The following is a 144,179-nucleotide window of genomic DNA, read 5'->3' on the forward strand; positions in this document are numbered from 1 at the left end:
TCCAAAAACAGGTCCAAATATCCACTTGCAGACTTTACAAACAGAGTGTTTACAAACTGCTCTAGGAACAGAAAGGTTAAACGCTGTGAGCTGAATGCACACACCACATAGTAGTGTCTGAGAATGATTCTGTCTAGTTTTTATACCAAGATATTACATTTTCTAACATTGGCCTAAAATCGCTTGAAATCTCCAATTGCAATTTCCACAAAAAGAGAGTTTCACATGTGCTCTGTCCAAAGAAAGGTTCAAATCTGTGAGCTGAATACACACAACACAACGAAGTTACTCAAAATTCTTCTGTCTAGCATTATATGAAGAAATCCCGTTTCCAACGAAGTCCGCAATGAGGTCCAAATATCCACTTGCAGACTTTACAAACAGAGTGTTTCCAAACTGTTCTAGGAACAGAAAGGTTAAACTCTGTGAGCTGAATGCACACACCACATAGTAGTTTCTGAGAATGATTCTGTCTAGTTTTTACACCAAGATATTTCCTTTTCTAACATTGGCCTAAAATCGCTTGAAATCTCCAATTGCAATTTCCACAAAAAGAGAGTATCAAATCTGCTCTGTCCAAAGAAAAGTTCAATTCTGTGAGCTGAATACACACAACACAAAGTAGTTACTGAAAATTCTTCTGTCTAGCATTATATGGAGAAATCCGGTTTCCAAGGAAGGCCTCAAAGAGGTGCAAATATCCACTTGTAGACTTTACAAAGAGAGTGTTTGCAAACTGCTCTATGAACAGAAAGATTAAACTCTGTGAGCTGAACGCACACATCACAAAGTAGTTTCTGAGAAAGATTCTGTCTAGTTTTTATACGAAGATATTTCCTTTTCTACCATTGGCCTCAAATCGCTTGAAATCTCCAATTGCAATTTCCACAAAAAGAGAGTTTCAAATCTGCTCTGTCCAAAGAAAGGTTCAATTCTGTGAGCTGAATACACACAACACAAAGTAGTTACTGAAAATTCTTCTGTCTAGCATTATATGGAGAAATCCGGTTTCCAAGGAAAGCCTCAAAAAGGTGCAAATATCCACTTGTAGACTTTACAAAGAGAGTGTTTGCATACTGCTCTATGAACAGAAAGATTAAACTCTGTGAGCTGAACGCACACATCACAAAGTAGTTTCTGAGAAAGATTCTGTCTAGTTTTTATACGAAGATATTTCCTTTTCTACCATTGGCCTCAAATCGCTTGAAATCTCCAATTGCAATTTCCACAAAAAGAGAGTTTCAAATCTGCTCTGTCCAAAGAAAACTTCAATTCTGTGAGCTGAATACACACAACACAAAGAAGTTACTGAAAATTCTTCTGTCTAGCATTATATGAAGAAATCCCGTTTCCAACGAAGTCCACAAAGAGGTCCAAATATCCACTTGCAGACTTTACAAACAGAGTGTTTCCAAACTGCTCTGTGAACAGAAAGGTGAAACTCTGTGAGCTGAATGCACACATCACATAGTAGTTTCCGAGAATGATTCTGTCTAGTTTTTATACCAAGATATTTCCTTTACTAACATTGGCCTAAAACCGCTTGAAATCTCCAATTGCAATTTCCACAAAAAGAGAGTTTCAAATCTGCTCTGTCCAAAGAAAGTTTCAACTCTGTGAGCTGAATACACACAACACAAAGAAGTTACTGAAAATTCTTCTGTCTAGCATTATATGAAGAAATCCCGTTTCCAACGAAGTCCTCAAAGAGGTCCAAATATCCACTTGCAGTCTTTACAGAGTGTTTCCAAACTGCTCTAAGAACAGAAAGGTTAAACGCTGTGAGCTGAACGCACACATCACAAAGTAGTTTCTGAGAATGATTCTGTCTAGTTTTTATACGAAGATATTTCCTTTTCTACCATTGGCCTCAAATCGCTTGAAATCTCCAATTGCAATTTCCACAAAAAGAGAGTTTCACATGTGCTCTGTCCAAAGAAAGGTTCAACTCTGTGAGCTGAATACACACAACACAAAGAAGTTACTGAAAATTCTTCTGTCTAGCTTTATATGAAGAAATCCCTTTTCCAACGAAGTCCTCAAAGAGGTCCAAACATCCACTTGCAGACTTTACAAACAGAGTGTTTCCAAACTGCTCTAGGAACAGAAAGCTTAAACTCTGTGAGCTGAATGCACACACCACATAGTAGTTTCTGAGAATGATTCTGTCTAGTTTTTATACCAAGATATTTCCTTTTCTAACATTGGCCTAAAATCGCTTGAAATCTCCAATTGCAATTTCCACAAAAAGAGAGTTTCAAATCTGCTCTGTCCAAAGAAAAGTTCAACTCTGTGAGCTGAATACACACAACACAAAGAAGTTACTGAAAATTCTTCTGTCTAGCATTATATGAAGAAATCCCGTTTCCAACGAAGTCCACAAAGAGGTCCAAATATCCACTTGCAGACTTTACAAACAGAGTGTTTCCAAACTGCTCTGTGAACAGAAAGGTGAAACTCTGTGAGCTGAATGCACACATCACATAGTAGTTTCTGAGAATGATTCTGTCTAGTTTTTATACCAAGATATTTCCTTTACTAACATTGGCCTAAAACCGCTTGAAATCTCCAATTGCAATTTCCACAAAAAGAGAGTTTCAAATCTGCTCTGTCCAAAGAAAGTTTCAACTCTGTGAGCTGAATACACACAACACAAAGAAGTTACTGAAAATTCTTCTGTCTAGCATTATATGAAGAAATCCCGTTTCCAACGAAGTCCTCAAAGAGGTCCAAATATCCACTTGCAGACTTTACAGAGTGTTTCCAAACTGCTCTAAGAACAGAAAGGTTAAACGCTGTGAGCTGAACGCACACATCACAAAGTAGTTTCTGAGAATGATTCTGTCTAGTTTTTATACGAAAATATTTCCTTTTCTACCATTGGCCTCAAATCGCTTGAAATCTCCAATTGCAATTTCCACAAAAAGAGAGTTTCACATGTGCTCTGTCCAAAGAAAGGTTCAACTCTGTGAGCTGAAAACACACAACACAAAGAAGTTACTGAAAATTCTTCTGTCTAGCTTTATATGAAGAAATCCCTTTTCCAACGAAGTCCTCAAAGAGGTCCAAACATCCACTTGCAGACATTACAAACAGAGTGTTTCCAAACTGCTCTAGGAACAGAAAGCTTAAACTCTGTGAGCTGAATGCACACACCACATAGTAGTTTCTGAGAATGATTCTGTCTAGTTTTTATACGAAGATATTTCCTTTTCTACCATTGGCCTCAAATCGCTTGAAATCTCCAATTGCAATTTCCACAAAAAGAGAGTTTCAAATCTGCTGTGTCCAAAGAAAACTTCAACTCTGTTAGCTGAATACACACAACACAAAGAAGTTACTGAAAATTCTTCTGTCTAGCATTATATGAAGAAATCCCGTTTCCAAAGACGTCCACAAAGAGGACCAAATATCCACTTGCAGACTCTACAAACAGAGTGCTTCCAAACTGCTCTAGGAACAGAAAGGTGAAACTCTGTGAGCTGAACGCACACATCACAAAGTAGTTTCTGAGAATGATTCTGTCTAGTTTTTATACGAAGATATTTCCTTTTCTACCATTGGCCTCAAATCGCTTGAAATCTCCAATTGCAATTTCCACAAATAGAGAGTTTCAAATCTGCTCTGTCCAAAGAAAACTTCAACTCTGTGAGCTGAATACACACAACACAAAGAAGTTACTGAAAATTCTTCTGTCTAGCATTATATGAAGAAATCCCGATTCCAACGAAGTCCACAAAGAGGTCCAAATATCCACTTGCAGACTTTACAAACAGAGTGTTTCCAAACTGCTCTGTGAACAGAAAGGTGAAACTCTGTGAGCTGAATGCACACATCACATAGTAGTTTCTGAGAATGATTCTGTCTAGTTTTTATAACAAGATATTTCCTTTACTATCATTGGCCTAAAACCGCTTGAAATCTCCAATTGCAATTTCCACAAAAAGAGAGTTTCAAATCTGCTCTGTCCAAAGAAAGGTTCAACTCTGTGAGCTGAATACACACAACACAAAGAAGTTACTGAAAATTCTTCTGTCTAGCATTATATGAAGAAATCCCTTTTCCAACGAAGTCCTCAAAGAGGTCCAAATATCCACTTGCAGACTTTACAAACAGAGTGTTTCCAAACTGCTCTAGGAACAGAAAGCTTAAACTCTGTGAGCTGAATGCACACACCACATAGTAGTTTCTGACAATGATTCTGTCTAGTTTTTATACCAAGATATTTCCTATTCTAACATTGGCCTCAAATCGCTTGAAATCTCCAATTGCAATTTCCACAAAAAGAGAGTTTCAAATCTGCTCTGTCCAAAGAAAACTTCAACTCTGTGAGCTGAATACACACAACACAAAGAAGTTACTGAAAATTCTTCTGTCTAGCATTATATGAAGAAATCCCGTTTCCAACGAAGTCCACAAAGAGGTCCAATTATCCACTTGCAGACTTTACAAACAGAGTGTTTCCAAACTGCTCTGTGAACAGAAAGTTGAAACTCTGTGAGCTGAATGCACACATCACATAGTAGTTTCTGAGAATGATTCTGTCTAGTTTTTATACCAAGATATTTTCTTTACTAACATTGGCCTAAAATCGCATGAAATCTCCAATTGCCATTTCCACAGAAAGAGAATTTCAAATCTGCTCTGTCCAAAGAAATGTTCAACTCTTTGAGCTGAATACACACAACACAAAGTAGTTACAGAAAATTCTTCTGTCTAGCATTATATGAAGAAATCCCGTTTCTAACGAAGTCCTCAAAGAGGTCCAAATATCCACTTGCAGACTTTACAAACAGAGTGTTTCCAAACTGCTCTATGAACAGAAAGGTTAAACTCTGTGAGCTGAATGCACCCATCACATAGTAGTTTCTGAGAATGATTCTGTCTAGTTTTTATACCAAGATATTTCCTTTTCTAACATTGGCTTAAAATCGCTTGAAATCTCCAATTGCAATTTCCACAAAAAGAGAGTTTCAAATGTGCTCTGTCCAAAGAAAGGTTCAACTCTGTGAGCTGAATACACACAACACAAAGAAGTTACTGAGAATTCTTCTGTCTAGCATTATATGAAGAAATCCCTTTCCCAACGAAGTCCACAAAGAGGTCCAAATATACACTTGCCGATTTTACAAACAGAGTGTTTCCAAACTGCTCTATGAACAGAAAGGTTAAACTCTGTGAGCTGAATGCACTCATCACATAGTAGTTTCTGAGAATGATTCTGCCTAGTTTTTTTACCAAGATATTTCCTTTTCTAACATTGGCCTAAAATCGCTTGAAATCTCCAATTGCAATTTCCTCAAAAAGAGAGTTTCAAATGTGCTCTGTCCAAAGAAATGTTCTACTCTGTGAGCAGAATACACACAACACAAAGAAGTTACTGAAAATTCTTCTGTCTAGCATTATATGAAGAAATCCCGTTTCCAACGAAGTCCTCAAAGAGGTCCAAATATCCACTTGCAGACATTACAAACAGAGTGTTTCCAAACTGCTCTATGAACAGAAAGGTGAAACTCTGTGAGCTGAATGCACACATCACATAGTAGTTTCTCAGAATGATTCTGTCTAGTTTTTATACCAAGATATTTCCTTTTCAAACATTGGCCTAAAACCGCATGAAATCTCCAATTGCAATTTCCACAAAAAGAGAGTTTCAAATCTGCTCTGTCCAAAGAAAGGTTCAACTCTGTGAGCTGAATACACACAACACAAAGAAGTTACTGAAAATTCTTCTGTCTAGCATTATATGAAGTAATCCCGTTTCCAACGAAGTCCTCAAAGTGGTCCAAATATCCACTTGCAGACCTTACAAACAGAGTTTTTCCAAACTGCTCTATGAACAGAAAGGTTAAACTCTGTGAGCTGAACGCACACATCACAAAGTACTTTCTGAGAATGATTCTGTCTAGTTTTTATACGAAGATATTTCCTTTTCTACCATTGGCCTAAAATCGCTTGAAATCTCCAATTGCAATTTCCACAAAAAGAGAGTATCAAGTCTGCTCTGCCCAAAGAAAAGTTCAACTCTGTGAGCTGAATACACACAACACAAAGAAGTTACTGAGAATTCTTCTGTCTAGCATTATATGAAGAAATCCCGTTTCCAACGAAATCCTCAAAGAGGTCCAAATATCCACTTGCAGACTTTACAAACAGAGTGTTTCCAAACTGCTCTATGAACAGAAAGGTTAAACTCTGTGAGCTGAATGCACACATCACATAGTAGTTTCTGAGAATGATTCTGTCTAGTTTTTACACCAAGATATTCCCTTTTCTAACATTGGCCTAAAACCGCTTGAAATCTCCAATTGCAAATTCCACAAAAAGAGAGTTTCAAATCTGCTCTGTCCAAAGAAAGGTTCAACTCTGTGAGCTGAATACACACAACACAAAGAAGTCACTGAAAATTCTTCTGTCTAGCATTATATGAAGAAATCCCTTTTCCAAAGAAGTCCTCAAAGAGGTCCAAATATGCACTTGCAGACTTTAAAAACAGAGTGTTTCCGAACTGCTCTATGAAAAGAAAGGTTAAATGCTGTCAGCTGAAGGCACACATCACATAGTAGTTTCTGAGAATGATTCTGTCTAGTTTTTTTACGAAGATGTTTCCTTTTCTACCATTGGCCTAATATCGCTTGCAATCTCCGATAGCAATTTCCACAAAAAGAGAGTTTAAAGTCTGCTCTGTGCAAAGAAAGGTTCAACTCTGTGAGCTGAATACACACAACACAGAGAAGTTACTGAGAATTCTTCTGTCTAGCATTATATGAAGAAAACCCGTTTCCAAGGAAGGCCTCAAAGAGGTGCAAATATCCACTTGTAGACTTTACAAACAGAGTGTTTCCAAACTGCTCTATGAACAGAAAGGTTAAACTCTGTGAGCTGAACGCACACATCACAAAGTAGTTTCTCAGAATGATTCTGTCTAGTTTTTATATGAAGATATTTCCTTTTCTAACATTGGCATCAAATCGCTTGAAATCTCCAACTGCAAATTCCAGTAAAAGAGAGTTTCAAACCTGCTGTGTGTAAGTAAAGGTGCAACTCTGTGAGCTGAATACACACAACACAAAGAAGTTACTGAGAATTCTTCTGTCTAGCATTATAAGGAGAAATCCCGTTTCCAACGAAGGCCTCAAAGAGGTGAAAATATCCACTTGTAGACTTTACAAACAGAGTGTTTCCAAACTGCTCTATGAACAGAAAGGTTAAACTCTGTGAGCTGAATGCACACATCACATAGTAGTTTCTGAGAATGATTCTGTCTAGTTTTTATACCAAGATATTTCCTTTTCTAACATTGGCCTAAAACCGCTTGAAATCTCCAATTGCAATTTCCACAAAAAGAGAGTTTCAAATCTGCTCTGTCCAAAGAAAGGTCCAACTCTGTGAGCTGAATACACACAACACAAAGAAGTTACTGGAAATTCTTCTGTCTAGCATTATATGAAGAAATCCCGTTTCCAACGAAGTCCTCAAAGAGGTCCAAATATCCACTTGCAGACTTTGCAAACAGAGTGTCTCCAAACTGCTCTATGAACAGAAAGGTTAAACTCTGTGAGCTGAATGCACACATCACATAGTAGTTTCTGAGAATGATTCTGTCTAGTTTTTATACCAAGATATTTCCTTTTCTAACATTGGCCTAAAACCGCTTGAAATCTCCAATTGCAATTTCCACAAAAAGAGAGTTTGAAATCTGCTCTGTCCAAAGAAAGGTTCAACTCTGTTAGCTGAATACACACAACACAAAGAAGTTACTGAAAATTCTTCTGTCTAGCATTATATGAAGAAATCCCGTTCCCAACGAAGTCCACAAAGAGGTCCAAATATCCACTTGCCGATTTTATAGAGTGTTTCCAAACTGCTCTATGAACAGAAAGGTTAAACTCTGTGAGCTGAATGCACACATCACATAGTAGTTTCTGAGAATGATTCTGTCTAGTTTTTATACCAAGATATTTCCTTTTCTAACATTGGCCTAAAACCGCATGAAATCTCCAATTGCAATTTCCACAAAAAGAGAGTTTCAAATCTGCTCTGTCCAAAGAAAGGTTCAACTCTGTGAGCTGAATACACACAACACAAAGAAGTTACTGAAAATTATTCTGTCTAGCATTATATGAAGTAATCCCGTTTCCAACGAAGTCCTCAAAGTGGTCCAAATATCCACTTGCAGACCTTACAAACAGAGTGTTTCCAAACTGCTCTATGAACAGAAAGGTTAAACTCTGTGAGCTGAACGCACACATCACAAAGTAGTTTCTGAGAATGATTCTGTCTAGTTTTTATACGAAGATATTTCCTTTTCTACCATTGGCCTCAAATCCCTTGAAATCTCCAATTGCAATTTCCACAGAAAGACAGTTTCAAATCTGCTCTGTCCAAAGAAAGGTTCAACTCTGTGACCTGAATACACACAACACAAAGTAGTTACTGAAAATTATTCTGTCTAGCATTATAAGAAGAAATCCCGTTTCCAACGAAGTCCTCAAAGAGGTCCAAATATCCACTTGCAGACTTTACAAACAGAGTGTTTCCAAACTGCTCTATGAACAGAAAGGTTAAACTCTGTGAGCTGAATGCACACACCACATAGTAGTTTCTGAGAATGATTCTGTCTAGTTATTATACGAAGATATTTCCTTTTCTAACATTGTCCTAAAATCGCTTGAAAGATCCAATTGCAATTTCCACAAAAAGAGACTTTCAAATCTGCTCTGTCCAAAGAAAAGTACAACTCTGTGAGCTGAATACACACAACAGAAAGAAGTTACTGAAAATTATTCTGTCTAGCGTTATATGAAGAAATCCCGTTTCCAACGAAGTCCTCAAAGAGGTCCAAATATCCACTTGCAGACTTTACAAACTGAGTGTTTCCAAACTGCTCTATGAACAGAAAGGTTAAACACTGTGAGCTGAATGCACACATCACATAGTAGTTTCTGAGAATGATTCTCTCTAGTTTTTATACCAAGATATTTCTTTTACTAACATTGGCCTAAAATCGCTTGAAATCTCCAATTGCAATTTCCACAAAAAGAGAGTTTCAAATCTGCTCTGTCCAAAGAAAGGTTCAACTCTGTGAGCTGAATACACACAACACAAAGTAGTTACTGAAAATTCTTCGGTCTAGCATTATATGAAGAAATCCCGTTTCCAACGAAGTCCTCAAAGAGGTCCAAATATCCACTTGCAGACTTTACAAACAGAGTGTTTCCAAACTGCTCTATGAACAGAAAGGTTAAACGCTGTGAGCTGAATGCACACATCACCTAGTAGTTTCTGAGAATGATTCTGTCTAGTTTTTATACCAAGATATTTCCTTTTCTAACATTGGCCTAAAATCGCTTGAAATCTCCAATTGCAATTTCCACAAAAAGAGAGTTTCAAATCTGCTCTGTCCAAAGTAAAGTTCAACTCTGTGAGCTGAATACACACAACACAAAGAAGTTACTGAAAATTCTTCTGTCTAGCATTATATGAAGAAATCCCGTTTCTAAAGAAGGCCTCAAAGAGGTGCAAATATCCACTTGTAGACTTTAAAAACAGAGTGTTTCCAAACTGCTCTATGAACAGAAAGGTTAAACTCTGTGAGCTGAAGGCACACATCACAAGGTAGATTCTGAGAATGATTCTGTCTAGTTTTTATACGAAGATATTTCCTTTTCTAACATTGGCCTCAAATCGCTTGAAATCTCAAATTGCAAATTCCAGACAAAGAAAGTTTCAAACCTGCTGTGTGTACGGAAAGGTTCAACTCTGTGAGCTGAATACACACAACACAAAGAAGGTACTGAAAATTCTTCTGTCTAGCATTATATGAAGAAATCCCGTTTACAACGAAGTCCTCAAAGAGGACCAAATATCCACTTGCAGACTTTAAAAACAGAGTGTTTCCAAGCTGCTCTATCAACAGAAAGGTTAAACTCTGTGAGCTGAATGCACACATCACATGTTAGTTTCTGAGAATGATTCTGTCTAGTTTTTATACCAAGATATTTCCTTTTCTACCATTGGCCTAAAATCGCGTGAAATCTCCAATTGCAATTTTCACAAAAAGAGAGTTTCAAATCTGCTCTGTCCAAAGAAAGGTTCAACTCTGTGAGCTGAATACACACAACACAAAGAAGTTACTGAAAATTCTTCCGTCTAGCATTATATGAAGAAATCCCGTTTCCAACGAAGTCCTCAAAAAGGTCCAAATATCCACTAGCAGACTTTAAATACAGAGTGTTTCCAAACTGCTCTATGAAAAGAAAGGTTAAATGCTGTGAGCTGAACGCACACATCACATAGTAGTTTCTGAGAATGATTCTGTCTAGTTTTTATACCAAGATATTCCCTTTTCTAACATTGGCCTAAAACCGCTTGAAATCTCCAATTGCAAATTCCACAAAAAGAGAGTTTCAAATCTGCTCTGTCCAAAGAAAGGTTCAACTCTGTGAGCAGAATACACACAACACAAAGAAGTTACTGAAAATTCTTCTGTCTAGCATTATATGAAGAAATCCCGTTTCCAACGAAGTCCTCAAAGAGGTCCAAATATCCACTTGCAGACATTACAAACAGAGTGTTTCCAAACTTCTCTATGAACAGAAAGGTGAAACTCTGTGAGCTGAATGCACACATCACATAGTAGTTTCTCAGAATGATTCTGTCTAGTTTTTATACCAAGATATTTCCTTTTCAAACATTGGCCTAAAACCGCATGAAATCTCCAATTGCAATTTCCACAAAAAGAGAGTTTCAAATCTGCTCTGTCCAAAGAAAGGTTCAACTCTGTGAGCTGAATACACACAACACAAAGAAGTTACTGAAAATTCTTCTGTCTAGCATTATATGAAGTAATCCCGTTTCCAACGAAGTCCTCAAAGTGGTCCAAATATCCACTTGCAGACCTTACAAACAGAGTGTTTCCAAACTGCTCTATGAACAGAAAGGTTAAACTCTGTGAGCTGAACGCACACATCACAAAGTACTTTCTGAGAATGATTCTGTCTAGTTTTTATACGAAGATATTTCCTTTTCTACCATTGGCCTAAAATCGCTTGAAATCTCCAATTGCAATTTCCACAAAAAGAGAGTATCAAGTCTGCTCTGCCCAAAGAAAAGTTCAACTCTGTGAGCTGAATACACACAACACAAAGAAGTTACTGAGAATTCTTCTGTCTAGCATTATATGAAGAAATCCCGTTTCCAACGAAATCCTCAAAGAGGTCCAAATATCCACTTGCAGACTTTACAAACAGAGTGTTTCCAAACTGCTCTATGAACAGAAAGGTTAAACTCTGTGAGCTGAATGCACACATCACATAGTAGTTTCTGAGAATGATTCTGTCTAGTTTTTACACCAAGATATTCCCTTTTCTAACATTGGCCTAAAACCGCTTGAAATCTCCAATTGCAAATTCCACAAAAAGAGAGTTTCAAATCTGCTCTGTCCAAAGAAAGGTTCAACTCTGTGAGCTGAATACACACAACACAAAGAAGTCACTGAAAATTCTTCTGTCTAGCATTATATGAAGAAATCCCTTTTCCAAAGAAGTCCTCAAAGAGGTCCAAATATGCACTTGCAGACTTTAAAAACAGAGTGTTTCCGAACTGCTCTATGAAAAGAAAGGTTAAATGCTGTCAGCTGAAGGCACACATCACATATTAGTTTCTGAGAATGATTCTGTCTAGTTTTTTTACGAAGATGTTTCCTTTTCTACCATTGGCCTAATATCGCTTGCAATCTCCGATAGCAATTTCCACAAAAAGAGAGTTTAAAGTCTGCTCTGTGCAAAGAAAGGTTCAACTCTGTGAGCTGAATACACACAACACAGAGAAGTTACTGAGAATTCTTCTGTCTAGCATTATATGAAGAAAACCCGTTTCCAAGGAAGGCCTCAAAGAGGTGCAAATATCCACTTGTAGACTTTACAAACAGAGTGTTTCCAAACTGCTCTATGAACAGAAAGGTTAAACTCTGTGAGCTGAACGCACACATCACAAAGTAGTTTCTCAGAATGATTCTGTCTAGTTTTTATATGAAGATATTTCCTTTTCTAACATTGGCATCAAATCGCTTGAAATCTCCAACTGCAAATTCCAGTAAAAGAGAGTTTCAAACCTGCTGTGTGTAAGTAAAGGTGCAACTCTGTGAGCTGAATACACACAACACAAAGAAGTTACTGAGAATTCTTCTGTCTAGCATTATAAGGAGAAATCCCGTTTCCAACGAAGGCCTCAAAGAGGTGAAAATATCCACTTGTAGACTTTACAAACAGAGTGTTTCCAAACTGCTCTATGAACAGAAAGGTTAAACTCTGTGAGCTGAATGCACACATCACATAGTAGTTTCTGAGAATGATTCTGTCTAGTTTTTATACCAAGATATTTCCTTTTCTAACATTGGCCTAAAACCGCTTGAAATCTCCAATTGCAATTTCCACAAAAAGAGAGTTTCAAATCTGCTCTGTCCAAAGAAAGGTTCAACTCTGTGAGCTGAATACACACAACACAAAGAAGTTACTGGAAATTCTTCTGTCTAGCATTATATGAAGAAATCCCGTTTCCAACGAAGTCCTCAAAGAGGTCCAAATATCCACTTGCAGACTTTGCAAACAGAGTGTCTCCAAACTGCTCTATGAACAGAAAGGTTAAACTCTGTGAGCTGAATGCACACATCACATAGTAGTTTCTGAGAATGATTCTGTCTAGTTTTTATACCAAGATATTTCCTTTTCTAACATTGGCCTAAAACCGCTTGAAATCTCCAATTGCAATTTCCACAAAAAGAGAGTTTGAAATGTGCTCTGTCCAAAGAAAGGTTCAACTCTGTTAGCTGAATACACACAACACAAAGAAGTTACTGAAAATTCTTCTGTCTAGCATTATATGAAGAAATCCCGTTCCCAACGAAGTCCACAAAGAGGTCCAAATATCCACTTGCCGATTTTATAGAGTGTTTCCAAACTGCTCTATGAACAGAAAGGTTAAACTCTGTGAGCTGAATGCACACATCACATAGTAGTTTCTGAGAATGATTCTGTCTAGTTTTTATACCAAGATATTTCCTTTTCTAACATTGGCCTAAAACCGCATGAAATCTCCAATTGCAATTTCCACAAAAAGAGAGTTTCAAATCTGCTCTGTCCAAAGAAAGGTTCAACTCTGTGAGCTGAATACACACAACACAAAGAAGTTACTGAAAATTATTCTGTCTAGCCTTATATGAAGTAATCCCGTTTCCAACGAAGTCCTCAAAGTGGTCCAAATATCCACTTGCAGACCTTACAAACAGAGTGTTTCCAAACTGCTCTATGAACAGAAAGGTTAAACTCTGTGAGCTGAACGCACACATCACAAAGTAGTTTCTGAGAATGATTCTGTCTAGTTTTTATACGAAGATATTTCCTTTTCTACCATTGGCCTCAAATCCCTTGAAATCTCCAATTGCAATTTCCACAGAAAGACAGTTTCAAATCTGCTCTGTCCAAAGAAAGGTTCAACTCTGTGACCTGAATACACACAACACAAAGTAGTTACTGAAAATTATTCTGTCTAGCATTATAAGAAGAAATCCCGTTTCCAACGAAGTCCTCAAAGAGGTCCAAATATCCACTTGCAGACTTTACAAACAGAGTGTTTCCAAACTGCTCTATGAACAGAAAGGTTAAACTCTGTGAGCTGAATGCACACACCACATAGTAGTTTCTGAGAATGATTCTGTCTAGTTATTATACGAAGATATTTCCTTTTCTAACATTGTCCTAAAATCGCTTGAAATCTCCAATTGCAATTTCCACAAAAAGAGACTTTCAAATCTGCTCTGTCCAAAGAAAAGTACAACTCTGTGAGCTGAATACACACAACACAAAGAAGTTACTGAAAATTATTCTGTCTAGCGTTATATGAAGAAATCCCGTTTCCAACGAAGTCCTCAAAGAGGTCCAAATATCCACTTGCAGACTTTACAAACTGAGTGTTTCCAAACTGCTCTATGAACAGAAAGGTTAAACACTGTGAGCTGAATGCACACATCACATAGTAGTTTCTGAGAATGATTCTCTCTAGTTTTTATACCAAGATATTTCTTTTACTAACATTGGCCTAAAATCGCTTGAAATCTCCAATTGCAATTTCCACAAAAAGAGAGTTTCAAATCTGCTCTGTCCAAAGAAAGGTTCAACTCTGTGAGCTGAATACACACAACACAAAGTAGTTACTGAAAATTCTTCGGTCTAGCATTATATGAAGAAATCCCGTTTCCAACGAAGTCCTCAAAGAGGTCCAAATATCCACTTGCAGACTTTACAAACAGAGTGTTTCCAAACTGCTCTATGAACAGAAAGGTTAAACGCTGTGAGCTGAATGCACACATCACCTAGTAGTTTCTGAGAATGATTCTGTCTAGTTTTTATACCAAGATATTTCCTTTTCTAACATTGGCCTAAAATCGCTTGAAATCTCCAATTGCAATTTCCACAAAAAGAGAGTTTCAAATCTGCTCTGTCCAAAGTAAAGTTCAACTCTGTGAGCTGAATACACACAACACAAAGAAGTTACTGAAAATTCTTCTGTCTAGCATTATATGAAGAAATCCCGTTTCTAAAGAAGGCCTCAAAGAGGTGCAAATATCCACTTGTAGACTTTAAAAACAGAGTGTTTCCAAACTGCTCTATGAACAGAAAGGTTAAACTCTGTGAGCTGAAGGCACACATCACAAGGTAGATTCTGAGAATGATTCTGTCTAGTTTTTATACGAAGATATTTCCTTTTCTAACATTGGCCTCAAATCGCTTGAAATCTCAAATTGCAAATTCCAGACAAAGAAAGTTTCAAACCTGCTGTGTGTACGGAAAGGTTCAACTCTGTGAGCTGAATACACACAACACAAAGAAGGTACTGAAAATTCTTCTGTCTAGCATTATATGAAGAAATCCCGTTTACAACGAAGTCCTCAAAGAGGACCAAATATCCACTTGCAGACTTTAAAAACAGAGTGTTTCCAAGCTGCTCTATCAACAGAAAGGTTAAACTCTGTGAGCTGAATGCACACATCACATGTTAGTTTCTGAGAATGATTCTGTCTAGTTTTTATACCAAGATATTTCCTTTTCTACCATTGGCCTAAAATCGCGTGAAATCTCCAATTGCAATTTTCACAAAAAGAGAGTTTCAAATCTGCTCTGTCCAAAGAAAGGTTCAACTCTGTGAGCTGAATACACACAACACAAAGAAGTTACTGAAAATTCTTCCGTCTAGCATTATATGAAGAAATCCCGTTTCCAACGAAGTCCTCAAAAAGGTCCAAATATCCACTAGCAGACTTTAAATACAGAGTGTTTCCAAACTGCTCTATGAAAAGAAAGGTTAAATGCTGTGAGCTGAACGCACACATCACATAGTAGTTTCTGAGAATGATTCTGTCTAGTTTTTATACCAAGATATTCCCTTTTCTAACATTGGCCTAAAACCGCTTGAAATCTCCAATTGCAAATTCCACAAAAAGAGAGTTTCAAATCTGCTCTGTCCAAAGAAAGGTTCAACTCTGTGAGCTGAATACACACAACACAAAGAAGTCACTGAAAATTCTTCTGTCTAGCATTATATGAAGAAATCCCTTTTCCAACGAAGTTCTCAAAGAGGTCCAAATATCCACTTGCAGACTTTAAATACAGAGTGTTTCCGAACTGCTCTATGAAAAGAAAGGTTAAATGCTGTCAGCTGAATGCACACATCACATAGTAGTTTCTGAGAATGATTCTCTCTTGTTTTTTTACGAAGAAGTTTCCTTTTCTACCATTGGCCTAATATCGCTTGCAATCTCCGATTGCAATTTCCACAAAAAGAGAGTTTCAAGTCTGCTCTGTGCAAAGAAAGGTTCAACTCTGTGAGCTGAATACACACAACACAAAGAAGTTACTGAGAATTCTTCTGTCTAGCATTATATGAAGAAAACCCGTTTCAAAGGAAGGCCTCAAAGAGGTGCAAATATCCACTTGTAGAATTTACAAACAGAGTGTTTCCAAACTGCTCTATGAACAGAAAGGTTAAACTCTGTGAGCTGAATGCACCCATCACATAGTAGTTTCTGAGAATGATTCTGTCTAGTTTTTATACCAAGATATTTCCTTTTCTAACATTGGCTTAAAATCGCTTGAAATCTCCAATTGCAATTTCCACAAAAAGAGAGTATCTCATGTGCTCTGTCCAAAGAAAGGTTCAACTCTGTGAGCTGAATACACACAACACAAACTAGTTACTGAAAATTCTTCTGTCTAGCATTATAAGAAGAAATCCCGTTTCCAACGAAGTCCTCAAAGAGGTCCAAATATCCACTTGCACACTTTACAAACAGAGTGTTTCCAAACTGCTCTATGAACAGAAAGGTGAAACTCTGTGAGCTGAAGGCACACATCACAAAGTAGTTTCTGAGAATGATTCTGTCTAGTTTTTATACGAAGATATTTCCTTTTCTACCATTGGCCTCAAATCGCTTGAAATCTCCAATTGCAATTTCCACAAAAAGAGAGTTTCAAATGTGCTCTGTCCAAAGAAAGGTTCAACTCTGTGAGCTGAATACACACAACACAAAGAAGTTACTGAGAATTCTTCTGTCTAGCATTATATGAAGAAATCCCGTTCCCAACGAAGTCCACAAAGAGGTCCATATATCCACTTGCCGATTTTACAAACAGAGTGTTTCCAAACTGCTCTATGAACAGAAAGGTTAAACTCTGTGAGCTGAATGCACTAATCACATAGTAGTTTCTGAGAATGATTCTGTCTAGTTTTTTTACCAAGATATTTCCTTTTCTAACATTGGCCTAAAATCGCTTGAAATCTCCAATTGCAATTTCCTCAAAAAGAGAGTTTCAAATGTGCTCTGTCCAAAGAAATATTCTACTCTGTCAGCAGAATACACACAACACAAAGAAGTTACTGAAAATTCTTCTGTCTAGCATTATATGAAGAAATCCCGTTTCCAACGAAGTCCTCAAAGAGGTCCAAATATCCACTTGCAGACTTTACAAACAGAGTGTTTCCAAACTGCTCTATGAACAGAAAGGTGAAACTCTGTGAGCTGAATGCACACATCACATAGTAGTTTCCGAGAATGATTCTGTCTAGTTTTTATACCAAGATATTTCCTTTTCTAACATTGGCCTAAAACCGCATGAAATCTCCAATTGCAATTTCCACAAAAAGAGAGTTTCAAATCTGCTCTGTCCAAAGAAAGGTTCAACTCTGTGAGCTGAATACACACAACACAAAGAAGTTACTGAAAATTCTTCTGTCTAGCATTATATGAAGTAATCCCGTTTCCAACGAAGTCCTCAAAGTGGTCCAAATATCCACTTGCAGACCTTACAAACAGAGTGTTTCCAAACTGCTCTATGAACAGAAAGGTTAAACTCTGTGAGCTGAACGCACACATCACAAAGTAGTTTCTGAGAATGATTCTGTCTAGTTTTTATACGAAGATATTTCCTTTTCTACCATTGGCCTAAAATCGCTTGAAATCTCCAATTGCAATTTCCACAAAAAGAGAGTATCAAGTCTGCTCTGCCGAAAGAAAAGTTCAACTCTGTGAGCTGAATACACACAACACAAAGAAGTTACTGAGAATTCTTCTGTCTAGCAGTATATGAAGAAATCCCGTTTCCAACGAAGTCCTCAAAGAGGTCCAAATATCCACTTGCAGACTTTACAAACAGAGTGTTTCCAAACTGCTCTATGAACAGAAAGGTTAAACTCTGTGAGCTGAATGCACACATCACATAGTAGTTTCTGAGAATGGTTCTGTCTAGTTTTTTTACCAAGATATTTCCTTTTCTAACATTGGCCTAAAATCGCTTGAAATCTCCAATTGCAATTTCCTCAAAAAGAGAGTTTCAAATGTGCTCTGTCCAAAGAAATGTTCTACTCTGTGAGCAGAATACACACAACACAAAGAAGTTACTGAAAATTCTTCTGTCTAGCATTATATGAAGAAATCCCGTTTCCAACGAAGTCCTCAAAGAGGTCCAAATATCCACTTGCAGACTTTACAAACAGAGTGTTTCCAAACTGCTCTATGAACAGAAAGGTTAAACTCTGTGAGCTGAATGCACACATCACATAGTAGTTTCTGAGAATGATTCTGTCTAGTTTTTATACCAAGATATTTCCTTTTCTAACATTGGCCTAAAACCGCATGAAATCTCCAATTGCAATTTCCACAAAAAGAGAGTTTCAAATCTGCTCTGTCCAAAGAAAGGTTCAACTCTGTGAGCTGAATACACACAACACAAAGAAGTTACTGAAAATTCTTCTGTCTAGCATTATATGAAGAAATCCCTTTTCCAACGAAGTCCTCAAAGAGGTCCAAATATCCACTTGCAGACTTTACAAACAGAGTGTTTCCAAACTGCTCTAGGAACAGAAAGCTTAAACTCTGTGAGCTGAATGCACACACCACATAGTAGTTTCTGACAATGATTCTGTCTAGTTTTTATACCAAGATATTTCCTATTCTAACATTGGCCTCAAATCGCTTGAAATCTCCAATTGCCATTTCCACAAAAAGAGAGTTTCAAATCTGCTCTTTCCAAAGAAAACTTCAACTCTGTGAGCTGAATACACACAACACAAAGAAGTTACTGAAAATTCTTCTGTCTAGCATTATATGAAGAAATCCCGTTTCCAACGAAGTCCACAAAGAGGTCCAATTATCCACTTGCAGACTTTACAAACAGAGTGTTTCCAAACTGCTCTGTGAACAGAAAGTTGAAACTCTGTGAGCTGAATGCACACATCACATACTAGTTTCTGAGAATGATTCTGTCTAGTTTTTATACCAAGATATTTCCTTTTCTAACATTGGCCTAAAATCGCTTGAAATCTCCAATTGCAATTTCCTCAAAAAGAGAGTTTCAAATGTGCTCTGTCCAAAGAAATGTTCTACTCTGTGAGCAGAATACACACAACACAAAGAAGTTACTGAAAATTCTTCTGTCTAGCATTATATGAAGAAATCCCGTTTCCAACGAAGTCCTCAAAGAGGTCCAAATATCCACTTGCAGACATTACAAACAGAGTGTTTCCAAACTGCTCTATGAACAGAAAGGTGAAACTCTGTGAGCTGAATGCACACATCACATAGTAGTTTCTGAGAATGATTCTGTCTAGTTTTTATACCAAGATATTTCCTTTTCTAACATTGGCCTAAAACCGCATGAAATCTCCAATTGCAATTTCCACAAAAAGAGAGTTTCAAATCTGCTCTGTCCAAAGAAAGGTTCAACTCTGTGAGCTGAATACACACAACACAAAGAAGTTACTGAAAATTCTTCTGTCTAGCATTATATGAAGTAATCCCGTTTCCAACGAAGTCCTCAAAGTGGTCCAAATATCCACTTGCAGACCTTACAAACAGAGTGTTTCCAAACTGCTCTATGAACAGAAAGGTTAAACTCTGTGAGCTGAACGCACACATCACAAAGTACTTTCTGAGAATGATTCTGTCTAGTTTTTATACGAAGATATTTCCTTTTCTACCATTGGCCTAAAATCGCTTGAAATCTCCAATTGCAATTTCCACAAAAAGAGAGTATCAAGTCTGCTCTGCCCAAAGAAAAGTTCAACTCTGTGAGCTGAATACACACAACACAAAGAAGTTACTGAGAATTCTTCTGTCTAGCATTATATGAAGAAATCCCGTTTCCAACGAAGTCCTCAAAGAGGTCCAAATATCCACTTGCAGACTTTACAAACAGAGTGTTTCCAAACTGCTCTATGAACAGAAAGGTTAAACTCTGTGAGCTGAATGCACACATCACATAGTAGTTTCTGAGAATGATTCTGTCTAGTTTTTACACCAAGATATTCCCTTTTCTAACATTGGCCTAAAACCGCATGAAATCTCCAATTGCAAATTCCACAAAAAGAGAGTTTCAAATCTGCTCTGTCCAAAGAAAGGTTCAACTCTGTGAGCTGAATACACACAACACAAAGAAGTTACTGAAAATTCTTCTGTCTAGCATTATATGAAGTAATCCCGTTTCCAACGAAGTCCTCAAAGTGGTCCAAATATCCACTTGCAGACCTTACAAAGAGAGTGTTTCCAAACTGCTCTATGAACAGAAAGGTTAAACTCTGTGAGCTGAACGCACACATCACAAAGTACTTTCTGAGAATGATTCTGTCTAGTTTTTATACGAAGATATTTCCTTTTCTACCATTGGCCTAAAATCGCTTGAAATCTCCAATTGCAATTTCCACAAAAAGAGAGTATCAAGTCTGCTCTGCCCAAAGAAAAGTTCAACTCTGTGAGCTGAATACACACAACACAAAGAAGTTACTGAGAATTCTTCTATCTAGCATTATATGAAGAAATCCCGTTTCCAACGAAGTCCTCAAAGAGGTCCAAATATCCACTTGCAGACTTTACAAACAGAGTGTTTCCAAACTGCTCTATGAACAGAAAGGTTAAACTCTGTGAGCTGAATGCACACATCACAAGGTAGTTTCTGAGAATGATTCTGTCTAGTTTTTACACCAAGATATTCCCTTTTCTAACATTGGCCTAAAACCGCTTGAAATCTCCAATTGCAAATTCCACAAAAAGAGAGTTTCAAATCTGCTCTGTCCAAAGAAAGGTTCAAGTCTGTGAGCTGAATACACACAACACAAAGAAGTCACTGAAAATTCTTCTGTCTAGCATTATATTGAGAAATCCCTTTTCCAAAGAAGTCCTCAAAAAGGTCCAAATATGCACTTGCAGACTTTAAAAACAGAGTGTTTCCGAACTGCTCTATGAAAAGAAAGGTTAAATGCTGTCAGCTGAAGGCACACATCACATAGTAGTTTCTGAGAATGATTCTGTCTAGTTTTTTTACGAAGATGTTTCCTTTTCTACCATTGGCCTAATATCGCTTGCAATCTCCGATAGCAATTTCCACAAAAAGAGAGTTTCAAGTCTGCTCTGTGCAAAGAAAGGTTCAACTCTGTGAGCTGAATACACACAACACAGAGAAGTTACTGAGAATTCTTCTGTCTAGCATTATATGAAGAAAACCCGTTTCCAAGGAAGGCCTCAAAGAGGTGCAAATATCCACTTGTAGACTTTACAAACAGAGTGTTTCCAAACTGCTCTATGAACAGAAAGGTTAAACTCTGTGAGCTGAACGCACACATCACAAAGTAGTTTCTCAGAATGATTCTGTCTAGTTTTTATATGAAGATATTTCCTTTTCTAACATTGGCATCAAATCGCTTGAAATCTCCAACTGCAAATTCCAGTAAAAGAGAGTTTCAAACCTGCTGTGTGTAAGTAAAGGTGCAACTCTGTGAGCTGAATAAACACAACACAAAGAAGTTACTGAGAATTCTTCTGTCTAGCATTATAAGGAGAAATCCCGTTTCCAACGAAGGTCTCAAAGAGGTGAAAATATCCACTTGTAGACTTTACAAACAGAGTGTTTCCAAACTGCTCTATGAACAGGAAGGTTAAACTCTGTGAGCTGAATGCACACATCACATAGTAGTTTCTGAGAATGATTCTGTCTAGTTTTTATACCAAGATATTTCCTTTTCTAACATTGGCCTAAAACCGCTTGAAATCTCCAATTGCAATTTCCACAAAAAGAGAGTTTCAAATCTGCTCTGTCCAAAGAAAGGTTCAACTCTGTGAGCTGAATACACACAACACAAAGAAGTTACTGGAAATTCTTCTGTCTAGCATTATATGAAGAAATCCCGTTTCCAACGAAGTCCTCAAAGAGGTCCAAATATCCACTTGCAGACTTTGCAAACAGAGAGTCTCCAAACTGCTCTATGAACAGAAAGGTTAAACTCTGTGAGCTGAATGCACACATCACATAGTAGTTTCTGAGAATGATTCTGTCTAGTTTTTATACCAAGATATTTCCTTTTCTAACATTGGCCTAAAACCGCTTGAAATCTACAATTGCAATTTCCACAAAAAGAGAGTTTCAAATGTGCTCTGTCCAAAGAAAGGTTCAACTCTGTGAGCTGAATACACACAACACAAAGAAGTTACTGAAAATTCTTCTGTCTAGCATTATATGAAGAAATCCCGTTCCCAACGAAGTCCACAAAGAGGTCCAAATATCCACTTGCCGATTTTATAGAGTGTTTCCAAACTGCTCTATGAACAGAAAGGTTAAACTCTGTGAGCTGAACGCACACATCACAAAGTACTTTCTGAGAATGATTCTGTCTAGTTTTTATACGAAGATATTTCCTTTTCTACCATTGGCCTAAAATCGCTTGAAATCTCCAATTGCAATTTCCACAAAAAGAGAGTATCAAGTCTGCTCTGCCCAAAGAAAAGTTCAACTCTGTGAGCTGAATACACACAACACAAAGAAGTTACTGAGAATTCTTCTGTCTAGCATTATATGAAGAAATCCCGTTTCCAACGAAGTCCTCAAAGAGGTCCAAATATCCACTTGCAGACTTTACAAACAGAGTGTTTCCAAACTGCTCTATGAACAGAAAGGTTAAACTCTGTGAGCTGAATGCACACATCACATAGTAGTTTCTGAGAATGATTCTGTCTAGTTTTTACACCAAGATATTCCCTTTTCTAACATTGGCCTAAAACCGCATGAAATCTCCAATTGCAAATTCCACAAAAAGAGAGTTTCAAATCTGCTCTGTCCAAAGAAAGGTTCAACTCTGTGAGCTGAATACACACAACACAAAGAAGTTACTGAAAATTCTTCTGTCTAGCATTATATGAAGTAATCCCGTTTCCAACGAAGTCCTCAAAGTGGTCCAAATATCCACTTGCAGACCTTACAAAGAGAGTGTTTCCAAACTGCTCTATGAACAGAAAGGTTAAACTCTGTGAGCTGAACGCACACATCACAAGGTAGATTCTGAGAATGATTCTGTCTAGTTTTTATACGAAGATATTTCCTTTTCTAACATTGGCCTCAAATCGCTTGAAATCTCAAATTGCAAATTCCAGACAAAGAAAGTTTCAAACCTGCTGTGTGTACGGAAAGGTTCAACTCTGTGAGCTGAATACACACAACACAAAGAAGGTACTGAAAATTCTTCTGTCTAGCATTATATGAAGAAATCCCGTTTACAACGAAGTCCTCAAAGAGGACCAAATATCCACTTGCAGACTTTAAAAACAGAGTGTTTCCAAGCTGCTCTATCAACAGAAAGGTTAAACTCTGTGAGCTGAATGCACACATCACATGTTAGTTTCTGAGAATGATTCTGTCTAGTTTTTATACCAAGATATTTCCTTTTCTACCATTGGCCTAAAATCGCGTGAAATCTCCAATTGCAATTTTCACAAAAAGAGAGTTTCAAATCTGCTCTGTCCAAAGAAAAGTTCAACTCTGTGAGCTGAATACACACAACACAAAGAAGTTACTGAGAATTCTTCTGTCTAGCATTATATGAAGAAATCCCGTTTCCAACGAAGTCCTCAAAGAGGTCCAAATATCCACTTGCAGACTTTACAAACAGAGTGTTTCCAAACTGCTCTATGAACAGAAAGGTTAAACTCTGTGAGCTGAATGCACACATCACATAGTAGTTTCTGAGAATGATTCTGTCTAGTTTTTATACCAAGATATTCCCTTTTCTAACATTGGCCTAAAACCGCTTGAAATCTCCAATTGCAAATTCCACAAAAAGAGAGTTTCAAATCTGCTCTGTCCAAAGAAAGGTTCAACTCTGTGAGCTGAATACACACAACACAAAGAAGTCACTGAAAATTCTTCTGTCTAGCATTATATGAAGAAATCCCTTCTCCAACGAAGTTCTCAAAGAGGTCCAAATATCCACTTGCAGACTTTAAATACAGAGTGTTTCCGAACTGCTCTATGAAAAGAAAGGTTAAATGCTGTCAGCTGAATGCACACATCACATAGTAGTTTCTGAGAATGATTCTGTCTAGTTTTTTTACGAAGAAGTTTCCTTTTCTACCATTGGCCTAATATCGTTTGCAATCTCCGATTGCAATTTCCACAAAAAGAGAGTTTCAAGTCTGCTCTGTGCAAAGAAAGGTTCAACTCTGTGAGCTGAATACACACAACACAAAGAAGTTACTGAGAATTCTTCTGTGTAGCATTATATGAAGAAAACCCGTTTCCAAGGAAGGCCTCAAAGAGGTGCAAATATCCACTTGTAGACTTTAGAAACAGAGTGTTTCCAAACTGCTCTATGAACAGAAAGGTTAAACTCTGTGAGCTGAACGCACACATCACAAAGTAGTTTCTCAGAAAGATTCTGTCTAGTTTTTATATTAAGATATTTCCTTTTCTAACATTGGCATCAAATCGCTTGAAATCTCCAATTGCAAATTCCAGTAAAAGAGAGTTTCAAACCTGCTGTGTGTAAGGAAAGGTTCAACTCTGTGAGCTGAATACACACAACACAAAGAAGTTACTGAGAATTCTTCTGTCTAGCATTATAAGGAGAAATCCCGTTTCCAACGAGGGCCTCAAAGAGGTCCAAATATCCACTTGCAGACTTTGCAAACAGAGTGTTTCCAAACTGCTCTATGAACAGAAAGGTTAAACTCGGTGAGCTGAATGCACACATCAAATAGTAGTTTCTGAGAATGATTCTGTCTAGTTTTTATACCAAGATATTTCCTTTTCTAACATTGGCCTAAAATCGCTTGAAATCTCCAATTGCAATTTCCACAAAAAGAGAGTTTCAAATCTGCTCTGTCCAAAGAAAGGTTCAACTCTGTGAGCTGAATACACACAACACAAAGAAGTTACTGAAAATTCTTCTGTCTAGCATTATATGAAGAAATCCCGTTTCCAACGAAGTCCTCAAAGAGGTCCAAATATCCACTTGCAGACTTTGCAAACAGAGTGTCTCCAAACTGCTCTATGAACAGAAAGGTTAAACTCTGTGAGCTGAATGCACACATCACATAGTAGTTTCTGAGAATGATTCTTTCTAGTTTTTATACCAAGATATTTCCTTTTCTAACATTGGCCTAAAACCGCTTGAAATCTACAATTGCAATTTCCACAAAAAGAGAGTTTCAAATGTGCTCTGTCCAAAGAAAGTTTCAACTCTGTGAGCTGAATACACACAACACAAAGAAGTTACTGAAAATTCTTCTGTCTAGCATTATATGAAGAAATCCCGTTCCCAACGAAGTCCACAAAGAGGTCCAAATATCCACTTGCCGATTTTACAAACAGAGTGTTTGCAAACTGCTCTATGAACAGAAAGGTTAAACTCTGTGAGCTGAATGCACACATCACATAGTAGTTTCTGAGAATGATTCTGTCTAGTTTTTTTACCAAGATATTTCCTTTTCTAATATTGGCCTAAAATCGCTTGAAATCTCCAATTGCAATTTCCTCAAAAAGAGAGTTTCAAATGTTCTCTGTCCAAAGAAATGTTGTACTCTGTGAGCAGAATACACACAACACAAAGAAGTTACTGAAAATTCTTCTGTCTAGCATTATATGAAGAAATCCCGTTTCCAACGAAGTCCTCAAAGAGGTCCAAATATCCACTTGCAGACTTTACAAACAGAGTGTTTCCAAACTGCTCTATGAACAGAAAGGTGAAACTCTGTGAGCTGAATGCACACATCACATAGTAGTTTCTGAGAATGATTCTGTCTAGTTTTTATACCAAGATATTTCCTTTTCTAACATTGGCCTAAAACCGCATGAAATCTCCAATTGCAATTTCCACAAAAAGAGAGTTTCAAATCTCCTCTGTCGAAAGAAAGGTGCAACTCTGTGAGCTGAATACACACAACACAAAAAGTTACTGAAAATTCTTCTGTCTAGCATTATATGAAGTAATCCCTTTTCCAACGAAGTCCTCAAAGTGGTCCAAATATCCCCTTGCAGACCTTACAAACAGAGTGTTTCCAAACTGCTCTATGAACAGAAAGGTTAAACTCTGTGAGCTGAACCCACACATAACAAAGTAGTTTCTGAGAATGATTCTGTCTAGTTTTTATACGAAGATATTTCCTTTTCTACCATTGGCCTAAAATCCCTTGAAATCTCCAATTGCAATTTCCACAAAAAGAGAGTATCAAGTCTGCTCTGCCCAAAGAAAAGTTCAACTCTGTGAGCTGAATACACACAACACAAAGAAGTTACTGAGAATTCTTCTGTCTAGCATTATATGAAGAAATTCCGTTTCCAAAGAAGTCCTCAAAGAGGTCCAAATATCCACTTGCAGACTTTACAAACAGAGTGTTTCCAAACTGCTCTATGAACAGAAAGGTTAAACTCTGTGAGCTGAATGCACACATCACATAGTAGTTTCTGAGAATGATTCTGTCTAGTTTTTATACCAAGATATTCCCTTTTCTAACATTGGCCTAAAACCGCTTGAAATCTCCAATTGCAAATTCCACGAAAAGAGAGTTTCAAATCCGCTCTGTCCAAAGAAAGGTTCAACTCTGTGAGCTGAATACACACAACACAAAGAAGTCACTGAAAATTCTTCTCTCTAGCATTATATGAAGAAATCCCTTTTCCAACGAAGTCCTCAAAGATGTCCAAATATCCACTTGCAGACTTTAAAAACAGATTGTTTCCGAACTGCTCTATGAAAAGAAAGGTTAAATGCCGTCAGCTGAATGCACACATCACATAGTAGTTTCTGAGAATGATTCTGTCTAGTTTTTTTACAAAGATGTTTCCTTTTCTACCATTGGCCTAATATCGCTTGGAATCTCCGATTGCAATTTCCACAAAAAGAGAGTTTCAAGTCTGCTCTGTGCAAAGAAAGGTTCAACTCTGTGAGCTGAATACACACAACACAAAGAAGTTACTGAGAATTCTTCTGTCTAGCATTATATGAAGAAAACCCGTTTCCAAGGAAGGCCTCAAAGAGGTGCAAATATCCACTTGTAGACTTTACAAACAGAGTGTTTCCAAACTGCTCTATGAACAGAAAGGTTAAACTCTGTGAGCTGAACGCACACATCACAAACTAGTTTCTCAGAATGATTCTGTCTAGTTTTTATACGAAGATATTTCCTTTTCTAACATTGGCCTAAAACCGCTTGAAATCTCCAATTGCAATTTCCACAAAAAGAGAGTTTCACATGTGCTCTGTCCAAAGAAAGGTTCAACTCTGTGAGCTGAAAACAAACAACACAAAGAAGTTACTGAAAATTCTTCCGTCTAGCATTATATGAAGAAATCCCGTTTCCAACGAAGTCCTCAAAGCGGTCCCAATATCCACTTGCAGACTTTACAAACAGAGTGTTTCCAAACTGCTCTATGAACAAAAATGTTAAACTCTGTGAGCTGAATGCACACATCACATAGTAGTTTCTGAGAATGATTCTGTCTAGTTTTTCTGCCAAGATATTTCCTTTTCTATCATTGGCTTAAAATCGCTTGAAATCTCCAATTGCAATTTGGAAAAAAAGAGAGTTTCAAATCTGCTCTGTCCAAAGGAAGGTTAAACTCTGTGAGCTGAATACACACAACACAAAGAAGTTACTGAAAATTCTTCTGTCTAGCATTATATGAAGAAATCCCATTTCCAAAGAAGTCCTCAAGAGTTGCAAATATCCACTTGTAGACTTTACAAACAGAGTGTTTAAAAACTGCTCTATGAACAGAAAGGTTAAACTCTGTGAGGTGAAAGCAAATATCACATAGTAGTTTCTGAGAATGATTCTGTCTCGTTTTTATACGAAGATATTTCCTTTTCTAACATTGGCCTCAAATCGCTTGAAATCTCCAATTGCAAATTCCAGAAGACGAGAGTTTCAAACCTGCTGTGTCTAAGGAAAGGTTCAACTCTGTGAGCCGAATACACACAACACAAAGCAGTTACTGAAAATTCTTCTGTCTAGCATTATATGAAGAAATCCCGTTTCCAACGATGTCCTCAAAGAGGTCCAAATAGCCACTTGCAGACTTTACATACAGAGTGTTTCCAAACTGCTCTATGAAGAGAAAGGTTAAACTCTGTGAGGTGAACGCACACATCACAAAGTAGTTTCTGAGAATGATTCTGTCTAGTTTTTATACGAAGATATTTCCTTTTCTAACATTGGCCTCTAATCGCATGAAATCTCAAATTGCAAATTCCAGAAAAAGACAGTTTCAAACATGCAGTGGTAAGGAAAGGTTCAAATCTGTGGGTTGAATACACACAACACAAAGAAGTTACTGAGAATTCTTCTGTCTAGCATTATATGAAGAAATCCCGTTTCCAACGAAAGCCTCAAAGAGGTGCAAATATCCACTTGTAGACTTTACAGAGTGTTTCCTAACTGCTCTATGAACAGAAAGGTTATACTCTGTGAGCAGAATGCCCACATCACATAGTAGTTTCTGAGAATGATTCTGTCTAGTTTTTATACCAAGCTATTTCCTTTTCTAACATTGGCCTAAAATCGCTTGAAATCTACAATTGCAATTTCCAGAAAAAGAGAGTTTCAAATCTGCTCTGTCCAAAGAAAGTTTCAACTCTGTGAGCTGAAAACACACAACACAAAGAAGTTACTGAAAATTCTTCTGTCTAGCATTATATGAAGAAATCCCGTTTCCAACGAAGTCCTCAAAGAGTTCCAAATATCCAGTTGCAGACTTTACAAACAGAGTGTTTCCAAACTGCTCTAGGAACAGAAAGGTTAAACTCTGTGAGCTGAACGCACACATCACATAGTAGTTTCTGAGAATGATTCTGTCTAGTTTTTATACGAAGATATTTCCTTTTCTAACATTGGCCTCAAATCGCATGAAATCTCAAATTGCAAATTCCAGAAAAAGACAGTTTCAAACATGCAGTGGTAAGGAAAGGCTCAAATCTGTGTGTTCAATACACACAACACAAAGAAGTTACTGAGAATTCTTCTGTCTAGCATTATATGAAGAAATCCCGTTTCCAACGAAAGCCTCAAAGAGGTGCAAATATACACTTGTAGACTTTACAGAGTGTTTCCTAACTGCTCTATGAACAGAAAGGTTATACTCTGTGAGCTGAATGCCCACATCACATAGTAGTTTCTGAGAATGATTCTGTCTAGTTTTTATACCAAGCTATTTCCTTTTCTACCATTGGCCTAAAATCGCTTGAAATCTCCAATTGCAATTTCCACAAAAAGAGAGTATCAAGTCTGCTCTGCCCAAAGAAAAGTTCAACTCTGTGAGCTGAATGCACACAACACAAAGAAGTTACTGAGAATTCTTCTGTCTAGCATTATATGAAGAAATTCCGTTTCCAAAGAAGTCCTCAAAGAGGTCCAAATATCCACTTGCAGACTTTACAAACAGAGTGTTTCCAAACTGCTCTATGAACAGAAAGGTTAAACTCTGTGAGCTGAATGCACACATCACATAGTAGTTTCTGAGAATGATTCTGTCTAGTTTTTATACCAAGATATTCCCTTTTCTAACATTGGCCTAAAACCGCTTGAAATCTCCAATTGCAAATTCCACGAAAAGAGAGTTTCACATGTGCTCTGTCCAAAGAAAGGTTCAACTCTGTGAGCTGAAAACAAACAACACAAAGAAGTTACTGAAAATTCTTCCGTCTAGCATTATATGAAGAAATCCCGTTTCCAACGAAGTCCTCAAAGCGGTCCCAATATCCACTTGCAGACTTTACAAACAGAGTGTTTCCAAACTGCTCTATGAACAAAAATGTTAAACTCTGTGAGCTGAATGCACACATCACATAGTAGTTTCTGAGAATGATTCTGTCTAGTTTTTCTGCCAAGATATTTCCTTTTCTATCATTGGCTTAAAATCGCTTGAAATCTCCAATTGCAATTTGGAAAAAAAGAGAGTTTCAAATCTGCTCTGTCCAAAGGAAGGTTAAACTCTGTGAGCTGAATACACACAACACAAAGAAGTTACTGAAAATTCTTCTGTCTAGCATTATATGAAGAAATCCCATTTCCAAAGAAGTCCTCAAGAGTTGCAAATATCCACTTGTAGACTTTACAAACAGAGTGTTTAAAAACTGCTCTATGAACAGAAAGGTTAAACTCTGTGAGGTGAAAGCAAATATCACATAGTAGTTTCTGAGAATGATTCTGTCTCGTTTTTATACGAAGATATTTCCTTTTCTAACATTGGCCTCAAATCGCTTGAAATCTCCAATTGCAAATTCCAGAAGACGAGAGTTTCAAACCTGCTGTGTCTAAGGAAAGGTTCAAATCTGTGAGCCGAATACACACAACACAAAGCAGTTACTGAAAATTCTTCTGTCTAGCATTATATGAAGAAATCCCGTTTCCAACGATGTCCTCAAAGAGGTCCAAATAGCCACTTGCAGACTTTACATACAGAGTGTTTCCAAACTGCTCTATGAAGAGAAAGGTTAAACTCTGTGAGGTGAACGCACACATCACAAAGTAGTTTCTGAGAATGATTCTGTCTAGTTTTTATACGAAGATATTTCCTTTTCTAACATTGGCCTCTAATCGCATGAAATCTCAAATTGCAAATTCCAGAAAAAGACAGTTTCAAACATGCAGTGGTAAGGAAAGGTTCAAATCTGTGGGTTGAATACACACAACACAAAGAAGTTACTGAGAATTCTTCTGTCTAGCATTATATGAAGAAATCCCGTTTCCAACGAAAGCCTCAAAGAGGTGCAAATATCCACTTGTAGACTTTACAGAGTGTTTCCTAACTGCTCTATGAACAGAAAGGTTATACTCTGTGAGCAGAATGCCCACATCACATAGTAGTTTCTGAGAATGATTCTGTCTAGTTTTTATACCAAGCTATTTCCTTTTCTAACATTGGCCTAAAATCGCTTGAAATCTACAATTGCAATTTCCAGAAAAAGAGAGTTTCAAATCTGCTCTGTCCAAAGAAAGTTTCAACTCTGTGAGCTGAAAACACACAACACAAAGAAGTTACTGAAAATTCTTCTGTCTAGCATTATATGAAGAAATCCCGTTTCCAACGAAGTCCTCAAAGAGTTCCAAATATCCAGTTGCAGACTTTACAAACAGAGTGTTTCCAAACTGCTCTAGGAACAGAAAGGTTAAACTCTGTGAGCTGAACGCACACATCACATAGTAGTTTCTGAGAATGATTCTGTCTAGTTTTTATACGAAGATATTTCCTTTTCTAACATTGGCCTCAAATCGCATGAAATCTCAAATTGCAAATTCCAGAAAAAGACAGTTTCAAACATGCAGTGGTAAGGAAAGGTTCAAATCTGTGTGTTCAATACACACAACACAAAGAAGTTACTGAGAATTCTTCTGTCTAGCATTATATGAAGAAATCCCGTTTCCAACGAAAGCCTCAAAGAGGTGCAAATATACACTTGTAGACTTTACAGAGTGTTTCCTAACTGCTCTATGAACAGAAAGGTTATACTCTGTGAGCTGAATGCCCACATCACATAGTAGTTTCTGAGAATGATTCTGTCTAGTTTTTATACCAAGCTATTTCCTTTTCTAACATTGGCCTAAAATCGCTTGAAATCTACAATTGCAATTTCCAGAAAAAGAGAGTTTCAAATCTGCTCTGTCCAAAGAAAGGTTCAACTCTGTGAGCTGAAAACACACAACACAAAGAAGTTACTGAAAATTCTTCTGTCTAGCATTATATGAAGAAATCCCATTTCCAACGAAGTCCTCAAAGAGGTCCAAATATCCAGTTGCAGACTTTACAAACAGAGTGTTTCCAAACTGCTCTATGAACAAAAATGTTAAACTCTGTGAGCTGAATGCACACATCACATAGTAGTTTCTGAGAATGATTCTGTCTAGTTTTTATACCAAGATATTTCCTTTTCTAACATTGGCTTAAAATCGCTTGAAATCTCCAATTGCAATTTCGAAAAAAAGAGAGTTTCAAATCTGCTCTGTCCAAAGGAAGGTTCAACTCTGTGAGCTGAATCCACACAACACAAAGAAGTTACTGAAAATTCTTCTTTCTAGCATTATATGAAGAAATCCCGTTTCCAACGAAGTCCTCAAAGAGGTCCAAATATCCACTTGCAGACTTTACAAACAGAGTGTTTCCAAACTGCTCTATGAAGAGAAAGGTTTAACTCTGTGAGCTGAATGCACACATGCGATAGTAGTTTCTGAGAATGATTCTGTCTAGTTTTTATACCAAGATATTTCCTTTTCTAACATTGGCCCCAAATCGCTAGAAATCTCCAATTGCAAATTCCTGAAAAAGAGATTTTAAAATCTGCTGTGTCCAAAGAAAGGTTTAACTCTCTGAGCTGAATACACACAACACAAAGAAGTTACTGAAAATTCTTCTGTCTAGCATTATATGAAGAAATCCCGTTTCCAACGAAGTCCTCAAAGACGTCCAAATATCCACTTGCACTCTTTACAAACAGAGTGTTTCCAAACTGCTCTATGAACAGAAAGGTTAAACTCTGTGAGCTGAACGCACACATCACAAAGTAGTTTCTGAGAATGATTCTGTCTATTTTTTATACGAAGATATTTCCTTTACTAACATTGGTCTGAAATCGCATGAAATCTCAAATTGCAAATTCCAGAAAAAGACAGTTTCAAACATGCAGTAGTAAGGAAAGTTTCAAATCTGTGAGTTGAATACACACAACACAAAGAAGTTACTGAGAATTCTTCTGTCTAGCATTATATGAAGAAATCCCGTTTCCAACGAAAGCCTCAAAGAGGTGCAAATATCCACTTGTAGACTTTACAGAGTGTTTCCTAACTGCTCTATGAACAGAAAGGTTAAACTCTGTGAGCTGAATGCACACATCACATAGTAGTTACTGAGAATGATTCTGTCTAGTTTTATACCAAGATATTTCCTTTTCTAACATTGGCCTAAAATCGCTTGAAATCTACAATTGCAATTTCCAGAAAAAGAGAGTTTCAAATCTGCTCTGTCCAAAGAAAGGTTCAACTCTGTGAGCTGAATACACACAACACAAAGAAGTTACTGAGAATTTTTCTGTCTAGTTTTATATGAAGAAATCCTTTTTCCAACGAAGTCCTCTGAGAGGTCCATATATCCACTTGCAGACATTACAAACAGAGTGTTTCCAAACTGCTCTATGAAAAGAAAGGTTAAACTCTGTGAGCTGAACGCACACATCACAAACTACATTCTGAGAATGATTCTGTCTAGTTTTTATACGAAGATATTTCCTTTTCTACCACTGGCCTCAAATCGCTTGAAATCTCCAATTGCAATTTCCACAAAAAGGGACTTTCAAATCTGCTCTGTCCGAAGAAAGGTTCAACTCTGTGAGCTGAATACACACAACACAAAGAAGTTACTGAAAATCCTTCTGTCTAGCATTATATGAAGAAATCCCATTTCCAAAGAAGTCCTCAAGAGTTGCAAATATCCACTTGTAGACTTTACAAACAGAGTGTTTAAAAACTGCTCTATGAACAGAAAGGTTAAACTCTGTGAGGTGAAAGCAAATATCACATAGTAGTTTCTGAGAATGATTCTGTCTCGTTTTTATACGAAGATATTTCCTTTTCTAACATTGGCCTCAAATCGCTTGAAATCTCCAATTGCAAATTCCAGAAGACGAGAGTTTCAAACCTGCTGTGTCTAAGGAAAGGTTCAAATCTGTGAGCCGAATACACACAACACAAAGCAGTTACTGAAAATTCTTCTGTCTAGCATTATATGAAGAAATCCCGTTTCCAACGATGTCCTCAAAGAGGTCCAAATAGCCACTTGCAGACTTTACATACAGAGTGTTTCCAAACTGCTCTATGAAGAGAAAGGTTAAACTCTGTGAGGTGAACGCACACATCACAAAGTAGTTTCTGAGAATGATTCTGTCTAGTTTTTATACGAAGATATTTCCTTTTCTAACATTGGCCTCTAATCGCATGAAATCTCAAATTGCAAATTCCAGAAAAAGACAGTTTCAAACATGCAGTGGTAAGGAAAGGTTCAAATCTGTGGGTTGAATACACACAACACAAAGAAGTTACTGAGAATTCTTCTGTCTAGCATTATATGAAGAAATCCCGTTTCCAACGAAAGCCTCAAAGAGGTGCAAATATCCACTTGTAGACTTTACAGAGTGTTTCCTAACTGCTCTATGAACAGAAAGGTTATACTCTGTGAGCAGAATGCCCACATCACATAGTAGTTTCTGAGAATGATTCTGTCTAGTTTTTATACCAAGCTATTTCCTTTTCTAACATTGGCCTAAAATCGCTTGAAATCTACAATTGCAATTTCCAGAAAAAGAGAGTTTCAAATCTGCTCTGTCCAAAGAAAGTTTCAACTCTGTGAGCTGAAAACACACAACACAAAGAAGTTACTGAAAATTCTTCTGTCTAGCATTATATGAAGAAATCCCGTTTCCAACGAAGTCCTCAAAGAGTTCCAAATATCCAGTTGCAGACTTTACAAACAGAGTGTTTCCAAACTGCTCTAGGAACAGAAAGGTTAAACTCTGTGAGCTGAACGCACACATCACATAGTAGTTTCTGAGAATGATTCTGTCTAGTTTTTATACGAAGATATTTCCTTTTCTAACATTGGCCTCAAATCGCATGAAATCTCAAATTGCAAATTCCAGAAAAAGACAGTTTCAAACATGCAGTGGTAAGGAAAGGTTCAAATCTGTGTGTTCAATACACACAACACAAAGAAGTTACTGAGAATTCTTCTGTCTAGCATTATATGAAGAAATCCCGTTTCCAACGAAAGCCTCAAAGAGGTGCAAATATACACTTGTAGACTTTACAGAGTGTTTCCTAACTGCTCTATGAACAGAAAGGTTATACTCTGTGAGCTGAATGCCCACATCACATAGTAGTTTCTGAGAATGATTCTGTCTAGTTTTTATACCAAGCTATTTCCTTTTCTACCATTGGCCTAAAATCGCTTGAAATCTACAATTGCAATTTCCAGAAAAAGAGAGTTTCAAATCTGCTCTGTCCAAAGAAAGGTTCAACTCTGTGAGCTGAAAACACACAACACAAAGAAGTTACTGAAAATTCTTCTGTCTAGCATTATATGAAGAAATCCCATTTCCAACGAAGTCCTCAAAGAGGTCCAAATATCCAGTTGCAGACTTTACAAACAGAGTGTTTCCAAACTGCTCTATGAACAAAAATGTTAAACTCTGTGAGCTGAATGCACACATCACATAGTAGTTTCTGAGAATGATTCTGTCTAGTTTTTATACCAAGATATTTCCTTTTCTAACATTGGCTTAAAATCGCTTGAAATCTCCAATTGCAATTTCGAAAAAAAGAGAGTTTCAAATCTGCTCTGTCCAAAGGAAGGTTCAACTCTGTGAGCTGAATCCACACAACACAAAGAAGTTACTGAAAATTCTTCTTTCTAGCATTATATGAAGAAATCCCGTTTCCAACGAAGTCCTCAAAGAGGTCCAAATATCCACTTGCAGACTTTACAAACAGAGTGTTTCCAAACTGCTCTATGAAGAGAAAGGTTTAACTCTGTGAGCTGAATGCACACATGCGATAGTAGTTTCTGAGAATGATTCTGTCTAGTTTTTATACCAAGATATTTCCTTTTCTAACATTGGCCCCAAATCGCTAGAAATCTCCAATTGCAAATTCCTGAAAAAGAGATTTTAAAATCTGCTGTGTCCAAAGAAAGGTTTAACTCTCTGAGCTGAATACACACAACACAAAGAAGTTACTGAAAATTCTTCTGTCTAGCATTATATGAAGAAATCCCGTTTCCAACGAAGTCCTCAAAGACGTCCAAATATCCACTTGCACTCTTTACAAACAGAGTGTTTCCAAACTGCTCTATGAACAGAAAGGTTAAACTCTGTGAGCTGAACGCACACATCACAAAGTAGTTTCTGAGAATGATTCTGTCTATTTTTTATACGAAGATATTTCCTTTACTAACATTGGCCTCAAATCGCATGAAATCTCAAATTGTAAATTCCAGAAAAAGACAGTTTCAAACATGCAGTAGTAAGGAAAGTTTCAAATCTGTGAGTTGAATACACACAACACAAAGAAGTTACTGAGAATTCTTCTGTCTAGCATTATATGAAGAAATCCCGTTTCCAACGAAAGCCTCAAAGAGGTGCAAATATCCACTTGTAGACTTTACAGAGTGTTTCCTAACTGCTCTATGAACAGAAAGGTTAAACTCTGTGAGCTGAATGCACACATCACATAGTAGTTACTGAGAATGATTCTGTCTAGTTTTATACCAAGATATTTCCTTTTCTAACATTGGCCTAAAATCGCTTGAAATCTACAATTGCAATTTCCAGAAAAAGAGAGTTTCAAATCTGCTCTGCCCAAAGAAAGGTTCAACTCTGTGAGCTGAATACACACAACACAAAGAAGTTACTGAGAATTTTTCTGTCTAGTTTTATATGAAGAAATCCTTTTTCCAACGAAGTCCTCTGAGAGGTCCATATATCCACTTGCAGACATTACAAACAGAGTGTTTCCAAACTGCTCTATGAAAAGAAAGGTTAAACTCTGTGAGCTGAACGCACACATCACAAACTACATTCTGAGAATGATTCTGTCTAGTTTTTATACGAAGATATTTCCTTTTCTACCACTGGCCTCAAATCGCTTGAAATCTCCAATTGCAATTTCCACAAAAAGGGACTTTCAAATCTGCTCTGTCCGAAGAAAGGTTCAACTCTGTGAGCTGAATACACACAACACAAAGAAGTTACTGAAAATCCTTCTGTCTAGCATTATATGAAGAAATCCTGTTTCCAACGAAGTCCTCAAAGAGGTCCAAATATCCACTTGCAGACTTTACAAACAGAGTGTTTCAAAACTACTCTATGAACAGAAAGGTTAAACTCTGTGAGCTGAATGCACACATCACATAGTAGTTACTGAGAATGATTCTGTCTAGTTTTATACCAAGATATTTCCTTTTCTAACATTGGCCTCAAATCGCTTGAAATCTCCAATTGCAAATTCCAGAAGAAGAGAGTTTGAAACCTGCTGTGTCTAAGGAAAGGTTCAACTCTGTGAGCTGAATACACACAACACAAAGAAGTTACTGAGAATCTTTCTGTCTAGTTTTATATGAAGAAATCCCTTTTCCAACGATGTCCTCAGAGAGGACCAAATATCCACTTGTAGACTTTACAAACAGAGTGTTTCCAAACTGCTCTATGAACAGAAAGGTTAAACTCTGTGAGCTGAACGCACACATCACAAACTAGATTCTGAGGATGATTCTGTCTAGTTTTTATACGAAGATATTTCCTTTTCTACCACTGGCCTCAAATCGCTTGAAATCTCCAATTGCAATTTCCACAAAAAGGGACTTTCAAATCTGCTCTGTCTAAAGAAAGGTTCAACACTGTGAGCTGAATACACACAACACAAAGAAGTTACTGAAAATTCTTCTGTCTGGCATTATATGAAGAAATCCCGTTTCCAAAGAAGTCCTCAAAGAGGTCCAAATATCCACTTGCAGACTTTACAAACAGAGTGTTTCCAAACTGCTCTATGAACAGAAACGTTAAACACTGTGAGCTGAATGCACACATCACATAGTAGTTTCTGAGAATGATTCTGTCTAGTTTTTATACGAAGATATTTCCTTTTCTAACATTGGCCTCAAATCGCTTGAAATCTCCAATTGCAATTTCGACAAGGAGAGAGTTTCAAGTCTGCTCTGTCCAAAGAAAGGTTCAACTCTGTGAGCTGAATACGCACAACACAAAGAAGTTACTGAGAATTCTTCTGTCTAGCATTATATGAAGAAATCCCGTTTCCAACGAAGGCCTCAAAGAGGTCTAAATATCCACTTGCAGACTTTACAAACAGAGTGTTTCCAAACTGCTCTATGAAAAGAAAGGTTAAACTGTGTGAGCTGAACGCACACATCACAAACTAGATTCTGAGAATGATTCTGTCTAGTTTTTATGCGAAGATATTTCCTTTTCTACCACTGGCCTCAAATCGCTTGAAATCTCCAATTGCAATTTCCACAAAAAGGGACTTTCAAATCTGCTCTGTCCGAAGAAAGGTTCAACTCTGTGAGCTGAATACACACAACACAAAGAAGTTACTGAAAATTCTTCTGTCTAGCATTATATGAAGAAATCCTGTTTCCAACGAAGTCCTCAAAGAGGTCCAAATATCCACTAGCAGACTTTACAGAGTGTTTCCAAAGTAATCTATGAACAGAAATGTTAAACTCTGTGAGCTGAATGCACACATCACATAGTAGTTTCTGAGAATGATTCTGTCTAGTTTTTATACCAAGATATTTCCTTTTCTAACATTGGCTTAAAATCGCTTGAAATCTCCAATTGCAATTTCGAAAAAAAGAGAGTTTCAAATCTTCTCTATCCAAAGGAAGGTTCAACTCTGTGAGCTGAATACACACAACACAAAGAAGTTACTGAGAATTCTTCTGTCTAGTTTTATATGAAGAAATCCATTTTCCAACGAAGTCCTCAGAGAGTTCCAAATATCCACTTGTGGACTTTACAAACAGAGTGTTTCCAAACTGGTCTATGAACAGAAAGGTTAAACTCTGTGAGCTGAACGCACACATCACAAACTAGATTCTGAGGATGATCCTGTCTAGTTTTTATACGAAGATATTTCCTTTTCTACCACTGGCCTCAAATCGCTTGAAATCTCCAATTGCAATTTCCACAAAAAGGGACTTTCAAATCTGCTCTGTCCAAAGAAAGGTTCAACTCTGTGAGCTGAATACACACAACACAAAGAAGTTACTGAAAATTCTTCTGTCTAGCATTATATGAAGAAATCCCGTTTCCAAAGAAGTCCTCAAAGAGGTCCAAATATCCACTTGCAGACTTTACAAACAGAGTGTTTCCAAACTGCTCTATGAACAGAAAGGTTAAACTCTGTGAGCTGAACGCACACATCACAAAGTAGTTTCTGAGACTGATTCTGTCTAGTTTTTATACGAAGATATTTCCTTTTCTAACATTGGCCTCGAATCGCATGAAATCTCAAATTGCAAATTCCAGAAAAAGACAGTTTCAAACATGCAGTGGTAAGGAAAGGTTCAAATCTGTGGGTTCGATACACACAACACAAAGAAGTTACTGAGAATTTTTCTGTCTAGCATTATATGAAGAAATCTCGTTTCCAAGGAAAGCCTCAAAGAGGTGCAAATATCCACTTGTAGACTTTACAGAGTGTTTCCTAACTGCTCCATGAACAGAAAGGTTATACTCTGTGAGCTGAATGCCCACATCACATAGTAGTTTCTGAGAATGATTCTGTGTAGTTTTTATACCAAGCTATTTCCTTTTCTAACATTGGCCTAAAATCGCTTGAAATCTACAATTGCAATTTCCAGAAAAAGGGAATTTCAAATCTACTCTGTCCAAAGAAAGGTTCAACTCTGTGAGCTGAAAACACACAACACAAAGAAGTTACTGAAAATACTTCTGTCTAGCATTATATGAAGAAATCCCGTTTCCAACGAAAGCCTCAAAGAGGTCCAAATATCCACTTGCAGACTTTACAAACAGAGTGTTTCCAAACTGCTCTATGAACAGAAAGGTTAAACTCTGTGAGCTAAACGCACACATCACAAAGTAGTTTCTGAGAATGATTCTGTCTAGTTTTTATACGAAGATATTTCCTTTTCTAACATTGGCCTCAAATCGCATGAAATCTCAAATTGCAAATTCCAGAAAAAGACAGTTTCAAACATGCAGTGGTAAGGAAAGGTTCAAATCTGTGGGTTCGATACACACAACACAAAGAAGTTACTGAGAATTTTTCTGTCTAGCATTATATGAAGAAATCCCGTTTCCAACGAAAGCCTCAAAGAGGTGCAAATATCCACTTGTAGACTTTACAGAGTGTTTCCTAACTGCTCTATGAACAGAAAGGTTATACTCTGTGAGCTGAATGCCCACATCACATAGTAGTTTCTGAGAATGATTCTGTCTAGTTTTTATACCAAGCTATTTCCTTTTCTAACATTGGCCTAAAATCGCTTGAAATCTACAATTGCAATTTCCAGAAAAAGAGAGTTTCAAATCTGCTCTGTCCAAAGAAAGGTTCAACTCTGTGAGCTGAAGACTCACAACACAAAGAAGTTACTGAAAATTCTTCTGTCTAGCATTATATGAAGAAATCCCGTTTCCAACGAAAGCCTCAAAGAGGTCCAAATATCCACTTGCAGACTTTACAAACAGAGTGTTTCCAAACTGCTCTATGAACAAAAATGTTAAACTCTGTGAGCTGAATGCACACATCACATAGTAGTTTCTGAGAATGATTCTGTCTAGTTTTTATACCAAGATATTTCCTTTTCTAACATTGGCTTAAAATCGCTTGAAATCTCCAATTGCAATTTCGAAAAAAAGAGAGTTTCAAATCTTCTCTGTCCAAAGGAAGGTTGAACTCTGTGAGCTGAATACACACAACACAAAGAAGTTACTGAAAATTCTTCTGTCTAGCATTATATGAAGAAATCCCGTTTCCAACGAAGTCCTCAAGAGGTGCAAATATCCACTTGTAGACTTTACAACAGAGTGTTTAAAAACTGCTCTATGAACAGAAAGGTTAAATTCTGTGAGGTGAATGCACACATCACATAGTAGTTTCTGAGAATGATTCTGTCTAGTTTTTATACGAAGATATTTCCTTTTCTAACATTGGCCTCAAATCGCTTGAAATCTCCAATTGCAAATTCCAGAAGAAGAGAGTTTGAAAACTGCTGTGTCTAAGGAAAGGTTCAACTCTGTGAGCTGAATACACACAACACAAAGAAGTTACTGAGAATTCTTCTGTCTAGTTTTATATGAAGAAATCCATTTTCGAACGAAGTCCTCAGAGATTTTCAAATATCCACTTGTGGACTTTACAAACAGAGTGTTTCCAAACTGCTCTGTGAACAGAAAGGTTAAACTCTGTGAGCTGAACGCACACATCACAAACTAGATTCTGAGGATGATTCTGTCTAGTTTTTATACGAAGATATTTCCTTTTCTACCACTGGCCTCAAATCGCTTGAAATCTCCAATTGCAATTTCTACAAAAAGGGACTTTCAAATCTGCTCTGTCCAAAGAAAGGTTCAACTCTGTGAGCTGAATACACACAACACAAAGAAGTTACTGAAAATTCTTCTGTCTGGCATTATATGAAGAAATCCCGTTTCCAAAGAAGTCCTCAAAGAGGTCCAAATATCCACTTGCAGACTTTACAAACAGAGTGTTTCCAAACTGCTCTATGAACAGAAATGTTAAACTCTGTGAGCTGAATGCACACATCACATAGTAGTTTCTGAGAATGATTCTGTCTAGTTTTTATACGAAGATATTTCCTTTTCTAACATTGGCCTAAAATCGCTTGAAATCTACAATCGCAATTTCCACAAAAAGAGAGTTTCAAATCTGCTCTGTCCAAAGAAAGGTTCAACTCTGTGAGCTGAAAACACACAACACAAAGAAGTTACTGAAAATTCTTCTGTCTAGCATTATATGAAGAAATCCCGTTTCCAACGAAGTCCTCAAAGAGGTCCAAATAGCCACTTGCAGACTTTACGTACAGAGTGTTTCCAAACTGCTCTATGAAGAGAAAGGTTAAACTCTGTGAGCTGAATGCACACGTCTGATAGTAGTTTCTGAGAATGATTCTGTCTAGTTTTATACCAAGATATTTCCTTTTCTAACATTGGCCTCAAGTCGCTTGAAATCTCCAATTGCAAATTCCAGAAAAAGAGAGTTTCAAATCTGCTCTGTCCAAAGAAAGTTTCAACTCTGTGAGCTGAATACACACAACACAAAGAAGTTACTGAAAATTCTTCTGTCTAGCATTATATGAAGAAATCCCGTTTCCAACGAAGTCTTCAAAGAGGTCCAAATATCCACTTGCAGACTTTACAAACAGAGTGTTTCCAAACTGCTCTATGAACAGAAAGGTTAAACTCTGGGAGCTGAACGCACACATCACAAAGTAGTTTCTGAGAATGATTCTGTCTAGTTTTTATACGAAGATATTTCCTTTTCTAACATTGGCCTCAAATCGCATGAAATCTCAAATTGCAAATTCCAGAAAAAGACAGTTTCAAACATGCAGTGGTAAGGAAAGGTTCAAATCTGTGGGTTCGATACACACAACACAAAAAAGTTACTGAGAATTTTTCTGTCTAGCATTATATGAAGAAATCCCGTTTCCAACGAAAGCCTCAAAGAGGTGCAAATATCCACTTGTAGACTTTACAAACAGAGTGTTTCCAAACTGCTCAATGAACAAAAATGTTAAACTCTGTGAGCTGAATGCACACATCACATAGTAGTTTCTGAGAAAGATTCTGTCTAGTTTTTATACCAAGATATTTCCTTTTCTAACATTAGCTTAAAATCGCTTGAAATCTTAAATTGCAATTTCGAAAAAAAGAGAGTTTCAAGTCTGCTCTGTCAAAAGGAAGGTTCAACTCTGTGAGCTGAATACATACAACACAAAGAAGTTACTGAAAATTCTACTGTCTAGCATTATATGAAGAAATCCCGTTTCCAACGAAGTCCTCAAGAGGTGCAAATATCCACTTGTAGACTTTACAAACAGAGTGTTTAAAAACTGATCTATTAACAGAAAGTTTAAACTCTGTGAGGTGAATGCACACACCACATAGTAGTTTCTGAGAATGATTCTGTCTAGTTTTTATACGAAGATATTTCCTTTTCTAACATTGGCCTCAAATCGCTTGAAAACTCCAATTGCAATTTCCACAAAAAGGGACTTTCAAATCTGCTCTGTCCAAAGAAAGGTTCAACTCTGTGAGCTGAATACACACAACACAAAGAAGTTACTGAAAATTCTTCTGTCTAGCATTACATGAAGAAATCCCGTTTCCAACGAAGTCCTCAAAGAGGTCCAAATATCCACTTGCAGACTTTACAAACAGAGTGTTTCCAAACTGCTCTATGAACAGAAAGGTTAAACTCTGTGAGCTGAATGCACACATCACATAGTCGTTTCTGAGAATGATTCTGTCTAGTTTTATACGAAGATATTTCCTTTTCTAACATTGGCCTATAATCGCTTGAAATCTCCAGTTGCAATTTCGACAAGGAGAGAGTTTCAAGTCTGCTCTGTCCAAAGAAAGGTTCAACTCTGTGAGCTGAATAGGCACAACACAAAGAAGTTCCTGAGAATTCTTCTGTCTAGCATTATATGAAGAAATCCCGTTTCCAACGAAGTCCTCAAAGACGTCCAAATATCCACTTGTAGACTTTACAAACAGAGTGTTTCCAAACTGCTCTATGAACAGAAAGGTTAAACTCTGTGAGGTGAATGCACACATCACATAGTAGTTTCTGAGAATGATTCTGTCTAGTTTTTATACCAAACTATTTCCTTTTCTAACATCGCAAATTCCAGAAAAAGAGAGTTTCAAACCTGCTGTGTGTAAGGAAACGTTCAACTCTGTGAGCTGAATACACACAACACAAAGAAGTTACTGAGAATACTTCTGTCTAGCTTTATATGAAGAAATCCCTTTTCCAACGAAGTCCTCAGAGAGGTCCAAATATCCACTTGCAGACTTTACAAACAGAGTGTTTCCAAACTGCTCTATGAAAAGAAAGGTTAAACTCTGTGAGCTGAACGAACAAAACACAAACTATATTCTGAGAATGATTCTGTCTAGTTTTTATACGAAGATATTTCCTTTTCTACCACTGGCCTCAAATCGCTAGAAATCTCCAATTGTAATTTCCACAAAAAGGGACTTTCAAATCTGCTCTGTCCAAAGAAAGTTTCAACTCTGTGAGCTGAATACACAGAACACAAAGAAGTTACTGAAAATTCTTCTGTCTAGCATTATATGAAGAAATCCCGTTTCCAACGAAGTCCTCAAAGAGGTCCAAATATCCACTTGCAGACTTTACAAACAGAGTGTTTCCAAACTGCTCCATGAACAGAAAGGTTAAACTCTGTGAGCTGAATGCACACATCACATAGCAGTTTCTGAGAATGATTCTGTCTAGTTTTTATACCAAGCTATTTCCTTTTCTAACATTGGACTAATATCGCTTGAAATCTACAATTGCAATTTCCACAAAAAGAGAGTGTCAAATCTCCTCTGTCCAAAGAAAGGTTCAAATCTGTGAGCTGAATACACACAACACAAAGAAGTTACTGAAAATTTTTCTGTCTAGCATTATATGTAGAAATCCCGTTTCCAACGAAGTCCTCAAAGAGGTCCAAATATCCACTTCCAGAATTTACAAACAGAGTGTTTCCAAACTGCTCTATGAACAGAAAGGTTAAAATCTGTGAGTTGAATGCACACATCACCTAGTAGTTTCTGAGAATGATTCTGTCTAGTTTTTATGCCAAGATATTTCCTTTTCTAACTTTGGCCTAAAATCGCTTGAAATCTCCAATTGCGAATTCCAGAAAAAGAGAGTTTCAAATCTGCTCTGTCCAAAGAAAGGTTCAACTCTGTGAGCTGAATACAGACAACACAAAGAAGTTACTGAAAATTCTTCTGTCTAGCATTATATGAAGAAATCCCGTTTCCAACGAAGTCCTCAAAGAGGTCCAAATATCCACTTGCAGACTTTACAAACAGAGTGTTTCCAAACTGCTCTATGAACAGAAAGGTTAAACTCTGTGAGCTGAACGCACACATCACAAAGTAGTTTCTGAGAATGATTCTGTCTAGTTTTAATACGAAGATATTTCCTTTTCTAACATTGGCCTCAAATCGCTTGAAATCTCAAATTGCAAATTCCAGAAAAAGACAGTTTCAAACCTGCAGTGTATAAGGAAATTTTCAAATCTGTGAGTTGAATACACACAACACAAAGAAGTTACTGAGAATTCTTCAATCTAGCATTATAGGAAGAAATCCCGTTTCCAACGAAGGCCTCAAAGAGGTGCAAATATCCACTTGTAGACTTTACAAACAGAGTGTTTCCAAACTGCTCTATGAACAGAAAGGTTGAACACTGTGAGCTGAACGCACACATCACAAAGTGGTTTCTGAGAATGATTCTGTGCAGTTTTTATACGAAGATATTTCCTTTTCTAACATTGGCCTCAAATCGCTTGAAATCTCAAATTACAAATTCCAGAAAAAGACAGTTTCAAACCTGCAATGTGTAAGGAAAGTTTCAAATCTGTGAGGTGAATATACAAACCACAAAGAAGTTACTGAGAATTCTTCTGTCTAGCATTATAGGAAGAAATCCTGTTTCCAACGAAGGCCTCAAAGAGGTGCAAATATCCACTTGTAGACTTTACAAACAGATTGTTTTCAAACTGCTCTATGAACAGAAAGGTTAAACTCTGTGAGCTGAACGCATACATCACAAAGTAGTTTCTGAGAATGATTCCGTCTAGTTTTTATACCAAGATATTTCCTTTTATAACATTGGCCTCAAATCGCTTGAAATCTCCCATTGCAAATTCCAGAAAAAGAGAGTTTCAAACCTGCTGTGTGTAAGGAAAAGTTCAACTCTGTGAGCTGAATACACACAATACAAAGAAGTTACTGAGAATACTTCTGTCTAGCTTTATATGAAGAAAACCCTTTTCCAACGAAGTCCTCACGGAGGTCCAAATATCCACTTGCAGACTTTACAAACAGAGTGTTTCCAAACTGCTCTATGAAAAGAAAGGTTAAACTCTGTGAGCTGAACGAACAAAACACAAACTATATTCTGAGAATGATTCTGTCTAGTTTTTATACGAAGATATTTCCTTTTCTACCACTAGCCTCAAATAGCTAGAAATCTCCAATTGCAATTTCCACAAAAAGGGACTTTCAAATCTGCTCTGTCCAAAGAAAGGTTCATCTCTGTGAGCTGAATACACACAACACAAAAAGTTACTGAAAATTCTTCTGTCTAGCATTATATGAAGAAATCCCTTTTCCAACGAAGTCCTCGAAGAGTTCCAAATATCCATTTGCAGACTTTACAAACAGAGTGTTTCCAAACTGCTCTATGAACAGAAAGGTTAAACGCTGTGAGCTGAATGCACACATCACATAGTAGTTTCTGAGAATGATTCTGTCTAGTTTTTATACCAAGGTATTTCCTTTTCTAACATTGGCCTAAAATCGCTTGAAATCTCCAATTTCAATTTCCCCAAAAAGAGAGTTTCAAATCTGCTCTGTCCAAAGAAAGGTTCAACTCTGTGAGCTGAATACACACAACACAAAGAAGTTACTGAAAATTCTTCTGTCTAGCATTATATGAAGAAATCCCGTTTCCAACGAAGTCCTCAAAGAGGTCCAAATATCGACTTGCAGACTTTACAAACAGAGTGTTTCCAAACTGCTCTATGAACAGAAAGGTTAAACTCTGTGAGCTGAATGCACACATCACATAGTAGTTTCTGAGAATGATTCTGTCTTGTTTTTATACCAAGATATTTCCTTTTCTAACATTGGCCTCAAAACACTTGAAATCTCAAATTGCAAATTCAGAAAAAGACAGTTTCAAACCTGCTGTGTCTAAGTAAAGGTTCAAATCTGTGAGCTGAATACACACAACACAAAGAAGTTACTGAGAATTCTTCTGTCTAGCATTATATGAAGAAATCCCATTTCCAACGAAGTCCTCAGAGAGCTCCAAATATCCACTTGCAGACTTTACAAACAGAGTGTTTCCAAACTGCTCTATGAACAGAAAGGTTAAACTCTGTGAGCTGAATGCACACATCACAGAGTAGTTTCTGAGAATGGTTCTGTCTAGTTTTTATACCTAGATATTTCCTTTTCTAACATTGGCCTAAAATCGCTTGAAATCTCCAATTGCAATTTCCATAAAAAGAGAGTTTCAAATATGGTCTGTCCAAAGAAAGGTTCAACTTCATGAGCTGAATACACACAACACAAAGAAGTTACTGAAAATTCTTCTGTCTAGCATTATATGAAGAAATCCCGTTTCCAACGAAGTCCTCAAAGAGGTCCAAATATCCACTTTCAGACTTTACAAATAGAGTGTTTCCAAACTGCTCTATGAACAGAAAGGTTAAACTCTGTCAGCTGAACGCACACATCACATAGTTCTTTATGAGAATGATTCTGTCTAGTTTTTATACCAAGATATTTCCTTTTCTAACATTGGCCTAAAATCGCTTGAGATCTCCAATTTCAATTTCCACAAAAAGAGAGTTTCAAATCTGCTCTGTCCAAAGAACGGTTCAACTCTGTGAGCTGAATACACACAACACAAAGAAGTTACTGAAAATTCTTCTGTCTAGCATTACATGAAGTAATCCCGTTTCCAAAGATGTCCTCAAAGAGGTCCAAATATGCACTTGCAGACTTTACAAACAGAGTGTTTCCAAACTGCTCTATGAACAGAAAGGTTAAACTCTGTGAGCTGAATGCACACATCACATAGTAGTTTCTGAGAATGATTCTGTCTAGTTTTTATACCAAGATATTTCCTTTTCTACCATTGGCCTCAAATCGCTTGAAATCTCCAATAGCAAATTCCAGAAAAAGAGAGTTTCAAATCTGCTCTGTCCAAAGAAAGGTTCAATTATGTGAGCTGAATACACACAACACAAAGAAGTTACTGAAAATTCTTCTGTCTAGCATTATATGAAAAAATCCCGTTTCCAACGAAGTCCAAAGATAACTCCAAATATCCACTTGCAGACTTTACAAACAGAGTGTTTCCAAACTGCTCTATGAAAAGAAAGGTTAAACTCTGTGAGCCGAATGCACACATTACAAACTAGACTCTGAGAATGATTCTGTCTAGTTTTTATACGAAGATATTTCCTTTTCTAACATTGGCCTCAAATCGCTTGAAATCTCAAATTGCAATTTCCAGAAAAAGAGAGTTTCAAACCTGCTGTGTCTAAGGAAAGGTTCAATTCTGTGAGCTGAATACACACAACACAAAGAAGTTACTGAGAATTCTTCTGTCTACCATTATATGAAGAAATCCCGTTTCCAACGAAGTCCTCAGAGAGGTCCAAATATCCACTTGCGGACTTTAGAAACAGAGTGTTTCCAAACTGCTCTAGGAAAAGAAAGGTTAAACTCTGTGAGCTGAACTCACACATCACAAACTAGATTCTGAGAATGATCCTGTCTAGTTTTTATATGAAGATATTTCCTTTTCTACCATTGGCCTCAAATCGCTTGAAATCTCAAATTGCAAATTCCAGAAAAAGACAGTTTCAAACAAGCAGTGTGTAAGGAAAGGTACAAATCTGTGAGTTGAAAACACACAACACAAAGAAGTTACTGAGAATTCTTCTGTCTAGCATTATATGAAGAAATCCCATTTCCAATGAAGTCCTCAAAGAGGTCCAAATATCCACTTGTAGAATTTACAAACAGAGTGTTTCCAAACTGCTCTATGAACAGAAAGGTTAAACTCCGTGAGCTGAATGCACACATAACATAGTAGTTTCAGAGAATGGTTCTGTCTAGTTTTTATACCAAGATATTTCCTTTTCTAACATTGGCCTAAAATCGCTTGAAATCTCCAATTTCAATTTCCACAAAAAGAGAGTTTCAAATCTGCTCTGTCCAAAGAAAGGTTCAACTCTGTGAGCTGAATACACACAACACAAAGAAGTTACTGAAAATTCTTCTGTCTAGCATTACATGAAGTAATCCCGTTTCCAAAGAAGTCCTCAAAGAGGTCCAAATATGCACTTGCAGACTTTAAAAACAGAGTGTTTCCAAACTGCTCTATGAACAGAAAGGTTAAACTCTGTGAGGTGAATGCACAGATCACATAGGAGTTTCTGAGAATGATTCTGTCTAGTTTTTATACGAAGATATTTCCTTTTCTAACATTGGCCTCAAATCGCTTGAAATCGCCAATTGCAATTTCCAGAAAAAGAGAGTTTCAAACCTGCTGTGTCTAAGGAAAGGTTCAATTCTGTGAGCTGAATACACACAACACAAAGAAGTTACTGAGAATTCTTCTGTCTAGCATTATATGAAGAAATCCCGTTTCCAATGAAGTCCTCAAAGAGGTCCAAATATCCACTTGCAGACTTTACAAACAGAGTGTTTCCAAACTGCTCTATGAACAGAAAGGTTAAACTCTGTGAGCTGAATGCACACATAACATAGTAGTTTCTGAGAATGGTTCTGTCTAGTTTTTATACCAAGATATTTCCTTTTCTAACATTGGCCTAAAATCGCTTGAAATCTCCAATTGCAATTTCCACAAAAAGAGAGTTTCAAATCTGCTCTGTCCAAAGAATGGTTCAACTCTGTGAGCTGAATACACACAACACAAAGAAGTTACTGAAAATTCTTCTGCCTAGCATTACATGAAAAAATCCCGTTTCCAAAGAAGTCCTCAAAGAGGTCCAAATATCCACTTGCAGACTATACAAACAGAGTGTTTCCAAAATGCTCTATGAACGGAAAGGTTAAACTCTGTGAGGTGAATGCACAGATCACATAGGAGTTTCTGAGAATGATTCTGTCTAGTTTTTATACGAAGATATTTCCTTTTCTAACATTGGCCTGAAATCGCTTGAATTCTCCAATTGCAATTTCCACAAAAAGAGAGTTTCAAATCTGCTCTGTCCAAAGAAAGGTTCAACTCTGTGAGCTGAATACACACAACACAAAGAAGTTACTGAAAATTCTTCTGTCTAGCATTATATGATGAAATCCCATTTCCAACGAAGTCCTCAAAGAGGTCCAAATATCCACTTGCAGTCTTTACAAACAGAGTGTTTCCAAACTGCTCTATGAACTGAAAGGTAACTCTGTGAGCTGAATGCACACATCACGTAGTAGTTTCTGAGAATGATTCTGTCTAGTTTTTATACCAACATATTTCCTTTTCTACCATTGGCCTAAAATCGCTTGAATTCTCCAATTGTAATTTCCACAAAAAGAGAGTTTCAAATCTGCTCTGTGCAAGGAAATGTTCAACTCTGTGAGCTGAATACACACAACACAAAGAAGTTACTGAAAATTCTTCTGTCTAGCATTATATGAAGAAATCCCGTTTCCAACGAAGTCCTCAAAGAGGTCCAAATATCGACTTGCAGACTTTACAAACAGAGTGTTTCCAAACTGCTCTATGAACAGAAAGGTTAAACTCTGTGAGCTGAATGCACACATCACATAGTAGTTTCTGAGAATGATTCTGTCTTGTTTTTATACCAAGATATTTCCTTTTCTAACATTGGCCTCAAAACACTTGAAATCTCAAATTGCAAATTCAGAAAAAGACAGTTTCAAACCTGCTGTGTCTAAGTAAAGGTTCAAATCTGTGAGCTGAATACACACAACACAAAGAAGTTACTGAGAATTCTTCTGTCTAGCATTATATGAAGAAATCCCATTTCCAACGAAGTCCTCAGAGAGCTCCAAATATCCACTTGCAGACTTTACAAACAGAGTGTTTCCAAACTGCTCTATGAACAGAAAGGTTAAACTCTGTGAGCTGAATGCACACATCACATAGTAGTTTCTGAGAATGGTTCTGTCTAGTTTTTATACCTAGATATTTCCTTTTCTAACATTGGCCTAAAATCGCTTGAAATCTCCAATTGCAATTTCCATAAAAAGAGAGTTTCAAATATGGTCTGTCCAAAGAAAGGTTCAACTTCATGAGCTGAATACACACAACACAAAGAAGTTACTGAAAATTCTTCTGTCTAGCATTATATGAAGAAATCCCGTTTCCAACGAAGTCCTCAAAGAGGTCCAAATATCCACTTTCAGACTTTACAAATAGAGTGTTTCCAAACTGCTCTATGAACAGAAAGGTTAAACTCTGTGAGCTGAACGCACACATCACATAGTTCTTTATGAGAATGATTCTGTCTAGTTTTTATACCAAGATATTTCCTTTTCTAACATTGGCCTAAAATCGCTTGAGATCTCCAATTTCAATTTCCACAAAAAGAGAGTTTCAAATCTGCTCTGTCCAAAGAAAGGTTCAACTCTGTGAGCTGAATACACACAACACAAAGAAGTTACTGAAAATTCTTCTGTCTAGCATTACATGAAGTAATCCCGTTTCCAAAGATGTCCTCAAAGAGGTCCAAATATCCACTTGCAGACTTTACAAACAGAGTGTTTCCAAACTGCTCTATGAACAGAAAGGTTAAACTCTGTGAGCTGAATGCACACATCACATAGTAGTTTCTGAAAATGATTCTGTCTAGTTTTTATACCAAGATATTTCCTTTTCTACCATTGGCCTCAAATCGCTTGAAATCTCCAATAGCAAATTCCAGAAAAAGAGAGTTTCAAATCTGCTCTGTCCAAAGAAAGGTTCAATTATGTGAGCTGAATACACACAACACAAAGAAGTTACTGAAAATTCTTCTGTCTAGCATTATATGAAGAAATCCCGTTTCCAACGACGTCCAAAGATAACTCCAAATATCCACTTGCAGACTTTACAAACAGAGTGTTTCCAAACTGCTCTATGAAAAGAAAGGTTAAACTCTGTGAGCTGAATGCACACATTACAAACTAGGCTCTGAGAATGATTCTGTCTAGTTTTTATACGAAGATATTTCCTTTTCTAACATTGGCCTCAAATCGCTTGAAATCTCCAATTGCAATTTCCAGAAAAAGAGAGTTTCAAACCTGCTGTGTCTAAGGAAAGGTTCAATTCTGTGAGCTGAATACACACAACACAAAGAAGTTACTGAGAATTCTTCTGTCTAGCATTATATGAAGAAATCCCGTTTCCAACGAATTCCTCAGAGAGGTCCAAATATCCACTTGCGGACTTTAGAAACAGAGTGTTTCCAAACTGCTCTAGGAAAAGAAAGGTTAATCTCTGTGAGCTGAACTCACACATCACAAACTAGATTCTGAGAATGATCCTGTCTAGTTTTTATACGAAGATATTTCCTTTTCTACCATTGGCCTCAAATCGCTTGAAATCTCAAATTGCAAATTCCAGAAAAAGACAGTTTCAAACAAGCAGTGTGTAAGGAAAGGTACAAATCTGTGAGTTGAAAACACACAACACAAAGAAGTTACTGAGAATTCTTCTGTCTAGCATTATATGAAGAAATCCCATTTCCAATGAAGTCCTCAAAGAGGTCCAAATATCCACTTGTAGAATTTACAAACAGAGTGTTTCCAAACTGCTCTATGAACAGAAAGGTTAAACTCCGTGAGCTGAATGCACACATAACATAGAAGTTTCTGAGAGTGGTTCTGTCTAGTTTTTATACCAAGATATTTCCTTTTCTAACATTGGCCTAAAATCGCTCGACATCTCCAATTTCAATTTCCACAAAAAGAGAGTTTCAAATCTGCTCTGTCCAAAGAAAGGTTCAACTCTGTGAGCTGAATACACACAACACAAAGAAGTTACTGAAAATTCTTCTGTTTAGCATTACATGAAGTAATCCCGTTTCCAAAGAAGTCCTCAAAGAGGTCCAAATATCCACTTGCAGACTTTAAAAACAGAGTGTTTCCAAACTGCTCTATGAACAGAAAGGTTAAACTCTGTGAGCTGAATGCACACATCCCGTGGTCGTTTCTCAGAATGATTGTGTCTAGTTTTTATACCAAGATATTTCCTTTTCTAAAATTGGCCTAAAATCGCTTGAAATCTCCAATTGCAATTTCGACAAAAAGGGAGATTCAAATTGCTCTGTCCAAAGAAAGTTTCAACTCTGTTGGCTGAATACACACAACACAAAGAAGTTACTGAGAATTCTTCTGTCTAGCATTATATGAAGAAATCCCGTTTCCAACGAAGTCCTCAAAGAGGTCCAAATATCCACTTGCAGACATTACAAACAGAGTGTTTCCAAACTGCTCAATGAACAGAAAGGTTAAACTCTGTGAGCTGAACGCACACATCACATAGTAGTTTCTGAAAATGATTCTGTCTAGTTTTTATACGAAGATATTTCCTTTTCTAACATTGGCCTCAAATCGCTTGAAATCTCCAATTGCAAATTCCAGAAAAAGACAGTTTCAAATATGCAGTGTGTAAGGAAAGGTTCAAATCTGTGAGTTGAATACACACAACACAAAGAAGTTACTGAGAATTCTTCTGTCTTGCATTAAATGAAGAACTCCCGTTTCCAACGAAGGCCTCAAAGAGGTGCAAATATCCACTTGCAGACTTTACAAACAGAGTGTTTCCAAACTGCTCTATGACCAGAAAGGTTAAACTCTGTGAGCTGAATGCACACACCACATAGTAGTTTCTGAGAATGATTCTGTGTAGTTTTTATACCAAGATATTTCCTTTTCTAAGGTTGTCCTAAAATCGCTTGAAATCTCCAATTGCAATTTCCACAAGAAGAGAGTTTCAAATCCGCTCTGTCCAAAGAAGGGTTCAACTCTGTGAGCTGAATACACACAACACAAAGAAGTTACTGAAAATTCTTCTGTCTAGCATTTCATGAAGCAATCCCGTTTCCAACGAAGTCCTCAAGGAGGTCCAATTATCCACTTGCAGACTTTACCAACAGAGTGTTTCCAAACTGCTCTATGAACAGAAAGGTTAAACTCTGTGAGCTGAATGCACACATCACATAGTAGTTTCTGAGAATGATTCTGTCTAGTTTTTATACCAAGATATTTCCTATTCTAACATTGGCCTAAAATCGCTTGAAATCTCCAATTGCAATGTCCACAAAAAGAGAGTTTCAAATCTGCTCTGTCCGAAGAAACTTTCAACCCTGTGAGCTGAATACACACAACACAAAGAAGTTACTGAGAATTCTTCTGTCTAGCATTATATGAAGAAATCCCGTTTCCAACGATGTCCTCAAAGAGGTCCAAATATCCACTTGTAGACTTTACAAACAGAGTGTTTCCAAAGTGCTGTATGAACAGAAAGGTTAAACTCTGTGAGCTGAATGCACACATCCCATAGTAGTTTCTGAGAATGATTCTGTCTAGTTTTTATACCAAGATATTTCCTTTTCTAACATTGGCCTAAAATCGCTTGAAATCTCCAATTGCAATATCGACAAAAAGAGAGTTTCAAATTGCTCTGTCCAAAGAAAGATTCAACTCTGTGAGCTGAATACACACAACACAAAGAAGTTACTGAAAATTCTTCTGTCTACCATTACATGAAGAAATCCCGTTTCCAACGAAGTCCTCAAAGAGGTCCAAATATCCACTTGCAGACTTTACAAACAGAGTGTTTCCAAAGTGCTGTATGAACAGAAAGGTTAAACTCTGTGAGCTGAATGCACACATCACATTGTAGTTTCTGAGAATGATTCTGTCTAATTTTTATACCAAGATATTTCCTTTTCTAACATTGGCCTCAAATCGCTTGAAATCTCAAATTCCACATTCCAGAAAAAGACAGTTTAAAACCTGCAGTGTGTAAGGAAAGGTTCAAACCTGTGAGTTGAATACGCACAACACAAAGAAGTTACTGAGAATTCTTCTGTCTAGCATTATATGAAGAAAACCCGTTTCCAACGAAGGCCTCAAAGAGGTGCAAATATCCACTTGCAGACTTTACAAACAGAGTGTTTCCAAACCGCTGTATGAACAGAAAGGTTAAACTCTGTGAGCTGAATGCACACATCACATAGTAGTTTCTGAGAATCATTCTGTCTAGTTTTTATACCAAGATATTTCCTTTTCTAACATTGGCCTAAAATCGCTTGAAATCTCCAATTGCAATTTCCCCAAAAAGAGAGTTTCAAATCTGCTCTTTCCAAAGAAAGGTTCAACTCTGTGAGCTGAATACACACAACACAAAGAAGTTACTGAAAATTCTTCTGTCTAGCATTATATGAAGAAATCCCGTTTCCAACGAAGTCCTCAAAGAGGTCCAAATATCCACTTGCAGACTTTGCAAACAGAGTGTTTCCAAACTGCTCTATGAACAGAAAGGTTAAACTCTGTGAGCTGAATGCACACATCACATAGTAGTTTCTGAGAATCATTCTGTCTAGTTTTTATAAAAAAATATTTCCTTTTCTAACATTGGCCTAAAATCGCTTGAAATCTCCAATTGCAATTTTCACAAAAAGAGAGTTTCAAATCTGCTCTGTCCAAAGAAAGGTTCAACTCTGTGAGCTGAATACAAACAACACAAAGAAGTTACTGAAAATTCTTCTGTCTAGCATTATATGAAGAAATCCCGTTTCCAACGAAGTCCTCAAAGAGGTCCAAATATCCACTGGCAGACTTTACAAACAGAGTGTTTCCAAACTGCTCTATGAACAGAAAGGTTAAATTCTGTGAGCTGAATGCACACATCACATAGTAGTTTCTGAGAATGATTCTGTCTAGTTTTTATACCAAGATATTTCCTTTTCTAACATTGGCCTAAAATGCTTGAAATCTCCAATTGCAATGTCCACAAAAAGAGAGTTTCAAATCTGCTCTGTCCAAAGTAAGGTTTAACTCTGTGAGCTGAATACACACAACACAAAGAAGTTACTGAAAATTCTTCTGTCTAGCATTATATGAAGAAATCCCGTTTCCAACGAAGTCCTCAAAGAGTTCCAAATATCCACTTGCATGCTTTACAAACAGAGTGTTTGCAAACTGCTCTATGAACAGAAAGGTTAAACCCTGTGAGCTGAATGCACACATCACAAAATAGTTTCTGAGAATGATTCTGTCTAGATTCTATACGAAGATATTTCCTTTTCTAAAATTGGCCTCAAATCGCTTGAAATCTCAAATTCCAAATTCCAGAAAAAGACAGTTTCAAACCTGCAGTGTGTAAGGAAAGCTTCAAATCTCTGAGGTGAATACACACAACACAAAGAAGTTACTGAGAATTCTTCTGTCTAGCATTATATGAAGAAATCCCGTTTCAAAAGAAGGCCTCAAAGAGGTGCAAATATCCACTTGTAGACTTTACAAACAGAGTGTTTCCAAACTGCTTTATGAACAGAAAGGTTAAACTGTGTGAGCTGAACGCACACATCACAAAGTAGTTTCTGAGAATGATTCTGTCTAGTTTTTATACGAAGATATTTCCTTTTCTAACATTGTCCTAATATCGCTTGAAATCTCTAAATGCTATTTCCACAAAAAGAGAGTTTCATATATGCTCTGTCCAAAGAAGGGTTCAACTCTGTGGGCTGAATACACACAACACAAAGAAGTTACTGAAAATTCTTCTGTCTAGCATTGTATGAAGAAATCCCGTTTCCAACGGAGTCCACAAAGAGGTCCAAATATCCACTTGCAGCCTTTACAAACAAAGTGTTTCCAAACTGCTCTATGAACAGAGAGGTTAAACTCTGTGAGCTGAACGCACACATCACAAAGTAGTTTCTGAGAATGATTCTGTCTAGTTTCTATACGAAGATATTTCCTTTTCTACCATTGGCCTCAAATCGCTTGAAATCTCAAATTGCAAATTCCAGAAAAAGACAGTTTCAAACATGCAGTGTGTAAGGAAAGTTTCAAGTCTGTGAGTTGAATACACACAACACAAAGAAGTTACTGAGAATTCTTCTGTCTAGCATTATATGAAGAAATCCCATTTCCAACGAAGGCCTCAAAGAGGTCCAAATATCCACTGGCAGACTTTACAAACAGAGTGTTTCCAAGCTGCTCCATGAACAGAAAGGTTAAACTATGTGAGCTGAATGCACACATCACATAGTAGTTTCTGAGAATGATTCTGTCTAGTTTTTATACGAAGATATTTCCTTTTCTAAGATTGGCCTAAAACCGCTTGAAATCTCCAATTGCAATTTCGACAAAAAGAGAGTTTCAAATTGCTCTGTCCAAAGTAAGGTTCAACTCTGTGAGCTGAATACACACAACACAAAGAAGTTACTGAAAATTCTTCTGTCTAGTATTATATGAAGAAATCCCGTTTCCAACGAAGTCCTCAAAGAGGTCCAAATATCCACTTGCAGCCTTTACAAACAGAGTGTTTCCAAACTGCTCTATGAATATAAAGGTCAAACTCCGTGAGCTGGTTGCACACATCACATAGTAGTCTCTGAGAATGATTCTGTCTAGTTTTTATACGAAGATACTTCCTTTTCTAACATTGGCCTCAAATCGCTTCAAATCTCAAATTCCAAATTCCAGAAAAAGACAGTTTCAAACCTGCAGTGTGTAAGGAAGAGTTCAAATCTGTGAGTTGAATACGCACAACACAAAGAAGTTACTGATAATTCTTCTGTCTAGCATTATATGAAGAAATCCCGTTTCCAACGAAGGCCTCAAAGAGGTGCAAATATCCACTTGTAGACTTTACAAACAGAGTGCTTCCAAACTGCTCTATGAACAGAAAGGTTAAACTCAGTGAGCTGAACGCACACATCACAAAGTAGTTTCTGAGAATGATTCCGTCTAGTTTTTATACGAAGATATTTCCTTTTCTAACATTGGCCTAAAATCGCTTGAAATCTCCAATTGCAATTTCGACAAAAAGAGAGTCTCAAATCTGCTCTGTCCAAAGAAAGGTTCAACTCTGTGAGCTGAATGCACACAACACAAAGAAGATACTGAAAATTCTTCTGTCTAGGATTATATGAAGAAATCCCGTTTCCGACGAAGTCCAGAAAGAGGTCCAAATATCCACTTGCAGACTTTACAAACAGAGTGTTTCCAAACTGCTCTATGAACAGAAAGGTTAAACTCTGTGAGCTGAATGCACACATCACATAGTAGTTTCTGAGAATGATTCTGTGTAGTTTTTATACCAAGATATTTCCTTTTCTAACATTGGCCTAAAATCGCTTGAAATCTCCAATTGCAATTTCCACAAAAAGAGAGTTTCAAATCTGCTCTGTCCAAAGAAAGGTTCAACTCTGTGAGCTGAAAACACACAACACAAAGAAGTTACTGAAAATTCTTCTGTCTAGCATTATAAGAAGAAATCCGTTTCCAACGACGTCCTCAAAGAGGTCCAAATATCCACTTGCAGACTTTACAAACAGAGTGTTTCCAAACTGCTCTATGAACAGAAAGGTTAAACTCTGTGAGCTGACTGCACACATCACATAGTAGTTTCTGAGAATGATTCTGTCTAGTTTTTACACGAAGATATTTCGTTTTCTAACATTGTCCAAAAATCGCTTGAAATCTCCAATTGCAATTTCCACAAAAAGAGAGTTTCAAATCTGCTCTGTCCAAAGAAAGTTTCAACTCTGTGAGCTGAATACACACAACACAAAGAAGTTACTGAGAATTCTTCTGTCTAACATTATATGAAGAAATCCCGTTTCCAACGAAGTCCTCAAAGAGGTCCAAATATCCACTTGTAGACTTTACAAACAGAGAGTTTCCAAACTGCTCTATGAATAGAAAGGTTAAACTCTGTGAGCTGAATGCACACATCCCATAGTAGTTTCTCAGAATGATTCTGTCTAGATTTTATACCAAGATATTTCCTTTTCTAACATTGGCCTAAAATCGCTTGAAATCTCGAATTGCAATTTCGACAAAAAGAGAGTTTCAAATTGCTCTGTCCAAAGAAAGGTTCAACTCTGTGAACTGAATACACACAACACAAAGAAGTTACTGAGAATTCTTCTGTCTAGCATTATATGAAGAAATCCCGTATCCAACGAAGTCCTCAAACACGTCCAAATATCCACTTGCAGACTTTACAAACAGAGTGTTTGCAAACTGCTCTATGAACAGAAAGGTTAAACTCCGTGAGCTGAACGCACACATCACAAAGTAGTTTCTGAGAATGATTCTGTCTAGCTTTTATACGAAGATATTTCCTTTTCTAACATTGGCCTCAAATCGCTTGAAGTCTCCAATTGCAAATTCCAGAACAAGACAGTTTCAAATATGCAGTGTGTAAGGAAAGGTTCAAATCTGTGAGTTGAATACACACAACACAAAGAAGTTACTGAGAATTCTTCTGTCTTGCATTAAATGAAGAACTCCCGTTTCCAACGAAGGCCTCAAAGAGGTGCAAATATCCACTTGCAGACTTTACAAACAGAGTGTTTCCAAACCGCTCTATGAACAGAAAGGTTAAACTCTGTGAGCTGAATGCACACACCACATAGTAGTTTCTGAGAATGATTCTGTGTAGTTTTTATACCAAGATATTTCCTTTACTAACATTGTCCTAAAATCGCTTGAAATCTCCAATTGCAATTTCCACAAAAAGAGAGTTTCAAATCCGCTCTGTCCAAAGAAGGGTTCAACTCTGTGAGCTGAATACACACAACAGAAAGAAGTTACTGAAAATTCTTCTGTCTAGCATTTCATGAAGCAATCCCGTTTCCAACGAAGTCCTCAAAGAGGTCCAATTATCCAATTGCAGACTTTACAAACAGAGTGTTTCCAAACTGCTCTATGAACAGAAAGGTTAAACTCTGTGAGCTGAATGCGCACATCACATAGTAGTTTCTGAGAATGATTCTGTCTAGTTTTTATACCAAGATATTTCCTTTTCTAACATTGGCCTAAAATCGCTTGAAGTCTCCAATTGCAATGTCCACAAAAAGAGAGTTTCAAATCTCCTCTGTCCGAAGAAAGTTTCAACCCTGTGAGCTGAATACACACAACACAAAGAAGTTACTGAGAATTCTTCTGTCTAGCATTATATGAAGAAATCCCGTTTCCAACGAAGTCCTCAAAGAGGTCCAAATATCCACTTGTAGACTTTACAAACAGAGTGTTTCCAAAGTGCTGTATGAACAGAAAGGTTAAACTCTGTGAGCTCAATGCAAACATCCCATAGTAGTTTCTGAGAATGATTCTGTCTAGTTTTTATACCAAGATATTTCCTTTTATAACATTGGCCTAAAATCGCTTGAATTCTCCAATTGCAATTTCGACAAAAAGAGAGTTTCAAATTGCTCTGTCCAAAGAAAGGTTCAACTCTGTGAGCTGAATACACACAACACAAAGAAGTTACTGAAAATTCTTCTGTCTACCATTACATGAAGAAATCCCGTTTCCAACGAAGTCCTCAAAGAGGTCCAAATATCCACTTGCAGACTTTACAAACAGAGTGTTTCCAAAGTGCTGTATGAACAGAAAGGTTAAACTCTGTGAGCTGAATGCACACATCACATTGTAGTTTCTGAGAATGATTCTGTCTAGTTTTTATACCAAGATATTTCCTTTTCTAACATTGGCCTCAAATCGCTTGAAATCTCAAATTGCAAATTCCAGAAAAAGACAGTTTCAAACCTGCAGTGTGTAAGGAAAGGTTCAAATCTGTGAGTTGAATACACACAACACAAAGAAGTTACTGAGAATTCTTCTGTCTAGCATTATATGAAGAAATCCCGTTTCCAACGAAGGCCTCAAAGAGGTGCAAATATCCACTTGTAGACTTTACAAATAGAGTGTTTCCAAACTGCTCTATGAACAGAAATGTTAAACTCTGTGAGCTGAACGTACACATCACAAAGTAGTTTCTGAGAATGTTTCTGTCTAGTTTTTATATGAAGATACTTCCTTTTCTAACATTGGCCTAAAATCGCTTGAAATCTCCATTTGCAATTTCCACAAAAAGAGAGTTTCAAATCTGCTCTGTCCAAAGAAAGGTTCAACTCTGTGAGCTGAATACACAGAACACAAAGAAGTTACTGAAAATTCTTCTGTCTCGCATTATATGAAGAAATCCCGTTTCCAACGAAGTCCTCAAAGAGGTCCAAATATCCACTTGCAGACTTTACAAACAGAGTGTTTCCAAACTGCTCTATGAACAGAAAGGTTAAACTCTGTGAGCTGAATGCACACATCACATAGTAGTTTCTGAGAATGATTCTGTCTAGTTTTTATACCAAGATATTTCCTTTTCTAACATTGGTCTGAAATCGCTTGAAATGTCCAATTGCAATTTCGACAAAAAGAGAGTTTCAAATCTGCTCTGTCCAAAGAAAGGTTCAACCCTGTGAGCTGAATACACACAACACAAGGAAGTTACTGAGAATCCTTATGTCTAGCATTATATGAAGAAATCCCGATTCCAATGATGTCCTCAAAGAGGTCCAAATATCCACTTGTAAACTTTACAAACAGAGTGTTTCCAAACAGCTCTATTAACTGAAAGGTTAAACTCTGTGAGCTGAATGCACACATCCCATAGTAGTTTCAGAGAATGATTCTGTCTAGTTTTTATACCAAGATATTTCCATTTCTAACATTGGCCTAAAATCGCCTGAAATCTCAAATTGCAAACTCCAGAAAAAGACAGTTTCAAACATGCAGTGTGTAAGGAAAGGTTCAAATCTGTGAGTTGAATACACACAACACAAAGAAGTTACTGAGAATTCTTCTGTCTTGCCTTATATGAAGAAATCCTGTTTCCAACGAAGGCCTCAAAGAGGTGCAAATATCCACTTGTAGACTTTACAAACAGAGTGTTTCGAAACTGCTCTATGAACAGAAAGGTTAAACTCTGAGAGCTGAATGCACACATCACATAGTCGTTTCTGAGAATGATTCTGTCTAGTTTTTATACGAAGATATTACCTTTTCTAACATTGGCCTAAAATCGCTTGAAATCTCCAATTGCAATTTCCAAAAAAAGAAGTTTCAAATCCGCTTTGTCCAAAGAAAGGTTCAACTCTGTGAGCTGAATACACACAACACAAAGAAGTTACTGAAAATTCTTGTGTCTAGCATTATATGAAGAAATCCCGTTTCCAACGAAGTCCTCAAAGAGGTCCAAACATCCACTTGCAGACTTTACAAACAGAGTGTTCCCAAACTGCTCTATGAAGAGAAAGGTTAAACTCTGTGAACTGAATGCACACATCACATAGTAGTTTCTGAGAATGATTCTGTCTAGTTTTTATACCAAGATATTTCCTTTTCTAACATTGTCCTAAAATCGCTTGAAATCTCCAGTTGCAATTTTGACAAAAAGAGAGTTTCAAATCTGTTCTGTACAAAGAAAGGTTCAACACTGTGAGCTGAATACACACAACACAAAGAAGTTACTGAAAATTCTTCTGTCTAGCATTATATGAAGAAATCCCGTTTCCAACGAAGTCCTCAAAGAGGTCCAAATATCCACTTGCAGACTTTACAAACAGAGTGTTTCCAAACTGCTCTATGAACAGAAAGGTTAAACTTTGTGAGCTGAATGCACACATCACATAGTAGTTTCTGAGAATGATTCTGTCTAGTTTTTATACCAAGATATTTCCTTTTCTAACATTGGTCTGAAATCGCTTGAAATCTCCAATTGCAATTTCGACAAAAAGAGAGTTTCAAATCTCCTCTGTCCAAAGAAAGGTTCAACCCTGTGAGCTGAATACACACAACACAAAGAAGTTACTGAGAATTCTTCTGTCTAGCATTATATGAAGAAATCCCGTTTCCAACGATTTCCTCAAAGAGGTCCAAATATCCACTTGTAAACTTTACAAACAGAGTGTTTCCAAACAGCTCTATGAACTGAAAGGTGCATTCAGCTCTGTGAGCTGAATGCACACATCCCATAGTAGTTTCAGAGAATGATTCTGTCTAGTTTTTATACCAAGATATTTCCATTTCTTACATTGGCCTAAAATCGCTTGAAATCTCCAATTGCAATTTCGACAAAAAGAGAGTTTCAAATTGCTCTGTGCAAAGAAAGGTTCAACTCTGTGAGCTGAATACACACAACACAAAGAAGTTACTGAAAATTCTTCTGCCTACCATTATATGAAGAAATCCCGTTTCCAACGAATTCCTCAAAGAGGTCCAAATATCCAATTGCAGACTTTACAAACAGAGTGTTTCGAAACTGCTCTATGAACAGAAAGGTTAAACTCTGTGAGCTGAATGCGCACATCACATAGTAGTTTCTGAGAATGATTCTGTCTAGTATTGATACCAAGATATTTCCTTTTCTAACATTCGCCTAAAATCGCTTGAAACCTCCAATTGCAATTTCGACAAAAAGAGAGTTTCCAATCTGCTCTGTCCAAAGAAATGTTCAACTCTGTGAGCTGAATACACACAACACAAAGAAGTTACTGAAAATTCTTCTGTCTAGCATTATATGAAGAAATCCCGTTTCCAAAAAAGTCCTCAAAGAGGTCCAATTATCCACATGCAGACTTTACAAAAGAGTGTTTGCAAACTGCTCTATGAACAGAAAGGTTGAACTCAGTGAGCTGAACGCACACATCACAAAGTAGTTTCTGAGAATGATTCTGTCTAGTTTTTATACCAAGATATTTCCTTTTCTAACATTGGCCTGAAATCGCTTGAAATCTCAAATTGCAAACTCCAGAAAAAGACAGTTTCAAACATGCAGTGTGTAAGGAAATGTTCAAATCTGTGAGTTGAATACACACAACTCAAAGAAGTTACTGAGAATTCTTCTGTCTTGCCTTATATGAAGAAATACCGTTTCCAACGAAGGCCTCAAAGAGGTGCAAATATCCACTTGTAGACTTTACAAACAGAGTGTTTCCAAACTGCTCTATGACCAGAAAGGTTAAACTCTGTAAGCTGAATGCACACTTCACATAGTAGTTTCTGAGAATGATTCTGTCTAGTTTTTATACCAAGATATTTCCTTTTCAAACATTGGCCTCAAATCGCTTGAAATCTCCAATTGCAATTTCCACAAAAAGAGAGTTTCAAATCCGTTCTGTCCAAAGAAAGTTTCAACTCTGTGAGCTGAATACACACAACACTAAGAAGTTACTGAAAATTCTTCCATCTGGCATTATGTGAAGAAATCCCGTTTTCAACGAAGTCCTCAAAGAGGTCCAAATATCCACTTGCAGACTTTACAAAAAGAGTGTTTCCAAACTGCTCTATGAACAGAAAGGTTAAACTCTGTGAGCTGAACGCACACATCACAAAGGAGTTACTGAGAATGATTCTGTCTAGTTTTTATACCAAAATATTTCCTTTTCTAACATTCGCCTCAAATCGCCTGAAATCTCAAATTGCAAACTCCAGAAAAAGACAGTTTCAAACATGCAGTGTGTAAGGAAAGGTTCAAATCTGTGAGTTGAATACACACAACACAAAGAAGTTACTGAGAATTCTTCTGTCTTGCCTTTATGAAGAAATCCCGTTTCCAAAGAAGGCCTCAAAGAGGTGCAAATATCCACTTGTAGACTTTACAAACAGAGTGTTTCCAAACTGCTCTATGAACAGAAAGGTTAAACTCTGTGAGCTGAATGCACACATCACATAGTCGTTTCTGAGAATGATTCTGTCTAGTTTTTATACGAAGATATTACCTTTTCTAAGATTGGCCTAAAATCGCTTGAAATCTCCAAATGCAATTTCCACAAAAAGAGAGTTTCAAATCTGCTCTGTCCAAAGAAAGGTTCAACTCTGAGAGATGAATACACACAACACAAAGAAGTTACTGAAAATTCTTCTGTCTAGCATTATATGAAGAAATCCCGTTTCCAACGAAGTCCTCAAAGAGGTCCAAATATCCACTTGCAGACTTTACAAACAGAGTGTTTCCAAACTGCTCTATGAACAGAAAGGTTAAACTCTGTGAGCTGAATGCACACATCACATAGTAGTTTCTGAGAATGATTCTGTCAAATTTTTATACCAAGATATTTCCTTTTCTAACATTGTCCTAAAATCGCTTGAAATCTCCAATTGCAATTTCGACAAAAAGAGAGTTTCAAATCTGTTCTGTACAAAGAAAGGTTCAACACTGTGAGCTGAATACACACAACACAAAGAAGTTACTGAAAATTCTTCTGTCTAGCATTATATGAAGAAATCCCGTTTCCAACGAAGTCCTCAAAGAGGTCCAAATATCCACTTGCACACTTTACATACAGAGTGTTTCCAAAGTGCTCTATGAACAGAAAGGTTAAACTCTGTGAGCTGAATGCACACATCCCATAGTAGTTTCTGAGAATGATTCTGTCTAGTTTTTATACCAAGATATTTCCGTTTCTAACATTGTCCTCAAATTACTTGAAATATCCAATTGCAATTTCCACAAAAAGAGAGTTTCAAATTGCTCTGTCCAAAGAAAGGTTCAACTCTGTGAGCTGAATACACACAACACAAAGAAGTTACTGAAAATTCTTCTGTCTAGCATTATATGAAGGAATCCCGTTTCCAACGAAGTCCTCAAAGAAGTCCAAATATCCACTTGCAGACTTTACAAACAGAGTGTTTCCAAAGTGATCTATGAACAGAAAGGTTAAACTCTGTGAGCTGAATGCACACATCACATAGTAGTTTCTGAGAATGATCCTGTCCAGTTTTTATACCAAGATATTTCCTTTTCTAACATTGGCCTAAAATCGCTTGAAATCTCCAATTGCAATTTCGACAAAAAGAGAGTTTCAAATTGCTCTGTCCAAAGAAAGGTTCAACTCTGTGAGATGAATACACACAACACTAAGAAGTTACTGAAAATTCTTCCATCTGGCATTATGTGAAGAAATCCAGTTTTCAACGAAGTCCTCAAAGAGGTCCAAATATCCACTTGTAGACTTTACAAACAGAGTGTTTCCAAAATGCTCTATGAACAGAAAGGTTAAACTCTGTGAGCTGAACGCACACATCACAAAGTAGTTTCTGAGAATGATTCTGTCTAGTTTTTATACCAAAATATTTCCTTTTCTAACATTGGCCTCAAATCGCCTGAAATCTCAAATTGCAATCTCCAGAAAAAGACAGTTTCAAACATGCAGTGTGTAAGGAAAGGTTCAAATCTGTGAGTTGAATACACACAACACAAAGAAGTTACTGAGAATTCTTCTGTCTTGCCTTATATGAAGAAATCCCGTTTCCAACGAAGGCCTCAAAGAGGTGCAAATATCCACTTGTAGACTTTACAAACAGAGTGTTTCCAAACTGCTCTATGAACAGAAAGGTTAAACTCTGTGAGCTGAATGCACACATCACATAGTCGTTTCTGAGAATGATTCTGTCTAGTTTTTATACCAAGATATTTCCTTTTCTAACATTGGCCTAAAATCGCTTGAAATCTCCAATTGCAATTTCCACAAAAAGAACTTTCAAATCCGCTTTGCCCAAAGAAAGGTTCAACTCTGTGAGCTGAATACACACAACACAAAGAAGTTACTGAAAATTCTTCTGTCTAGCATTATATGAAGAAATACCGTTTCCAACGAAGTCCTCAAAGAGGTCCAAACATCCACTTGCAGACTTTACAAACAGAGTGTTCCCAAACTGCTCTATAAAGAGAAAGGTTAAATTCTGTGAGCTGAATGCACACATCACATAGTAGTTTCTGAGAATGTTTCTGTCTAGTTTTTATACCAAGATATTTCCTTTTCTAACATTGGCCTAAAATCGCTTGAAATCTCCAATTGCAATTTCCACAAAAAGAGAGTTTCAAATCTGCTCTGTCCAAAGAAAGGTTCAACTCTGAGAGCTGAATACACACAACACAAAGAAGTTACTGAAAATTTTTCCATCTGGCATTATGTGAAGAAATCCAGTTTTCAACGAAGTCCTCAAAGAGGTCCAAATATCCACTTGCAGACTTTACAAACAGAGTGTTTCCAAACTGCTCTATGAACAGAAAGGTTAAACTCTGTGAGCTGAACGCACACATCACAAAGTAGTTTCTGAGAATGATTCTGTCTAGTTTTTATACGAAAATATTTCCTTTTCTAACATTGGCCTCAAATCGCCTGAAATCTCAAATTGCAAACTCCAGAAAAAGACAGTTTCAAACATGCAGTGTGTAAGGAAAGGTTCAAATCTGTGAGTTGAATACACACAACACAAAGAAGTTACTGAGAATTCTTCTGTCTTGCCTTATATGAAGAAATCCCGTTTCCAACGAAGGCCTCAAAGAGGTGCAAATATCCACTTGTAGACTTTACAAACAGAGTGTTTCCAAACTGCTCTAGGAACAGAAAGGTTAAACTCTGTGAGCTGAATGCACACATCACATAGTCGTTTCTGAGAATGATTCTGTCTAGTTTTTATACCAAGATATTTCCTTTTCTAACATTGGCCTAAAATCGCTTGTAATCTCCAATTGCAGTTTCCACAAAAAGAAGTTTCAAATCCGCTTTGTCCAAAGAAAGGTACAACTCTGTGAGCTGAATACACACAACACAAAGAAGTTACTGAAAATTCTTGTGTCTAGCATTATATGAAGAAACCCCGTTTCCAACGAAGTCCTCAAAGAGGTCCAAACATCCACTTGCAGACTTTACAAACAGAGTGTTCCCAAACTGCTCTATGAAGAGAAAGTTAAATTCTGTGAGCTGAATGCACACATCACATAGTAGTTTCTGAGAATGATTCTGTCTAGTTTTTATACCAAGATATTTCCTTTTCTAACATTGGCCTAAAATCGCTTGAAATCTCCAACTGCAATTTCCACAAAAAGAGAGTTTCAAATCTGCTCTGTCCAAAGAAAGGTTCAATTCTGAGAGCTGAATACAGACCACACAAAGAAGTTACTGAAAATTCTTCTGTCTAGCATTATATGAAGAAATCCCGTTTCCAACGAAGTCCTCAAAGAGGTCCAAATATCCACTTGCAGACTTTACAAACAGAGTGTTTCCAAACTGCTCTATGAACAGAAAGGTTAAACTCTGTGAGATGAATGCACACATCACATAGTAGTTTCTGAGAATGATTCTGTCAAATTTTTATACCAAGATATTTCCTTTTCTAACATTGGCCTAAAATCGCTTGAAATCTCCAATTGCAATTTCCACAAAAAGAGAGTTTCAAATCTGTTCTGTACAAAGAAAGGTTCAACACTGTGAGCTGAATACACACAACACAAAGAAGTTACTGAAAATTCTTCTGTCTAGCATTATATGAAGAAATCCCGTTTCCAACGAAGTCCTCAAAGAGGTCCAAATATCCACTTGCAGACTTTACATACAGAGTGTTTCCAAAGTGCTCTATGAACAGAAAGATTAAACTCTGTGAGCTGAATGCACACATCACATAGTCGTTTCTGAGAATGATTCTGTCTAGTTTTTATACCAAGATATTTCCTTTTTTAACATTGGTCTGAAATCACTGGAAATCTCCAATTGCAATTACGACAAAAAGAGAGTTTCAAATCTGCTCTGTCCAAAGAAAGGTTCAAACCTGTGAGCTGAATACACACAAGACAAAGAAGTTACTGAAAATTCTTCTGTCTAGCATTATATGAACAAATCCCGTTTCCAACGATTTCCTCAAAGAGGTCCAAATATCCACTTGTAAACTTTACAAACAGAGTGTTTCCAAACAGCTCTTTGAACAGAAAGGTTAAACTCTGTGAGCTGAATGCACACATCCCATAGTAGTTTCTGAGAATCATTCTGTCTAGTTTTTATACCAAGATATTTCCTTTTCTAACATTGGCCTAAAATCGCTTGAAATCTCAAATTGCAAATTCCAGAAAAAGACAGTTTCAAACATGCAGTGTGTAAGGAAAAGTTCAAATCTGTGAGTTGAATACACCCAACACAATGAAGTTACTGAGAATTCTTCTGTCTAGCATTATATGAAGAAATCCCGTTTCCAACGAAGTCCTCAAAGTGGTCCAAATATCCACTTGCAGACTTTAGAAACAGAGTGTTTCCAAACTGCTCTATGAACAGAAAGGTTAAACTCTGTGAGCTGAATGCAAACATCCCATAGTAGTTTCTGAGGATGATTCTGTCTAGTTTTTATTCCAAGATATTTCCTTTTCTAACATTGGCCTAAAATCGCTTGAAATCTCCAATTGCAATTTCCACAAAAAGAGAGTTTCAAATCTGCTCTGTCCAAAGAAAGGTTCAATTCTGAGAGCTGAATACAGACCACACAAAGAAGTTACTGAAAATTCTTCTGTCTAGCATTATATGAAGAAATCCCGTTTGCAACGAATTCCACAAAGAGGTCCAAATATCCACTTGCAGACATTACAAACAGAGTGTTTCCAAACTGCTCTATGAACAGAAAGGTTAAACTCTGTGAGATGAATGCACCCATCACATAGTAGTTTCTGAGAATGATTCTGTCAAATTTTTATACCAAGATATTTCCTTTTCTAACATTGTCCTAAAATCGCTTGAAATCTCCAATTGCAATTTCGACAAAAAGAGAGTTTCAAATCTGTTCTGTACAAAGAAAGGTTCAACACTGTGAGCTGAATACACACAACACAAACAAGTTACTGAAAATATTTCTGTCTAGCATTATATGAAGAAATCCCGTTTCCAACGAAGTCCTCAAAGAGGTCCAAATATCCACTTGCAGACTTTACATACAGAGTGTTTCCAAAGTGCTCTATGAACAGAAAGGTTAAACTCTGTGAGCTGAATGCACACATCCCATAGTAGTTTCTGAGAATGATTCTGTCTAGTTTTTATACCAAGATATTTCCGTTTCTAACATTGTCCTCAAATTACTTGAAATATCCAATTGCAATTTCCACAAAAAGAGAGTTTCAAATTGCTCTGTCCAAAGAAAGGTTCAACTCTGTGAGCTGAATACACACAACACAAAGAAGTTACTGAAAATTCTTCTGTCTAGCATTATATGAAGAAATCCCGTTTCCAACGAAGTCCTCAAAGAAGTCCAAATATCCACTTGCAGACTTTACAAACAGAGTGTTTCCAAAGTGATCTATGAACAGAAAGGTTAAACTCTGTGAGCTGAATGCACACATCACATAGTAGTTTCTGAGAATGATCCTGTCCAGTTTTTATACCAAGATATTTCCTTTTCTAACATTGGCCTAAAATCGCTTGAAATCTCCAATTGCAATTTCGACAAAAAGAGAGTTTCAAATTGCTCTGTCCAAAGAAAGGTTCAACTCTGTGAGATGAATACACACAACACTAAGAAGTTACTGAAAATTCTTCCATCTGGCATTATATGAAGAAATCCCGTTTCCAACGAAGTCCTCAAAGAGGTCCAAACATCCACTTGCAGACTTTACCAACAGAGTGTTCCCAAACTGCTCTATGAAGAGAAAGGTTAAATTCTGTGAGCTGAATGCACACATCACATAGTAGTTTCTGAGAATGATTCTGTCTAGTTTTTATACCAAGATATTTCCTTTTCTAACATTGGCCTAAAATCGCTTGAAATCTCCAATTGCAATTTCCACAAAAAGAGAGTTTCAAATCTGCTCTGTCCAAAGAAAGGTTCAACTCTGAGAGCTGAGTACACACAACACAAAGAAGTTACTGAAAATTCTTCCATCTGGCATTATGTGAAGAAATCCAGTTTTCAACGAAGTCCTCAAAGAGGTCCAAATATCCACTTACAGACTTTACAAACAGAGTGTTTCCAAACTGCTCTGTGAACAGAAAGGTTAAACTCTGTGAGCTGAACGCACACATCACAAAGTAGTTTCTGAGAATGATTCTGTCTAGTTTTTATACGAAAATATTTCCATTTCTAACATTGGCCTCAAATCGCCTGAAATCTCAAATTGCAAACTCCAGAAAAAGACAGTTTCAAACATGCAGTGTGTAAGGAAATTTTCAAATCTGTGAGTTGAATACACACAACACAAAGAAGTTACTGAGAATTCTTCTGTCTTGCCTTATATGAAGAAATCCCGTTTCCAACGAAGGCCTCAAACAGGTGCAAATATCCACTTGTAGACTTTACAAACAGAGTGTTTCCAAACTGCTCTAGGAACAGAAAGGTTAAACTCTGTGAGCTGAATGCACACATCACATAGTCGTTTCTGAGAATGATTCTGTCTAGTTTTTATACCAAGATATTTCCTTTTCTAACATTGGCCTCAAATCGCTTGAAATCTCAAATTGCAAATTCCAGAAAAAGACAGTTTCAAACATGCAGTGTGTAAGGAAAAGTTCAAATCTGTGAGTTGAATACACCCAACACAATGAAGTTACTGAGAATTCTTCTGTCTAGGATTATATGAAGAAATCCCGTTTCCACCGAAGTCCTCAAAGTGGTCCAAATATCCACTTGCAGACTTTAGAAACAGAGTGTTTCCAAACTGCTCTATGAACAGAAAGGTTAAACTCTGTGAGCTGAATGCAAACATCCCATAGTAGTTTCTGAGGATGATTCTGTCTAGTTTTTATTCCAAGATATTTCCTTTTCTAACATTGGCCTAAAATCGCTTGAAATCTCCAATTGCAATTTCCACAAAAAGAGAGTTTCAAATCTGCTCTGTCCAAAGAAAGGTTCAATTCTGAGAGCTGAATACAGACCACACAAAGAAGTTACTGAAAATTCTTCTGTCTAGCATTATATGAAGAAATCCCGTTTGCAACGAATTCCTCAAAGAGGTCCAAATATCCACTTGCAGACATTACAAACAGAGTGTTTCCAAACTGCTCTATGAACAGAAAGGTTAAACTCTGTGAGATGAATGCACACATCACATAGTAGTTTCTGAGAATGATTCTGTCAAATTTTTATACCAAGATATTTCCTTTTCTAACATTGGCCTAAAATCGCTTGAAATCTCCAATTGCAATTTCGACAAAAAGAGAGTTTCAAATCTGTTCTGTACAAAGAAAGGTTCAACACTGTGAGCTGAATACACACAACACAAAGAAGTTACTGAAAATTCTTCTGTCTAGCATTATATGAAGAAATCCCGTTTCCAACGAAGTCCTCAAAGAGGTCCAAATATCCACTTGCAGACTTTACATACAGAGTGTTTCCAAAGTGCTCTATGAACAGAAAGATTAAACTCTCTGAGCTGAATGCACACATCACATAGTAGTTTCTGAGAATGATTCTGTCTAGTTTTTATACCAAGATATTTCCTTTTTTAACATTGGTCTGAAATCGCTTGAAATCTCCAATTGCAATTACGACAAAAAGAGAGTTTCAAATCTGCTCTGTCCAAAGAAAGGTTCAACCCTGTGAGCTGAATACACACAAGACAAAGAAGTTACTGAAAATTCTTCTGTCTAGCATTATATGAAGAAATCCCGTTTCCAACGATTTCCTCAAGGAGGTCCAAATATCGACTTGTAAACTTTACAAACAGAGTGTTTCCAAACAGCTCTTTGAACAGAAAGGTTAAACTCCTCTGTGAGCTGAATGCACACATCCCATAGTAGTTTCTGAGAATGATTCTGTCTAGTTTTTATACCAAGATATTTCCTTTTCTAACATTGGCCTAAAATCGCTTGAAATCTCCAATTGCAATTTCGACAAAAAGAGAGTTTCAAATTGCTCTGTCCAAAGAAAGGTTCAACTCTGTGAGCTGAATACACACAACACAAAGAAGTTACTGAAAATTCTTCTGCCTACCATTATATGAAGAATTCCCGTTTCCTACGAATTCCTCAAAGAGGTCCAAATATCCAATTACAGACTTTCCAAACAGAGTGTTTCGAAACTGCTCTATGAACAGAAAGGTTAAACTCTGTGAGCTGAATGCGCACATCACATAGTAGTTTCTGACAATGATTCTGTCTAGTATTTATACCAAGATATTTCCTTTTCTAACATTGGCCTAAAATCGCTTGAAATCTCCAATTGCAATTTCGACAAAAAGAGAGTTTCCAATCTTCTCTGTCCAAAGAAATGTTCAACTCTGTGAGCTGAATACACACAACACAAAGAAGTTACTGAAAATTCTTCTGTCTAGCATTATATGAAGAAATCCCGTTTCCAACAAAGTCCTCAAAGAGGTCCAATTATCCACTTGCAGACTTTACAAACAGAGTGTTTCCAAACTGCTCTATGAACAGAAAGGTTAAACTCTGTGAGCTGAATGCACACATGACAAAGTAGTTTCTGAGAATGATCCTGTCTAGTTTTTATACCAAGATATTTCCTTTTCTAACATTGGCCTAAAATCGCCTGAGATCTCCAATCGCAATTTCCACAAAAAGAGAGTTTCAAATCTACTCTGTCCAAAGAAAGGTTCAACTGTGTGAGCTGAATACACACAACACAAAGAAGTTACTGCAAATTCTTCTATCTAGCATTATATGAAGAAATCCCGTTTCCAACGAAGTCCTCAAAGAGGTCCAAATATCCACTTGCAGACTTTACAAACAGAGTGTTTCCAAACTGCTCTCTGAACAGAAAGCTTAAACTCTGTGAGCTGAACGCACACATCACAAAGTAGTTTCTGAGAATGATTCTGTCTAGTTTTTCTACCAAGATATTTCCTTTTCTAACATTGGCCTCAAATCGCTTGAAATCTCAAATTGCAAATTCCATTAAAAGACAGTTTCAAACATGCAGTGTGTAAGGAAAAGTTCAAATCTGTGAGTTGAATACACCCAACACAATGAAGTTACTGAGAATTCTTCTGTCTAGCATTATATGAAGAAATCCCGTTTCCAACGAAGTCCTCAAAGTGGTCCAAATATCCACTTGCAGACTTTAGAAACAGAGTGTTTCCAAACTGCTCTATGAAAAGAAAGGTTAAACTCTGTGAGCTGAATGCAAACATCCCATAGTAGTTTCTGAGGATGATTCTGTCTAGTTTTTATTCCAAGATATTTCCTTTTCTAACATTGGCCTAAAATCGCTTGAAATCTCCAATTGCAATTTCCACAAAAAGAGAGTTTCAAATCTGCTCTGTCCAAAGAAAGGTTCAACTCTGTGAGCTGAATACACACAACACGAAGAAGTTACTGAAAACTCTTCTGTCTAGCATTATATGAAGAAATCCCGTTTCCAACGAAGTCTTCAAAGAGGTCCTAATATCCACTTGCAGACTTTACAAACAGAGTGTTTCCAAACTGCTCTATGAACAGAAAGGTTAAACTCTGTGAGCTGAATGCACACATCACATAGTAGTTTCTGAGAGTGATTCTGTCTAGTTTTTATACCAAGATATTTCCTTTTCTAACATTGGCCTAAAATCGCTTGAAATCACCAATTGCAATTTCCACAAAAAGAGAGTTTCAAATCTGCTCTGTCCAAAGAAAGGTTCAACTCTGTGAGCTGAATACACACAACACAAAGAAGTTACTGAAAATTCTTCTGTCTAGCATTATATGAAGAAATCCCGTTTCCAACGAAGTCCTCAAAGAGGTCCAAATATCCACTTGCAGACTTTACAAACAGAGTGTTTCCAAACTGCTCTATGAACAGAAAGGTTAAACTCTGTGAGCTGAATGCACACATCACATAGCAGTTTCTGAGAATGATTCTCTCTAGTTTTTATACCAAGATATTTCCTTTTCTAATATTGGCTTAAATCGCTTGAAATCTCCAATTGCAATTTCCACAAAAAGAGAGTTTCAAATCTGCTCTGTCCAAAGAAAGGTTCAACTCTGTGAGCTGAATACACACAACACAAAGAAGTTACTGAAAATTCTTCTGTCTAGCATTATATGAAGAAATCCCGTTTCTAACGAAGTCCTCAAAGAGGTCCAAATATCCACTTGCAGACTTTACCAACAGAGTGTTTCCAAACTGCTCTATGAACAGAAAGGTTAAACTCTGTTAGCTGAACGCACACATCACAAAGTAGTTTCTGAGAATGATTCTGTCTAGTTTTTATACCAAGATATTTCCTTTTCTAACATTGGCCTAAAATCTCTTGAAATCTCCAATTGCAATTTCGACAAAAAGAGAGTTTCAAATCTGCACTGTCCAAAGAAAGGTTCAACTCTGTGAGCTGAATACACACAACACAAAGAAGTTACTGAAAATTATCCAGTGTAGCATTACATGAAGAAATCCCGTTTCCAACGAAGTCCTCAAAGAGGTCCAAATATCCACTTGCAGACTTTACAAACAGAGTGTTTCCAAACTGCTCTATGAACAGAAAGGTTAAACTCTGTGAGCTGAACGCACACATCACATAGTAGTTTCTGAGAATGATTCAGTCTAGTTTCTATGCGAAGATATTTCCTTTTCTAATATTGGCCTAAAATCGCTTGAAATCTCCAATTGCAATTTCGACAAAAAGAGTTTCAAATTGCTCTGTCCAAAGAAAAGTTCAACTCTGTGAGCTGAATACACACAACACAAAGAATTTACTGAACATTCTTCTGTCTAGCATTATATGAAGAAATCCCGTTTCCAACGAAGTCCTCAAAGAGGTCCAAATACCCAATTGCAGACTTTACAAACAGAGTGTTTCCGAACTGCTATATGAACAGAAAGGTTTAACTCTCTGAGCTGCATGCACACATCACATAGTAGTTTCTGAGAATGATTCTGTCTAGTTTTTATACCAAGATATTTCCTTTTCTAACATTGGCCTCAAATCGCTTGAAATCTCGAATTGCAATTTCCACAAAAAGAGAGTTTCAAATCTGCTCTGTCCAAAGAAAGGTTCAACTCTGTGAGCTGAATACACACCACACGAAGAAGTTACTGAAAACTCTTCTGTCTAGCATTATATGAAGAAATCCCGTTTCCAACGAAGTCTTCAAAGAGGTCCTAATATCCACTTGCAGACTTTAGAAACAGAGTGTTTCCAAACTGCTCTATGAACAGAAAGGTTAAACTCTGTGAGCTGAATGCACACATCACATAGTAGTTTCTGAGAGTGATTCTGTCTAGTTTTTATACCAAGATATTTCCTTTTCTAACATTGGCCTAAAACCGCTTGAAATCACCAATTGCAATTTCCACAAAAAGAGAGTTTCAAATCTGCTCTGTCCAAAGAAAGGTTCAACTCTGTGAGCTGAATACACACAACACAAAGAAGTTACTGAAAATTCTTCTGTCTAGCATTATATGAAGAAATCCCGTTTCCAACGAAGTCCTCAAAGAGGTCCAAATATCCACTTGCAGACTTTACAAACAGAGTGTTTCCAAACTGCTCTATGAACAGAAAGGTTAAACTCTGTGAGCTGAATGCACACATCACATAGCAGTTTCTGAGAATGATTCTCTCTAGTTTTTATACCAAGATATTTCCTTTTCTAATATTGGCTTAAATCGCTTGAAATCTCCAATTGCAATTTCCACAAAAAGAGAGTTTCAAATCTGCTCTGTCCAAAGAAAGGTTCAACTCTGTGAGCTGAATACACACAACACAAAGAAGTTACTGAAAATTCTTCTGTCTAGCATTATATGAAGAAATCCCGTTTCTAACGAAGTCCTCAAAGAGGTCCAAATATCCACTTGCAGACTTTACAAACAGAGTGTTTCCAAACTGCTCTATGAACAGAAAGGTTAAACTCTGTTAGCTGAACGCACACATCACAAAGTAGTTTCTGAGAATGATTCTGTCTAGTTTTTATACCAAGATATTTCCTTTTCTAACATTGGCCTAAAATCTCTTGAAATCTCCAATTGCAATTTCGACAAAAAGAGAGTTTCAAATCTGCACTGTCCAAAGAAAGGTTCAACTCTGTGAGCTGAATACACACAACACAAAGAAGTTACTGAAAATTATCCAGTGTAGCATTATATGAAGAAATCCCGTTTCCAACGAAGTCCTCAAAGAGGTCCAAATATCCACTTGCAGACTTTACAAACAGAGTGTTTCCAAACTGCTCTATGAACAGAAAGGTTAAACTCTGTGAGCTGAACGCACACATCACATAGTAGTTTCTGAGAATGATTCAGTCTAGTTTCTATGCGAAGATATTTCCTTTTCTAATATTGGCCTAAAATCGCTTGAAATCTCCAATTGCAATTTCGACAAAAAGAGTTTCAAATTGCTCTGTCCAAAGAAAAGTTCAACTCTGTGAGCTGAATACACACAACACAAAGAAGTTACTGAAAATTCCGCTGTCTAGCATTATATGAAGAAATCCCGTTTCCAACGAAGTCCTCAAAGAGGTCCAAATATCCAATGGCAAACTTTACAAACAAAGTGTTTCCAAACTGCTCTATGAACAGAAAGGTTAAACTCTGTGAGCTGCATGCACACATCACATAATAGTTTCTGAGAATGATTCTGTCTAGTTTTTATACCAAGATATTTCCTTTTCTAACTTTGGCCTCAAATCGCTTGAAATCTCGAATTGCAATTTCCACAAAAAGAGAGTTTCAAATCTGCTCTGTCCAAAGAAAGGTTCAACTCTGTGAGCTGAATACACACAACACAAAGAATTTACTGAAAATTCTTCTGTCTAGCATTATATGAAAAAATCCCGTTTCCAACGAAGTCCTCAAAGAGGTCCAAATATCCACTTGCAGACTTTACAAACAGAGTGTTTCCAAACTGCATTATGAGCAGAAAGGTTAAACTCTGTGAGCTGAACGCACACATCACAAAGTAGTTTCTGAGAATGATTATGTCTAGTTTTTATACGAAGATACTTCTTTTTCTACCATTGCCCTCAAATCGCTTGAAATCTCAAATTGCAAATTGCAGAAAAAGACAGTTTCAAACATGCAGTGTGTAAGGAAAGGTTCAAATCTGTGCGTTGAATACACACAGCACAAAGAAGTTACTGAGAATTCTTCTGTCTAGCATTATATGAAGAAATCCCGTTTCCAACGAAGGCCTCAAAGAGGTGCAAATATCCACTTGTAGACTTTACAAACAGAGTGTTTCCAAACTGCTCTATGAACAGAAAGGTTAAACTCTGTGAGCTGAACGCACACATCACAAAGTAGTTTCTGAGAATGATTCTGTCTAGTTTTTATTCGAAGATATTTCCTTTTCTAACATGGGCTTAAAATCGCTTGAAATATCCAATTGCAATTTCCACAAAAAGAGAGTTTCAAATCTGCTCTGTCCAAAGAAAGGTTCAACTCTGTGAGCTGAATACACACAACACAAAGAAGTTACTGAAAATTCTTCTGTTTAGCATTATATGAAGAAATCCCGTTTCCTACGAAGTCCTCAAAGAGGTCCAAATATCCACCTGCAGACTGTACAAGCAGAGTGTTTCCAAACTGCTCTATGAACAGAAAGGTTAAACTCTGTGAGCTGAATGCACACATCACATAGTAGTTTCTGAGAATGATTCTGTCTAGTTTTTATACCAAGATATTTCCTTTTCTAACATTGGCCTAAAATCGCTTGAAATCTCCAATTGCAATTTCCACAAAAAGAGAGTTTCAAATCTGCTCTGTCCAAAGAAAGGTTCAACCCTGTGAGCTGAATGCACACATCACAAAGTAGTTTCTGAGAATGATTCTGTCTAGTTTCTATAGGAGGATATTTCCTTTTCTAACATTGGCCTCAAATCGCTTGAAATCTCAAATTCCAAATTCCAGAAAAAGACAGTTTCAAACCTGCAGTGTGTAAGTAAAGGTTCAAATCTGTGAGTTGAATACACACAACACAAAGAAGTTACTGAGAATTCTTCTGTCTAGCATTATATGAAGAATTCCCGTTTCCAAAGAAGGCCTCAAAGAGGTGCAAATATCCAGCTGTAGACTTTACAAACAGAGTGTTTCCAAACTGCTCAATGAACAGAAACGTTAAACTCTGTGAGCTGAACGCACCCATCACATAGTAGTTTGTTAGAACTATTCTGTCTAGTTTTCATACGAAGATATTTCCTTTTCTAACATTGGCCTAAAATAGCTTGAAATCTCCAATTGCAATTTCGACAAAAAGAGAGTTTCAAATCTGCTCTGTCCAAAAAAAGTTTCAACTCTGTGAGCTGAATACACACAACACAAAGAAGTTACTGAAAATTTCTCTGTCTAGCATTATATGAAGAAATCCCGTTTCCAACGAAGTCCACAAAGAGGTCCAAATATCCACTTCCAGACTTTACAAACAGAGTGTTTCCAAACTGCTCTATGAACAGAAAGGTTAAACACTGTGAGCTGAATGTACACATCACATAGTAGTTTCTGGGAATCATTCAGTCTAGTTCTTATACCAAGATATTTCCTTTTCTAACATTGGCCTAATATCGCTTGAAATCTCCAATTGCAATTTCCACAAAAAGAGAGTTTCAATTCTGCTCTGTCCAAAGAAAGGTTCAACTCTGTGAGCTGAATACACACAACACAAAGAAGTTACTGAAAATTCTTCTGTCTAGCATTATATGAAGAAATCACGTTTCCAACAAAGTCCTCAAAGAGGTCCAAATATCCACTTGCAGACTTCACAAACAGAGTGATTCCAAACTGCTCTATGAACAGAAAAGTTAAACTCTGTGAGCTGAATTCACACATCACATAGTAGTTTCTGAGAAAGATTCTGTCTAGTTTTATACCAAGATATTTCCTTTTCTAACATTGGCCTCAAATCGCTTGAAATCTCCAATAACAATTTCCACAAAAAGAGAGTTTCAAATCTGCTCTGTCCAAAGAAAGGTTCAACTCTGTGAGCTGAATACACACAACACAAAGAAGTTACTGAAAATTCTTCTGTCTAGCATTATATGAAGAAATCCCGTTTCCAACAAAGTCCTCAAAGTGGTCCAAATATCCACTTGCAGACATTACAAACAGAGTGTTCCCAAACTGCTCTATGAACAGAAAGGTTAAACTCTGTGAGCTGAACGCACACATCACAAAGTAGTTTCTGAGAATGATTATGTCTAGTTTTTATACGAAGATACTTCTTTTTCTACCATTGCCCTCAAATCGCTTGAAATCTCAAATTGCAAATTGCAGAAAAAGACAGTTTCAAACATGCAGTGTGTAAGGAAAGGTTCAAATCTGTGAGTTGAATACACACAGCACAAAGAAGTTACTGAGAATTCTTCTGTCTAGCATTATATGAAGAAATCCCGTTTCCAACGAAGGCCTCAAAGAGGTGCAAATATCCACTTGTAGACTTTACAAACAGAGTGTTTCCAAACTGCTCTATGAACAGAAAGGTTAAACTCTGTGAGCTGAACGCAAACATCACAAAGTAGTTTCTGAGAATGATTCTGTCTAGTTTTTATTCGAAGATATTTCCTTTTCTAACATGGGCCTAAAATCGCTTGAAATCTCCAATTGCAATTTCCACAAAAAGAGAGTTTCAAATCTGCTCTGTCCAAAGAAAGGTTCAACTCTGTGAGCTGAATACACACAACACAAAGAAGTTACTGAAAATTCTTCTGTTTAGCATTATATGAAGAAATCCCGTTTCCTACGAAGTCCTCAAAGAGGTCCAAATATTCACTTGCAGACTTTACAAACAGAGTGTTTCCAAACTGCTCCATGAGCAGAAAGGTTAAACTCTGTGAGCTGAACGCCCACATCACAAAGTAGTTTCTGAGAATGATTCTGTCTAGTTTTTCTACGAAGATACTTCCTTTTCTACCATTGCCCTCATATCGCTTGAAATCACAAATTGCAAATTCCAGAAAAAGACAGTTTCAAACATGCAGTGTGCAAGGAAAGGTTCAACTCTGTGAGCTGAATACACAGAACACAAAGAAGTTACTGAGAATTCCTCTGTCTAGCATTATATGAAGAAATACCGTTTCCAATGAAGTCCTCAAAGGGGTCCTAATATCCAATTGCAGACTTTACAAACAGAATGTTTCCAAACTGCTCTATGAATAGAAATTTTAAACTCAGTGAGCTGAATGAACACATCACATAGTAGTTTCTGAGAATGATTCTGTCTAGTTTTTATACCAAGATATTTCCTTTTCTAACATTGGCCTAAAATCGCTTGAAATCTCCAATTGCAATTTCCACAAAAAGAGAGTTTCAAATCTGCTCTGTCCAAATAAAGGTTCAACTCTGTGAGCTGAATACACACAACACAAAGAAGTTACTGAAAATTCTTCTGTCTAGCATTATATGAAGAAATCCCGTTTCCAACGAAGTCCTCAAAGAGGTCCAAATACCCACTTGCTGACTTTACAAACAGAGTGTTTCCAAACTGCTATATGAACAGAAAGGTTAAACTCTGTGAGCTGAATGCACACATCACATAGTAGTTTCTGAGAATGATTCTGTCTAGTTTTTATACGAAGATATTTCCTTTTCTAACATTGGCCTAAAATCGCTTGGAATCTCCAATTGCAATTTCCACAAAAAGAGAGTTTCAAATCTGCTCTGTCCAAAGAAAAGTTCAACTCTGTGAGCTGAATACACACAACACAAAGAAGTTACTGAAAATTCTTCTGTCTAGCATTATATGAAGAAATCCCGTTTCCAACGAAGTCCTCAAAGAGGTCCAAATATCCACTTGCAGACTTTACAAACAGAGTGTTTCCAAACTACTCTATGAACAGAAAGGTTAAACTCTGTGAGCAGAACGCACACATCACAAAGTAGTTTCTGAGAATGATTCTGTCTAGTTTTTTTACGAAGATACTTCCTTTTCTACCATTGCCCTCAAATCGCTTGAAATCTCAAATTGCAAATTGCAGAAAAAGACAGTTTCAAACATGCAGTGTGTAAGGAAAGGTTCAAATCTGTGAGTTGAATACATACAACACAAAGAAGTTACTGAGAATTCTTCTGTCTAGCATTATATGAAGAAATCCCATTTCCAAAGAAGGCCTCAAAGATGTGCAAATATCCACTTGTTGACTTTACAAACAGAGTGTTTCCAAACTGCTCTATGAACAGAAAGGTTAAACTCTGTGAGCTGAACGCACACATTACAAAGTAGTTTCTGAGAATGATTCTGTCTCGTTTTTATATGAAGATATTTCCTTTTCTAACATTGGCCTAAAATCGCATGAAATCTCCAATTGCAATTTCGACAAAAAGAGAGTTTCAAATCTGCTCTGTACAAAGAAAGTTCAACTCTGTGAGCTGAATACACACAACACAAAGAAGTTACTGAAACTTCTTCTGTCTAGCATTATATGAAGAAATCCCGTTTCCAACAAAGTCCTCAAAGAAGTCCAAATATGCACTTGCAGACTTTACAAACTGAGTGTTTCCAAACTGCTCTATGAACAGAAAAGTTAAACTCTGTGAGCTGAATGCACACATCACACAGTAGTTTCTGAGAAAGATTCTGTCTAGTTTTATACCAAGATATTTGCTTTTCTGACATTGTCCTCAAATCGCTTGAAATCTCCAATTGCAATTTCCACAAAAAGAGAGTTTCAAATCTGCTCTGTCCAAAGAAAGGTTCAACTCTGTGAGCTGAATACACACAACACAAAGAAGTTACTGAAAATTCTTCTGTCTAGCATTATATGAAGAAATCCCGTTTCCAACGAAGTCATCAAAGAGGTCCAAATATCCACTTGCAGACTTTACAAACAGAGTGTTTCCAATCTGCTCTATGAACAGAAAGGTTAAACCCTGTGAGTTGAACGCACACATTACAAAATAGTTTCTGAGAATGATTCTGTCTAGTTTTTATATGAAGCTATTTCCTTTTCTAACATTGGCCTAAAATCGCATGAAATCTCCAATTGCAATTTCCACAAAAAGAGAGTTTCAAATCTGCTCTGTCCAAAGAAAGGTTCAACTCTATGAGCTGAATACAGACAACACAAAGAAGTTACTGAAAATTCTTCTGTCTAGCATTATATGAAGAAATCCCGTTTCCAACGAAGTCCTCAAAGAGGTCCAAATATCCACTTGCAGATTTTACAAACAGTGTTTCCAAACTGCTCTATGAACAGAAAGGTTAAACTCTGTGAGCTGAACGCACACATCACAAAGTAGTTTCTGAGAATGATTCTGTCTAGTTTTTATACGAAGATATTTCCTTTTCTACATTTGCCTTCAAATCGCTTGAAATCTCAAATTGCAAATTCCAGAAAAAGACAGTTTCAAACATGCAGTGTGTAAGGAAAGGTTCAAATCTGTGAGTTGAATACACACAACACAAAGAAGTTACTGAGAATTCTTCTGTCTAGCATTATATGAAGAAATCCCGTTTCCAACGAAGTCCACAAAGAGGTCCAAATATCCACTTGCAGACTTTACAAACAGAGGGTTTCCAAACTGCTCTATGAACAGAAAGGTTAAATTCTGTGAGCTGAATGCACACATCACATAGTAGTTTCTGAGAATCATTTTGTCTAGTTCTTATACCATGATATTTCCTTTTCTAACATTGGCCTAAAATCGCTTGAAATCTCCAAATGCAATTTCCACAAAAAGAGAGTTTCAAATCTCCTCTGTTCAAAGAAAGGTTCAACTCTGTGAGCTGAATACACACAACACAAAGAAGTTACTGAAATTTCTTCTGTCAAGAATTATATGAATAAATCCCGTTTCCAACGAAGTCCTCAAAGAGGTCAAAATATCCACTTGCAGACTTTACAAACAGAGTGTTTCCAAACTACTCTATGAACAGAAAGGTTAAACTCTGTGAGCTGAACGCACACATCAAAAAGTAGTTTCTCAGAATGATTCTGTCTAGTTTTTATACCAACATATTTCCTTCTCTACATTTGCCCTCAAATCGCTTGAAATTTCAAATTGCAAATTCCAGAAAAAGACAGTTTCAAACATGCAGTGTGTAAGGAAAGGTTCAAATCTGTGAGTTGAATACACACAACACAAAGAAGTTACTGAAAATTCTTCTGTCTAGCATTATATGAAGAAATCCCGTTTCCAACGAAGGCCTCAAAGAGGTGCAAATATCCACTTGTAGACTTTACAAACAGAGTGTTTCCAAACTGCTCTATGAACAGAAATGTTAAACTCTGTGAGCTGAATGCACACATCACATAGTAGTTTCTGAGAATGATTCTGTCTAGTTTTTATACCAAGATATTTCCTTTTCTAACATTGGCCTAAAATGGCTTGAAATCTCCAATTGCAATTTCCGCAGAAAGAGACTTTCAAATCTGCTCTGTCCAAAGAAAGCTTCAACTCTGTGAGCTGAATACACACAACACAAAGAAGTTACTGAATATTCTTCTGTCTAGCATTATATGAAGAGATCCCGTTTCCAACGAAGTCCACAAAGAGGTCCAAATATCCACTTGCAGACTTTAAAAAACACAGTGTTTCCAAACTGCTCTATGAACAGAAAGGTTAAACTCTGTGAGCTGAATGCACACATCACATAGTAGTTTCTGAGAATGATCCTGTCTAGTTTTTTTACCACGATATTTCATTTTCTAACATTGGCCTAAAATCGCTTGAAATCTCCAATTGCAATTTCCCCAAAAAGAGAGTTTCAAATCTGCTCTGTCCAAAGAAAGGTTCAACTCTGTGAGCTGAATACACACAACACAAAGAAGTTACTGAAAATTCTTCTGTCTAGCATTATATGAAGAAATCCTGTTTCCTACAAAGTCCTCAAAGTGGTCCAAATATCCACTTGCAGACTTTACAAATAGGGTGTTTCCAAACTGCTCTATGAACAGAAAGGTTAAACTCTGTGAGCTGAACGCACACATCACAAAGTAGTTTCTGAGAATGATTCTGTCTAGTTTTTATACGAAGATTCTTCCTTTTCTACGATCGCCCTCATATCGCTTGAAATCTCAAATTGCAAATTGCAGAAAAAGACACTTTCAAACATGCAGTGTGTGAGGAAAGGTTCAAATCTGTGAGCTGAATACTCACAACACAAAGAAGTTACTGAAAATTCTTCTGTCTAGCATTATATGAAGAAATCCCGTTTCCAACGATGTCCTCAAAGAAGTCCAAATATGAACTTGCAGACTTTACAAACAGAGTGTTTCCAAAATGCTCTATGAACAGAAAGGTTAAACTCTGTGAGCTGAATGCACACATCACATAGTAGTTTCTGAGAATGATTCTGTCTAGTTTTTATACCAACATATTTCCTTTTCTAACATTGGCCTAAAATCGCTTGAAATCTCCAATTGCAATTTCCACAAAAACAGAGTTTCAAATCTGCTCTGTCCAAAAAAAGTTTCAACTCTGTGAGCTGAATACACACAACACAAAGAAGTTACTGAAAATTCTTCTGTCCAGCATTATATGAAGAAAACCCGTTTCCAACGAAGTCCTCAAAGAGGTCCAAATATCCACTTGCAGACTTTACAAACAGAGTGTTTCCAAACTGCTCTATGAACAGAAAGGTTAAACTCTGTGAGCTGAACGCACACATCACAAAGTAGTTTCTGAGAATGATTCTGTTTAGTTTTGTACGAAGATATTTCCTTTTCTAACATTGGCCTCAAATCGCTTGAAATCTCAAATTGCAAATTCCAGAAAAAGACAGTTTCAAACATGCAGTGTGTAAGGAAAAGTTCAAATCAGTGAGCTGAATACACGCAAAAAAAAAATTACTGAAAATTCTTCTGTCTAGCATTATATGAAGAAATCCCGTTTCCAACGAAGTCCTCAAAGAAGTCCAAATATCCACTTGCAGACTTTACAAACAGAGTGTTTCCAAACTGCTCTATGAACAGAAAGGTTAAACTCTGTGAGCTGAATGCACACATCACATAGTAGTTTCTGAGAATGATTCTGTCTAGTTTTTATACGAAGATATTTCCTTTTCTAATATTGGCCTAAAATCACATGAAATATCCAATTGCAATCTCGACAAAAAGAGAGTTTCAAATCTGCTCTGTCCAAAGAAAGGTTCAACTCTGTGAGCTGAATACACACAACACAAAGTAGTTACTGAGAATTCTTCTGTCTAGCATTATATGAAGAAATCCCGTTTCCAACGAAGTCCTCAAAGAGGTCCAAATATCCACTTGTAGACATTACAGAGTGTTTCCAAACTGCTCTAAGAACAGAAAGGTTAAACTCTGTGAGCTGAATGCACACATCACATTGTAGTTTCTGAGAATGATTCTGTCTAGTTTTTATACGAAGATATTTCCTTTTCTAACATTGGCCTAAATTCGCTTGAAATATCCAATTGCAATCTCGACAAAAAGAGAGTTTCAAATCTGCTCTGTCCAAAGAAAGGTTCAACTCTGTGAGCTGAATACACACAACACAAAGAAGTTACTGAGAATTCTTCTGTCTAGCATTATATGAAGAATTCCCGTTTCCAACGAAGTCCTCAAAGAGGTCCAAATATCCACTTGCAGACTTTACAAACAGAGTGTTTCCAAACTGCTCTATGAACAGAAAGTTTAAACTCTGTGAGCTGAATGCACACATCACATAGTAGTTTCTGAGAATGATTCTGTCTAGTTTTTATAGCAAGATATTTCCTTTTCTAACATTGGCCGAAAATCGCTTGAAATCTCCAATTGCAATTTCCACAAAAAGAGAGTATCAAATCTGCTCTGTCCAAAGAAAGATTCAACTCTGTGAGCTGAATACACACAACACAAAGAAGTTACTGAAAATTTTTCTGTCTAGCATTATATGAAGAAATCCCGTTTCCAACGAAGTCCTCAAAGAAGTCCAAATATCCACTTGCAGACTTTACACACAGAGTGTTTCCAAACTGCTCTATGAACAGAAAGGTTAAACTCTGTGAGCTGAATGCACACATCACATAGTAGTTTCTGAGAATGATCCTGTCAAGTTTTTATACCAAGGTATTTCCTTTTCTACCATTGCCCTCAAATCGCTTGAAATCTCACATTGCAAATTCCAGAAAAAGACAGTTTCAAACATGCAGTGTGCAAGGAAAGGTTCAAATCTGTGAGGTGAATACACACAACACAAAAAGTTACTGAGAATTACTCTGTCTAGCATTATATGAAGAAATCCCGTTTCCAATGAAGTCCTCAAAGAGGTCCAAATATCCACTTGCAGACTTTACAAACAGAATGTTTCCAAACTGCTCTATGAATAGAAATTTTAAACTCAGTGAGCTGAATGAACACATCACATAGTAGTTTCTGAGAATGATTCTGTCTAGTTTTTATACGAAGATATTTCCTTTTCTAACATTGGCCTATAATCGCTTGAAATCTCCAATTGCAATTTCCACAAAAAGAGAGTTTCAAATCTGCTCTGTCCAAAGAAAGGTTCAACTCTGTGAGCTGAATACACACAACACAAAGAAGTTACTGAAATTTCTTCTGTCTAGAATTATATGAAGAAATCCCGTTTCCAACGAAGTCCTCAAAGAGGTCAAAATATCCACTTGCAGACTTTACAAGCAGAGTGTTTCCAAACTACTCTATGAACAGAAAGGTTAAACTCTGTGAGCTGAACGCACACATCACAAAGTAGTTCCTCAGAATGATTCTGTCTAGTTTTTATACCAACATATTTCCTTTTCTAACATTGCCCTCAAATCGCTTGAAATCTCAAATTGCAAATTCCAGAAAAAGACAGTTTCAAACATGGAGTGTGTAAGGAAAGGTTCAAATCTGTGAGTTGAATACACACAACACAAAGAAGTTACTGAAAATTCTTCTGTCTAGCATTATATGAAGAAATCCCGTTTCAAACGAAGGCCTCAAAGAGGTGCAAATATCCACTTGTAGAGTGTACAGAGTGTTTCCAAACTGCTCTATGAACAGAAATTTTAAACTCTGTGAGCTGAATGCACACATCACATAGTAGTTTCTGAGAATGATTCTGTCTAGTTTTTATAGCAAGATATTTCCTTTTCTAACATTGGCCTAAAATCGCATGAAATCTCCAATTGCAATTTCCACAGAAAGAGAGTTTCAAATCTGCTCTGTCCCAAGAAAGGTTCAACTCTGTGAGCTGAATACACACAACACAAAGAAGTTACTGAATATTCTTCTGTCTAGCATTATATGAAGAGATCCCGTTTCCAACGAAGTCCACAAAGAGGTCCAAATATCCACTTGCAGACTTTAAAAAACACAGTGTTTCCAAACTGCTCTATGAACAGAAAGGTTAAACTCTGTGAGCTGAATGCACACATCACATAGTAGTTTCTGAGAATGATCCTGTCTAGTTTTTATACCAAGATATTTCCTTTTCTAACATTGGCCTAAAATCGCTTGAAATCTCCAATTGCAATTTCCCCAAAAAGAGAGTTTCAAATCTGCTCTGTCCAAAGAAAGGTTCAACTCTGTGAGCTGAATACACACAACACAAAGAAGTTACTGAAAATTCTTCTGTCTAGCATTATATGAAGAAATCCTGTTTCCTACAAAGTCCTCAAAGAGGTCCAAATATCCACTTGCAGACTTTACAAATAGGGTGTTTCCAAACTGCTCTATGAACAGAAAGGTTAAACTCTGTGAGCTGAACGCACACATCACAAAGTAGTTTCTGAGAATGATTCTGTCTAGTTTTTATACGAAGATTCTTCCTTTTCTACGATTGCCCTCATATCGCTTGAAATCTCAAATTGCAAATTGCAGAAAAAGACACTTTCAAACATGCAGTGTGTGAGGAAAGGTTCAAATCTGTGAGCTGAATACTCACAACACAAAGAAGTTACTGAAAATTCTTCTGTCTAGCATTATATGAAGAAATCCCGTTTCCAACGATGTCCTCAAAGAAGTCCAAATATGAACTTGCAGACTTTACAAACAGAGTGTTTCCAAAATGCTCTATGAACAGAAAGGTTAAACTCTGTGAGCTGAATGCACACATCACATAGTAGTTTCTGAGAATGATTCTGTCTAGTTTTTATACCAACATATTTCCTTTTCTAACATTGGCCTAAAATCGCTTGAAATCTCCAATTGCAATTTCCACAAAAAGAGAGTTTCAAATCTGCTCTGTCCAAAAAAAGTTTCAACTCTGTGAGCTGAATACACACAACACAAAGAAGTTACTGAAAATTCTTCTGTCCAGCATTATATGAAGAAAACCCGTTTCCAACGAAGTCCTCAAAGAGGTCCAAATATCCACTTGTAGACATTACAGAGTGTTTCCAAACTGCTCTAAGAACAGAAAGGTTAAACTCTGTGAGCTGAATGCACACATCACATTGTAGTTTCTGAGAATGATTCTGTCTAGTTTTTATAGCAAGATATTTCCTTTTCTAACATTGGCCTAAATTCGCTTGAAATATCCAATTGCAATCTCGACAAAAAGAGAGTTTCAAATCTGCTCTCTCCAAAGAAAGGTTCAACTCTGTGAGCTGAATACACACAACACAAAGAAGTTACTGAGAATTCTTCTGTCTAGCATTATATGAAGAATTCCCGTTTCCAACGAAGTCCTCAAAGAGGTCCAAATATCCACTTGCAGACTTTACAAACAGAGTGTTTCCAAACTGCTCTATGAACAGAAAGTTTAAACTCTGTGAGCTGAATGCACACATCACATAGTAGTTTCTGAGAATGATTCTGTCTAGTTTTTATAGCAAGATATTTCCTTTTCTAACATTGGCCTAAAATCGCTTGAAATATCCAATTTCAATCTCGACAAAAAGAGAGTTTCAAATCTGCTCTGTCCAAAGAAAGGTTCAACTCCGTGAGCTGAATACTCACAACACAAAGAAGTTACTGAAAATTCTTCTGTCTAGCATTATATGAAGAAATCCCGTTTCCAACGAAGTCCTCAAAGAGGTCCAAATATCCACTTGCCCACTTTACAAACAGAGTGTTTCCAAACTGCTCTATGAATAGAAAGGTTCAACTCTGTGAGCTGAATGCACACATCACATAGTAGTTTCTGAGAATGATTCTGTCTAGTTTTTATACCAAGATATTTCCTTTTCTAACATTGGCCTAAAATCGCTTGAAATCTCCAATTGCAATTTCCACAAAAAGAGAGTTTCACATCTGCTCTGTCCAAAGAAAGGTTCAACTCTGTGAGCTGAATTCACACAACACAAAGAAGTTACTGAAAATTCTTCTCTCTAGCATTATATGAAGAAAACCCTTTTCCAACGAAGTCCTCAAAGAGGTCCAAATATCCACTTGCAGACTTTACAAACAGAGTGTTTCCAAACTGCTCTATGAACAGAAAGGTTAAACTCTGTGAGCTGAACGCACACATCACAAAGTAGTTTCTGAGAATGATTCTGTCTAGTTTTTATACGAAGATATTTCCTTTTCTAACATTGGCCTCAAATCGCTTGAAATCTCAAATTGCAAATTCCAGAAAAAGACAGTTTCAAACATGCAGTGTGTAAGGAAAGGTTCAAATCTGTGAGTTGAATACACACAACACAAAAAAGTTACTGAGAATTCTTATGTCTAGCATTATATGAAGAAATCCCGTTTCCAACGAAGGCCTCAAAGAGGTGCAAATATCCACTTGTAGACATTACAGAGTGTTTCCAAACTGCTCTATGAACAGAAAGGTTAAACTCTGTGAGCTGAATGCACACATCACATAGTAGTTTCTGAGAATGATTCTGTCTAGTTTTTATACGAAGATATTTCCTTTTCTAATATTGGCCTAAAATCGATGGAAATATCAAATTGCAATCTCGACAAAAAGAGAGTTTCAAATCTGCTCTGTCCAAAGAAAGGTTCACCTCTGTGAGCTGAATACACACAACACAAAGAAGTTACTGAGAATTCTTCTGTCTAGCATTATATGAAGAATTCCCGTTTCCAACGAAGTCCTCAAAGAGGTCCAAATATCCACTTGTAGACATTCCAGAGTGTTTCCAAACTGGTCTATGAACAGAAAGGTTAAACTCTGTGAGCTGAATGCACACATCACATAGTAGTTTCTGAGAATGATTCTGTCTAGTTTTTATACCAAGATATTTCCTTTTCTAACATTGGCCTAAAATCGCTTGAAATCTCCAATTGCAATTTCCACAAAAAGAGAGTTTCAAATCTGCTCTGTCCAAAGAAAGGTTCAACTCTGTGAGCTGAATACACACAACACAAAGAAGTTACTGAAAATTCTTCTGTCTAGCATTATATGAAGAAACCCCGTTTCCAACGAAGTCCTCAAAGAGGTCCAAATATCCACTTGCAGACTTTACAAACAGAGTGTTTCCAAACTGCTCTATGAACAGAAAGTTGAAACTCTGTGAGCTGAACGCACACATCACAAAGTAGTTTCTGAGAATGATTCTGTCTAGTTTTTATACGAAGATATTTCCTTTACTAACATTGGCCTCAAATCGCTTGAAATCTCAAATTGCAGATTCCAGAAAAAGACAGTTTCAAACATGCAGTGTGTAAGGAAAGGTTCAAATCTGTGAGTTGAATACACACAACACAAAAAAGCTACTGAGAATTCTTCTGTCTAGCATTATATGAAGAAATCCCGATTCCAACGATGTCCTCAAATAGGTCCAAATATCCACTTGCAGACTTTACAAACAGAGAGTTTCCAAACTGCTCTATAAACAGAAAGGTTAAACTCTGTGAGCTGAATGCACACATCACATAGTTGTTTCTGAGAATGATTCTGTCTAGTTTTTATAACAAGATATTTCCTTTTGTAACATTGGCCTAAAATCCCTTGAAATCTCCAAATGCAAATTCCAGAAAAAGAGAGTTTCAAATCTGCTCTGTCCAAAGAAAGGTTCAACTCTGTGAGCTGAATACACACAACACAAAGAAGTTACTGAGAATTCTTCTGTCTAGCATTATATGAAGAAATCCCGTTTCCAACGAAGGACTCAAAGAGGTGTAAATATCCACTTGTAGACTTTACAAACAGAGTGTTTCCAAACTGCTTTACGAACAGAAAGGTTAAACTCTGTGAGCTGAATGCACACATCACAAAGTAGTTTCTGAGAATGATTCTGTCTAGTTTTTATACGAAGATATTTCCTTTTCTAACATTGGCCTCAAATCGCTTGAAATCTCAAATTGCAAATTCCAGAAAAAGACAGTTTAAAACATGCAGTGTGTAAGGAAAGGTTCTAATCTGTGAGTTGAATACACACAACTCAAAGAACTTACTGAGAATTCTTCTGTCTAGCATTATATGAAGAAATCCCGTTTCCAACGAAGGCCTTAAAGAGGTGTAAATATCCACTTGTAGACTTTACAGAGTTTTTCCAAACTCCTCTATGAACAGAAAGGTTAAACTCTGTGAGCTGAATGCACGCATCAAATAGTAGTTTCTGAGAATGATTCTGTCTAGTTTTTATACCAAGATATTTCCTTTTCTAACATTTTCCTCAAATCGCTTGAAATCTCCAATTGCAATTTCCACAAATAGAGAGCTTCAAATCTGCTCTGTCCAAAGAAAGGTTCAACTCTGTGAGCTGAATACACACAACACAAAGAAGTTATTGCAAATTCTTCTGTCTAGTATTAGATGAATAAATCCCGTTTCCAACGATGTCCTCAAAGAGGTCCAAATATCCACTTGCAGACTTTACAAACAGAGTGTTGCCAAACTGCTCTATGAATAGAAAGGTTAAACTCTGTGAGCTGAATGCACAGATCACAATGTAGTTTCTGAGGATGATTCTGTCTAGTTTTATACGAAGATATTTCCTTTTCTAACATTGGCCCCAAATCGCTTGAAATCTCAATTTGCAAATTCCAAAAAAGACAGTTTCAAACCTGCAGTGTGTAAGGAAAGGTTCAAGCCTGTGAGTTGAATACACACAACACAAAGAAGTTACTGAGAATTCTTCTGTCTAGCATTATATGAAGAAATCCCGTTTCCAACGAAGGAATCAAAGAGGTGTAAATATCCACTTGTAGACTTTACAAACAGAGTGTTTCCAAACTGCCTTAGGAACAGAAAGGTTAAACTCTGTGAGCTGAATGCACACATCACAAATTAGTTTCTCAGAATGATTCTGTCTAGTTTTTATACGAAGATATTTCCTTTTCTAACATTGGCCTCAAATCGCTTGAAATCTCAAATTGCAAATTCCAGAAAAAGACAGTTTCAAACATGCAGTGTGTAAGGAAAGGTTCAAATCTGTGAGTTGAATACACACAACTCAAAGAAGTTACTGAGAATTCTTCTGTCTAGCATTATATGAAGAAATCCCGTTTCCAACGAAGGCCTTAAAGAGGTGCAAATATCCACTTGTAGACTTCACAGAGTTTTTCCAAACTGCTCTATGAACAGAAAGGTTAAACTCTGTGAGCTCAATGCACACATCAAATAGTAGTTTCTGAGAATGATTCTGTCTAGTTTTTATACCAAGATATTTCCTTTTCTAACATTGGCCTCAAATCGCTTGAAATCTCCAATTGCAATTTCCACAAATAGAGAGCTTCAAATCTTCTCTGTCCAAAGAAAGGTTCAACTCTGTGAGCTGAATACACACAACACAAAGAAGTTAATGCAAATTCTTCTGTCTAGCATTATATGAATAAATCCCGTTTCCAACGAAGTCCTCAAAGAGGTCCAAATATCCACTTGCAGACTTTACAAACAGAGTGTTGCCAAACTGCTCTATGAATAGAAAGGTTAAACTCTGTGAGCTGAATGCACAGATCACAATGTAGTTTCTGAGGATGATTCTGTCTAGTTTTTATACGAAGATATTTCCTTTTCTAATATTGGCCCCAAATCGCTTCAAATCTCAAATTGCAAATTCCAAAAAAGACAGTTTCAAACCTGCAGTGTGTAAGGAAAGGTTCCAGTCTGTGAGTTGAATACACACAACACAAAGAAGTTACTGAGAATTCTTCTGTCTAGCATTATGTGAAGAAAACCCGTTTCCAACGAAGGACTCAAAGAGGTGTAAATATCCACTTGTAGACTTTACAAACAGAGTGTTTCCAAACTGCTTTAGGAACAGAAAGTTGAAACTCTGTGAGCTGAACGCACACATCACAAAGTAGTTTCTGAGAATGATTCTGTCTAGTTTTTATACGAAGATATTTCCTTTACTAACATTGGCCTCAAATCGCTTGAAATCTCAAATTGCAGATTCCAGAAAAAGACAGTTTCAAACATGCAGTGTGTAAGGAAAGGTTCAAATCTGTGAGTTGAATACACACAACTCAAAGAAGTTACTGAGAATTCTTCTGTCTAGCATTATATTAAGTAATCCCGTTTCCAACGAAGGCCTCAAAGAGGTGCAAATATCCACTTGTAGACTTTACAGAGTGTTTCCAAACTGCTCTATGAACAGAAAGGTTAAATTCTGTGAGCTGAATGCACACATCAAATAGTAGTTTCTGAGAATGATTCTGTCTAGTTTTTATACCAAGATATTTCCTTTTCTAACATTGGCCTAAAATCGCTTGAAATCTCCAATTGCAATTTCGACAAAAAGAGAGTTTCAAATCTGCTCTGTCCAAAGAAAGGTTCAACTCTGTGAGCTGAATACACACAACACAAAGAAGTTACTGAGAATTCTTCTGTCTAGCATTATATGAAGAAATTCCGTTTCCAACGAAGTCCTCAAAGAGGTCCAAATATCCAATTGTAGACTTTACAGAGCGTTTCCAAACTGCTCTATGAACCGAAAGGTTAAACTCCGTGAGCTGAATGCACACATCCCATAGTAGTTTCTGAGAATGATTCTGTCTAGTTTTTATACCAAGATATTTCCTTTTCTAACATTGGCCTCAAATCGATTGAAATCCCCAATTGCAAATTCCAGAAAAAGAGTTTCAAATCTGCTCTGTCCAAAGAAAGGTTCAACTCTGTGAGCTGAATACACACAACACAAAGAAGTTACTGAAAATTCTTCTGTCTAGCATTTTATGAAGAAATCCCGTTTCCAACCAAGTCCTCAAAGAGGTCCAAATATCCACTTGCAGACTTTACAAACATAGTGTTTCCATACTGCTCTATGAAGAGAAAGGTTAAACTCTGTGAGCTGAACGCACACATCACAAAGTAGTTTCTGAAAATGGTTCTGTCTAGTTTTTATACGAAGATATTTCCTTTTCTACCAATGGCCTCAAATCGCTTGAAATCTCAAATTGCAAATTCTATAAAAAGACAGTTTCAAACATGCAGTGTGTAAGGAATTGTTCAAATCTGTGAGTTGAATACACACAACACAAAGAAGTTACTGAAAATTCTTCTGTCTAGCATTACATGAAGAAATCCCGTTTCCAACGAAGGCCTCAAAGAGGTGCAAATATCCACTTGTAGACTTTACAAACAGAGTGTTTCCAAACTGCTCTATGAACAGAAAGGTTAACCTCTGTGAGCTGAACGCACACATCACAAAGCTGTTTCTGAGAATGATTCTGTCTAGTTTTTATGTGAAGATATTTCCTTTTCTAACATTGGCCTCAAATCGCATGAAATCTCAAATTGCAAATTCCAGAAAAAGAGAGTTTCAAACCTGCTGTGTGTAAGGAAAGGTTCAACTCTGTGAGCTGAATACAAACAACACAAAGAAGTTACTGAGAATTCTTCTGTCTAGCTTTATATGAAGAAATCCCTTTTCCAACGATATCCTCAGAGAGGTCCAAATATCCACTTGCAGACTTTACAAACAGAGTGTTTCCAAACTGCTCTATGAAAACAAAGTTTAAACTCTGTTAGCTGAACGCACACATCACAAACTAGATTCTGAGAATGATTCTGTCTAGTTTTTATACCAAGATATTTCCTTTTCTACCATTGGCCTAAAATCGCTTGAAATCTCCAATTGCAATTTACACAAAAAGAGAATTTCAAATCCGCTCTGTCCAAAGAAAGGTTCAACTCTGTGAGATGAATACACACAACACAAAGAAGTTACTGAAAATTCTTCTGTCTAGCATTATATGAAGAAATCCCTTTTCCAACGAAGTCCTCAAAGAGGTGCAAATATGCACTTGTAGAATTTACAGAGTGTTTCCAAACTGCTCTATGAACACAAAGGTTAAACTCTGTGAGCTGAATGCACACATCACATAGTAGTTTCTGAGAATGATTCTGTCTAGCTTTTATGCCAAGATATTTCCTTTTCTAACATTGGCCTAAAATCGCTTGAAATCTCCAACTGCAATTTCGACAAAAAGAGAGTTTCAAATCTGCTCTGTCCAAAGAAAGGTTCAACTCTGTGAGCTGAATACACACAACACAAAGAAGTTACCGAGAATTCTTCTGTCTAGCATTATATGAAGAAATCCCGTTTCCAACGAAGTCCTCAAAGAGGTCCAAATATCCACTTGCAGACTTTACAAACAGAGTGTTTCCAAACTGCTCTATGAACAGAAAGGTTAAACTCTATGAGCTGAATGCACACATCACATAGTAGTTTCTGAGAATGATTCTGTCTAGTTTTTATACGAAGATATTTCCTTTTCTAACATTGGCCTAAAATCGATTGAAATCTCCAATTGCAATTTCCGCAAAAAGAGAGTTTCAAATCTGCTCTGTCCAAAGAAAGGTTCAACTCTGTGAGCTGAATACACACAACACAAAGAAGTTACTGAGAATTCTTCTGTCTAGCATTATATGAAGAAATCCCGTTTCCAACGAAGTCCTAAAAGAGGTCCAAATATCCACTTGCAGACTTTAGAAACAGAGTGTTTCCAAACTGCTCTATGAACAGAAAGGTTAAACTCTGTGAGCTGAATGCACACATCACATAGTAGTTTCTGAGAATGATTCTGTCTAGTTTTTATACCAAGATATTTCCTTTTCTAACATTGGCCTCAAATCGCTTGGAATCTCCAATTGCAATTTCCACAAAACGAGAGTTTCAGATCTGCTCTGTCCAAAGAAAGGTTCAACTCTGTGAGCTGAATACACACAACACAAAGAAGTTACTGAAAATTGTTCTGTCTAGCATTATATGAAGAAATCCCGTTTCCAATGAAATCCTCAAAGAGGTCCAAATATCCACTTGCAGCCTTTTCAAACAGAGTGTTTCCAAACTGCTCTATGAACAGAAAGGTTAAACTCTGTGAGCTGAATGCACACATCACATAGTAGTTTCTGAGAATCATTCTGTCTAGTTTTTCTACCAAGATATTTCCTTTTCTACCATAGGCCTAAAATCGCTTGAAATCTCCAATTGCAAATTCCAGAAAAAGAGAGTTTCAAATCTGCTCTGTCCAAAGAAATGGTCAACTCTGTGAGCTGAATACACACAACACAAAAAAGATACTGAAAACTCTTCTGTCTAGCATTATATGAATAAATCTCTTTTCCAAAGAAGTCCTCAAAGAGGTCCAAATATCCACTTGCAGACTTTACAAACAGAGTGTTTCCAAACTGCTCTATGAACAGAAAGGTTAAACTCTGTGAGCTGAACGCACACATCACAAAGTAGTTTCTGAGAATGATTCTGTCTAGTTTCTATACAAAGTTATTTCCTTTTCTAAAATTGGCCTCAAATCGCTTGAAATCTCAAATTGCAAATTCCAGAAAAACACAGTTTCAAACATGCAGTGTGTAAGGAAATGTTCAAGTCTGTGAGTTGAATACACAAAACCCAAAGAAGTTACTCAGAATTCTTCTGTCTAGCATTATATGAAGAAATCCCTTTTCCAACGAAGGCCTCTAAGAGGTGCAAATATCCACTTGTAGACATTACAAACAGAGTGTTTCCAAACTGCTCTATGAACAGAAAGGTTAAACTCTGTGAGCTGAATGCACACATCACATAGTAGTTTCTGAGAATGATTCTGTCTAGTTTTTATACCAAGATATTTCCTTTTCTAACATTGGCCTAAAATCGCCTGAAATCTCCAATTGCAATTTCCACAAAAAGAGAGTTTCAATTCTGCTCTGTCCAAAGAAATGTTCAACTCTGTGAGCTGAATACACACAACACAAAGAATTTACTGAAAATTCTTCTTTCTAGCATTATATGAAGAAATCCCCTTTACGAAGAAGTCCTCAAAGAGGTCCAAATATCCACTTGCAGACTTTAAAAACAGAGTGTTTCCAAACTACTCTATGAACAGAAAGGTAAAACTCTGTGTGCTGAACGCACTCATCACAAAGTAGTTTCTGAGAATGATCCTGTCTAGTTTTTATACGAAGATATTTCCTTTTCTAAAATTGGCCACAAATCGCTTGAAATCTCAAATTGCAAATTCCAAAAAAGACAGTTTCAAACCTGCAGTGTGTAAGGAAAGGTTCAAATCTGTGAGTTGAATACACACAACACAAAGAAGTTACAGAGAATTCTTCTGTCTAGCATTATATGAAGAAATCCCGTTTCCAACGAAGTCCTCAAAGAGGTCCAAATATCCACTTGCAGACTTTAGAAACAGAGTGTTTCCAAACTGCTCTATGAACAGAAAGGTTAAACTCTGTGAGCTGAATGCACACATCACATAGTAGTTTCTGAGAATGATTCTGTCTAGTTCTTATACCAAGATATTTCCTTTTCTAACATTGGCCTCAAATCGCTTGGAATCTCCAACTGCAATTTCCACAAAACGAGAGTTTCAGATCTGCTCTGTCCAAAGAAAGGTTCAAGTCTATGAGCTGAATACACACAACACAAAGAAGTTACTGAAAATTCTTCTGTCTAGCATTATATGAAGAAATCCCCTTTCCGAAGAAGTCCTCAAAGAGGTCCAAATATCCACTTGCAGACTTTACAAACAGAGTGTTTCCAAACTGCTCCATGAACAGAAAGGTTAAGCTCTGTGAGCTGAACGCACACATCACAAAGTAGTTTCTGAGAATGATTCTGTCTAGTTTATATACGAAGATATTTCCTTTTCTAACATTGGCCTCAAATCGCTTGAAATCTCAAATTGCAAATTCCAGGAAAAGGCAGTTTCAAACCTGCAGTGTGTAAGGAAAGATTCAAATCTGTGAGTTGAATACACACAACACAAAGAAGTTACTGAGAATTGTTCTGTCTAATATTATATGAAAATATCCCGTTTCCAACGAAGGCCTCAAAGAGGTGCAAATATCCACTTGTAGACTTTACAAACAGAGTGTTTCCAAACTGCTCTGTGAACAGAAAGGTTAAACTCTGTGAGCTGAACGCACACGTCACAAAGTAGTTTCTGAGAATGATTCTCTCCAGTTTTTATATGAATATATTTCCTTTTCTAACATTGGCCTCAAATCGCTTGAAATCTCCAATTGCAAATTCCAGAAAAAGAGAGTTTCAAACCTGCTGTGTCTAAGGAAAGGTTCAACTCTGTGAGCTGAATACACACAACACAAAGAAGTTACTGAGAATTCTTCTCTCTAGCATTATATGAAGAAATCCCATTTCCAACGAAGTCCTCAGACAGGTAAAAATATCCACTTGCAGACTTTACAAACAGAGTGTTTCCAAACTGCTCTATGAAACGAAAGGATAAACACTGTGAGCTGAACGCACACATCACAAACTAGATTCTGAGAATGATTCTGTCTAGTTTTTATACTAAGATATTTCCTTTTCTACCATTGGCCTCAAATCGCTTGAAATCTCCAATTGCAATTTCCACACAAAGAGAGTTTCAAATCTGCTTTGTCCAAGGAAAGGTTCAACTCTGAGAGGTGAATACACACAACAAAAAGAAGTTACTGAAAATTCTTCTGTCTAGCATTATATGAAGAAATCCCGTTTCCAACGAAGTCCTCAAAGAGGTTCAAATATCCACTGCAGACTTGACAAACAGACTGTTTCCAAACTGCTCTATGAACAGAAAGGTTAAACTCCGTGAGCTGAATGCACACATCACATAGTAGTTTCTGAGAATGATTCTGTCTAGTTTTTACACGAAGATGTTTCCTTTTCTAACACTGGCCTAAAATCGCTTGAAATCTCCAATTGCAATTTCGACAAAAACAGAGTTTCATATCTGCTCTGTCCAAAGAAAAGTTCAACTCTGTGAGCTGAAGACACACAACACACAGAAGTTACTGCAACTTCTTCTGTCTAGCATTATATGAAGAAATCCCGTTTCCAACGAAGTCCTCAAAGAGGTCCAAATATCCACTTGCAGACTTTACAGAGTGTTTCCAAACTGCTTTATGAACAGAAAGGTTAAAATCTGTGAGCTGAACGCACACATCACAAAGTAGTTTCTGAGAATGATTCTGTCTAGTTTTTATACGAAGATATTTCCTTTTCTAACATTGGCCTCAAATCGCTTGAAATCTCAAATTGCAAATTCCAGAAAAAGGCAGTTTCAAACCTGCAGTGTGTAAGGAAAGGTTCAAATCTGTGAGTTGAATACACACAACACAAAGAAGTTACTGAGAATTCTTCTGTCTAACATTATATGAAAAAATCCCGTTTCCAACGAAGGCCTCAAAGCGGTGCAAATATCCACTTGTAGACTTTACAAATAGAGTGTTTCCAAACTGCTCTATGAACAGAAAGGTTAAACTCTGTGAGCTGAACGCACACGTCACAAAGTAGTTTCTGAGAATGATTCTCTCCAGTTTTTATATGAATATATTTCCTTTTCTAACATTGGCCTCAAATCGCTTGAAATCTCAAATTGCAAACTCCAGAAAAAGAGAGTTTCAAACCTGCTGTGTCTAAGGAAAGGTTCAACTCTGTGAGCTGAATACACACAACACAAAGAAGTTACTGAGAATTCTTCTGTCTAGCATTATATGAAGAAAACCCGTTTCCAACGAAGTCCTCAAAGAGGTCCAAATATCCACTTGCAGACTTTACAAACAGAGTGTTTCCAAACTGCTCTATGAACAGAAAGGTTAAACTGTGTGAGCTGAATGAACACATCACATAGTAATTTCAGAGAATGATTCTGTCTAGTTTTCATACGAATTCATTTCCTTTTCTAACATTGGCCTCAAATCGCTTGAATTCTCAAATTGCAAATTCCAGAAAAACACAGTTTCAAACATGCAGTGTGTAAGGAAATGTTCAAATCTGTGAGTTGAATACACAAAACCCAAAGAAGTTACTGAGAATTCTCCTGTCTAGCATTATATGAAGAAATCCCGTTTCCAACGAAGGCCTCAAAGAGGTCCAAATATCCACTTGTAGACATTACAAACAGAGTGTTTCCAAACTGCTCTATGAACAGAAAGGTTAAACTCTGTGAGCTGAACGCACACATCACAAAGTAGTTTCTGAGAATGATTCTGTGTAGTTTCTATACGAAGTTATTTCCTTTTCTAAAATTGGCCTCAAATCGCTTGAAATCTCAAATTGCAAATTCCAGAAAAACACAGTTTCAAACATTCATTGTGTAAGGAAATGTTCAAATCTGTGAGTTGAATACACAAAACACAAAGATGTTACTGAGAATTCTTCTCTCTAGCATTATAGGAAGAAATCCCGTTTCCAACGAAGTCCTCAGAGAGGTAAAAATATCCACTTGCAGACTTTACAAACAGAGTTTTTCCAAACTGCTCTATGAAACGAAAGGATAAACACTGTGAGCTGAACGCACACATCACAAACTAGATTCTGAGAATGATTCTGTCTAGTTTTTATACGAAGATATTTCCTTTTCTAAAATTGGCCTCAAATCGCTTGAAATCTCCAATTGCAATTTCCACCCAAAGAGAGTTTCAAATCTGCTTTCTCCAAGGAAAGGTTCAACTCTGTGAGGTGAATACACACAACAAAAAGAAGTTACTGAAAATTCTTCTGTCTAGCATTATATGAAGAAATCCCGTTTCCAACGAAGTCCTCAAAGAGGTCCAAATATCCACTGCAGACTTGACAAACAGAGTGTTTCCAAACTGCTCTATGAACAGAAAGGTTAAACTCCGTAAGCTGAATGCACACATCACATAGTAGTTTCTGAGAATGATTCTGTATAGTTTTTACACGAAGATATTTCCTTTTCTAACACTGGCCTAAAATCGCTTGAAATCTCCAGTTGCAATTTCGACAAAAACAGAGTTTCAAATCTGCTCTGTCAAAAGAAAGGTTCAACTCTGTGAGCTGAATACACACAACACAAAGAAGTTACTGAAAATTCTTCTGTCTAGCATTATATGTTTAAATCCCGTTTCTAACGAGGTCCTCAAAGAGGTCCAAATATCCACTTGCAGACTTTACAAACAGAGAGTTTCCAAACTGCTCCATGAACAGACAGGTTAAACTCTGTGAGCTGAATGCACACATCCCATAGTATTTCCTGAGAATGATTCTGTCAAGTTTTTATACCAAGATATTTCCTTTTCTAACATTGGCCTAAAATCGCTTGAAATCTCCAATTGCAAATTCCAGAAAAAGACAGTTTCAAACATGCAGTGTGTAAGGAAAGGTTCAAATCTGTGAGTTGAATACACACAACAAAAAGAAGTTACTGAGAATTCTTCTGTCTAGCATTATATGAAGAAATCCCGTTTCCAACGAAGTCCTTAAAGAGGTCCAAATATCCACTTGCAAACTTTAAAAACAGAGTGTTTCCAAACTGCTCTATGAACAGAAAGGTTAAACTCTGTGAGCTCAATGCACACCTCACATAGTAGTTTCTGAGAATGATTCTGTCTAGTTTTTATGCGAAGATATTTCCTTTTCTTACATTGGCCTAAAATCGCTTGAAATCTCCAATTGCAATTTCGACAGAAAGAGAGTTTCAAATCTGCTCTGTCCAAAGAAAGTTTCAACTCTGTGAGCTGAATACACTCAACACAAAGACGTTACTGAGAATTCTTCTGTCTAGCATTATATGAAGAACTCCCGTTTCCAACGAAGTCCTCAAAGAGGTCCAAATATCCACTTGCAGACTTTTAAAACAGAGTGTTTCCAAACTGCTCTATGAACAGAAAAGTTAAACTCTGTGAGCTGAATGCACACATCCCATAGTAGTTTCTGAGAATGATTCTGTCTAGTTTTTATACCAAGATATTTCCTTTTCTACCATTGGCCAAAAATCGCTTGAAATCTCCAATTGCAAATTCCAGAAAAAGAGAGTTTCAAATCTGCTCTGTCCAAAGAAATTGTCAACTCTGCGAGCTGAATACACACAACACAAAGAAGATACTGAAAATTCTTCTGTCTAGCATTATATGAATAAATCCCGTTTCCAACGAAGTCCTCAAAGAGGTCCAAATATCCACTTGCAGACTTTACAAACAGAGTGTTTCCAAACTGCTCTATGAACAGAAAGGTTCAACTGTGTGAGCTGAATGAACACATCACATAGTAGTTTCTGAGAATGATTCTGTCTAGTTTTCATACGAATTCATTTCCTTTTCTAACATTGGCCTCAAATCGCTTGAATTCTCAAATTGCAAATTCCAGAAAAACACAGTTTCAAACATGCAGTGTGTAAGGAAATGTTCAAATCTGTGAGTTGAATACACAAAACCCAAAGAAGTTACTGAGAATTCTTCTGTCTAGCATTATATGAAGAAATCCCGTTTCCAACGAAGGCCTCAAAGAGGTCCAAATATCCACTTGTAGACATTACAAACAGAGTGTTTCCAAACTGCTCTATGAACAGAAAGGTTAAACTCTGTGAGCTGAATGCACACATCACATAGTAGTTTCTGAGAATGATTCTGTCTAGTTTTTATACGAAGATATTTCCTTTTCTAACATTGGCCTAAAATGGCTTGAAAACTCCAATTGCAATTTCGACAAAAAGAGAGTTTCAAATCTGCTCTGTCCAAAGAAAGGTTCAACTCTGTGAGCTGAAGACACACAACACATAGAAGTTACTGAAAATTCTTCTGTCTAGCAGTATATGAAGAAATCCCGTTTCCAACGAAGTCCTCAAAGAGGTCCAAATATCAACTTGCAGACTTTACAAACAGAGTGTTTCCAAACTGCCCTATGAAGAGAAAGCTTAAACTCTGTGAGCTGAATGCACACATCACATAGTAGTTTCTGGGATTAATTCTGTCTAGTTTTTATACCAAGATATTGCCTTTTCTAACATTGGCCTAAAATCGCTTGAATTCTCCAATTGCAATTTCCACAAATAGAGAGTCTCAAATCTGCTCTGTCCAAAGAAAGATTCAACTCTGTGAGCTGAATACACACAACACAAAGAAGTTACTGAAAATTCTTCTGTCTAGCATTATATGAAGAAATCCCTTTTCCAACGAAGTCCTCAAAGAGGTCCAAATATCCACTTGCAAACTTTACAAACAGAGTGTTTCCAAACTGCTCTATGAACAGAAAGGTTAAACTCTGTGAACTGAATGCACACATCACATAGTAGTTTCTAAGAATGATTCTGTCTAGTTTTTATACGAAGCTATTTCCTTTTCTTACATTGGCCTAAAATGGCTTGAAATCTCCAATTGCAATTTCGACAAAAAGAGAGTTTCAAATCTGCTCTGTCCAAAGAAAGTTTCAAATCTGTGAGCTGAATACACACAACACAAAAAAGTTAATGAAAATTCTTGTGTCTAGCATTATATGAAGAAATCCCTTTTCCATCGAAGTACTGAAAGAGGTCCAAATATCCACTTGCAGACTTTACAAACAGAGTGTTTCCAAACTGCTCTATGAACAGAAAGGTTAAACTCTGTGAGCTGAATGCACACATCCCATAGAAGTTTCTGAGAATGATTCTGTCTAGTTTTTATACCAAGATATTTCCTTTTCTACCATTGGCCTAAAATCGCTTGAAATCTCCAATTGCAATTTCCACAAAAAGGGAGTTTCAAATCTGCTCTGTCCAAAGAAAGGTTCAACTCTGTGAGCTGAATACACACAACACAAAGAAGTTACTGAAAATTCTTCTGTCTAGCATTATATGAAGAAATCCCGTTTCCAACGAAGTCGTCAAAGAGGACCAAATATCCACTTGCAGACTTTACAAACAGAGTGTTTCCAAACTGCTCTGTGAACACAAAGGTTAAACTCTGTGAGCTGAATGCACACATCACATAGTAGTTTCTGAGAATGATTCTGTCTAGTTTTTCTACCAAGATATTTCCTTTTCTACCATTGGCCTCAAATCGCTTGGAATCTCCAATTGCAATTTCCACAAAACGAGAGTTTCAGATCTGCTCTGTCCAAGGAAATGGTCAACTCTGCGAGCTGAATACACACAACACAAAGAAGATACTGAAAATTCTTCTGTCTAGCATTATATGAATAAATCCCGTTTCCAACGAAGTCCTCAAAGAGGTCCAAATATCCACTTGCAGACTTAACAAACAGAGTGTTTCCAAACTGCTCTATGAACAGAAAGGTTAAACTCTGTGAGCTGAACGCACACATCACAATGTAGTTTCTGAGAATGATTCTGTCTAGTTTCTATACGAAGTTATTTCCTTTTCTAAAATTGGCCTCAAATCGCTTGAAATCTCAAATTGCAAATTCCAGAAAAACACAGTTTCAAACATGCAGTGTGTAAGGAAATGTTCAAATTTGTGAGTTGAATACACAAAACCCAAAAAATTTACTGAGAATTCTTCTGTCTAGCATTATATGGAGAAATCCCTTTTCCAACGAAGGCCTCTAAGAGGTCCAAATATCCACTTGTAGAAATTACAAACAGAGTGTTTCCAAACTGCTCTATGAACAGAAATGTTAAACTCTTTGAGCTGAATGCACACATCACATAGTAGTTTCTGAGAATGATTCTGTCTAGTTTTTATACCAAGATATTTCCTTTTCTAACATTGGCCTAAAATCGCCTGAAATCTCCAATTGCAATTTCCACCAAAAGAGAGTTTTAATTCTGCTCTGTCCAAAGAAAGGTTCAACTCTGTGAGCTGAATACACAAAACACAAAGAAGTTACTGAAAATTCTTCTGTCTAGCATTATATGTTTAAATCCCGTTTTTAACGAGGTCCTCAAAGAGGTCCAAATATCCACTTGCAGACTTTACAAACAGAGAGTTTCCAAACTGCTCTATGAACAGACAGGTTAAACTCTGTGAGCTGAATGCACACATCCCATAGTAGTTTCTGTGAATGATTCTGTCTAGTTTTTATACCAAGATATTTCCTTTTCTAACATTGGCCTAAAATCGCTTGAAATCTCCAATTGCAAATTCCAGAAAAAGACATTTTCAAACATGCAGTGTGTAAGGATAGGTTCAAATCTCTGAGTTGAATACACACAACACAAAGAAGTTACTGAGAATTCTTCTGTCTAGCATTATATGAAGAAATCCCGTTTCCAACGAAGTCCTCAAAGAGGTCCAAATATCCACTTGCAGACTTTACAAACAGAGTGTTTCCAAACTGCTCTATGAACAGAAAGGTTAAACTCTGTGAGCTGAATGCACACATCACATAGTAGTTTCTGAGAATGATTCTGTCTAGTTTTTATACCAAGATATTTCCTTTCCTAACATTGGCATAAAATCGCTTGAAATCTCCATTTGCAGTTTCGACAAAAAGAGTGTTTCAAATCTGCTCTGTCCAAAGAAAGGTTCAACTCTGTGAGCTGAAGACACACAATACAAAGAAGTTACTGAAAATTCTTCTGTCTAGCAGTATATGAAGAAATCCCGTTTCCAACGAAGTCATCAAAGAGGTCCAAATATCAACTTGCAGGCTTTACAAACAGAGTGATTCCAAACTGCCCTATGAACAGAAAGCTTGAACTCTGTGAGCTGAATGCACACATCACATAGTAGTTTCTGGGATTGATTCTGTCTAGTTTTTATACCAAGATATTGCCTTTTCTAACATTGGCCTAATTTCGCCTGAAATCTCCAATTGCAATTTCCACAAAAAGAGAGTTTCAAATCTGCTCTGTCCAAAGAAAGGTTCAGCTCTCTGAGCTGAATACACACAACACAAAGAAGTTACTGAAAATTCTTCTGTCTAGCATTATATGAAGAAATCCCGTTTCCAACGATGTCCTCAAATAGGTCCAAATACCCACTTGCAGACTTTACAAACAGAGTGTTTCCAAACTGCTCTATGAACGGAAAGGTTAAACTCTGTGAGCTGAATGCACTCATCACATAGCAGTTACTGAGAATGATTCTGTCTAATTTTTATACGAAGATATTTCCTTTTCTAACATTGGCCTAAAATCGCTTGAAATCTCCAATTGCAATTTCCACAAAAAGAGAGTTTCAAATCTCCTCTGTCCAAAGAAAGTTTCAACTCTGTGAGCTGAAGACACACAACACACAGAAGTTACTGAAACTTCTTCTGTCTAGCATTATATGAACAAATCCCGTTTCCAACGAAGTCCACAAAGAGGACCAAATATCCACTTGCAGACTTTACACACAGAATGTTTCCAAACTGCTCTCTGAAAACAAAGGTTAATCTCTGTGAGCTGAACGCACACATCACAAAGTAGTTTCTGAGAATGACTCTGTCTAGTTTTTATACGAAGATATTTCCTTTTCTAACATTGGCCTAAAATCGCTTGAAATCTCCAATTGCAATTTCGACAAAAAGAGAGTTTCAAATCTGCTCTGCCAAAGAAAGGTTCAACTCTGTGAGCTGAAGACACACAACACACAGAAGTTACTGACAATTCTTCTGTCTAGCATTATATGAGGAAATCCCGTTTCCAACGATCTCCTCAAAGACGTCCAAATATCCACTTGCAGACTTTGCAAACAGAGGGTTTCCAAAATGCTCTATGAAAAGAAAGGTTAAACTCTGTGAGCTGAACACACACATCACAATCAGGATTCTGAGAATGATTCTGTCTACTTTTTATACGAAGATATTTCCTCTTCTACCATTGTCCTCAAATCGTTTGAAATCTCCATTTGCAATTTCCACAAAAAGGGAGTTTCAAATCTGCTCTGTCCAAAGAAAGGTTCAACTCTGTGAGCTGAATACACACAACACAAAGAAGTTACTGAAAATTCTTCTGTCTAGCATTATATGAAGAAATCCCGTTTCCAACGAAGTCCTCAAAGAGGTCCAAATATCCACTTGCAGACTTTACAAACAGAGTGTTTAAAAACTGCTCTATGAACAAAAAGGTTAAACTCTGTGAGCTGAATGCACACATCACAAAGTAGTTTCTGAGAAAGATTCTGTCTAGTTTTTATACCAGTATATTTCCTTTTCTAACATTGCCCTAAAATCCCTTGAAATCTCCAATTGCAATTTCGACAAAAAGAGAGTTTCAAATCTGTTCTATCCAAAGAAAAGTTCAACTCTGTGAGCTGAATACACACAACACAAAGAAGTTATAGAGAATTCTTCTGTCTAGCATTATATGAAGAATTCCCGTTTCCAACGAAGTCCTCAAAGAGGTCCAAATATCCACTTGCAGACTTTACAAACAGAGTGTTTCCAAACTGCTCTATGAAAAGAAAGGTTAAACTCTGTGAGCTGAATGCACACATCCCATAGTAGTTTCTGAGAATGATTCTGTCTAGTTTTTATACCAAGATATTTCCTTTTCTAACATTGGCCTCAAATCCCTTGAAATCTCCAATTGCAAATTCCACAAAAAGAGAGTTTCAAATCTGCTCTCTGCCAAGAAAGGTTAAACACTGTGAGCTGAATACACACAACACAAAGAAGTTACTGAAAATTCTTCTGTCTAGCATTATATGAAGAAATCCCGTTAACAACGAAGTCCTCAAGGAGTTCCAAATATCCACTTGCAGACTTTACAGAGTGTTTCCAAACTGCTCTATGAACAGAAAGGTTAAGCTCTGTGCGCTGAACGCACACATCACTAAGTAGTTTCTGAGAATGATTCTGTGTAGTTTTTATACGAAGATATTTCCTTTTCTAACATTGGCCACAAATCGCTTGAAATCTCAAATTGCAAATTTCAGAAAAAGACCGTTTCAAACCTGAAGTGTGTAAGGAAAGCTTCAAATCTGTGAGTTGAATACACACAACACAAAGAAGTTACTGAGAATTCTTCTGTCTAGCATTATATGAAGAAATCACGTTTCCAACGAAGGCCTCAAAGAGGTGCAAATATCCACTTGTAGACTTTACAAACAGAGTGTTTCCAAACTGCTCTATGAACAGAAAGGTTAAACTCTGTGAGCTGAACGCACACATCACAAAGTAGTTTCTGAGAATGTTTCTCTCTTGTTTTTATATGAATATATTTCCGTTTCTAACATTGGCCTCAAATCGCTTGAAATCTCAAATTGCAAATTACAGAAAAAGAGAGTTTCAAATCTGCTCTGTCCCAAGAAAGGTTAAATTCTGTGAGCTGAATACACACAACACAAAGAAGTTACTGAAAATTCTTCTGTCTAGCATTATATGAAGAAAGGCCGTTCCCAACGAAGTCCTCAAAGAGGTCCAAATATCCACTTGCAGACTTTACAAACAGAGTGTTTCCAAACTGCTCTATGAACAGAAAGGTTAAACTCTGTGAGCTGAATGCACACATCACATAGTAGTTTCTGAGAATGATTCTGTCTAGTTTTTATACCAAGATATTTCCTTTTCTAACATTGGCCTCAAATCGCATGAAATCTCCAATTGCAATTTCCACAAAAAGAGAGTTTCAAATCTGCTCTGTCCAAAGAAAGTTTCAACTCTGTGAGCTGAATACACACTACACAAAGAAGTTACTGAAAATTCTTCTGTCTAGCATTATATGATGAAATCCCGTTTACAAAGAAGTCCTCAAAGAGGTCCAAATATCCACTTGCAGACTTTACAAACAGAGTGTTTCCAAACTGCTCTATGAACAGAAAGGTTAAACTCTGTGAGCTGAATGCACACATCACATAGTAGTTTCTGAGAAAGATTCTGTCTAGTTTTTATACCAAGATATTTCCTTTTCTAACATTGGCCTCAAAGCGATTGAAATCTCCAATTGCAATTTCCACAAAAAGAGAGTTTCAAATCTGCTCTGTCCAAAGAAAGGTTCAACTCTGTGAGCTGAATACACACAACACAAAGAAGTTACTGAAAATTCTTCTGTCTAGCATTATATGAAGAAATCCTGTTTCCAACGAAGTCCTCAAAGAGGTCCAAATATCCACTTGCAGACTTTACAAACTGAGTGTTTCCAAACTGCTCTATGAACAGAAAGGTTAAACTCTGTGAGCTGAACGCACACATCACAAAGTAGTTTCTGAGAATGATTCTGTCTAGTTTTTATACGAAGATATTTCCTTTTCTACAATTGGCCTCAAATCGCTTGAAATTCCAAATTGCAAATTCCAGAAAAAGACAGTTTCATACATGCAGTGTGTAAGGAAAGTTTCAAATCTGTGAGTTGAATACACACAACACAAAGAAGTTACTGAAAATTCTTCTGTCTAGCATTATATGAAGAAATCCCGTTTCCAACAAAGTCCTCAAAGAGGTCCAAATATCCACTTGCAGACTTTACAAACAGAGTGTTTCCAAACTGCTCTATGAACAGAAAGGTTAAACTCTGTGAGCTGAAGGCACACATCACAAAGTAGTTTCTGAGAATGATTCTGTCTAGTTTTTATTCGAAGATATTTCCTTTTCTGCCATTGGCCTCAAATCGCTTGAAATCTCAAATTGCAAATTCCAGAAAAAGACAGTTTCAAACATGCAGTGCGTAAGCAAAGTTTCAAATCTGTGAGCTGAATACACACAACACAAAGAAGTTACTGAAAATTCTTCTGTCTAGCATTATATGAAGAAATCCCGTTTCCAAAGAAGTCCTCAAAGAGGTCCAAATATCCACTTGCAGACTTTACAAACAGAGTGTTTCCAAACTGCTCTATGAACAGAAATGTTAAACTCTGTGAGCTGAACGCACACATCACTAACTAGAATCTGAGAATGATTCTGTCTAGTTTTTATACGAAGATATTTCCTTTTCTAACATTGGCCTAAAATCGCTTGAAATCTCCAATTGCAATTTCGACAAAAAGAGAGTTTCAAATCTGCTCTGTCCAAAGAAAGTTTCAACTCTGTGAGCTGAATACACACAACACAAAGTTACTGAAAATTCTTCTGTCAAGCATTATATGAAGAAATCCCATTCCCAACGAAGTCCACAAAGAGGTACAAATATCCACTTGCAGACTTTACAAACATAATATTTCCAAACTGCTATATGAACAGAAAGGTTAAACTCTGTGAGCTGAATGCACACATCACATAGTAGTTTCTGAGAATGATTCTGTCAAGTTTTTATACCAAGATATTTCCTTTTCTATCATTGGCCTCAAATCGCTTGAAATCTCCAATTGCAATTTCCACAAAAAGAGAGTTTCAAATCTGCTCTGTCCAAAGAAAGGTTCAACTCTGTGAGCTGAATACACACAACACAAAGAAGTTACTTAAAATTTTTCTGTCTAGCATTATATGAAGAAATGCCGTTCCCAACGAAGTCCTCAAAGAGGTCCAAATATCCACTTGCAGACTTTACAAACAGAGTGTTTCCAAACTGCTCTATGAACAGAAAGGTTAAACTCTGTGAGCTGACTGCACACATCACATAGTAGTTTCTGAGAAAGATTCTGTCTCGTTTTTATACCAAGATATTTCCTTTTCTAACATTGGCCTCAAATCGCTTGAAATCTCCGATTGCAATTTAAACAAAAAGAGAGTTTTAAATCTGCTCTGTCCAAAGAAAGGTTCAACTCTGTGAGCTGAATACACACAACACAAAGAAGTTACTGAAAATTCTTCTGTCTAGCATTATATGAAGAAATCCCGTTTCCAACGAATTCCTCAAAGAGGTCCAAATATCCACTTGCAGACTTTACAAACAGAGTGTTTCCAAACTGCTCTATGAACAGAAAGGTTAAACTCTGTGAGCTGAACGCACACATCACAAAGTAGTTTCTGAGAATGATTCTGTCTAGTTTTTATACGAAGATATTTCCTTTTCTACCATTGGACTCAAATCGCTTGAAATTCCAAATTGCAAATTCCAGAAAAAGACAGTTTCAAACATGCAGTGTGTAAGGAAAGTTTCAAATCTGTGAGTTGAATACACACAACACAAAGAAGTTACTGAAAATTCTTCTGTCTAGCATTATATGGAGAAATCCCGTTTCCAACGAAGTCGTCAAAGAGGTCCAAATATCCACTTGCAGACTTTACAAACAGAGTGTTTCCAAACTGCTCTATGAACAGAAAGGTTAAATTCTGTGAGCTGAATGCACACATCACATAGTAGTTTCTGAGAAAGATTCTGTCTAGTTTTTATACCAAGATATTTCCTTTTCTAACATTGGCCTAAAATCGCTTGAAATCTCCAATCGCAATTTTGACAAAAAGAGAGTTTCAAATTGCTCTGTCCAATGAAAGGTTCAACTCTGTGAGCTGAATACACACTACACAAAGAAGTTACTGAAAATTCTTCTGTCTAGCATTATATGAAGAAATCCCGTTTCCAACGAAGTCCTCAAAGAGGTCCAAATATCCACTTGCAGACTTTACAAACAGAGTGTTTCCAAACTGCTCTATGAACAGAAAGGTTAAACTCTGTGAGCTGAACGCACACATCACAAAGTAGTTTCTGAGAATGATTCTGTCTAGTTTTTATACGAAGTTATTTCCTTTTCTATCATTGGCCTCAAATCGCTTGAAATTCCAAATTGCAAATTCCAGAAAAAGACAGTTTCAAACATGCAGTGTGTAAGGAAAGTTTCAAATCTGTGAGTTGAATACACACAACACAAAGAAGTTACTGAAAATTCTTCTGTCTAGCATTGTATGAAGAACTCTCATTTCCAACGAAGGCCTCAAAGAGGTGAAAATATCCAATTGTAGACTTTACAAACAGAGTCTTTCAAAACTGCTCTATGAACAGAAAGGTTAAACTCTGTGAGCTGAATGCACACATCACATAGTAGTTTCTGAGAACGATTCTGTCTAGTTTTTATACCAAGATATTTCCTTTTCTAACATTGGCCTAAAATCGCTTGAAATCTCCAATCGCAATTTCGACAAAAAGAGAGTTTCAAATTGCTCTGTCCAAAGAAAGGTTCAACTCTGTGAGCTGAATACACACTACACAAAGAAGTTACTGAAAATTCTTCTGTCTAGCATTATATGATGAAATCCCTTTTACAAGGAAGTCCTCAAAGAGGTCCAAATATCCACTTACAGACTTTACAAACAGAGTGTTTCCAAACTGCTATATGAACAGAAAGGTTAAACTCTGTGAGCTGAATGCACACATCACATAGTAGTTTCTGAGAATGATTCTGTCTAGTTTTTATAGGAAGATATTTCCTTTTCTAACATTGGCCTAAAATCGCTTGAAATCTCCAATTGCAATTTCCACAAAAAGAGAGTTTCAAATTGCTCTGTCCAAAGAAAGTTTCAACTCTGTGAGCTGAATACACACAACACAAAGAAGTTACTGAAAATTCTTCTGTCTAGCATTATATGAAGAAATCCCGTTTCCAAAGAAGTCCTCAAAGAGGTCCAAATATCCACTTGCAGACTTTACAAACAGAGTGTTTCCAAACTGCTCTATGAACAGAAATGTTAAACTCTGTGAGCTGAACGCACACATCACTAACTAGAATCTGAGAATGATTCTGTCTAGTTTTTATACGAAGATATTTCCTTTTCTAACATTGGCCTAAAATCGCTTGAAATCTCCAATTGCAATTTCGACAAAAAGAGAGTTTCAAATCTGCTCTGTCCAAAGAAAGTTTCAACTCTGTGAGCTGAATACACACAACACAAAGTTACTGAAAATTCTTCTGTCAAGCATTATATGAAGAAATCCCATTCCCAACGAAGTCCACAAAGAGGTACAAATATCCACTTGCAGACTTTACAAACATAATATTTCCAAACTGCTCTATGAACAGAAAGGTTAAACTCTGTGAGCTGACTGCACACATCACATAGTAGTTTCTGAGAAAGATTCTGTCTAGTTTTTATACCAAGATATTTCCTTTTCTAACATTGGCCTCAAATCGCTTGAAATCTCCGATTGCAATTTACACAAAAAGAGAGTTTTAAATCTGCTCTGTCCAAAGAAAGGTTCAACTCTGTGAGCTGAATACACACAACACAAAGAAGTTACTGAAAATTCTTCTGTCTAGCATTATATGAAGAAATCCCGTTTCCAACGAATTCCTCAAAGAGGTCCAAATATCCACTTGCAGACTTTACAAACAGAGTGTTTCCAAACTGCTCTATGAACAGAAAGGTTAAACTCTGTGAGCTGAACGCACACATCACAAAGTAGTTTCTGAGAATGATTCTGTCTAGTTTTTATACGAAGATATTTCCTTTTCTACCATTGGACTCAAATCGCTTGAAATTCCAAATTGCAAATTCCAGAAAAAGACAGTTTCAAACATGCAGTGTGTAAGGAAAGTTTCAAATCTGTGAGTTGAATACACACAACACAAAGAAGTTACTGAAAATTCTTCTGTCTAGCATTATATGGAGAAATCCCGTTTCCAAAGAAGTCGTCAAAGATGTCCAAATATCCACTTGCAGACTTTACAAACAGAGTGTTTCCAAACTGCTCTATGAACAGAAAGGTTAAACTCTGTGAGCTGAATGCACACATCACATAGTAGTTTCTGAGAAAGATTCTGTCTAGTTTTTATACCAAGATATTTCCTTTTCTAACATTGGCCTAAAATCGCTTGAAATCTCCAATCGCAATTTTGACAAAAAGAGAGTTTCAAATTGCTCTGTCCAATGAAAGGTTCAACTCTGTGAGCTGAATACACACTACACAAAGAAGTTACTGAAAATTCTTCTGTCTAGCATTATATGAAGAAATCCCGTTTCCAACGAAGTCCTCAAAGAGGTCCAAATATCCACTTGCAGACTTTACAAACAGAGTGTTTCCAAACTGCTCTATGAACACAAAGGTTAAACTCTGTGAGCTGAACGCACACATCACAAAGTAGTTTCTGAGAATGATTCTGTCTAGTTTTTATACGAAGTTATTTCCTTTTCTACCATTGGCCTCAAATCGCTTGAAATTCCAAATTGCAAATTCCAGAAAAAGACAGTTTCAAACATGCAGTGTGTAAGGAAAGTTTCAAATCTGTGAGTTGAATACACACAACACAAAGAAGTTACTGAAAATTCTTCTGTCTAGCATTGTATGAAGAAATCTCATTTCCAACGAAGGCCTCAAAGAGGTGAAAATATCCAATTGTAGACTTTACAAACAGAGTCTTTCAAAACTGCTCTATGAACAGAAAGGTTAAACTCTGTGAGCTGAATGCACACATCACATAGTAGTTTCTGAGAACGATTCTGTCTAGTTTTTATACCAAGATATTTCCTTTTCTAACATTGGCCTAAAATCGCTTGAAATCTCCAATCGCAATTTCGACAAAAAGAGAGTTTCAAATTGCTCTGTCCAAAGAAAGGTTCAACTCTGTGAGCTGAATACACACTACACAAAGAAGTTACTGAAAATTCTTCTGTCTAGCATTATATGATGAAATCCCTTTTACAAGGAAGTCCTCAAAGAGGTCCAAATATCCACTTGCAGACTTTACAAACAGAGTGTTTCCAAACTGCTCTATGAACAGAAAGGTTAAACTCTGTGAGCTGAATGCACACATCACATAGTAGTTTCTGAGAAAGATTCTGTCTAGTTTTTATACCAAGATATTTCCTTTTCTAACATTGGCCTCAAATCGCTTGAAATCTCCGATTGCAATTTCCACAAAAAGAGAGTTTCAAATCTGCTCTGTCCAAAGAAAGGTTCAACTCTGTGAGCTGAATACACACAACACAAAGAAGTTACTGAAAATTCTTCTGTCTAGCATTATATGAAGAAATCCCGTTTCCAACGAAGTCCTCAAAGAGGTCCAAATATCCACTTGCAGAATTTACAAACAGAGTGTTTCCAAACTGCTCTATGAACAGAAAGGTTAAACTCTGTGAGCTGAACGCACACATCACAAAGTAGTTTCTGAGAATGATTCTGTCTAGTTTTTATACCAAGATATTTCCTTTTCTAACATTGGCCTCAAATCGCTTGAAATCTCCGATTGCAATTTCCACAAAAAGAGAGTTTCAAATCTGCTCTGTCCAAAGAAAGGTTCAACTCTGTGAGCTGAATACACACAACACAAAGAAGTTACTGAAAATTCTTCTGTCTAGCATTATATGAAGAAATCCCGTTTCCAACGAAGTCCTCAAAGAGGTCCAAATATCCACTTGCAGAATTTACAAACAGAGTGTTTCCAAACTGCTCTATGAACAGAAAGGTTAAACTCTGTGAGCTGAACGCACACATCACAAAGTAGTTTCTGAGAATGATTCTGTCTAGTTTTTATACGAAGATATTTCCTTTTCTACCATTGGTCTCAAATCGCTTGAAATTCCAAATTGCAAATTCCAGAAAAAGACAGTTTCAAACATGCAGTGTGTAAGGAAAGTTTCAAATCTGTGAGTTGAATACACACAACACAAAGAAGTTACTGAAAATTCTTCTGTCTAGCATTATATGAAGAAATCCCGTTTCCAACGAAGTCCTCAAAGAGGTCCAAATATCCACTTGCAGACTTTACAAACAGAGTGTTTCCAAACTGCTCTATGAACAGAAAGGTTAAACTCTGTGAGCTGAACGCACACATCACAAAGTAGTTTCTGAGAATGATTCTGTCTAGTTTTTATACGAAGATATTTCCTTTTCTACCATTGGCCTCAAATCGCTTGAAATCTCAAATTGCCAATTCCAGAAAAAGACAGTTTCAAACATGCAGTGCGTAAGGAAGGTTTCAAATCTGTGAGTTGAATACACACAACACAAAGAAGTTACTGAAAATTCTTCTATCTAGCATTGTATGAAGAAATCTCGTTTCCAACGAAGGCCTCAAAGAGGTGAAAATATCCAATTGTAGATTTTACAAACAGAGTGTTTCCAAACTGCTATATGAACAGAAAGGTTAAACTCTGTGAGCTGAATGCACACATCACATAGTAGTTTCTGAGAATGATTCTGTCTAGTTTTTATAGGAAGATATTTCCTTTTCTAACATTGGCCTAAAATCGCTTGAAATCTCCAATTGCAATTTCCACAAAAAGAGAGTTTCAAATTGCTCTGTCCAAAGAAAGTTTCAACTCTGTGAGCTGAATACACACAACACAAAGAAGTTACTGAAAATTCTTCTGTCTAGCATTATATGAAGAAATCCCGTTTCCAAAGAAGTCCTCAAAGAGGTCCAAATATCCACTTGCAGACTTTACAAACAGAGTGTTTCCAAACTGCTCTATGAACAGAAATGTTAAACTCTGTGAGCTGAACGCACACATCACTAACTAGAATCTGAGAATGATTCTGTCTAGTTTTTATACGAAGATATTTCCTTTTCTAACATTGGCCTAAAATCGCTTGAAATCTCCAATTGCAATTTCGACAAAAAGAGAGTTTCAAATCTGCTCTGTCCAAAGAAAGTTTCAACTCTGTGAGCTGAATACACACAACACAAAGTTACTGAAAATTCTTCTGTCAAGCATTATATGAAGAAATCCCATTCCCAACGAAGTCCACAAAGAGGTACAAATATCCACTTGCAGACTTTACAAACATAATATTTCCAAACTGCTCTATGAACAGAAAGGTTAAACTCTGTGAGCTGACTGCACACATCACATAGTAGTTTCTGAGAAAGATTCTGTCTAGTTTTTATACCAAGATATTTCCTTTTCTAACATTGGCCTAAAATCGCTTGAAATCTCCAATCGCAATTTTGACAAAAAGAGAGTTTCAAATTGCTCTGTCCAATGAAAGGTTCAACTCTGTGAGCTGAATACACACTACACAAAGAAGTTACTGAAAATTCTTCTGTCTAGCATTATATGAAGAAATCCCGTTTCCAACGAAGTCCTCAAAGAGGTCCAAATATCCACTTGCAGACTTTACAAACAGAGTGTTTCCAAACTGCTCTATGAACACAAAGGTTAAACTCTGTGAGCTGAACGCACACATCACAAAGTAGTTTCTGAGAATGATTCTGTCTAGTTTTTATACGAAGTTATTTCCTTTTCTACCATTGGCCTCAAATCGCTTGAAATTCCAAATTGCAAATTCCAGAAAAAGACAGTTTCAAACATGCAGTGTGTAAGGAAAGTTTCAAATCTGTGAGTTGAATACACACAACACAAAGAAGTTACTGAAAATTCTTCTGTCTAGCATTGTATGAAGAAATCTCATTTCCAACGAAGGCCTCAAAGAGGTGAAAATATCCAATTGTAGACTTTACAAACAGAGTCTTTCAAAACTGCTCTATGAACAGAAAGGTTAAACTCTGTGAGCTGAATGCACACATCACATAGTAGTTTCTGAGAACGATTCTGTCTAGTTTTTATACCAAGATATTTCCTTTTCTAACATTGGCCTAAAATCGCTTGAAATCTCCAATCGCAATTTCGACAAAAAGAGAGTTTCAAATTGCTCTGTCCAAAGAAAGGTTCAACTCTGTGAGCTGAATACACACTACACAAAGAAGTTACTGAAAATTCTTCTGTCTAGCATTATATGATGAAATCCCTTTTACAAGGAAGTCCTCAAAGAGGTCCAAATATCCACTTGCAGACTTTACAAACAGAGTGTTTCCAAACTGCTCTATGAACAGAAAGGTTAAACTCTGTGAGCTGAATGCACACATCACATAGTAGTTTCTGAGAAAGATTCTGTCTAGTTTTTATACCAAGATATTTCCTTTTCTAACATTGGCCTCAAATCGCTTGAAATCTCCGATTGCAATTTCCACAAAAAGAGAGTTTCAAATCTGCTCTGTCCAAAGAAAGGTTCAACTCTGTGAGCTGAATACACACAACACAAAGAAGTTACTGAAAATTCTTCTGTCTAGCATTATATGAAGAAATCCCGTTTCCAACGAAGTCCTCAAAGAGGTCCAAATATCCACTTGCAGACTTTACAAACAGAGTGTTTCCAAACTGCTCTATGAACAGAAAGGTTAAACTCTGTGAGCTGAATGCACACATAAACAAAGTAGTTTCTGAGAATGATTCTGTCTAGTTTTTATACGAAGATATTTCCTTTTCTACCATTGGTCTCAAATCGCTTGATATTCCAAATTGCAAATTCCAGAAAAAGACAGTTTCAAACATGCAGTGTGTAAGGAAAGTTTCAAATCTGTGAGTTGAATACGCACAACACAAAGAAGTTACTGAAAATTCTTCTGTCTAGCATTATATGAAGAAATCCCGTTTCCAACGAAGTCCTCGAAGAGGTGCAAATATCCAATTGTAGACTTTACAAACAGAGTGTTTCCAAACTGCTCTATGAACAGAAAGGTTAAACTCTGTGAGCTGAACGCACACATCACAAAGTAGTTTCTGAGAATGATTCTGTCTAGTTTTTATACGAAGATATTTCCTTTTCTACCATTGGCCTCAAATCGCTTGAAATCTCAAATTGCAAATTCCAGAAAAAGACAGTTTCAAACATGCAGTGCGTAAGGAAAGTTTCAAATCTGTGAGTTGAATACACACAACACAAAGAAGTTACTGAAAATTCTTCTGTCTAGCATTATATGAAGAAATCTCGTTTCCAACGAAGGCCTCAAACAGGTGCAAATATCCAATTGTAGACTTTACAAACAGAGTGTTTCAAAACTGCTCTATGAACAGAAAGGTTAAACTCTGTGAGCTGAATGCACACATCCCATAGTAGTTTCTGAAAATGATTCTGTCTAGTTTTTATACCAAGATATTTCCTTTTCTAACATTCGCCTAAAATCGCTTGAATTCTCCAATTGCAATTTCCACAAAAAGAGAGTTTCAAATTGCTGTGTCCAAAGAAAGTTTCAACTCTGTGAGCTGAATACACACAACACAAAGAAGTTACTGAGAATTCTTCTGTCTAGCATTATATGAAGAAATCCCGTTTCCAAAGAAGTCCTCAAAGAGGTCCAAATATCCACTTGCAGACTTTACAAAGAGAGTGTTTCCAAACTGCTCTATGAACAGAAAGGTTAAACTCTGTGAGCTGAACGCACACATCACAAAGTAGTTTCTGAGAATGATTCTGTCTAGTTTTTGTACGAAGATATTTTCTTTTCTACCATTTGTCTCAAATCGCTTGAAATTCCAAATTGCAAATTCCAGAAAAAGACAGTTTCAAACATGCAGTGTGTAAGGAAAGTTTCAAATCTGTGAGTTGAATACACACAACACAAAGAAGTTACTGAAAATTCTTCTGTCTAGCATTATATGAAGAAATCCCGTTTCCAACGAAGTCCTCAAAGAGGTCCAAATATCCACTTGCAGACTTTACAAACAGAGTATTTCCAAACTGCTCTATGAACAGAAAGGTTAAACTCTGTGAGCTGAACGCACACATCACAAAGCAGTTTCTGAGAATGATTCTGTCTAGTTGTTATAGGAAGATATTTCCTTTTCTACCATTGGCCTCAAATCGCTTGAAATCTCAAATTGCAAATTCCAGAAAAAGACAGTTTCAAACATGCAGTGCGTAAGGAAAGTTTCAACTCTGTGAGCTGAATACACACAACATAAAGAAGTTACTGAGAATTCTTCTGTCTAGCATTATATGAAGAAATCCCGTTTCCAACGAAGTCCTCAAAGAGGTCCAAATATCCACTTGCAGACTTTACAAACAGAGTGTTTCCAAACTGCTATATGAACAGAAAGGTTAAACTCTGTGAGCTGAATGCGCACATCACATAGTAGTTTCTGAGAATGATTCTGTCTAGTTGTTATAGGAAGATATTTCCTTTTCTACCATTGGCCTCAAATCGCTTGAAATCTCAAATTGCAAATTCCAGAAAAAGACAGTTTCAAACATGCAGTGCGTAAGGAAAGTTTCAACTCTGTGAGCTGAATACACACAACATAAAGAAGTTACTGAGAATTCTTCTGTCTAGCATTATATGAAGAAATCCCGTTTCCAACGAAGTCCTCAAAGAGGTCCAAATATCCACTTGCAGACTTTACAAACAGAGTGTTTCCAAACTGCTATATGAACAGAAAGGTTAAACTCTGTGAGCTGAATGCGCACATCACATAGTAGTTTCTGAGAATGATTCTGTCTAGTTGTTATAGGAAGATATTTCCTTTTCTACCATTGGCCTCAAATCGCTTGAAATCTCAAATTGCAAATTCCAGAAAAAGACAGTTTCAAACATGCAGTGCGTAAGGAAAGTTTCAACTCTGTGAGCTGAATACACACAACATAAAGAAGTTACTGAGAATTCTTCTGTCTAGCATTATATGAAGAAATCCGGTTTCCAACGAAGTCCTCAAAGAGGTCCAAATATCCACTTGCAGACTTTACAAACAGAGTGTTTCCAAACTGCTATATGAACAGAAAGGTTAAACTCTGTGAGCTGAATGCGCACATCACATAGTAGTTTCTGAGAATGATTCTGTCTAGTTTTTATACGAAGATATTTCCTTATCTAATATTGGCCTAAAATCGCTTGAAATCTCCAATTGCAATTTCCACAAAAAGAGAGTTTCCAATTGCTCTGTCCAAAGAAAGTTTCAACTCTGTGAGCTGAATACACACAACACAAAGAAGTTACTGAAAATTCTTCTGACTAGCATTATATGAAGAAATCCCGTTTCCAAAGAAGTCCTCAAAGAGGTCCAAATACCCACTTGCAGATTTACAAACAGAGTGTTTCCAAACTGCTCTATGAACAGAAAGGTTAAAGACTGTGAGCTGATTGCACACATCACATAGTAGTTTCTGAGAATGATTCTGTCTAATTTTTATACGAAGATATTTCCTTTTCAAACATTGGCCTAAAATCGCTTGAAATCTCCAATTGCAATTTCGACAAAAAGAGAGTTTCAAATTGCTCTGTCCAAAGAAATGTTCAACTCTGTGAGCTGAATACACACAACACAAAGAAGTTACTGAAAATTCTTCTGTCTAGCATTATATGAAGAAATCTCGTTTGCAACGAAGTCTTCAAAGAGGTCCAAGTATCCACTTGCAGACTTTACAAAGAGAGTGTTTCCAAACTGCTCTATGAACAGAAAGATTAAACTCTGTGAGCTGATCGCACACATCACAAAGTAGTTTCTGAGAATGATTCTGTCTAGTTTTTATACGAAGATATTCCCTATTCTAACATTGGCCTAAAATCGCTTGAAATCTCCAATTGCAATTTCGACAAAAAGAGAGTTTCAAATCTGCTCTGTCCAAAGAAAGTTTCAACTCTGTGAGCTGAATACACACAACACAAAGAAGTTACTGAAAATTCTTCTGTCTAGCATTATATGAAGAAATCCCGTTTCCAAAGAATTTCTCAAAGAGGTCCAAATATCCACTTGCAGACTTTACAAACAGAGTGTTTCCAAACTGCTCTATGAACAGAAAGGTTAAACTCTGTGAGCTGAATGCACACATCACAAAGTAGTTTCTGAGAATGATTCTGTCTAGTTTTTATACGAAGATATTTCCTTTTCTACCATTGGTCTCAAATCGCTTGATATTCCAAATTGCAAATTCCAGAAAAAGACAGTTTCAAACATGCAGTGTGTAAGGAAAGTTTCAAATCTGTGAGTTGAATACACACAACACAAAGAAGTTACTGAAAATTCTTCTGTCTAGCATTATATGAAGAAATCCCGTTTCCAACGAAGTCCTCTAAGAGGTGCAAATATCCAATTGTAGACCTTACAAACAGAGTGTTTCCAAACTGCTCTATGAACAGAAAGGTTAAACTCTGTGAGCTGAACGCACACATCACAAAGTAGTTTCTGAGAATGATTCTGTCTAGTTTTTATACGAAGATATTTCCTTTTCTACCATTGGCCTCAAATCGCTTGAAATCTCAAATTGCAAATTCCAGAAAAAGACAGTTTCAAACATGCACTGCGTAAGGAAAGTTTTAAATCTGTGAGTTGAATACACACAACACAAAGAAGTTACTGAAAATTCTTCTGTCTAGCATTATATGAAGAGATCTCGTTTCCAACGAAGGCCTCAAACAGGTGCAAATATCCAATTGTAGACTTTACAAACAGAGTGTTTCGAAACTGCTCTATGAACAGAAAGGTTAAACTCTGTGAGCTGAATGCACACATCCCATAGTAGTTTCTGAAAATGATTCTGTCTAGTTTTTATACCAAGATATTTCCTTTTCTAACATTCGCCTAAAATCGCTTGAAATCTCCAATCGCAATTTCGACAAAAAGAGAGTTTCAAATTGCTCTGTCCAAAGAAAGGTTCAACTCAGTGAGCTGAATACACACAACACAAAGAAGTTACTGAGAATTCTTCTGTCTAGCATTATATGAAGAATTCCCGTTTCCAACGAAGTCCTCAATGAGGTCCAAATATCCACTTGCAGACTTTACAAACAGAGTGTTTCCAAACTGCTATATGAACAGAAAGGTTAAACTCTGTGAGCTGAATGCACACATCACATAGTAGTTTCTGAGAATGATTCTGTCTAGTTTTTATAGGAAGATATTTCCTTTTCTACCATTGGCCTCAAATCGCTTGAAATCTCAAATTGCAAATTCCAGAAAAAGACAGTTTCAAACATGCAGTGCGTAAGGAAAGTTTCAACTCTGTGAGCTGAATACACACAACACAAAGAAGTTACTGAAAATTCTTCTGTCTAGCATTATATGAAGAAATCCCGTTTCCAACGAAGTCCTCAAAGAGGTCCAAATATCCACTTGCAGACTTTACAAACAGAGTGTTTCCAAACTGCTCTATGAACAGAAAGGTTAAACTCTGTGAGCTGAACGCACACATCACAAAGTAGTTTCTGAGAATGATTCTGTCTAGTTTTTATACGAAGATATTTCCTTTTCTACTATTGGCCTCAAATCTTTTGAAATCTCAAATTGCAAATTCCAGAAAAAGACAGTTTCAAACATGCAGTGCGTAAGGAAGGTTTCAAATCTGTGAGTTGAATACACACAACCCAAAGAAGTTACTGAAAATTCTTCTGTCTAGCATTATATGAAGAAATCTCGTTTCCAACGAAGGCCTCTAAGAGGTGAAAATATCCAATTGTAGACTTTACAAACAGAGTGTTTCAAAACTGCTCTATGAACAGAAAGGTTAAACTCTGTGAGCTGAATGCACACATCACATAGTAGTTTCTGAGAATGATTCTGTCTAGTTTTTATACCAAGATATTTCCTTTTCTAACATTGGCCTAAAATCGCTTGAAATCTCCAATCGCAATTTCGACAAAAAGAGAGATTCAAATTGCTCTGTCCAAAGAAAGGTTCAACTCTGTGAGCTGAATACGCACTACACAAAGAAGTTACTGAAAATTCTTCTGTCTAGCATTATATGATGAAATCCCGTTTACAAGGAAGTCCTCAAAGAGGTCCAAATATCCACTTGCAGACTTTACAAACAGAGTGTTTCCAAACTGCTCTATGAACAGAAAGGTTAAACTGTGTGAGCTGAATGCACACATCACATAGTAGTTTCTGAGAAAGATTCTGTCTAGTTTTTATACCAAGATATTTCCTTTTCTAACATTGGCCTCAAATCGCTTGAAATCTCCAATTGCAATTTCCACAAAAAGAGAGGTTCAAATCTGCTCTGTCCAAAGAAAGGTTCAACTCTGTGAGCTGAATACACACAACACAAAGAAGTTACTGAAAATTCTTCTGTCTAGCATTATATGAAGAAATCCCGTTTCCAAAGAATTTCTCAAAGAGGTCCAAATATCCACTTGCAGACTTTACAAACAGAGTGTTTCCAAACTGCTCTATGAACAGAAAGGTTAAACTCTGTGAGCTGAATGCACACATCACAAAGTAGTTTCTGAGAATGATTCTGTCTAGTTTTTATACGAAGATATTTCCTTTTCTACCATTGGTCTCAAATCGCTTGATATTCCAAATTGCAAATTCCAGAAAAAGACAGTTTCAAACATGCAGTGTGTAAGGAAAGTTTCAAATCTGTGAGTTGAATACGCACAACACAAAGAAGTTACTGAAAATTCTTCTGTCTAGCATTATATGAAGAAATCCCGTTTCCAACGAAGTCCTCTAAGAGGTGCAAATATCCAATTGTAGACTTTACAAACAGAGTGTTTCCAAACTGCTCTATGAACAGAAAGGTTAAACTCTGTGAGCTGAACGCACACATCACAAAGTAGTTTCTGAGAATGATTCTGTCTAGTTTTTATACGAAGATATTTCCTTTTCTACCATTGGCCTCAAATCGCTTGAAATCTCAAATTGCAAATTCCAGAAAAAGACAGTTTCAAACATGCAGTGCGTAAGGAAAGTTTCAAATCTGTGAGTTGAATACACACAACACAAAGAAGTTACTGAAAATTCTTCTGTCTAGCATTATATGAAGAAATCTCGTTTCCAACGAAGGCCTCAAACAGGTGCAAATATCCAATTGTAGACTTTACAAACAGAGTGTTTCAAAACTGCTCTATGAACAGAAAGGTTAAACTCTGTGAGCTGAATGCACACATCCCATAGTAGTTTCTGAAAATGATTCTGTCTAGTTTTTATACCAAGATATTTCCTTTTCTAACATTCGCCTAAAATCGCTTGAATTCTCCAATTGCAATTTCCACAAAAAGAGAGTTTCAAATTGCTGTGTCCAAAGAAAGTTTCAACTCTGTGAGCTGAATACACACAACACAAAGAAGTTACTGAGAATTCTTCTGTCTAGCATTATATGAAGAAATCCCGTTTCCAAAGAAGTCCTCAAAGAGGTCCAAATATCCACTTGCAGACTTTACAAAGAGAGTGTTTCCAAACTGCTCTATGAACAGAAAGGTTAAACTCTGTGAGCTGAACGCACACATCACAAAGTAGTTTCTGAGAATGATTCTGTCTAGTTTTTGTACGAAGATATTTTCTTTTCTACCATTTGTCTCAAATCGCTTGAAATTCCAAATTGCAAATTCCAGAAAAAGACAGTTTCAAACATGCAGTGTGTAAGGAAAGTTTCAAATCTGTGAGTTGAATACACACAACACAAAGAAGTTACTGAAAATTCTTCTGTCTAGCATTATATGAAGAAATCCCGTTTCCAACGAAGTCCTCAAAGAGGTCCAAATATCCACTTGCAGACTTTACAAACAGAGTGTTTCGAAACTGCTCTATGAACAGAAAGGTTAAACTCTGTGAGCTGAATGCACACATCCCATAGTAGTTTCTGAAAATGATTCTGTCTAGTTTTTATACCAAGATATTTCCTTTTCTAACATTCGCCTAAAATCGCTTGAAATCTCCAATCGCAATTTCGACAAAAAGAGAGTTTCAAATTGCTCTGTCCAAAGAAAGGTTCAACTCAGTGAGCTGAATACACACAACACAAAGAAGTTACTGAGAATTCTTCTGTCTAGCATTATATGAAGAATTCCCGTTTCCAACGAAGTCCTCAAAGAGGTCCAAATATCCACTTGCAGACTTTACAAACAGAGTGTTTCCAAACTGCTATATGAACAGAAAGGTTAAACTCTGTGAGCTGAATGCACACATCACATAGTAGTTTCTGAGAATGATTCTGTCTAGTTTTTATAGGAAGATATTTCCTTTTCTACCATTGGCCTCAAATCGCTTGAAATCTCAAATTGCAAATTCCAGAAAAAGACAGTTTCAAACATGCAGTGCGTAAGGAAAGTTTCAACTCTGTGAGCTGAATACACACAACACAAAGAAGTTACTGAAAATTCTTCTGTCTAGCATTATATGAAGAAATCCCGTTTCCAACGAAGTCCTCAAAGAGGTCCAAATATCCACTTGCAGACTTTACAAACAGAGTGTTTCCAAACTGCTCTATGAACAGAAAGGTTAAACTCTGTGAGCTGAACGGACACATCACAAAGTAGTTTCTGAGAATGATTCTGTCTAGTTTTTATACGAAGATATTTCCTTTTCTACTATTGGCCTCAAATCTTTTGAAATCTCAAATTGCAAATTCCAGAAAAAGACAGTTTCAAACATGCAGTGCGTAAGGAAGGTTTCAAATCTGTGAGTTGAATACACACAACCCAAAGAAGTTACTGAAAATTCTTCTGTCTAGCATTATATGAAGAAATCTCGTTTCCAACGAAGGCCTCTAAGAGGTGAAAATATCCAATTGTAGACTTTACAAACAGAGTGTTTCAAAACTGCTCTATGAACAGAAAGGTTAAACTCTGTGAGCTGAATGCACACATCACATAGTAGTTTCTGAGAATGATTCTGTCTAGTTTTTATACCAAGATATTTCCTTTTCTAACATTGGCCTAAAATCGCTTGAAATCTCCAATCGCAATTTCGACAAAAAGAGAGATTCAAATTGCTCTGTCCAAAGAAAGGTTCAACTCTGTGAGCTGAATACGCACTACACAAAGAAGTTACTGAAAATTCTTCTGTCTAGCATTATATGATGAAATCCCGTTTACAAGGAAGTCCTCAAAGAGGTCCAAATATCCACTTGCAGACTTTACAAACAGAGTGTTTCCAAACTGCTCTATGAACAGAAAGGTTAAACTGTGTGAGCTGAATGCACACATCACATAGTAGTTTCTGAGAAAGATTCTGTCTAGTTTTTATACCAAGATATTTCCTTTTCTAACATTGGCCTCAAATCGCTTGAAATCTCCAATTGCAATTTCCACAAAAAGAGAGGTTCAAATCTGCTCTGTCCAAAGAAAGGTTCAACTCTGTGAGCTGAATACACACAACACAAAGAAGTTACTGAAAATTCTTCTGTCTAGCATTATATGAAGAAATCCCGTTTCCAAAGAATTTCTCAAAGAGGTCCAAATATCCACTTGCAGACTTTACAAACAGAGTGTTTCCAAACTGCTCTATGAACAGAAAGGTTAAACTCTGTGAGCTGAATGCACACATCACAAAGTAGTTTCTGAGAATGATTCTGTCTAGTTTTTATACGAAGATATTTCCTTTTCTACCATTGGTCTCAAATCGCTTGATATTCCAAATTGCAAATTCCAGAAAAAGACAGTTTCAAACATGCAGTGTGTAAGGAAAGTTTCAAATCTGTGAGTTGAATACGCACAACACAAAGAAGTTACTGAAAATTCTTCTGTCTAGCATTATATGAAGAAATCCCGTTTCCAACGAAGTCCTCTAAGAGGTGCAAATATCCAATTGTAGACTTTACAAACAGAGTGTTTCCAAACTGCTCTATGAACAGAAAGGTTAAACTCTGTGAGCTGAACGCACACATCACAAAGTAGTTTCTGAGAATGATTCTGTCTAGTTTTTATACGAAGATATTTCCTTTTCTACCATTGGCCTCAAATCGCTTGAAATCTCAAATTGCAAATTCCAGAAAAAGACAGTTTCAAACATGCAGTGCGTAAGGAAAGTTTCAAATCTGTGAGTTGAATACACACAACACAAAGAAGTTACTGAAAATTCTTCTGTCTAGCATTATATGAAGAAATCTCGTTTCCAACGAAGGCCTCAAACAGGTGCAAATATCCAATTGTAGACTTTACAAACAGAGTGTTTCAAAACTGCTCTATGAACAGAAAGGTTAAACTCTGTGAGCTGAATGCACACATCCCATAGTAGTTTCTGAAAATGATTCTGTCTAGTTTTTATACCAAGATATTTCCTTTTCTAACATTCGCCTAAAATCGCTTGAATTCTCCAATTGCAATTTCCACAAAAAGAGAGTTTCAAATTGCTGTGTCCAAAGAAAGTTTCAACTCTGTGAGCTGAATACACACAACACAAAGAAGTTACTGAGAATTCTTCTGTCTAGCATTATATGAAGAAATCCCGTTTCCAAAGAAGTCCTCAAAGAGGTCCAAATATCCACTTGCAGACTTTACAAAGAGAGTGTTTCCAAACTGCTCTATGAACAGAAAGGTTAAACTCTGTGAGCTGAACGCACACATCACAAAGTAGTTTCTGAGAATGATTCTGTCTAGTTTTTGTATGAAGATATTTTCTTTTCTACCATTTGTCTCAAATCGCTTGAAATTCCAAATTGCAAATTCCAGAAAAAGACAGTTTCAAACATGCAGTGTGTAAGGAAAGTTTCAAATCTGTGAGTTGAATACACACAACACAAAGAAGTTACTGAAAATTCTTCTGTCTAGCATTATATGAAGAAATCCCGTTTCCAACGAAGTCCTCAAAGAGGTCCAAATATCCACTTGCAGACTTTACAAACAGAGTGTTTCGAAACTGCTCTATGAACAGAAAGGTTAAACTCTGTGAGCTGAATGCACACATCCCATAGTAGTTTCTGAAAATGATTCTGTCTAGTTTTTATACCAAGATATTTCCTTTTCTAACATTCGCCTAAAATCGCTTGAAATCTCCAATCGCAATTTCGACAAAAAGAGAGTTTCAAATTGCTCTGTCCAAAGAAAGGTTCAACTCAGTGAGCTGAATACACACAACACAAAGAAGTTACTGAGAATTCTTCTGTCTAGCATTATATGAAGAATTCCCGTTTCCAACGAAGTCCTCAAAGAGGTCCAAATATCCACTTGCAGACTTTACAAACAGAGTGTTTCCAAACTGCTATATGAACAGAAAGGTTAAACTCTGTGAGCTGAATGCACACATCACATAGTAGTTTCTGAGAATGATTCTGTCTAGTTTTTATAGGAAGATATTTCCTTTTCTACCATTGGCCTCAAATCGCTTGAAATCTCAAATTGCAAATTCCAGAAAAAGACAGTTTCAAACATGCAGTGCGTAAGGAAAGTTTCAACTCTGTGAGCTGAATACACACAACACAAAGAAGTTACTGAAAATTCTTCTGTCTAACATTATATGAAGAAATCCCGTTTCCAACGAAGTCCTCAAAGAGGTCCAAATATCCACTTGCAGACTTTACAAACAGAGTGTTTCCAAACTGCTCTATGAACAGAAAGGTTAAACTCTGTGAGCTGAACGCACACATCACAAAGTAGTTTCTGAGAATGATTCTGTCTAGTTTTTATACGAAGATATTTCCTTTTCTACTATTGGCCTCAAATCTTTTGAAATCTCAAATTGCAAATTCCAGAAAAAGACAGTTTCAAACATGCAGTGCGTAAGGAAGGTTTCAAATCTGTGAGTTGAATACACACAACCCAAAGAAGTTACTGAAAATTCTTCTGTCTAGCATTATATGAAGAAATCTCGTTTCCAACGAAGGCCTCTAAGAGGTGAAAATATCCAATTGTAGACTTTACAAACAGAGTGTTTCAAAACTGCTCTATGAACAGAAAGGTTAAACTCTGTGAGCTGAATGCACACATCACATAGTAGTTTCTGAGAATGATTCTGTCTAGTTTTTATACCAAGATATTTCCTTTTCTAACATTGGCCTAAAATCGCTTGAAATCTCCAATCGCAATTTCGACAAAAAGAGAGATTCAAATTGCTCTGTCCAAAGAAAGGTTCAACTCTGTGAGCTGAATACGCACTACACAAAGAAGTTACTGAAAATTCTTCTGTCTAGCATTATATGATGAAATCCCGTTTACAAGGAAGTCCTCAAAGAGGTCCAAATATCCACTTGCAGACTTTACAAACAGAGTGTTTCCAAACTGCTCTATGAACAGAAAGGTTAAACTGTGTGAGCTGAATGCACACATCACATAGTAGTTTCTGAGAAAGATTCTGTCTAGTTTTTATACGAAGATATTTCCTTTTCTACCATTGGCCTCAAATCGCTTGAAATCTCAAATTGCAAATTCCAGAAAAAGACAGTTTCAAACATGCAGTGCGTAAGGAAAGTTTCAAATCTGTGAGTTGAATACACACAACACAAAGAAGTTACTGAAAATTCTTCTGTCTAGCATTATATGAAGAAATCTCGTTTCCAACGAAGGCCTCAAACAGGTGCAAATATCCAATTGTAGACTTTACAAACAGAGTGTTTCAAAACTGCTCTATGAACAGAAAGGTTAAACTCTGTGAGCTGAATGCACACATTCCATAGTAGTTTCTGAAAATGATTCTGTCTAGTTTTTATACCAAGATATTTCCTTTTCTAACATTCGCCTAAAATCGCTTGAATTCTCCAATTGCAATTTCCACAAAAAGAGAGTTTCAAATTGCTGTGTCCAAAGAAAGTTTCAACTCTGTGAGCTGAATACACACAACACAAAGAAGTTACTGAGAATTCTTCTGTCTAGCATTATATGAAGAAATCCCGTTTCCAAAGAAGTCCTCAAAGAGGTCCAAATATCCACTTGCAGATTTTACAAAGAGAGTGTTTCCAAACTGCTCTATGAACAGAAAGGTTAAACTCTGTGAGCTGAACGCACACATCACAAAGTAGTTTCTGAGAATGATTCTGTCTAGTTTTTGTACGAAGATATTTTCTTTTCTACCATTTGTCTCAAATCGCTTGAAATTCCAAATTGCAAATTCCAGAAAAAGACAGTTTCAAACATGCAGTGTGTAAGGAAAGTTTCAAATCTGTGAGTTGAATACACACAACACAAAGAAGTTACTGAAAATTCTTCTGTCTAGCATTATATGAAGAAATCCCGTTTCCAACGAAGTCCTCAAAGAGGTCCAAATATCCACTTGCAGACTTTACAAACAGAGTGTTTCGAAACTGCTCTATGAACAGAAAGGTTAAACTCTGTGAGCTGAATGCACACATCCCATAGTAGTTTCTGAAAATGATTCTGTCTAGTTTTTATACCAAGATATTTCCTTTTCTAACATTCGCCTAAAATCGCTTGAAATCTCCAATCGCAATTTCGACAAAAAGAGAGTTTCAAATTGCTCTGTCCAAAGAAAGGTTCAACTCAGTGAGCTGAATACACACAACACAAAGAAGTTACTGAGAATTCTTCTGTCTAGCATTATATGAAGAATTCCCGTTTCCAACGAAGTCCTCAAAGAGGTCCAAATATCCACTTGCAGACTTTACAAACAGAGTGTTTCCAAACTGCTATATGAACAGAAAGGTTAAACTCTGTGAGCTGAATGCACACATCACATAGTAGTTTCTGAGAATGATTCTGTCTAGTTTTTATAGGAAGATATTTCCTTTTCTACCATTGGCCTCAAATCGCTTGAAATCTCAAATTGCAAATTCCAGAAAAAGACAGTTTCAAACATGCAGTGCGTAAGGAAAGTTTCAACTCTGTGAGCTGAATACACACAACACAAAGAAGTTACTGAAAATTCTTCTGTCTAGCATTATATGAAGAAATCCCGTTTCCAACGAAGTCCTCAAAGAGGTCCAAATATCCACTTGCAGACTTTACAAACAGAGTGTTTCCAAACTGCTCTATGAACAGAAAGGTTAAACTCTGTGAGCTGAACGGACACATCACAAAGTAGTTTCTGAGAATGATTCTGTCTAGTTTTTATACGAAGATATTTCCTTTTCTACTATTGGCCTCAAATCTTTTGAAATCTCAAATTGCAAATTCCAGAAAAAGACAGTTTCAAACATGCAGTGCGTAAGGAAGGTTTCAAATCTGTGAGTTGAATACACACAACCCAAAGAAGTTACTGAAAATTCTTCTGTCTAGCATTATATGAAGAAATCTCGTTTCCAACGAAGGCCTCTAAGAGGTGAAAATATCCAATTGTAGACTTTACAAACAGAGTGTTTCAAAACTGCTCTATGAACAGAAAGGTTAAACTCTGTGAGCTGAATGCACACATCACATAGTAGTTTCTGAGAATGATTCTGTCTAGTTTTTATACCAAGATATTTCCTTTTCTAACATTGGCCTAAAATCGCTTGAAATCTCCAATCGCAATTTCGACAAAAAGAGAGATTCAAATTGCTCTGTCCAAAGAAAGGTTCAACTCTGTGAGCTGAATACGCACTACACAAAGAAGTTACTGAAAATTCTTCTGTCTAGCATTATATGATGAAATCCCGTTTACAAGGAAGTCCTCAAAGAGGTCCAAATATCCACTTGCAGACTTTACAAACAGAGTGTTTCCAAACTGCTCTATGAACAGAAAGGTTAAACTGTGTGAGCTGAATGCACACATCACATAGTAGTTTCTGAGAAAGATTCTGTCTAGTTTTTATACCAAGATATTTCCTTTTCTAACATTGGCCTCAAATCGCTTGAAATCTCCAATTGCAATTTCCACAAAAAGAGAGGTTCAAATCTGCTCTGTCCAAAGAAAGGTTCAACTCTGTGAGCTGAATACACACAACACAAAGAAGTTACTGAAAATTCTTCTGTCTAGCATTATATGAAGAAATCCCGTTTCCAAAGAATTTCTCAAAGAGGTCCAAATATCCACTTGCAGACTTTACAAACAGAGTGTTTCCAAACTGCTCTATGAACAGAAAGGTTAAACTCTGTGAGCTGAATGCACACATCACAAAGTAGTTTCTGAGAATGATTCTGTCTAGTTTTTATACGAAGATATTTCCTTTTCTACCATTGGTCTCAAATCGCTTGATATTCCAAATTGCAAATTCCAGAAAAAGACAGTTTCAAACATGCAGTGTGTAAGGAAAGTTTCAAATCTGTGAGTTGAATACGCACAACACAAAGAAGTTACTGAAAATTCTTCTGTCTAGCATTATATGAAGAAATCCCGTTTCCAACGAAGTCCTCTAAGAGGTGCAAATATCCAATTGTAGACTTTACAAACAGAGTGTTTCCAAACTGCTCTATGAACAGAAAGGTTAAACTCTGTGAGCTGAACGCACACATCACAAAGTAGTTTCTGAGAATGATTCTGTCTAGTTTTTATACGAAGATATTTCCTTTTCTACCATTGGCCTCAAATCGCTTGAAATCTCAAATTGCAAATTCCAGAAAAAGACAGTTTCAAACATGCAGTGCGTAAGGAAAGTTTCAAATCTGTGAGTTGAATACACACAACACAAAGAAGTTACTGAAAATTCTTCTGTCTAGCATTATATGAAGAAATCTCGTTTCCAACGAAGGCCTCAAACAGGTGCAAATATCCAATTGTAGACTTTACAAACAGAGTGTTTCAAAACTGCTCTATGAACAGAAAGGTTAAACTCTGTGAGCTGAATGCACACATCCCATAGTAGTTTCTGAAAATGATTCTGTCTAGTTTTTATACCAAGATATTTCCTTTTCTAACATTCGCCTAAAATCGCTTGAATTCTCCAATTGCAATTTCCACAAAAAGAGAGTTTCAAATTGCTGTGTCCAAAGAAAGTTTCAACTCTGTGAGCTGAATACACACAACACAAAGAAGTTACTGAGAATTCTTCTGTCTAGCATTATATGAAGAAATCCCGTTTCCAAAGAAGTCCTCAAAGAGGTCCAAATATCCACTTGCAGACTTTACAAAGAGAGTGTTTCCAAACTGCTCTATGAACAGAAAGGTTAAACTCTGTGAGCTGAACGCACACATCACAAAGTAGTTTCTGAGAATGATTCTGTCTAGTTTTTGTACGAAGATATTTTCTTTTCTACCATTTGTCTCAAATCGCTTGAAATTCCAAATTGCAAATTCCAGAAAAAGACAGTTTCAAACATGCAGTGTGTAAGGAAAGTTTCAAATCTGTGAGTTGAATACACACAACACAAAGAAGTTACTGAAAATTCTTCTGTCTAGCATTATATGAAGAAATCCCGTTTCCAACGAAGTCCTCAAAGAGGTCCAAATATCCACTTGCAGACTTTACAAACAGAGTGTTTCGAAACTGCTCTATGAACAGAAAGGTTAAACTCTGTGAGCTGAATGCACACATCCCATAGTAGTTTCTGAAAATGATTCTGTCTAGTTTTTATACCAAGATATTTCCTTTTCTAACATTCGCCTAAAATCGCTTGAAATCTCCAATCGCAATTTCGACAAAAAGAGAGTTTCAAATTGCTCTGTCCAAAGAAAGGTTCAACTCAGTGAGCTGAATACACACAACACAAAGAAGTTACTGAGAATTCTTCTGTCTAGCATTATATGAAGAATTCCCGTTTCCAACGAAGTCCTCAAAGAGGTCCAAATATCCACTTGCAGACTTTACAAACAGAGTGTTTCCAAACTGCTATATGAACAGAAAGGTTAAACTCTGTGAGCTGAATGCACACATCACATAGTAGTTTCTGAGAATGATTCTGTCTAGTTTTTATAGGAAGATATTTCCTTTTCTACCATTGGCCTCAAATCGCTTGAAATCTCAAATTGCAAATTCCAGAAAAAGACAGTTTCAAACATGCAGTGCGTAAGGAAAGTTTCAACTCTGTGAGCTGAATACACACAACACAAAGAAGTTACTGAAAATTCTTCTGTCTAACACTATATGAAGAAATCCCGTTTCCAACGAAGTCCTCAAAGAGGTCCAAATATCCACTTGCAGACTTTACAAACAGAGTGTTTCCAAACTGCTCTATGAACAGAAAGGTTAAACTCTGTGAGCTGAACGCACACATCACAAAGTAGTTTCTGAGAATGATTCTGTCTAGTTTTTATACGAAGATATTTCCTTTTCTACTATTGGCCTCAAATCTTTTGAAATCTCAAATTGCAAATTCCAGAAAAAGACAGTTTCAAACATGCAGTGCGTAAGGAAGGTTTCAAATCTGTGAGTTGAATACACACAACCCAAAGAAGTTACTGAAAATTCTTCTGTCTAGCATTATATGAAGAAATCTCGTTTCCAACGAAGGCCTCTAAGAGGTGAAAATATCCAATTGTAGACTTTACAAACAGAGTGTTTCAAAACTGCTCTATGAACAGAAAGGTTAAACTCTGTGAGCTGAATGCACACATCACATAGTAGTTTCTGAGAATGATTCTGTCTAGTTTTTATACCAAGATATTTCCTTTTCTAACATTGGCCTAAAATCGCTTGAAATCTCCAATCGCAATTTCGACAAAAAGAGAGATTCAAATTGCTCTGTCCAAAGAAAGGTTCAACTCTGTGAGCTGAATACGCACTACACAAAGAAGTTACTGAAAATTCTTCTGTCTAGCATTATATGATGAAATCCCGTTTACAAGGAAGTCCTCAAAGAGGTCCAAATATCCACTTGCAGACTTTACAAACAGAGTGTTTCCAAACTGCTCTATGAACAGAAAGGTTAAACTGTGTGAGCTGAATGCACACATCACATAGTAGTTTCTGAGAAAGATTCTGTCTAGTTTTTATACCAAGATATTTCCTTTTCTAACATTGGCCTCAAATCGCTTGAAATCTCCAATTGCAATTTCCACAAAAAGAGAGGTTCAAATCTGCTCTGTCCAAAGAAAGGTTCAACTCTGTGAGCTGAATACACACAACACAAAGAAGTTACTGAAAATTCTTCTGTCTAGCATTATATGAAGAAATCCCGTTTCCAAAGAATTTCTCAAAGAGGTCCAAATATCCACTTGCAGACTTTACAAACAGAGTGTTTCCAAACTGCTCTATGAACAGAAAGGTTAAACTCTGTGAGCTGAATGCACACATCACAAAGTAGTTTCTGAGAATGATTCTGTCTAGTTTTTATACGAAGATATTTCCTTTTCTACCATTGGTCTCAAATCGCTTGATATTCCAAATTGCAAATTCCAGAAAAAGACAGTTTCAAACATGCAGTGTGTAAGGAAAGTTTCAAATCTGTGAGTTGAATACGCACAACACAAAGAAGTTACTGAAAATTCTTCTGTCAAGCATTATATGAAGAAATCCCGTTTCCAACGAAGTCCTCTAAGAGGTGCAAATATCCAATTGTAGACTTTACAAACAGAGTGTTTCCAAACTGCTCTATGAACAGAAAGGTTAAACTCTGTGAGCTGAACGCACACATCACAAAGTAGTTTCTGAGAATGATTCTGTCTAGTTTTTATACGAAGATATTTCCTTTTCTACCATTGGCCTCAAATCGCTTGAAATCTCAAATTGCAAATTCCAGAAAAAGACAGTTTCAAACATGCAGTGCGTAAGGAAAGTTTCAAATCTGTGAGTTGAATACACACAACACAAAGAAGTTACTGAAAATTCTTCTGTCTAGCATTATATGAAGAAATCTCGTTTCCAACGAAGGCCTCAAACAGGTGCAAATATCCAATTGTAGACTTTACAAACAGAGTGTTTCAAAACTGCTCTATGAACAGAAAGGTTAAACTCTGTGAGCTGAATGCACACATCCCATAGTAGTTTCTGAAAATGATTCTGTCTAGTTTTTATACCAAGATATTTCCTTTTCTAACATTCGCCTAAAATCGCTTGAATTCTCCAATTGCAATTTCCACAAAAAGAGAGTTTCAAATTGCTGTGTCCAAAGAAAGTTTCAACTCTGTGAGCTGAATACACACAACACAAAGAAGTTACTGAGAATTCTTCTGTCTAGCATTATATGAAGAAATCCCGTTTCCAAAGAAGTCCTCAAAGAGGTCCAAATATCCACTTGCAGACTTTACAAAGAGAGTGTTTCCAAACTGCTCTATGAACAGAAAGGTTAAACTCTGTGAGCTGAACGCACACATCACAAAGTAGTTTCTGAGAAAGATTCTGTCTAGTTTTTGTACGAAGATATTTTCTTTTCTACCATTTGTCTCAAATCGCTTGAAATTCCAAATTGCAAATTCCAGAAAAAGACAGTTTCAAACATGCAGTGTGTAAGGAAAGTTTCAAATCTGTGAGTTGAATACACACAACACAAAGAAGTTACTGAAAATTCTTCTGTCTAGCATTATATGAAGAAATCCCGTTTCCAACGAAGTCCTCAAAGAGGTCCAAATATCCACTTGCAGACTTTACAAACAGAGTATTTCCAAACTGCTCTATGAACAGAAAGGTTAAACTCTGTGAGCTGAACGCACACATCACAAAGCAGTTTCTGAGAATGATTCTGTCTAGTTGTTATAGGAAGATATTTCCTTTTCTACCATTGGCCTCAAATCGCTTGAAATCTCAAATTGCAAATTCCAGAAAAAGACAGTTTCAAACATGCAGTGCGTAAGGAAAGTTTCAACTCTGTGAGCTGAATACACACAACATAAAGAAGTTACTGAGAATTCTTCTGTCTAGCATTATATGAAGAAATCCCGTTTCCAACGAAGTCCTCAAAGAGGTCCAAATATCCACTTGCAGACTTTACAAACAGAGTGTTTCCAAACTGCTATATGAACAGAAAGGGTAAACTCTGTGAGCTGAATGCGCACATCACATAGTAGTTTCTGAGAATGATTCTGTCTAGTTGTTATAGGAAGATATTTCCTTTTCTACCATTGGCCTCAAATCGCTTGAAATCTCAAATTGCAAATTCCAGAAAAAGACAGTTTCAAACATGCAGTGCGTAAGGAAAGTTTCAACTCTGTGAGCTGAATACACACAACATAAAGAAGTTACTGAGAATTCTTCTGTCTAGCATTATATGAAGAAATCCCGTTTCCAACGAAGTCCTCAAAGAGGTCCAAATATCCACTTGCAGACTTTACAAACAGAGTGTTTCCAAACTGCTATATGAACAGAAAGGTTAAACTCTGTGAGCTGAATGCGCACATCACATAGTAGTTTCTGAGAATGATTCTGTCTAGTTTTTATACGAAGATATTTCCTTATCTAATATTGGCCTAAAATCGCTTGAAATCTCCAATTGCAATTTCCACAAAAAGAGAGTTTCCAATTGCTCTGTCCAAAGAAATGTTCAACTCTGTGGGCTGAATACACACAACACAAAGAACTTACTGAAAATTCTTCTGTCTAGCATTATATGAAGAAATCTCGTTTGCAACGAAGTCTTCAAAGAGGTCCAAGTATCCACTTGCAGACTTTACAAACAGAGTGTTTCCAAACTGCTCTATGAACAGAAAGATTAAACTCTGTGAGCTGATCGCACACATCACAAAGTAGTTTCTGAGAATGATTCTGTCTAGTTTTTATACGAAGATATTCCCTATTCTAACATTGGCCTAAAATCGCTTGAAATCTCCAATTGCAATTTCGACAAAAAGAGAGTTTCAAATCTGCTCTGTCCAAAGAAAGTTTCAACTCTGTGAGCAGAATACACACAACACAAAGTTACTGAAAATTCTTCTGTCTAGCATTGTATGAAGAAATCACATTTCCAACGAAGTCCACAAAGTAGTCCAAATATCCACTTGCAGACTTTACAAACAGAGTGTTTCCAAACTGCTCTATGAACAGAAAGGTTAAACTCTTTGAGCTGAATGCACACATCACATAGTTGTTTCTGAGAATGATTCTGTCTAGTTTTTATACCAAGATATTTCCTTTTCTATCATTGGCCTCAAATCGCTTGAAATCTCAAATTGCAATTTCCACAAAAAGAGAGTTTCAAATCTGCTCTGTCCAAAGGAAGGTTCAACTCTGTGAGCTGAATACACACAACAGAAAGAAGTTACTGAAAATTCTTCTGTCTAGCATTATATGAAGAAAGGCCGTTCCCAACGAAGTCCTCAAAGAGGTCCAAATTTCCACTTGCAGACATTACAAACAGAGTGTTTCCAAACTGCTCTATGAACAGAAAGGTTAAAATCTGTGAGCTGAATGCACACATCACATAGTAGTTTCTGAGACTGATTCTGTCTAGTTTTTATACCAAGATATTTCCTTTTCTAACATTGGCCTCAAATCGCTTGTAATCTCCAATTGCAATTTCCACAAAAAGAGAGTTTCAAATCTGCTCTGTCCAAAGAAAGTTTCAACTCTGTGAGCTGAATACACACAACACAAAGAAGTTACTGAAAATTCTTCTGTCTAGCATTATATGAAGAAATCCCGTTTCCAACGACGTCCTCAAAGAGGTCCAAATATCCACTTGCAGACTTTACAAACAGAGTGTTTCCAAACTGCTCTATGAACAGAAAGGTTAAACTCTGTGAGCTGAACGCACACATCACAAAGTAGTTTCTGAGAATGATTCTGTCCAGTTTTTATACGAAGTTATTTCCTTTTCTACAATTGGCCTCAAATCGCTTGAAATTCCAAATTGCAAATTCCAGAAAAAGACAGTTTCAAACATGCAGTGTGTAAGGAAAGTTTCAAATCTGTGAGTTGTATACACACAACACAAAGAAGTTACTGAAAATTCTTCTGTCTAGCATTATATGAAGAAATCCCGTTCCCAACGAATTCCTCAAAGAGGTCCAAATATCCACTTGCAGACTTTACAAACAGAGTGTTTCCAAACTGCTCTATGAACAGAAAGGTTAAACTCTGTGAGCTGAACGCACACATCACAAAGTAGTTTCTGAGAATGATTCTGTCTAGTTTTTATACGAAGATATTTCCTTTTCTACCATTGGTCTCAAATCGCTTGAAATTCCAAATTGCAAATTCCAGAAAAAGACAGTTTCATACATGCAGTGTGTAAGGAAAGTTTCAAATCTGTGAGTTGAATACACACAACACAAAGAAGTTACTGAAAATTCTTCTGTCTAGCATTATATGAAGAAATCCCGTTTCCAACGAAGTCCTCAAAGAGGTCCAAATATCCACTTGCAGACTTTGCAAACAGAGTGTTTCCAAACTGCTCTATGAACAGAAAGGTTAAACTCTGTGAGCTGAACGCACACATCACAAAGTAGTTTCTGAGAATGATTCTGTCTAGTTTTTATACGAAGATATTTCCTTTTCTAACATTGGCCTAAAATCGCTTGAAATCTCCAATTGCAATTTCGACAAAAAGAGAGTTTCAAATCTGCTCTGTCCAAAGAAAGGTTCAACTCTGTGAGCTGAATACACACAACACAAAGAAGTTACTGAGAATTCGTCTGTCTAGCATTATATGAAGAAATCCCATTTCCAACGACGTCCTCAAAGAGGTCCAAATATCCACTTGCAGACTTTACAAACAGAGTGTTTCCAAACTGCTCTATGAACAGAAAGGTTGAGCTCTGTGAACTGAATGCACACATCACATAGTAGTTTCTGAGAATGATTCTGTCTAGTTTTTATACCAAGATATTTCCTTTTCTAACATTGGCCTAAAATCGCTTGAAATCTCCAATCGCAATTTCCACAAAAAGACAGATTCAAATTGCTCTGTCCAAGGAAAGTTTCAACTCTGTGAGCTGAATACACACAACACAAAGAAGTTACTGAAAATTCTTCTGTCTAGCATTATATGAAGAAATCCCGTTTCCAACGAAGTCCTCAAAGAGGTCCAAATATCCACTTGCAGACTTTACAAACAGAGTGTTTCCAAACTGCTCTATGAACAGAAAGGTTAAACTCTGTGAGCTGAATGCACACATCACATAGTAGTTTCTGAGAAAGATTCTGTCTAGTTTTTATACCAAGATATTTCCTTTTCTAACATTGGCCTCAAATCGCTTGAAATCTCCAATTGCAATTTCCACAAAAAGAGAGATTCAAATTGCTCTGTCCAAGGAAAGTCTCAACTCTGTGAGCTGAATACACACAACACAAAGAAGTTACTGAAAATTCTTCTGTCTAGCATTATATGAAGAATCCCGTTTCCAACGAAGTCCTCAAAGAGGTCCAAATATCCACTTGCAGACTTTACAAACAGAGTGTTTCCAAACTGCTCTATGGACAGAAAGGTTAAACTCTGTGAGCTGAACGCACACATCACTAACTAGATTCTGAGAATGATTCTGTCTAGTTTTTATACGAAGATACTTCCTTATCTACCATTGGCCTCAAATTTCTTGAAATCTCCAATTGCAATTTCCACAAAAAGAGAGTTTCAAATCTGCTCTATCCAAAGAAAGGTTCAACTCTGTGAGCTGAATACACACAACACAAAGAAGTTACTGAAAATTCTTCTGTCTAGCATTATATGAAGAAATCCCGTTTCCAACGAAGTCCTCAAAGAGGTCCAAATATCCACTTGCAGACTTTACAAACAGAGTGTTTCCAAACTGCTCTATGAACAGAAAGGTTAAACTCTGTGAGCTGAATGCACACATCACATAGTAGTTTCTGAGAATGATTCTGTCTAGTTTTTATACCAAGATATTTCCTTTTCAAACATTGGCCTAAAATCGCTTGAAATCTCCAATTGCAATTTCCACAAAAAGAGAGTTTCAAATCTGCTCTGTCCAAAGAAAGGTTCAAATCTGTGAGCTGAATACACACAACACAAAGAAGTTACTGAAAATTCTTCTGTCTAGCATTATATGAAGAAATCCCGTTTCCAACGAATGCCTCAAAGAGGTCCAAATATCCACTTGCAGACATTACAAACAGAGTGTTTCCAAACTGCTCTATGAACAGAAAGGTTAAACTGTGTGAGCTGAATGCACACATCACATACTAGTTTCTGAGAATGATTCTGTCTAGTTTTTATACCAAGATATTTCCTTTTCTAACATTGGCCTCAAATCGCATGAAATCTCCAATTGAAATTTCCACAAAAAGAGAGTTTCAAATCTGCTCTGTCCAAAGAAAGGTTCAACCCTGGGAGCTGAATACACACTACACAAAGAAGTTACTGAAAATTCTTCTGTCTAGCATTATATGAAGAAATCCCGTTTCCAACGAAGTCCTCAAAGAGGTCCAAATATCCACTTGCAGACTTTACAAACAGAGTGTTTCCAAACTGCTCTATGAACAGAAATGTTAAACTCTGTGAGCTGAATGCACACATCACATAGTAGTTTCTGAGAATGATTCTGTCTAGTTTTTATACCAAGATATTTCCTTTTCTAACATTGGCCTAAAATCGCTTGAAATCTCCAATTGCAATTTCCACAAAAAGAGAGTTTCAAATCTGCTCTGTCCAAAGAAAGGTTCAACTCTGTGAGCTGAATACACACAACAGAAAGAAGTTACTGAAAATTCTTCTGTCTAGCATTATATGAGGAAATCCTGTTTCCAACGAATTCCTCAAAGAGGTCCAAATATCCACTTGCAGACTTTACAAACAGAGTGTTTCCAAACTGCTCTATGAACAGAAAGGTTAAACTCTGTGAGCTGAATGCACACATCACATACTAGTTTCTGAGAATGACTCTGTCTAGTTTTTATACCAAGATATTTCCTTTTCTAACATTGGCCTCAAATCGCATGAAATCTCCAATTGAAATTTCCACAAAAAGAGAGTTTCAAATCTGCTCTGTCCAAAGAAAGGTTCAACCCTGTGAGCTGAATACATACTACACAAAGAAGTTACTGATAATTCTTCTGTCTGGCATTATGTGATGAAATCCCGTTTCCAAGGAAGTCTTCAAAGAGGTCCAAATATCCACTTGCAGACTTTACAAACAGAGTGTTTCCAAACTGCTCTATGAACAGAAAGGTTAAACTCTGTGAGCTGAATGCACACATCACATAGTAGTTTCTGAGAAAGATTCTGTCTAGTTTTTATACCAAGATATTTCCTTTTCTAACATTGGCCTCAAATCGCTTGAAATCTCCAATTGCAATTTCCACAAAAAGAGAGTTTCAAATCTGCTCTGTCCAAAGAAAGGTTCAACTCTGTGAGCTGAATACACACAACACAAAGAAGTTACTGAAAATTCTTCTGTCTAGCATTATATGAAGAAATCCCGTTTCCAACGAAGTCCTCAAAGAGGTCCAAATATCCACTTGCAGACTTTACAAACAGAGTGTTTCCAAACTGCTCTACGAACAGAAAGGTTAAACTCTGTGAGCTGAACGCACACATCACAAAGAAGTTTCTGAGAATGATTCTGTCTAGTTTTTATACGAAGATATTTCCTTTTATACCATTGGCCTCAAATCGCTTGAAATCTCAAATTGCAAATTCCAGAAAAAGACAGTTTCAAACTTGCAGTGTGTAAGGAAAGTTTCAAATCTGTGAGTTGAATACACACAACACAAAGAAGTTACTGAAAATTCTTCTGTCTGGCATTATATGAAGAAATCCCGTTTCCAACGAAGTCCTCAAAGAGGTCCAAATATCCACTTGCAGACTTTACAAACAGAGTGTTTCCAAACTGCTCTATGAACAGAAAGGTTAAACTCTGTGAGCTAAATGCACACATCACATAGTAGTTTCTGAGAATGATTCTTTCTAGTTTTTATACCAAGATATTTCCTTTTCTAATATTGGCCTAAAATCGCTTGAAATCTGCAATCGCAATTTCAACAAAAAGAGAGTTTCAAATTGCTCTGTCCAAAGAAAGGTTCAACTCAGTTAGATGAATACACTCAACACAAAGCAGTTACTGAGAATTCTTCTGTCTAGCATTATATGAAGAAATCCCGTTTCCAACGAAGTCCTCAAAGAGGTCCAAATATCCACTTGCAGACTTTACAAACAGGGTGTTTCCAAACTGCTCTATGAACAGAAAGGTTAAACTCTGTGAGCTGAATGCGCACATCACATAGTAGTTTCTGAGAATGATTCTGTCTAGTTTTTATACCAAGATATTTCCTTTTCTAACATTTGCCTAAAATCGCTTGAAATCTCCAATTGCAATTTCCACAAAAAGAGAGTTTCAAATTGCTCTGTCCAAGGAAAGTCTCAACTCTGTGAGCTGAATACACACAACACAAAGAAGTTACTGAAAATTCTTCTGTCTAACATTATATGAAGAAATCCCGTTTCCAACGAAGTCCTCAAAGAGGTCCAAATATCCACTTGCAGACTTTACAAACAGAGTGTTTCCAAACTGCTCTATGAACAGAAAGGTTAAACTCTGTGAGCTGAATGCACACATCACATAGTAGTTTCTGAGAAAGATTCTGTCTAGTTTTTATACCAAGATATTTCCTTTTCTAACATTGGCCTCAAATCGCATGAAATCTCCAATTGAAATTTCCACAAAAAGAGAGTTTCAAATCTGCTCTGTCCAAAGAAAGGTTCAACTCTGTGAGCTGAATACACACAACACAAAGAAGTTACTGAAAATTCTTCTGTCTAGCATTATATGAAGAAATCCTGTTTCCAACGAATTCCTCAAAGAGGTCCAAATATCCACTTGCAGACTTTACAAACAGAGTGTTTCCAAACTGCTCTATGAACAGAAAGGTTAAACTCTGTGAGCTGAATGCACACATCACATACTAGTTTCTGAGAATGATTCTGTCTAGTTTTTATACCAAGATATTTCCTTTTCTACCCTTGGCCTCAAATCGCATGAAATCTCAAATTGCAAATTCCAGAAAAAGACAGTTTCAAACATGCAGTGTGTAAGGAAAGTTTCAAATCTGTGAGTTGAATACACACAACACATAGAAGTTATTGAAAATTCTTCTGTCTAGCATTATATGAAGAAATCCCGTTTCCAACGAAGTCCTCAAAGAGGTCCAAATATCCACTTGCAGACTTTACAAACAGAGTGTTTCCAAACTGCTCTATGAACAGAAAGGTTAAACTCTGTGAGCTGAACGCACACATCACAAAGTAGTTTCTGAGAATGATTCTGTCTAGTTTTTATACGAAGATATTTCCTTTTCTACCATTGGCCTCAAACCGCTTGAAATCTCAAATTGCAAATTCCAGAAAAAGACAGTTTCAAACATGCAGTGCGTAAGGAAAGTTTCAAATCTGTGAGTTGAATACACACAACACAAAGAAGTTACTGAAAATTCTTCTGTCTAGCATTATATGAAGAAATCCCGTTTCCAACGAAGTCCTCAAAGAGGTCCAAATATCCACTTGCAGACTTTACAAACAGAGTGTTTCCAAAGTGCTCTATGAACAGAAAGGTTAAATTCTGTGAGCTGAAT

This window comes from Pan troglodytes, chromosome 15 (genome assembly GCF_028858775.2).
Source record: "Pan troglodytes isolate AG18354 chromosome 15, NHGRI_mPanTro3-v2.0_pri, whole genome shotgun sequence".
Classification (NCBI taxonomy): Eukaryota; Metazoa; Chordata; class Mammalia; order Primates; family Hominidae; genus Pan; species Pan troglodytes.